This window comes from Rattus norvegicus, chromosome Y, assembly GCF_036323735.1.
Source record: "Rattus norvegicus strain BN/NHsdMcwi chromosome Y, GRCr8, whole genome shotgun sequence".
In the NCBI taxonomy this organism is placed as follows: domain Eukaryota; kingdom Metazoa; phylum Chordata; class Mammalia; order Rodentia; family Muridae; genus Rattus; species Rattus norvegicus.
The window spans coordinates 7,493,342-7,637,520 of NC_086040.1; the positions used below are offsets into that span (position 1 = coordinate 7,493,342).

At 37.3% G+C, this 144,179-nt stretch overlaps 1 pseudogene; it reads left to right on the forward strand.

Moving 5' to 3' along the window:
• Positions 6,631–110,476, forward strand: LOC103694671 (glutaredoxin-1 pseudogene; annotated as a pseudogene).

The window sequence follows — 144,179 nt, forward strand, 5'->3', positions numbered from 1 at the left end:
CCTACTCCCCACCAATACCTGAACATGTTCGCCTCCTTCCCTTACAGTTTCCTTTCTCACCCAAGTCCCTCACTCTTCCCACCTGAGGTTCTTTTCTTCACCCTTTCAAGTAGGATTGAGATCCCTCTTTAGCTGTTCAGCTTGTTAAACTTTTATTATCCTTTTATAAATTTGGATATTTTTGTTTATATTTAAAATATGATACACTTTCACTGTTTTCCAGTCACAAAACTCCTATTGCTTTCCCCACCAGTTCTCCTATAAAGGTGCTCCCCCTCACAAACCACTCCCTTTCCCAGCACACACTGACATTCCCCTACACTGGTGGTTCCTGCTTGGTAGGCCTAAGAGCTTTCCCTCCCATTGATTGTCCTACAAGCCCATTCTCTGCTACATATGCAGGTGGAGCCCTAGTTCTGTCCATGTACAATCTTTGAATATTGGTTTAGTAGCAGAAAGCTATGGGTCGTTGTCACTGCTGTTCTTATGGTCTTGAAAGCCCATTCAGTCCTGGTAATCCTTTCTCCAAATTTACCAACAAAAAGTTAGTTTGCATTCCATTGGTTTGCCAATAATTTTCACATCTGTATTTCACATGCTCTACCTGGGTCTCTCAGGAAAGATCCATATCCGTTTAATGGCAACATGCACTTCTTAGCATCACCCATCTTATGTAGTTTTGTGGCAGATCTATCAATCAATCTATCTATCTATCTATCTATCTATCTATCTATCTATCTACCTATCTATCTCTATCTGTCTATCTATCATATATATATATATATATATATATGTGTGTGTGTGTGTGTGTGTGTGTGTGTGTGTGTGTGTGTGTATTTATGTATATATTTGGTTGCTCCTACAGCAATGTGTTTAGGTAGAATTTTAGGAAGGATTCTGTGCAACTAGATCAAAAATGTAGAATCAGCAAATGTCAGTGCCAATCAGACTCCCTCTTGTTATTATGAACCTATTGAAGTCGAGGTTTCTTTGGACATCAAGCCATTCCACTTCCTGCCCATCCTCCTGAATCTTGTGTTTTGCCTGAAGAAATAATCATGGTAAAACCTCCAAAACCCTTAAGTCTGGCCCTGGGAACAGGAAGGAAGATAGTATTGAACTGATATCTAATGGGACTAGACATCCACATTCTAAAGTCCATGACATCCTTTGCTTTACTGCTGTCTCATAATTTTTGGATAAAATAAGGATTTGGTATTTATCATTTGAATTTGGTATGCAATATTTACACAGTTATATTCACTCTATAGCTGGGCACTCTTTGTTGCTTATTAATTGTAAAAAATGGAATTGCACAACAATTTTTTGAGTACACATTCAGGAATATGTATAAATTCTCCTATAAGGAAAGTACAATATGAGAATGAAAAACAATATTCAATCAAATAAAGGTCTGCAGGGAAAATACTGGCCGTTGGAAAACAGAGTAAACCTAGGAAATTGAAGTGTATGTCACAGGAATGGACCTGGGAACAGAATTCTTATCCAGAATAAACTCCTTCACCCCATGTTCCTAGACCTTTTCTAACCATGCCAAGTGCCTGATTAACTTTCTCTATTCGGAGCATGAAACTCCAGATAAAAGAAAAAAGTCACTAGCTTCAGAGATATGGAGTACATAAAGGTTTCCCCTGTGTCACAGGAGACACGCCTGGAAAAGGCACTCTTGAAACTGGTCAATGTAAGGAAAGCTGTTCAGCATGTAGGCCATGACAGTTCTCATAGACATAATCATTAGGCCCTACATGAAAAATATCTTGTATCCCGGAGATCCCTATCTTCTTCTATGATGTCAAAAGTGTTGTGACTGCAATTGCCTCTCATATATTCCTTCAGTACCTCTAGGGTTTACTAATTGGCCTCTAATTAAGAGTAAACATCAATTTTAGAGGATGAACAAAGAGGATGAAATGATAAGATATGGGGAGAACGAAGGAAGCTCGCCTTCTGTCTTGGTATAAAAAGGAAGAAATACATGGTCCTTGGTATAACTCAGTGAGTACTTGGTAGCGATTTAGTGAGATCTGAGCCTCCCACCTATGGGAATCAGGAACTGGGAGGCTCTCAGAGGCATCTGGACTTCCCTGTTCTTATGGTTCCTGAAAATCAAACAGTTTATATCTACCTGTCTCTCAGAGCATGTAACCACTAATAAAGCAAAGAGAAGTCTCTAGATTTAGAGACATGGAGTTCATAAAGGTTTCCACTGAATCACAGGAGACATTCCAGGAAAAGGCACCCTCAAATCTGGTCAATGTAAGGAAAGATGTTTAGAAGGTAGGCCATGGCTGTTCTTAGTGACATCATGATTAGGATCTGCCTGAAAAATTTCTTGCAAGCTGGAGAGCTTTATCTTCTTCTGTGATGTCACAAGTGTTGTCATGATTGCATCTGCCACTCAGGTCTTCCTTCAGAACCTCTAAGGTTTAGTAATTGCAATCTAATTCAGAGTAAACAGCTATTTGGGAGTGAGAACAAAGAGGATGAAGAAATCAGAAATGGGGAGAAGGAAGATGCCTTTCTGTCGTGATCTAAAAAAAAGGAAGAAAGATGTGTTCTTGGGAAAGCTCAGTGACAACTTGGTAGGGGTTGAGTGGTATTGCTGAACAGCTAGCATTGATCTGACCCTTCCACATATGGGAATAAGGAGCTGGGGTCCTCTCAGAAGCATCTGGACATCTCTGTTCTTAGGTTTCTTTGAAGTCAGAGAGTTTATATCATTCATTTCTTTATTCCAAAAGCAAAGTGTTGGGAAGGGCACAGTTTTTTTTTCCTGAGAGCTCATGGTCTTTATTCTTTTTGTCTAAAAGAAAAACATCTTAAGGAAGAAGAGAAAGACAAGTATTGTGTCCTCAGCTCAGAGTAAACTCCTCCATGGTTTGGATTCCAATAGTGCAGTTTGTATCTGACTCTGATATTCGGGAGAGAGAAGTGATTCTAGTTGAGGCTTCATCATCTCTGTCTTTCCACTAGTATTACTCTGAATAACACTTTAGATTTCTGAGTCAATAGCCATGATTAGTTGACAGTTTTCTTATCTTTTATATCTTTCCATTATTTATTTTTTAGCAAATTTTAGTCCTCTCTTAAACTGTATGTTTCGATATTTACATGTAAAATATTATTTTCTTTCTCATTTTCCTTCACAAAAGATCCCTATCTATCCACTATCCCTTCTGTAACTACACTTTCTGTCCCTTGACAATCCCTTGAACTAGAAGACAATCCTAGGTTGGATCAAGTTCTTCTCCTTCCATTGGTGCCCATCAATGCCATCCTCTGCCACATATTCATTTAGGGAAAATGGTCTGTCCATGTAAAGTCTTTGAATATTGGTCTAGTACCAGGAAGATCTGGTTCATTGTCATAGTTGTTCTTATGGTGTTGAAAGCACCTTTAACTCTTATAATCCTTTCTCAAAATCTACCAACAAAAGGTCCGTTTTCAGTTCACTTGTTTGCCACTAGCATCCACTTCTGTATACTAGCTGTGTCTCTCAGGAAATATCTACATCCGGTGGCCTGCAGAATGTTCTTCTTAGCTTCCTCAATCTTATCTAATTTGGTGGCTGATATATATATATATATATATATATATATATATATATATATATATATATATATACTTTTGATGACTCCTACGGTTATGAAGTTATGTGGAATTTTAACATGGAATCTGTTCAACTAGGTCAAGAAGGTAGAATCCACAAATGGCATTGCAAAATAGACTCTATCCTGTCCTTATGTACCTATTGAAGTTGAGGTTTCACTCCTCCAGAAGCCATTCTTCTTTCTGCCCATCCTCCTCTATCTTATGTCTGGACTTAAGAAAGAATCATGGTAAGTCATCCTAAACCCTTAAATTTGGCCCTGAGACACTGGAATGTAGATATTGCAGATGATATCAAAAGCGACTAGAAAAGAGAATTCTATGCTCCATGTGGTCCTTTGCTTTACTGATATCTGGAAATTTTGGATAAAATAGGATTTCGAAGTTTATCATTTGATGTTGGTACACCATTTTTACACTGTTATACTCAGTCTATAGCTTTGCACCTTTGTTGAGAAATCATTGCAAAAAATGGAAGTGGAAATCGAATTTTTGAGTACACATTCAGGAACTATTATAAAATCACCTATGAAGGAATATACAATAAGAAGTGAAATACAATATTCATTCAACTAAAGGTCTGTAGAGAAAATACTGGCCTTTGGAGGACAGAGAAATCCTAGAAATTGAACTGTATTTCATAGTAATGAACCTGGGAACAAAATATTATCTAGGAGAATTTCCTACTTGCCATGTTCCTAAATCTTTTCTACCCATGCCAAGTCCCTGAACAAATTTCCCCATTCAGAGCAAGTAACCAATAATGAAGGAAAGAGAAGTTTGCAGCTTTAGAGAGATGGGGTTCATAAAGGTTTCCACTGTGTCACAGGAGATATACCAGGAAATGTCACCTTGTATCTGGTTCATGTAAGGAAAGCTGTTTAGCAGGTAGGCTATAGCAGGTGTCAGTGACAACATCAGTAGGCCCTCCTTGAAAACTCTATTGTAACCTGGAGATTCCTAGCTTTTTCTGTGATGTCCCAAGTGTTGTTGTGACTGCAACTCCCTTTCAGATATTCCTTCTGGACTTCTAGGGTTTACTAATTGCCCTGTAATTCAGAATAAACAGCCATTTGAGAGGGAGAACAAAGAGCATGAAAAGAATAGAGAAGGGGAGAAGGAAGTTGGTCTTCTGTTTTGGTATTAAAAAAAGGAAGAAATACATGGTCCTTGGGAAAGCTCAGTGAGGCCTTGGTACAGATTAAATGGGTTAACTGAAGAGATAGCCTTGATCTGAGCCTTCCACATATGGGAATCAGAGCTGTGAGCCTCTCAGAAGCATCTGGACTTCTTAGTTCTTATGGCTTCTGGAAGTCAGAGATTTTATATCATTCATTTCTTTATTCCAAAAGCCAAATGTTTGGAAGGTCACAGATGTTTTCCTGAGATGTTATGGCATTTATTCTATTTGTCAGCTTATAAAAAAGGCTTAAGTAGGAAGGGATAGACAAGTATTGTGTCCTTTGCTCAGTGTAAACTCCTCTATGCTTTGGATACCAATAGTGCAGTTTGATTCTTACACTAATATCTGGAAGAGAGAAGTGCTTCTAGTTGAGACTTCATCATCTCAGTCTTTCCACTAGTATTTACACTAACACTTTATATTTCTGAGTCAATTGGTGAGATTAGCTTGCAGTTTTCCTTTCTTTTATTTCTTTAATTTTTTTAATTTTTTTTATCAAAACTCAAATCTCATCCTGGGTGACGATGTAGATTAGACCCATCAGATGAAATGAAGAATTAACAAACTGTCCTGGGGATGAAAGTGGTAAGGAAATCACATAGATGTATCATAAATGCAGTGCCAAGAGCAATATTCTGACTAGTCTGGGGAGATGCTGCCTTCATCAGAGACCAGAGACCTTTAGTGGAGTATGATTCAGTACTAAACTGGGAAGGGAAAATGATGGTTGATATTGTTCTAGTAGATCTCACAACATTAAAAAGTTTTTCTTCCATATCATTGAATGATTATTGTAAAGCAACTCCCGGAATGAACTTATGAGACCCACCATCAGCCTGTGAAATAATGTGTGAAAGAAGAAATTCTGTGTCTCTCCAGGGACAAACTGTTGCTTTCAAACCAACAGTAAAGTGTCCATTCTCTGAATGATAAATAGATATATACACATTATAGCAGGATGGATACAGAGTTTCTTCAGGTACATGAATGAGGTATTCAGCAGTTGACCTGGCTCAGCAATAAATGGAATTTTTGCCAACTCTTGCGATCTGAGCTCCTTCACTAGGAGCTCCATTATTGAAGGAAAGAACAAACTTCAGACAACTTGTCTCAGATTTTTATGTAGTTCAGGTTTCCTGGTCTTGGTCCTCTGAAGGAAAGACATCTTGTTTGCCAATTCTTGTTTACCCTATAATCCTTCTCTTTGATGCACTCATGCAAATAAATTACTGTGCATTTCATTGATAGGTTAGTATTGCTATTTGAATTCTGTAACCAAGAACTAAAGAAAATAAGAAGCACTGTATTAAAGCATCATTTGAAAATCAGAATAAGGGAATGTGGCCATTGGAAATATGTAACTGAGCTGAAACTCTTACTACAGACAAACTTCCGTAAAAGGTCTTCTCTAGATACCTGGTGTAGTAGTTGGTGTTCCCCAACAGATAGTAAAGGTTGAATCTCTCTCTACAGAGGAATCGGACTAGTCACAATGATCACAGACTATGGACCACATAATTTCACAATGGCTGAGTATTTTTAAAGTCCTAGATTCCATTACTTTATTAGTCCAAAAGCCTAGATGTCTCATCTGGTCATTGGTATATGGAAAAATCTTCAGTATGTAGGTTCTATTGTCTGGGAGGGTGAGTAGCATTGTGAGTGCAAACATGAAAACGTAAAAGCTTCTTTCTTCCATGATTTCTGTGGGGATTCAAACAGAATGCATCGTTAAGAATACATTGGGATTGCCATACTCAAACAGACCAGTATCTTCAACTCAACTTTCTTTTCTTGGAAGCTGCACCTTTTCAGCATGGCTCAGGTGTATGTGAACTGCAAGATCTAGTCTGGGAAGGCAGTCCTGTTCATCGTTCCCACATGCCCCTATTTCAGAAATACCCAAGACTTCCTAATCAACTCCTTTGCAAACATGGTCTTTTGGGATTTGTAGGCATTACATCTACACCAATGCGATTCAAGATTACTTACAACAGCCTACTGGAGTGAGAACAGTTCCTTGGGTATTCATAGGTAAAGAAAGACTGAATAGGCAGATGCAGTGATCTAATCTACCTGCAACTGAATGGGGAGCTGATTGGAGCTCTGCAGTTATAAAAGGGGTGGCAGTAAAAGCCCATTCTGACAGCAGACATTCAGCCATGCTGAAGCCAAGCTGAGAGTTGATGTCGTCACAGAGGATGTCAGTATTTTGACATATGATTGAGATTTTCAACAAATTGGCTTTTATTCTATTCCTCAGTGCAAAAATCTATTGCTGTTTGCCTCAAACCATAGGGTAGTGAAACTTAAGAGACAACAGAGGTTTGATTATCCAGTCTTCATGTGCTGACGTTTCTGTACCTCTAAGTCCATGTTTCACAATCCAGTGCGTTTAAATCTCCTGGGAATCAGTTATTGTCTCTCTACAGTGCTGGTCCGCTAAAGTCATTTTACAGAAGTCCACCTCCTAGTAATTATTAAAGCAATAAATATTGTGGAGTTGTTTATGATCTACACACAGGCCTTTCACACCCCAAGTGTAGGGATCGGTGCAGCAAAACAAAGTTGACGCCGACAGTCAGCCCCATCTGAATGTAAACAACTTACTACACATGCACTGGCTTGTCCCTTCCTCAGGGCAGCTGTATGATCTGACACCCTCTTGTGGTAAAAAGTAGTACTGCACATGCGCGGTTTTTGCACCTGGTGTCAGTTGGCCGGCAATATGCTAATGAGGGGGCAGTAGCATGCTGGTGGGGTGATTCATTCTCTGCCAATCCCTGTAGTACAAGTAGTGTGGTGATAGTGGAGTGATAGTGGGGTGACCTGTGCCCCACCAATCCCTGAGAGATCATTAGCATACTGTTTTGTATATAAGGAGAGCAAATGTGCCCGTGTCAACATTGGGACACTGACATGCTATTCGGTCTAGGGAGATTCACTCTAGACCAGACTGGTTTTCCAGAACAAGCCTATAGCAAAATTAACAGCCACTCTATGAGATCCTGAAAGGGGATTCTCAGATTACTTCACCCGTGCATTAACCAAGGAAGCATGATTATCCTTGAGGAAAGTAGAAAAAAAGACTGGATGAGGCAATGCTGAAAAGGCACAAGGAAAAGGAGGATCTGATTTTGTGTATACTTAGAACCTTTCATCACCCTACAGGAGTGCTATGGCAACAAGGTCCACTTCTTTGGATTTATCCTCATATATCTCCTAATAAGAACCTTGAATAATACCTTTCTGCTGTTGCACAGCTTGTTGTATTAGCCATTAAATCTTGCATTCAGCATTTTGGTATTTTACCCATGAAAATTATTATACCATATACAACTGCTCAGATGGAAATATCGTGTGCCTTCATAGATGATTGGGCCATATTATGCTGTAGTTTTGATGGAGAGTTTGAAAATAATTATTCTAAGGGTCCTTTGCTACAATTTTTTACTGAACATCCAATGACCTTTCCTAAGGTCACTGCCTCAGATCCTCTGTCAGGAGCGTTAGATATTTATACAGATGGCTCCAAAACAGGTGTAGGTGCCTATATGGTTGATTCTCAAGAACCAGTATTAATTCAATACAGTCCAGGTACCCCCCCCAAATTAGAGAATTTAAAATTGTATTGGAAGTTTTTAAAAGATTTCATGTTTCTTTCAATTTAGTTTCTGACTCTGCTTATGTAGTTAATGTGGTGCGCTCACTTGAAATTGCAGGGCTAATTCAGTCGACTAGTACCATATGTCAAATTCTTTTAGAATTACAAAAAATGATTTGGGCCAGAAAAAAATAAATTTTTCATACAACATATTCGAGCCCATACTAATTTGCCTGGTCCCAGGACCAGTAATAACGCCCTGGTTGATGCTAGTACTCGTAGAGAGTTCATTTTTCATGCTGTTCCAGTTGATCTCAATAGAGAATTTCATTAAAAGTTTCATGTTCCTGCCTTTACTCTTCAATAAAAATTGAACATCTCTAGGGCTACAGCTCGTGATGTGGTGTTACATTACCAGAACTGTGTTCAATTTCACCAACCTCCTCATCTGTGGATTAACCCTCGTGGTCTGATCCCGCTAAAATTTTGGCCAATGGATGTCACACACATATCTCAATTTGGAAATTTAAAATATGCTCATGTTTCTGTTGATACCTGTACCAGTATTATACATGTCACTCTGTTGAGTGGTGAAAAGTCTCATAATGCCATTAGTCATTGTGTAGAGGCTTGGGTGTCCTGGGGAAAGCATGATAGTCTCAAGACAGACAATGGGCCTACCTACAGTGCTTAGTCCTTTCAGGTGTTTTGCCAGCCAATGAAGGTCAAACAGACTACAGTCTTACCATACATTTCTCAGGGACAAGGAATTGTGGAAAGAGCACATCGTACCTTAAAAGAGCTTATATAAAAACAAAAAGAAGGAATTGCCAGCAGCAACCGAACACCAAAAGAACAACTTTCTTTAGCTTTTTTTACTCTAAATTTCTTAATTTTGAATGTGCATGGCCGCTCTGTCACGGATAGCCATTCTGCTATAACTATAAACCTATAACTAATGCAGAAGTAAAGTGGAAGGATGTCTTAACTGATGAATGGCGTGGCCCAGATCCCGTGATTTCGAGATCTAGGGGAGCTCTCTGTATTTTTCCATGGAATCAATAAAATCCAATTTGGGTACGTGAGTGCTTGACTCGAAAATTGCCTTCTGCTCTTCTTGAAGATAAGACTATGAACCCTACTATTACTTTTGTGAATGGTAATACAGGTTGATTCACTCACCCTGTAGGCTATTTCCAGATGCTGGCCAGAACCCTTGCCAGTTCATAACAATTCTACTGTTTTTCCAATCTTTTCCTCCACCTCCTGTTTGTGTGATGTTCCCTGTATAGTGCCAAATGGAGAAATTCCTCAACGGTATGCCATCATTAACTTTTCTCTGTCGCATACCTTATGTTTTACGGTAATGGACTCTACCCTGCCCTGTGTTTGTTTGCATAGAGCCACATTAGCTAATTGATTGTATCCTGTGAGTGACAGTGCAATCAGCACAGGGATCATCCTGGCTGCTTTGAGTCAAATTACCCAGTGGGTCTCTTCACCCAGCAAGAACATGTCAGTTGATAGTTCTGCTGATTTGAACATTACAACACTGATTGTGATGCATAATTGTAGTGTTCCATCACACCCGGGACAAGGTAACTATACACAGGAGAACTCTATCCATCGTAGAGTCTTACCTGCTTGCCCCCCACATCAAGAGTTTCCACATGATTTTACCACATGTCAGAGTACATTCCATAGAGCAAAACAATTCCTATCGGGATTTGAATTTTGTGATCCTCTTGGCCATGTACAGTATGATTGGGGGGAGAATAAGACTGGCAACCAGAGAGCGGAAGAGACCACCAACACTGCTCACCCCTGCCCACATCCCTGGCCCAAGAGGAAACTGTATAAGGCCTCTGGGCTCCCGTGGGGGAGGGCCCAGGAGCGGCAGGACTTCTGCGCCTGAGACACCGCCGGAACCTGAAAGAAACAGACCGGATAAACAGTTCTCTGCACCCAAATCCCATGGGAGGGAGAGCTAAACCTTCAGAGAGGCAGACAAGCCTGGGAAACCAGAAGAGACTGCTCCCTGCACACACATCTCGGACGCCAGAGGAAAAAGCCAAAGACCATCTGGAACCCTGGTGCACTGAAGCTCCCGGAAGGGGCGGCACAGGTCTCCCTGGTTGCTGCCGCTGCAGAGAGCCCCTGGGCAGCACCCCACGAGCGAACCTGAGCCTCGGGACCACAGGTAAGACCAAATTTTCTGCTGCAAGAAAGCTGCCTGGTGAACTCAAGACACAGGCCCACAAGAACAGCTGAAGACCTGTAGAGAGGAAAAACTACACGCCGGAAAGCAGAACACACTGTCCCCATAACTGACTGAAAGAGAGGAAAACAGGTCTACAGCACTCCTGACACACAGGCTTATAGGTCAGTCTAGCCACTGTCAGAAATAGCAGAACAAAGTAACACTAGAGATAATCTGATGGCGAGAGGCAAGCGCAGGAACCCAAGCAACAGAAACCAAGACTGCATGCCATCATCGGAGCCCAATTCTCCCGCCAAAACAAACATGGAATATCCAAACACACCAGAAAAGCAAGATCTAGTTTCAAAATCATATTTGATCATGATGCTGGAGGACTTCAAGAAAGACATGAACACACTTAGGGAAACACAGGAAATCATTAATAAACAAGTAGAGGCCTACAGAGAGGAATGGCAAAAATCCCTGAAAGAATTCCAGGAAAACACAATCAAACAGATGAAGGAATTAAAAATGGAAATAGAAGCAATCAAGAAAGAACACATGGAAACAACCCTGGATATAGAAAACCAAAAGAAGAGACAAGGAGCTGTAGATACAAGCTTCACCAACAGAATACAAGAGATGGAAGAGAGAATCTCAGGAGCAGAAGATTCCATAGAAATCATTGACTCAACTGTCAAAGATAATGTAAAGCGGAAAAAGCTACTGGTCCAAAACATACAGGAAATCCAGGACTCAATGAGAAGATCAAACCTAAGGATAATAGGTATAGAAGAGAGTGAAGACTCCCAGCTCAAAGGACCAGTAAATATCTTCAACAAAATCATAGAAGAAAACTTCCCTAACCTAAAAAAAGAGATACCCATAGGCATACAAGAAGCCTACAGAACTCCAAATAGATTGGACCAGAAAAGAAACACCTCCCGTCACATAATTGTCATAACACCAAACGCACAAAATAAAGAAAGAATATTAAAAGCAGTAAGGGAAAAAGGTCAAGTAACATATAAAGGGAGACCTATCAGAATCACACCAGACTTCTCGCCAGAAACTATGAAGGCCAGAAGATCCTGGACTGATGTCATACAGACCCTAAGAGAACACAAATGCCAGCCCAGGTTACTGTATCCAGCAAAACTCTCAATTAACATTGATGGAGAAACCAAGATATTCCATGACAAAACCAAATTTACACAATATCTTTCTACAAATCCAGTACTACAAAGGATAATAAATGGTAAAGCCCAACATAAGGAGACAAGCTATACCCTAGAAGAAGCAAGAAACTAATCGTCTTGGCAACAAAACAAAGAGAATGAAAGCACACAAACATAACCTCACATCCAAATATGAATATAAAGGGAAACAATAATCACTATTCCTTAATATCTCTCAATATCAATGGCCTCAACTCCCCAATAAAAAGACATAGATTAACAAACTGGATACACAACGAGGACCCTGCATTCTGCTGCCTACAGGAAACACACCTCAGAGACAAAGACAGACACTACCTCAGAGTGAAAGGCTGGAAAACAACTTTCCAAGCAAATGGTCAGAAGAAGCAAGCTGGAGTAGCCATTCTAATATCAAATAAAATCAATTTCCAACAAAAAGTCATCAAAAAAGATAAGGAAGGACACTTCATATTCATCAAAGGAAAAATCCACCAAGATGAACTCTCAATCCTAAATATCTATGCCCCAAATACAAGGGCACCTACATACGTAAAAGAAACCTTACTAAAGCTCAAAACACACATTGCACCTCACACAATAATAGTGGGAGATTTCAACACCCCACTCTCATCAATGGACAGATCATGGAAACAGAAATTAAACAGTGATGTCGACAGACTAAGAGAAGTCATGAGCCAAATGGACTTAACGGATATTTATAGAACATTCTATCCTAAAGCAAAAGGATATACCTTCTTCTCAGCTCCTCATGGTACTTTCTCCAAAATTGACCATATAATTGGTCAAAAAACGGGCCTCAACAGGTACAGAAAGATAGAAATAATCCCATGCGTGCTATCGGACCACCACGGCCTAAAACTGGTCTTCAATAACAATAAGGGAAGAATGCCCACATATACGTGGAAATTGAACAATGCTCTACTCAATGATAACCTGGTCAAGGAAGAAATAAAGAAAGAAATTAAAAACTTTTTAGAATTTAATGAAAATGAAGATACAACATACTCAAACTTATGGGACACAATGAAAGCTGTGCTAAGAGGAAAACTCATAGCGCTGAGTGCCTGCAGAAAGAAACAGGAAAGAGCATATGTCAGCAGCTTGACAGCACACCTAAAAGCTCTAGAACAAAAAGAAGCAAATACACCCAGGAGGAGTAGAAGGCAGGAAATAATCAAACTCAGAGCTGAAATCAACCAAGTAGAAACAAAAAGGACCATAGAAAGAATCAACAGGACCAAAAGTTGGTTCTTTGAGAAAATCAACAAGATAGATAAACCCTTAGCCAGACTAACGAGAGGACACAGAGAGTGCGTCCAAATTAACAAAATCAGAAATGAAAAGGGTGACATAACTACAGATTCAGAGGAAATTCAAAAAATCATCAGATCTTACTATAAAAACCTATATTCAACAAAATTTGAAAATCTTCAGGAAATGGACTATTTCCTAGACAGATACCAGTTATCAAAGTTAAATCAGGAACAGATAAACCAGTTAAACAACCCCATAACTCCTAAGGAAATAAAAGCAGTCATTAAAGGTCTCCCAACCAAAAAGAGCCCAGGTCCAGATGGGTTTAGTGCAGAATTCTATCAAACCCTCATAGAAGACCTCTTACCAATATTATCCAAACTATTCCACAAAATTGAAACAGATGGAGCCCTACCGAATTCCTTCTACGAATCTACAATTACTCTTATACCTAAACCACACAAAGACACAACAATGAAAGAGAACTTCAGACCAATTTCCCTTATGAATATCGACGCAAAAATACTCAATAAAATTCTGGCAAACCGAATTCAAGAGCACATCAAAACAATCATCCACCATGATCAAGTAGGCTTCATCCCAGGCATGCAGGGATGGTTTAATTTACGGAAAACCATCAACGTGATCCATTATATAAACAAACTGAAAGAACAGAACCACATGATCATTTCATTAGATGCTGAGAAAGCATTTGACAAAATTCAACACCCCTTCATGATAAAAGTCCTGGAAAGAATAGGAATTCAAGGCCCATACCTAAACATAGTAAAAGCCATATACAGCAAACCAGTTGCTAACATTAAACTAAATGGAGAGAAACTTGAAGCAATCCCACTAAAATCAGGGACTAGACAAGGCTGCCCACTCTCTCCCTACTTATTCAATATAGTTCTTGAAGTTCTAGCCAGAGCAATCAGACAACAAAAGGAGATCAAAGGGATACAGATCGGAAAAGAAGAGGTCAAAATATCACTATTTGCAGATGATATGATAGTATATTTAAGTGATCCCAAAAGTTCCACCAGAGAACTACTAAAGCTGATAAACAACTTCAGCAAAGTGGCTGGGTATAAAATTAACTCAAATAAATCAGTTGCCTTCCTCTATACAAAAGAGAAACAAGCCGAGAAAGAAATTAGGGAAACGACACCCTTCATAATAGACCCAAATAATATAAAGTACCTCGGTGTGACTTTAACCAAGCAAGTAAAAGATCTGTACAATAAGAACTTCAAGACACTGAAGAAAGAAATTGAAGAAGACCTCAGAAGATGGAAAGATCTCCCATGCTCATGGATTGGCAGGATTAATATAGTAAAAATGGCCATTTTACCAAAAGCAATCTACAGATTCAATGCAATCCCCATCAAAATACCAATCCGATTCTTCAAAGAGTTAGACAGAACAATTTTCAAATTCATCTGGAATAACAAAAAACCCAGGATAGCTAAAGCTATCCTCAACAATAAAAGGACTTCAGGGGGAATCACTATCCCTGAACTCAAACAGTATTACAGAGCAATAGTGATAAAAACTGCATGGTATTGGTACAGAGACAGACAGATAGACAAATGGAATAGAATTGAAGACCCAGAAATGAACCCACACACCTATGGTCACTTGATTTTTGACAAAGGAGCCAAAACCATCCAATGGAAAAAAGATAGCATTTTCAGCAAATGGTGCTGGTTCAACTGGAGGGCAACATGTAGAAGAATGCAGATCGATCCATGCTTATCACCCTGTACAAAGCTTAAGTCGAAGTGGATCAAGGACCTCCACATCAAACCAGACACACTCAAACTAATAGAAGAAAAACTAGGGAAGCATCTGGAACACATGGGCACTGGAAAAAATTTCCTGAACAAAACACCAATGGCTTATGCTCTAAGATCAAGAATCGACAAATGGGATCTCATAAAACTGCAAAGCTTCTGTAAGGCAAAGGACACTGTGGTTAGGACAAAACGGCAACCAACAGATTGGGAAAAGATCTTTACCAACCCTACAACAGATAGAGGCCTTATATCCAAAATATACAAAGAACTCAAGAAGTTAGACCGCAGGGAAACAAATAACCCTATTAAAAAATGGGGTTCAGAGCTAAACAAAGAATTCACAGCTGAGGAATGCCGAATGGCTGAGAAACACCTAAAGAAATGTTCAACATCTTTAGTCATAAGGGAAATGCAAATCAAAACAACCCTGAGATTTCACCTCACACCAGTGCGATTGGCTAAGATCAAAAACTCAGGTGACAGCAGATGCTGGCGAGGTTGTGGAGAAAGAGGAACACTCCTCCATTGTTGGTGGGATTGCAGACTGGTAAAACCATTCTGGAAATCAGTCTGGAGGTTCCTCAGAAAATTGGACATTGAACTGCCTGAGGATCCAGCTATACCTCTCTTGGGCATATACCCAAAAGATGCCTCAACATATAAAAGAGACACGTGCTCCACTATGTTCATCGCAGCCTTATTTATAATAGCCAGAAAATGGAAAGAACCCAGATGCCCTTCAACAGAGGAATGGATACAGAAAATGTGGTACATCTACACAATGGAATACTACTCAGCTATCAAAAACAACGAGTTTATGAAATCCGTAGGCAAATGGTTGGAACTGGAAAATATCATCCTGAGTGAACTAACCCAATCACAGAAAGACATACATGGTATGCACTCATTGATAAGTGGCTATTAGCCCAAATGCTTGAATTACCCTAGATCCCTAGAACAAACGAAACTCAAGACGGATGATCAAAATGTGAATGCTTCACTCCTTCTTTAAATGAGGAAAAAGAATACCCTTGGCAGGGAAGGGAGAGGCAAAGATTAAAACAGAGACTGAAGGAACACCCATTCAGAGCCTGTCCCACATTTGGCCCATACATATACAGCCACCCAATTGGACTAGATGGATGAAGCAAAGAAGTGCAGACCGACAGGAGCCGGATGTAGATCGCTCCTGAGAGACACAGCCAGAATACAGCAAATACAGAGGCGAATGCCAGCAGCAAACCACTGAACTGAGAATAGGTCCCCTATTGAAGGAATCAGAGAAAGAACTGGAAGAGCTTGAAGGGGCTCGAGACCCCAAAAGTACAACAATGCCAAGCAACCAGAGCTTCCAGGGACTAAGCCACTACCTAAAGACTATACATGGACTGACCCTGGACTCTGACCCCATAGGTAGCAATGAATATCCTAGTAAGAGCACCAGTGGAAGGGGAAGCCCTGGGTCCTGCTAAGACTGAACCCCCAGTGAACTAGTCTATGGGGGGAGGGCGGCAATGGTGGGAGGGTTGGGAGGGGAACACCCATAAGGAAGGGGAGGGGGGAGGGGGATGTTTGCCCGGAAACCGGGAAAGGGAATAACACTCGAAATGTATATAAGAAATACTCAAGTTAATAAAAAAAAAAAAAAAAAGACTGGCAACCATAATCTCTGGCCTTGGTTTCAATGGGTGTTGTCCAATGAGCAAGGGGCATATATATCCCTGCCCGCCTTTGCTAGTTTGATGGGTGAGAACTTCATGCTGTATAATGTTTCAGCTACCAGAAGCAATTATACCAGCATTCTCAACAGAGCAAAGAAATCTCAAATTATCTGAAAGGAAATTGGTCCATGAAAACAGAGCAACTATCAAGACATTTGCTGATTCAGATTGCTGTGCTCAACAGCATTAGGTTGGACCCCATCATAGTTGAAAATTTTACGTCATGGATTACCAATGCTTTCTCCTTTTTTAAGGAGTGGAGGGCATGTTTGCCTGGGGAGTTATTGTCCTCCTGGGATGTGGAGTATGTCTCTGGCTTATTGGCCATTTAAAAAGGTAACATGCCAGACACAAAGCAGTTGTTTACAAAGCTATGACTGTCATACAACATGGTGCTTCTCCCAAGGATGGTAAGGCCTAGTCATCCTTAGGAATGACCTATGACAGGAACAATGACAAAATTGACATGACACCCAGATCTAGACCTGTCATTTTATTAAACAAAAAAGGGGGAGATATAGGGAGCGGCATGGTAAAACAAAGATGGGGCTGACATCCAGCCCCAACTGAATGTAAGCAACTTATCGCGTATGCGCAGGCTTGTCCCCTTGCTAGGGCGGACATATGAAAATGTGGTGAGCCGGCCCCCTCCTGTGGTGAACAACAGTACGGCGCATACGTGGGTTTTGCACCTAGTTTCAATCTGGCTGGGGCGGTACTATGATAATGGGGTGATTCATGCTGCGCCAATTTATGGTGGACAAGTAGCTGGGAGGATATTAGGATGATAGTGGGGTGATTCATGCTCCGCGTATCACTGAAAGATTATTAGCTTACTGTTGTATATATAAGGCGAGAGACTTTGTCACTCCACAATGAAGTTGTCCTGGAGTAAAGGCTGTTGAGAAGAATCCGAACGTGTTGCGTCTTCCTTGCTGGCCGTGGTGGGCGCGACAATTACTAAGCCTGATAAACAATTTCAGCAAAGTGGCTGGGTATAAAAATAACTCTTCACAAAAGCTAAACAAGTGGAGAAAGAAACTAGGGATTTGACATCCTTCACAATAGCCCCAAATAATTAAAAAAAAAAAAATATCTCGGGGTAACTTTATCCAAGCAAGTAAAAGATGTGTATGAGCAGAATATCAAATCTCTGAAGAATCTATAGGAGATTTCAGAAGATGGAAAGATCTCTCACGTTCATGGACTGGCAGGATTATTATAGTAAAAATTGCCATTATACCAAAAGCGATCTATAGATTCATTCCAATCCATATCAAAATTCCAATCCAATTCTTCATAGAGTTAGACAGAACAATTCATAAATTCATGTGGAATAACAAAAAACACAGAATAGATAAAACTGTCCTCAACAATAAAAGGACTTACTTGGGAATCACTATCCCTAAACTCACGCAGTATTACAGAGCGACATGATAAAAAACTGTATGGCATTGAGACAGAGCCAGGCAAATAAACCAGTAGAAAAGAACTGAAGACCCAGAAATGAACCCATACACCCATGGTCACTTAATTTTTGAGAAAGGAGCCAGAACCATCCAATGAAAAAAAAAAAGATATCATTTTCAGCAAGTGGTGCAGGTTCAACTGGAGGTTAGCATGTAGAAGCAGGCAAATTGATCCACTCTTACTACCCTGTTGAAACCTCAAGTCCTACTGGATCAAGGACCTCCACATCAAACCAGATAGACTCAAACTAATAGAAGAAAATTGGGGAAGGATCGCAAACACATGGGCACTGGAGAAAATTTCCTGAAGAAAAAAACAATGGCTCATGCTCTAGGATCAAGAATCAACAAATGCGATCTCATAATACTACTAAGCTTCTGTAAGACAGTGAACACTGTTGTTAGGACAAAATGGCAACCAGCAGATTGGAAAAAGATCTTTACCAACCCTACAACAGATAGAGGGCTAATATACAAAATATAGAAAGAAATCACGAAGTTAAACTAGAGCGAAAAAAAATAACCCTATTGAAGTATGGAATTCAGAGCAAAACAAAGAATTCACAGCTGAGGAATATCGAATGCCAGTGAAACACCTAAAGAAATGTTCAACATCTTTAGCCATGAGGGAAATGCAAATAAAAACAACCCTGAGACTTCACCTCACACAAGTGAGAATGGCTAAGATCAAAAACTCAGGTGACAACAAATGCTGGTGAGGATGTGGAGAAAGAGGAACACTCCTCCATTGTTGGTGGATTGCAGACTGGTACAACCATTCTGGAAATCAGTCTTGAGGTTCCTCAGAAAACTGGACATTGAACTACCTGAGGACCCAGCTATACCTCTCTTGGGCATATACCAAAAAGATGCCCCAACAAATAACAAGGAAAAATGTTCCACTATGTTCATAGCAGGCTTATTAATAATAGCCAGAAGCTGAAAAGAACCCAGATGTCCTTCAAAGGTAGAAAGGATACAGAAATTGTGGTACAACTTCACGATGGAATACTACTCAGCTATCAAAAACAATGACTTTATGAAATTCTTAGGCAAATGGAAAGTACTGGAAAATATCATCCTGAGTGAGGTAACCCTACCACAGAAAAACACACATGGTATGCACTCATTGATAAGTGGATATTATCCAAAATGCTTGAATTGCCCTAGATGCACAGAACACATGAAACTCAAGAGGGATGACCAAAATTCGAATGCTTCACTCTTTCTTTAAAAGGGAAACAAGAAAACCGTTGGCATGGAATAGGGAAGCAAATAGTAGAACAGAGGAAGAAGGAACACCCTTTCAGAGACTGCCCCAGATGCGGCCCATAAATATTCAGCCATCATTCTACATAAGATGGATGAAGCAAAGAAGTGCAGGCTAACAGGTACGTGATGTAGATCTCTCCTGAGAGACAGAGCCAGAATATAGCAAATACATAGATGAATGTCGGCAACAAGCCACTGAAGTGAGAAGAGTCCCACATTAAAGGAATCAGAGAAAGGAATGGAAGAGCATAAGGTGTTTGAGACCCCATGGGAACAACAATGCCAACCAACCAGAGCTTCCAGGGACTAAGCCTCTACACAAAGCCTTTACATGGACTGACCCTGGGCTCCAACCTCATTGGTAACAATGAATAGCCTAGTAAGAGCATGAGTGGAAGAGGAAGCCCTTGGTCCTGCCAAGACTGATCCCTAGAGAACTTGATTGTTGCAGGGGCTGTAATGGGGCGAGGATGGGGAGGGGAAAACCCATAGAGAAGGGGAGTGGGAAGGGTCAGGGGGATATTGTCTCGGTATCCGGGAAAGGGGATAACAATGAAAATATAAACAAGAAATCTCAAGTTAATAAAGATGAAAAAAACCAATTAAATTAAGATGTAGGGGAAAATGTAAGTAAATAAAATAACCAATAAAAAATAGAAAAATCAAAAAAGAGAGAAAAAATTTATAATGGGACAAGTTGGAAAAATCATCATCAAAATTCTGCCTAACTATGTACTTTTAGTATTACAGAAGTAATATGTCATGTCAGTTATGATTCATTGTGTTAAAAATCCTATTTTAATCAAGTAATAAGCAGTTAGATTTTGATTCAATAAACTAAATGGAATGTGTCTTTCCTACATAAATCAGGATCATTATAATTGACTGTGCTGCTCTTCCATTTTAATGAAGATACTGAAGTTATATTTATTGGTGCATGGATATACAATGGACATCACAGTGCCTTGCAAATACTTGTGCTTAATCAGGAGATCTTTGTTATTTCATATTTTTGTCATGAAAGAAGAAGCCTTACCATCCATGGAGAGAATTCAGTTCAGATACTCATAATTTTTTCAATGTTTGACTGCCTTTTATCAGAGTAATGTATTAAACTAAGTTTTAAGTGATCGAAGAAACAAAAATCAGCATATGATTAATGGACAACAAGCAGCAAAAGAACGTCTTTCCAATGAATTACATCAAACATTTAATGAAAGCACATCACCGATACTTGTAATATTATTCTATTAAATAATATTGAATTTAGGCCATCACATGATCCATGTAAGATAACAAGGAATCAGATATATAATTCCAAAAGAAATAAAGGTACAACAAACTAGAAGGACACAATGGAATATTCTCTCTTAAAAATGAAAGCAAATTTTTATTTTATATACCAATCAAATATTATAGTGCAAATATTAAGATGGCCATCCAACAGAATAACTTAAAGGAATCAAGTGAACCAAGGATTTCCTTAATAATCAAGAGGGACACGGTAGTGTGTGAGTGCATTCTTTTCATCATATCAAGCCTATAACATGTGATTTAGCCAAAAAGAAAAAGAGAGTTCAGAAGTACTATTTGTGTTCCAAATAAGATAAAGATTGTCTCTTGTGAAAACAATATGGAGCCTCACCTCTCAAACTTGAGAAAAGCAATTTCGACATTACGAAAAAATCTGCATGTTTCACCTCTATGCTTGATATAATGACTACAGTATGGATCTCAGTCCAATGAATATGAGCACCAAATTACTTCCAAAAACTCGTGCGGCTCAGGATGGCATTTTAATTTCAGTCACAACAGAATGAAAGAGTCAGCATCCATGCGTGTTCCCAAATCATTTGACATGGCATTACCACAGAGTATAGGAAAGGATGGAAATTCGCATTAGGACACTCTATATACCCATTTTTAAGTGTGCAAAAGTACTGAAAAAATACTTACTCTGTCAAAGACATAATTTATCCAAAATATGGAACACAATCTAATTTATAGTAAGTAGGAAAGTACATAAACCCAACAGCAAGACTTTATTATAAGCCAGGGAAGTGCCAAATATCCTGAAAATAGAGTAAAAATTTTACTTTATTTCTATTTGAATAGAATTCAGTGTGGCTCTTATGGACATAAGAATAAGGTAGTTCAAAAATTATAAATCACGTTCAATGCTCCAGCTCTGTCACTCATTGTAATGTAAACAAGTTACATATATGAGCATAGCAGACATACGTCTGTGTTGCTGCAATATCAAATATGACTGTACTATATCAAAACAAATTCCAACTAGACAAAAAATATTTTAATGTATATATTAACATTAGCAATAAAATTCCGTCTCATAAATGATACATAAATTGTTTCATTCCTTCAAATAAAACATATGCAATTGTTCTCATTCATCGTAATGAGGTATGAACAAACTCAACCAACAAAAATATTTTAACAAATGTCATTGACTGCCAAGGGCTGATTATCAGGCGATCGATCAGGATTATAACTCATTAGATGTCTGCACAGGACCAGATATCAGACAGCATGGGTATTGAATCTGTATAAATCCAGGCATTATTGTATTTAACATAATTACACATTCTCCAGATTTAAGGAATCATAGGAAGATTGAGGAGATGTTGTAAACATGAATTTCATACAATAGGATATGAACAGAGAAAATGCTCCCTCCTGACTCAAAGTTGCCTGTGAGACTGTGCTTCCCTTCAATAGAAAATGGAAGGCAAAATGTTCCATGATTCACCTCAAAGTCTTAATGATATGGAACATTTATAACTTCTCAATTCTAATCTTACTATAGAAGTTCTGATGAAATAAACTGGGTTCAAACATATGGCTATTTACACATGATCTGTTTCAAGCTGTCCAAAAGATTTTCCCTTGGAAGATTTGTGTCACAGATGTGAATGAAATCATGGCGGTTTTGATGGAGAACATGATCTTCAAAACATGTTTTTGGAAATATTTTGATCAAAAGTTTTCAGACCTCAGATGAAGAGCTTGAGGCGAGAATTTTCCCATTGTATCCAGGGAGCAGAACATAGGATGAATGGAAGGAACTGTTGAATATAATTAGGTGAATCTCCAGACACCAGAAATCTTAAAATAAACATATAGGTGTAAATGTGTGTGTTATGTTTGTATGCATAAAAAACAGGTTTCACAGCTGCTCCAGGATGGATGCTAGCAGACATGAAGAAGCTGTGTTCTTTCACTGTTGCCTTTTGGTTCCTGAAGTTTTTTCTCACCTTGAGTAGTTTGACTGAACCCAATTGCTTTTGGAGGAAAAAGGATAGTAAAGATAATGATGGATATTTGCAAAATGACTGTGATTTTATCCTTTTTATATTCGAAGGACCTATTGAAAAAATATTTATAATAAACTTCTTAATTACATTAATTTTAGGTAAGTCATTAACATTATTCTCTCTTTCAAGGTCATGAGTTAGCAATATATAGCTCTGACAAAAATTGTCAGATTCCATTTTGTCTTTCTCCCTGTAACTTTGGGAACCACAGAAAATTAATTATAGCATCAATCACTATTTTAATACTTTCAAATATGTCACAGTTTTGCTTAGCGTTACTACACTGCCTTTTAATTCACAAAGCTGGAAAATGAAATATCTGTTGATTCTTTGTGGATAACATACGGTGAAATATGTGTTCTCATTTGCCTTGAATTCGCATTTTCGACTTTTGTCAAAATTTAAGTGTGGTGAGACTGCAGCACTGCCTATCCTCCAATGTCTGTCAATGATTCCTATCTGAGAATGCATCAAAGGACTCTATAAAAAGGTTATCTTATTTTGGTCACTAAAAGTTGTGCATAAATTCATATAATGAAATATATATGTGCGGAAGGGAGGGAGGTCTATTATACTTGATTCCATATATTATTATTGAATACATACTAATGAATATACATATATTTTGCTTTACAAATACTCTTTAAATGAGCCCCTCCTGTCATTCTGAAGTTGTCACTGAATAGGGAAATAGCCTGTCTGGCTTCATACTATTTTACCAGAATATTTTTTGGTCTAGTCATGCAAATACTCAGTCAGATATTAAACTGATTTACAGTATGATATTGATGTTTACTATTTCTTTTAATTTTTTGATTATTGTAACAGAAAATATAGGAGGAAAAATAAACTTCTCATAGTACAAACTTGACTGCAATTGGAATTTTATGTTTCTAACACCTCCTTTAATCATCACTATACTTAGTTTTAGAATACCAGCAAGAAAATACGAGTTTTTTCTGGTTTTGTTTTTTGCTCCTGATGAGATCAACAAGAATCCTTACCGTATATCCAACATGTCTTTGCTGTTTTCCATCATTTTTGTCATGTGTGAAGATATATTGGGAATTGTGGATTAAGTATATTAACAATCAAGCAAAGATTTTGATTTTATTAATTTTATCTGTAGATTGGAGCCAACATGTATGTATAACTTACAGGACCGTTATGGAAAACATTCTTAACACTGTAAATTAATTCCAAAGCTCCAAAGGTAAGAATGTAAGACACTGTATGAATTAACAATTTTTAAACTCCTTTTACATGTGCCTACAAGAAAACTTGGACCCCATACATTTCTGTCTATGCTGTTACACACACCTACACAACACGCACACACACACACACACACACAAACACACACACACACACAAACTTTTATATATATATAATTATATATATGTATATATATAATTATATATATAATTAAATAATCTGTTTACAAATTACTGATCTAAGAGGCAAAACTGAATACTCAGACTTGTCAAGAATAGTCTAGAATATAATAGGAAAATATAGAATATTTGTAGTATAATCATTGTATCCTTAAACTGAGTTATGAATGGTGAGTAACATTAGTTGTACATGACTCCAAATATCCTAACAATAATATTCCTCAGTGCGATATTTCGTCCTCTCTTAAACAGCCTTCAGATCTTCTTTGGACCTTTTAACCCTAACCTGGTTTACCATGACCAATTTCCCTATGTCTGTCAGTTGGCATCAAAGGACACATGTTTGTCCCATGGCATGACATCCTTGATGCTGCATTTTAAATGGACATGGATAGGACTGGCCATTACAGATGATGACCAAGGTATTCAATTTCTCTCAGACTTGAGAGAAGAAATGCAAAGGCATATGATCTGTTTAGCTTTTGTGAATATGATCCCAGAAAACATGCAGCTATACATAGCAAGTGTTAAGATTTATGACAAAAATTTTATGACATCTAAAGCAAAAATTGTTATCATTTATTTGAAATGAACTCTACTCTAGAAGTCAGCTTTAGGAGATGGGGAAACTTAGGTGCTCAGAGAATTTGTACCACAACCTCGCAATGGGATGTTATCACAAATATACAAGATTTCAGCCTTGATTTCTTCCATGGGAAGTATCTTCTTTTTCAAATCTACAAATATGATAGGGCGTAGATGGAAACTGAATACCTAAAATCTCTAAGTTTCAGAATTTAATGATTGAATAATGTCAATCTATTTTGCACCCAAGGAAATAAACTATAATTTCTTCTGCAAAAAAAAGCATTTTTTATATTATGCAGAAAATCTTTAGGGTAACATACATGTGTAACACTTTTTTTTTCTTTTCTTTTTTTCAGAGCTGGGGACCGAACCTAGGGCCTTGCTCATGCTAGGCAAGCGCTCTAACACTGAGCTAAATCCCCAACCCCGTTTAACACTTTTAAAATCAATAATTTTAACCATAATCTTTGCAGATGTTTATTCTTCTTTGATTGTTTGTACAAAGAATCTTGTCTACATTATCAGTCCACAATCTTTCTCTCTATAATGCAGCTTAGTGCCTGACAAAGACCAGATGCACAGGATAACAGTTGTTCTTTAATGAAATATATTTTAGTACCTTACATGGCTTAAAGGATTAAGAATTTCTTCTAAAAGTTTGAACAAGGGCACATATTTCAAGATTGAAGCAACAGATGGGATAGTGCTTATCACTAATCACACTCTACTTAAGGAAATAAGGATGAATGTCAATACCCATAACCTTCACACCATAACCTTCAATATCCATAATCTTGGATTGTGTAGTTGGGAAAAAAGAGATTATACAGCAAGTGGGATATGCACAGATCTATGAGGCATACTTCTTCAAGGACAAGATTCCCTTTATGAATGGGTTTTGCATAAGTAATTATATGCTCTGGTGCCTATATATAGGTACAGACACAGAGCACAAGTCTCAAAGCAAAGTACATAGTGTCTTTCATGAAATGGCATCACCAACTATATCTGCACATTACCTTTCTCTGTCTGTAGTAAATTTATAGTTTGAGGAATAAAAATAACCTGAGATTATAAATAATATTAATCACATTTTTCTTTCTTCTTGGTTTAATAAGTATTTTTGTTCCATTCTGTGTGATGATAATTTGTTCCATGTCAAAGCATAGGTGAATAGAAAGCAATCTTAAGTTAATGGTCCCTAAATCAGTAAGAAATGTAATAGATGCTCAACATCAAATTATGTATTTTTATATCCTCTGAATAATACAAATAAAAATATTAACTACAGAAATATGATATTATATAAGGGTTTATTGTTGTTTCCCAGCAGATATGGAACAGTGTGTGAGATGTCCAGATGATTCATATGTCAACTTAGAGCAGACACAGTGCCTCCAAAGAACTGTGTCATTTCCAGCTTATGAAGATCCACTGGGCATGTCTGTAGACTGCATGGCCCTGTCCTCAGCCATCACAATTCTATTCCTAGACAGTTTTGTGAAGTACAAGGAAACTCCCATTGTGAAAGCAAATCACCGCATTCTCAGCTACATCCTGCTCATCTCTCTAGCCTTCTGTTTTCTCTCCTCATTGCTCTTCATTGCATATTCCAACCAGGCCACCTGAATCATGCAGGAGACCACATTTGGAGTATTTTAAACAGTGGTAATTTCTGCTGTGTTGGCCAAAACAATGACTGTGGTTACAGATTTCAAGCTCACTACTCCAGGGAAAAGGGTAAGAAGAATGATGGTAACTGGGGCAACTAACTTTCTCATTACCCATTTGTATCCTAATCCAACTTGCTCTCTGTGGTATCTGGTTGGTGACATCTCCTCCCTTTATTGACAGAGATATACAATCAGAACATGGGAAGGTCATCATTATTTGCAAAAGAGGGTCAATCTTTGTCTTCTACTTGGTCTTGGGATATTTGGGATCCTTGGGTCTGGGGAGTTTCACTGTGGCTTTCTTGGCTAGGAACCTTCCTGACAGATTCAATAAAGTAAAGTTCCAAACATTCAGTATGTTGGTGTTCTACAGTGTCTGGATCACCTTCCTCCCTGTCTACCACAGCACGTGGGGGAAGGTTATAATTGTGGTGGTTTGCTCTATTTTGGCTTCTAGTGCAGGGTTACTAGCGTGTATATCTGTCACAAAGTGTTATGTTATCTTAGTTCGACAAGATTTAAATTTTCTTCAAAATAAAAAAGATAAATTGCTTTATCAAAAGTTTGATACTTGCAAAATATTAGATGATACTCAAATTGTCTGTTTTACTTTGTCTTAACAAAGGTATTCCTTAACCATAAAAACGTTTTAGCAGTATACCTACAGATAGTAGTATTGTTTAAAATGATACCAATTGGTAAGTTTTGGTGGCAAATGAGCTCTCATAAAGGCAAATATATTGAGAACAGGAAATCGCAATTGAGGAATAGCTACCATCGTTTTGACTTGTAGAAATGTGTTTAAGGTATGTTCTTCCTTGAGGATTAGTATAATGTGACCCTGCTGCCTCTAGGCAAAGACAACTCTAAGCAAGTTGTTCTGGGAGTTATAAGGAAGAAGACTGTAGATAGGATGGACATAAAACCAGTAATCAGCATTATTCCATGGACTTTTGTTTATTCCTTGCATCCATGTTCTTATCTTGCCATTGTTCAATTATATGTGGCCAAGAGATAGAAGTCTCATAACCTGTTAAGCATGGTGTTTTGTTACAGCAACGGAACCTAAGACATCAGCAAATTGATAATTTGCCTTAGATGGGAATAGGAGTATCTTAGATCACTGACGCAATAAAAGGCATTGATTTAAAAACAGAAATAAGATTGAATCATAGTAGAGTGTGGAGCATAGTTGCAGCTTTGGATATTCTTGATGGATATCACAGAGTCCTGACATACTGGAATAGCTTTAAAATGTACTATGAAGATGTTCAGAATATCCAATAACATACTGAGAATAGTACAGTATAGGAAAAGTACTGTGGGGTTCAGATTATGTCTAATCTATAAGACTCTTGAATGTTATATGAAAGCATCATTTCACTATGAAATGTGATTCTTTCAGTGCGAAAAAACAATAATGAAAATATTGTAATGCACAATAACTTTTATCACTATTAGTTTACGGAAGTCAAGGAACAAATAAGTCACTTTACATGAAGAATCTCATTACACATTTTGTCAGCATAGGAGTAACAAAATACTATTCAGTTTAATATTACATACACAAAGAAGTAAATACAAACACAAACCCATTGCTATTTTCCAACATTATTTGGTGATATACGGTGTCATTTTTCACAAAATATTGCTTGTTTCTTTATTTTTAACTCTGATTTAATTGCATTTTTCTTTATATTTCCTGATTCCAACTTATCATTTGTACTTCTCCGTGCATTCCTACAATTAACATGGCTCTTATATCAATCGATATTACTGAAAACATATATGTATCTTATATACATATACATTTTGAAATATAAGCTGTAGATACCAACTAAATTTGCATATATTTATATTCTGATAACTCATTACTTGGTCCTACATGAAAAAAATCTTTGTTCCTATCCTTTGCAATGACAAATGCTCCCATGCTATATATATATATATATATATATATATATATATATATATATATATATATATATATTTCCCTGTTAATTGTTACTTAAGGTAAAATTCTTTTGAACTTACTACCTTCCATACTGGCATACACAGCTTAATGATTCTTCATTAGATTGTATTTTTTGAGACATATTCCCAAAGTTTTTTTTTTTTTTTACGTATGCTCCTTTCAGAATATTTGTGTTCACAGCCAACTTCCTCATCCTTTCATTTTCCATATCTTTCCCTTCAACTTTTGCACTTTTCCGTGTGCCTTGGATAAGGAAAAACATTTGAGAGGATACATTCATCTTTATTCCTTTCATCTTTCCTCTAGTTGCATGTAATATAATTTTAGCTACTTCAATTCTAGTCTTTAGAGGTAAAGTTTCTAGTTGGAGACTAACACAAGTCGTACAATACAGATATAAAATGAAATCCCAATTTTCTGCCACTGTCACACATCCCTGACTGTGAGTTAGTTTGTTAGTCTGATTTATAACTGTGTTAAATAACTTCTTGGGGAATTGTACTTAATCATTGTGTATATTGTCAGCAAGTTCAACTTTTGATGAACATTCACACTGGATGAAAGTATTCTCAAAACATTTGCACATTTTTTTAAGATGTATCCAAATGTCTCTTCCTCAGGTGTCTTTTTTAACAATTTCTTATTTTTCATTGAATTTAATTTAACTTTCTACCTTTTTATTTCTGATTTGTGTATTTCATATCATGTATTCACACAGGTTCATTTGATAAAGCATACACAAAGTATTCTGAAGGTTATTTTTTTCGCCTTGATACAAATTAGCGTCCCTTAGAGGAGGGACTGTGTACTTAATTTTTGGGTGTTTCTTTGATCAATGATCAATGCAGCAGGAAACAAACAAATGTGGGTAGTGCTCCCTGCAGTCCATTAGCCCTGGGCAGTATAGAAAAGCAGGCTGAGAAAGCCAGTAATTTTTATTCCTCCGTGGTAATGTATAGTTCCTGACTAATTTTTCCCTACATCAGGCTATAAGTGTGAAACCAAATGAACCCTAAAATTCCCCAAATTGCTTTGGTTAGTGTTTTAGCACAGCAACAAAAATTGACTTCAAACTTGCTGATAAACTTGATTCAAATTAAGGACTGGGTCTTAAGCACAAAATAATATGATTGAAGTGTTTTCTTAAGTAATTTCTTTTTAATTGAAGCTCAATGATTAATGTAGGCATGGTAATACTTGATAATAATTTTCTCAATTGGAAGGATGAAGAAAGGATGGGTTATGAGAAACAAAGACAAAATTGAGCTTAGTAATATTAGATCCCTTTAGTAATTGTGAGCATCTGTACCTTTATTATGAATAGAAATATTTTCAAATGATTTTTTGTTTTGGGTTGGGGAGGTAGTTTGGTAATGAAGGGAATTGTGTTTGTGGGCTCACAAGATTCTATTAATACACCTCTTAGTTATCATTTCCCACTTTAATCCTCATGCACCCATGGACATATGAATCTCTCTCTGCAACATATACATGATTTAAAACAATAGGAAAACAATAAAGATAAAAAGACAACCAAAATTCTATGAATAAGTTCACTGATTTACTTCTTTTTTCTCCAAAGTGAAGTTCTACTATTCAAATTTAGGATCAAATTCAAGAATTCATACTAATCTTGAACATTCAATTTTTCTGCCCAAGCATCCCTAAGGGATTCTGGCCGGAAACTGCACACTGCACAAGTGTACTTCCTAATCTGAACAAACAAATACCACATATAAAACACATAAGAAGAAAAAAAGCAGCAGCCACAACTACCTAAGTGTTCTCTAGGAAGTTGGGTGGAGTTGCTGCCAAATGCCTGCAATCTCTGTAAGAAGAATGCATATGGGAGGCCTGTAAGTTTATCAAAAAAATTCTTCTGCTAAAAGTGAACATATGACTAACATGAGAGAAGAGAGAATGTATTACAAGAAGAAACAAAGATTCTCTCAGCTTTGAAAGCTTCATTTTCCTATAGTCAATATTGATTGCAAAGTTTGGTGGCTTCTGGACCAACACCGGCATTTATTCCCTGAGTTATGGGCACTTGCATTTGAATTAAAATGAAAAAAAAAAAAAACCACATGTTTCCATTTAAAAAAATTAACTTCTATACTATTTGTTTTAATCTTTCCTCTTTGTAGCATATCTCTAAATTGTTAATTCTCTTCTACAGTCAGTTTAGATTCTCAGTTTTGACAAAGGCTTTAAAACAATTTGTCAACCTGCGGCTAGGACACCAGGGTGAAATTTTTCATTAAATTATTTCATTTACTTAAATTCCAAACTTTGCTCTCCATGATCCACTTTCTTGGAGTTATTCACCCATTGCCTCTAGCATATGCCTTAACAGTGTATTCCACCAATTGTTATTGTTGCTCATCAATGACACACTCCTCACTCTCCCCTGCGTCAATTTGCCCTGTGACATGAAATCTCTACAGAGTTTTGCATATGTTCTCTTACTGAGGACAAACAATGTTCTCCTATAAAACATATGTGTTTGTCAAACAAACCAGCTCATTAATGTTGTTTGGATGGTGTATTAGTTTTTGGTAGCTCTCAGTAATGTAGGTTAGTTGACACTATTTTTCTTCCTATGGGGTTTCCATAACCTTCATCTCCTTCGATCATTTCTCTAACTCTTTGTCTGTGATCTGTGCCTCAGTACAATGATTGACTCTAAGTATCTGTCTCAATCAGCTGTGGGTACAGACTCACAAGTGACACCCATGATAGTGTCCTGTCTGCAAGCACAACAAGGCATCAATAATAGTTTCAGTGTTTTGTGTCCATGTTGGATGTATCCCATGTTAGACAGGCCCTTCAGTGGCAAATTTATAGTTCTGAATGAGAAACTGAAAAATTTCTGGTGGGACTCATCGGAATATAGGAATTGTATTAAATGTTAATGGCATTAGCAAGACGGAGAAACATTGCTCTAAAATGGCAAATACTTGTTAATGTGTGTTTAATTTCAAGGTTGAACACATTGCATTCTACAGACAGTAATTAACCCTCTGATAATGAAAGATAGGTCAATTTTTTTCTATCCCTATTTTTTGGCAGTTTTCTGCTTTATGTGGGGATGTGAAAATTGAGCCACATAAAATTTCTTTCTTTTCATGTTCTTAAGTGTTGTGGTTTGCCTTGGAGTTCTCTCTGAATTTGTAATATAAAGGCAAGAGCTCGAGATTTGGGCAGAGGGAGGAGTCGGGATTGAGAGGGGAGGAGTAAGGAGGGGGAGGATTCAGGAGGGGGAGGAGTTTGAGGAGGAGAAAGGAAAGAAGCGAGGAGAGAGTTGTTGTGGGATAAGGAGTAGCTGGAGACCTGGCAAATAAAAGGTGCAAGGGATGAGGGATTTAGGAGCTAGGAATAGGACAGTGTAGGGTGGATCTGTCCAATCTAGACGCTAAATTGTTTTCATATTAATTGAGTTGCATTTTCTTTGTATTGGCCGATTCGGGTTGGAGAGGAAACTGCAACAAAGTGCAACAAAATGGCGCCCAACGCATCCATTAGAACTCAACTAACCTGAGTTAAAAGTTTACTTCCCTCTCACCCCCAGAATAGGGATCTGATAGAGATCTAGGAAGGAGTACTGGTGGATTGGGAGTTAATTGGGTCTCAAGGGTCTACGGAGATTTGCAGAGAGGCTCCCTGCCCCAAACCCCAGACAGAGAACTACAGCCGAGGGCATCATCTAGAATCAAGGAAAGGGATAGGAGAACTAGAGCACAACTGGCAGTGAGGGAGTTTTCTGGCCGGCACATTGAACAGGATTCCTGAGATCACCACAGGAATAAGCAAAGCAGGAGAGAACCCAAAGAGGCCCCTCTCTGGGAACAAAGAATCCAGAGGACTGCACGTGTTCTGAGGCGGAGGGAGAAAAAGGCATAAAGGGCTTCGGATCAGGTACTACTTTGATGTAAGAGAGATATATAACATTTTGATACTTAAAGATGAGAAACAAAATGAATATCTTTTGGGCTTTATGGAATGATATTTTGAATGGTCTGATGGTTATGAATTTTGAGGAAATAGACACTTTATTATTTACTGGTATTGAAATATTTATTCCTCTGATTTACTATATCTTCTCAAAAGACAGGGCCATAAATAGCAAATTTCTAGCCTTAGAATAGAAATTACAAGTAATGCTAGAACAGAAATTTCTGAAATTTAAAGATGACTCTGAACAACAGAGAGATAAGCTTAAGTCTTGGCAACAGGAGCTAGAAGAGACGCTAGAAAAAATATTTCGACAACTCATAAATCAAATTGAACAGCAGTGATATAGAGATAGAATATGGAACCAAAGTCTAGAGGATAACTTACTAAAACTAGCAAATCAAAATAAGGCAGAGGCTACAATATCAGAATTACAACATAAAGAGAAGCTAAGATTATGGAAGCAAGGTTTAGAACAGAAGATACAAGTAATTATGGAACAACATGAACAACAGAAAAAGAAAATTAAGTCTTGGCAATGTAGCCTAGAAGGAACATTATAATTGAAGACACAGGAAATTATTTAGATCAGAATAAGAGACAGAAAGATGAAAATAAAGGTGGTAGACAGGAACTAGAAAGGATGTTAGAACAGAACATACAACAGCTCACAAGTCATACTGAACAGCAGAGAAAAGGTAATGAGGTTTGGAAGCAAGACTTGGAGAATAACTTTTTAAAATTAAACAATCAAAAGATAATGGATAGCAGATTATTGGAAGTACAATATAAAGAAAAATTCAAAGTGTGGAAGCAAATCCTTGAACAGAGAATTCAGGAACTCAAGGAACAGCGGGAAAGACAGGAGAGATATGAAGCATGGGTACAGACTTGAAGAGAGGAATTTAAAATTACAACTAAAGAAAAAACTCAGGTAGAGACAGAAGATAAAATTAGGGAAAGCCAACCTATGATTATTCGGAAACAAACTTTAGTCTATCCCTTTAGTGTACAACAAAGGCCTCCAGATTATGATCATCCACAGGGTTATGAAGAATTTGAATGGCAACCCATGGATGTGTTAGAATTGAGGGAATTTAAGGAAAGCGTAACTAATTTTGGAATGCATTCACCATTTGTAAAACAAGTGTTGATTACTTGGACTATTAAAAATAGAGTAATCCCCCAAGACTGGAAAGATATGGTAAGAGAAATTCTACAGCCTGCTGAAAATTTACAATGGATTTCGTGGTGGAGAGAAGAAGTGAGGGAGATAGCACGATAAAATAGAGCTAGGGGCAGAGAGATTTCCACAGATCAACTGCTTGGTGAAGGTCTCTTTGCTGAAGAAGAGGTGCAGGCTGTGTATTATGAAGAAACTCTGGCATGGTGTCGATTGTCAGCCTTAAAGACCTAGGACAAACTTGCAAAATAAGGGAAAAGCCTTGCAACATTCACTCAAGTCATAAAAGGTCCCAAAGAAACCTTCCCTGACTTTTTACAAAGGCTTACCTCAGCTGTGAAAAGGAGTGTATCAGATTCAGCGGCAAGAAAGGTGATAATTGAGTCTTTAGCCTTTGAAAATGAAAATACCGAATTCACGGAAGTAATAAGACCACTGAAGGTGAGGTCCACACCAAAGATGAGTGGATTAGATATACAGTTATTGTTGGATCTTGTTCTCCTGATACAACTAAGAGAGGAGAAGCTGTCACTGGGCAGCTAGAGATGACCCATGATTTCAAATGTTTTAATTGTGATGAGCAGGGTATTCTCTGATATTACTGCAAGAAAAACCAAAGTAATACCAAAAGTGGGACTATGCCTCCTGGAATGTGTCAAAAATGTGGCAGAGGTAGACATTTGACTAAGGAATGTAGAGCAATAACAGACAGATGGGGCCGCACCCTGCCCGAAAACTCCCAGTGGGTCCTCTTGCAGGCCACAATGCCAGGCAGGGAGAGTTCTTTTCCTCAGAACAATTAAATTGCATGACTTCAAAAATAGATGTTCAGGGACCAGAGGAGAATGAGGGAAGTACTATGGACATTTCCAAAAGCCTCAAAGGAGCGAAAAAATAATATTTTGGCAAATGTCTATAGAGGACCAAAGGACAAAACCAAAAATACTGGTAAACAATATTGAAATTGAAGGAATGGTTGACACTGGAGCAGATGTTACCATCATCTCTCCAAAATCTTGGCCCACTAGTTGGCCTCTTCAAGGAGTAGATATGCAGCTTCAAGGTGTTGGCACTTTAACCCAAATAAAACAAAGCACCAGGTGGCTTAAATGTATAGGACCAGAAAGTCAGGTAGGAAAATTAAGGTCATATGTGGCTGATATAGCCATTACTTATTGGAAAGAAACCTACTACAGCAGTGGAAAACTCAAATTAATATCTCCTCAGTTTCAGGGTCTGGCCCTGAAATTCATCAGGCTCCTAATAAAACCTCTAAATCAGTCAGGGAATGTTATCAAGGACAGATAGAGAAGGTCCAAACTGTCCATAAGCAAGATACAGCAGAGGCTGACAATTTAGTGCTACCACAAGGAACCACTGCTGTTAAGAAAACAACAGCCTTGCCACTAAGGTGGCTGACTGACGAACCCATCTACATTTATCAGTGGTCTATGACAAAAGAAAAACTACAGGCATTAGAACAGCTAGTTCAGGAGCAGCTGGAGGCTCAGCCTATAGAGGAGTCCACCAGCCCTTGGAATTCTCCAGTATTTGTCATTAAAAAAAGTTCTGGCAAATGGAGGGTGTTGACAGATCTCAGAGCAAATAATAAGATTATTCAGCTGATGTGTTCCCTGCAGCCTGGGATACCACTGCCTTCTTTGTTGTCTAAGGAGTGGCCTATTATAGTGATTGACTTAAAAGATATTTTTTTCACGATTCCTCTACATGGAGGCAATAAAGTAAGGTTTGCCTTTTCAGTGCTTACGCACAATAGAGGTCGCCCCATAAAAAGATATCAATGGAAAGTCCTGATAGAAGGAATGTTGAAAAGACCTATCCTGCGTCAATATTTTGTACAGCAGTCATTGGAGATGATTCGCAAACAATTTCCCCAATCTATTATTTGTCAATACATGGATGATATTTTATTGTCTGATTCAGATATATATCCTGGAAAGAATGTTTGATGAGTGAAAAAAAACTTACCTTGCTGGGGATTACGAATCGCCCCTGAGAAAATACAAAGAGGGGACTCTATTAATTATCTAGGGTATAAAATAAGTCTACAAAGGATTAGGCCACAAAAGGTGCCAATCAAAATACATCAATTAAGGACACTTAATGATTTTCAGAAACTACTGGGAGATATTAACTGGTTGAGGCCTGTGATTAGCTTGACCACTCAAGAGTTGAGCAATTTTTTTCAAATGTTACAAGGTGATAAAGATTTAAATAGCCCAAGAGAACTATCAGCTGAGGCTGAGAAAGAGCTAGCTTTGGTAGAAAGGAAATTGCAGGACACACATCTACATCACATTTATACAAAGATGGCCTGCATATTAGTCATCTTACCCTCTACTTATTCCCCTACAGGAAATCTCATGCAGAGGGTAGATTATTTCTTAGAATGGATATTTTTAGAACATAAACGAGTAAGAAACTAAAAACCTACATTGAGAAGGTCTCTGAATTGATACTTAAATGAAAATTGAGACTTCGACAATAAGTTGGAATGGATGCGGCTGAAATTGTGGTACCTTTTACTAATGCAGAAATTGCCTCTTTGTGGGTACAAAATGAACATTGGCAAAGAGCATGCAGTAACTTCTTAGGAGAGATTAACAACAGATACCCTAAAAGCTATTGACTTCAGTTCATAAAACGAACTAACTGGATCCTCCCTCGTATAATAAAGAGACCTCCAATATTTGGAGCCCCTACATTTTACACTGACGCCAGTAAGTCAGGAAAGGCAGGATATAAATCAGAAAATGTAAGCAAGGTGACTGAGAGTCCCTATAAGTCAGTTCAACAATCTGAATTGTATGCAATACTCACGGTGTTGTCAGATTTTTCAAGAGCCTCTTAATATATTAACTGACTCTCAGTATGCAGAAAAGTATTTTAATCCTGATTAATTTATTCAGCATTATTCTGAATTGACATCACTATTTATTCAGCTACAACAAAGTAACAGAAATAGGAGTTACCCACTATATATAACACACATAAGATCCCATAAAGGTCTGCCAGGCCCTCTGGCGCAAGGTAATAATGAAACTTACCAGCTACTGATAGGAAGTGTACTAGAGGCTTCAGAATTCTTTAAAAAACACCATGTTAACAGCAAAGGTTTAAAGAAAGAATTCTCTATCTCTTGGCAACAAGCCAAGGAGATTGTGAGGCAATGTCCTACTTGCTCATTGTATAATCAAACTCCATTGCCTACAAGAACTAACCCTAAGGGCACCCAAAGAAATGAAATTTGGCAAATGGATGTTCTCCATTTTACAGAGATTGGTAAGCTGAAATACGTGCACCATACTATAGATACATATTCAGGATTTCAATGGGCAACTGCCTTAACGTCAGAAAAGGCCAATTCTGTAATTACACATTTGTTAGAAGTTATGGCAATAATGGAAATACCCATACAAATTAAAATGGACAATGGTCCAGCATATATCTCTAAAAAGACTAAGCGCTTCTTTGAATATTATAATATAAAACATGTTACAGGTATACCACACAATCCTACAGGACAAGCGATTGTGGAGAGATCTAATCGAAGTCTAAAGGAAATGCTTAACAGGCTAAAAGGGGCAACAAAAACTCCCAGAGACAGGCTGCATAGTGGTTTCTTAACCTTAATTTTTTTAATGCTGATGAACAAAACAGCACAGCTGCTGAAAGACATTGGATTGTGGAAAAGACTACTGAAATAAACCAGCCTCCTTATATTAAGGATATTCTGATGTCAGAATGGAAGATGGGAAATGTGTTATGCTGGGGAAGGAGTTATGCCTATGTTTCTACAGGAGAAGAAAAGCTGTGGGTTCCTTCCAAGCTGATAAATCAGACATGACAAGGGGAGACCTCCTGAAGTCCTTGGCAACACAGAAGAAAAGGGAGACTAAGACAATCAACAAATAGGTGATGTATATATGAGGATGTTTAGGTCTCCGTGTATGAACTGGCTGAGACTAAAATGTCTATAAACAGCCAGTAACATTTTGAGTATGAATTTCTCATAACTTGTTATTACATGCATCCTGTAAAATGGCGTGTATTACAAAATTATGTTATGGTTTGATTATATGATCAAACTAACCTGAAGAAAGGCAGTCATCTTTCTTTTTTGATCTTTATTAACTAAGCCGTGCACCCAGCTTACTCCATGTGAGTGCACTTACAGAACTATATGATGCTTGTTAAGTTTTGTGTGCTGCAGTTTGAAAGAAGAGAAAGACAGCCCTGAAATGATCCACACTCTGGGATGCTGAGATTCCGGGACCTTCCAGTCCAAATTCATGTTTGATTCTCCTTCAATTACATTGAAGCTGCTTCATTTAAAGGCTTGCTTTCAGAACTTTTTCAGAATGGCCAGCTTACTTATCCAGCCCTTCAGACTGTCATAGTCAAATATCAGCTAAGCGATGAACTTTCTCAGCACAGAGTGACTGGCAGGCAAATCCCAGCTAGCTCTACTTCGACAAAGCCAACTTTTCCTAATTCCCCTTGTGCCCCAGAAGGGAATTCTTAGCCCCATTTCAGCTGGAAGCAGACAAAGAAGATCATCATCTCAATTCCTTATGTTGGGGTGGATGGTTCTGGTTATTCTAAGAACTGCGGATATGTTTTCTTTTAAGGGATATTATACAAATGAAGCTTTGGGCAGGGGGAACTAGAGAACTTAAACTCAGGGATTGCTACCTTTCCTTTCCTCTTTTCTATCCTTCTTATTTAAAAAAAGGGGGGTGATATAGTAATACATAGAAGTTCCAGAAATAGACAAACGGATAGATAAGCAAACTTACTCTTAAACAAAATTTTACAGCTATATTTTACATTGATAGAAATGTTTGTAATTGATACAAAGCTGAAGCTACATTCTTTTCAATGGTATAGAATGCATTTTACACAAATTCGATGTTTTCATTGGTATACTTTCTTATTGATTTATAATTGAGATTAATATTGCTACTTTAACATAAGCATTATGCCTCCAGTATGTATCTAAGAATACAAGTCTTAGACCCACTCCTATAACTGCTATTATACATTATTTTTAGTTGATTAACCAGTACCAGCTAAAGACCAGATAGGAAAGTCATGGTTCTGAGTCAGTTTAGATGGGTTTTGGAAATACTTGGATTAGAGAGAGCCAACGGTAGTCTATGCTTAACAGTTCAGAAACGCCTATGTAGATAGGAAATCTTCAAGGGCGTCAGAAGTCCACAGAATAACCCGTTTATGGACATTTCTTCATCTATATCATTTGACTAGAGACCTGTCTGCTCCTGACAGGACCCCTTAGACTCTAAGAAGAAATTGAGCATCAATGGAGTTGCTCAAATCTTGGTGACACAGCCACTGATCAAATTGCTTCAATTCATCTACAGACAAAACACTGTCCAGAAAAGGAAAAATTATGAAAAATAGTCGACTGATAATTTCTGCCAATGCAGGGTGATCAGTCCTTCAAAATCTGCACTACAATGGTCTGTCAGATGATCCTGGGCCAGACTGATGCTCCGATATATTAAGGAATAGTGGGACTGTCCAGGTGATCAGCAGTCTCTATAAATTGGCTAAGCTTGGAAGCCATGTTTTGTGCTTCCCATATTTTCAGGAAATATTAATCATTCTTGGATTTCTGATGTGGATGGAGACTGGATGTCTCATAGACAACCTAAGCGGTTTAGTATTGAGAAAGATGATAAATCTGTTAGGGTGTTTTTCAGGTGGCATAGGATCTAGAACCAGGATATAGTCAGGTATAGTTTTTAGTATAGATGACATGGTTAATGACCAAAATTGATGGACTGGGTGATGCGTGTATTGTTGGTTTTATAAATTGCAGAATGGTAATAATACTTAGTTCACATATGTATAGGGAAAAGGTTTTTTCACTGGACAAAAAGGGGGAAATGCTGTGGTTTGCCTTGGAGTTCTTTCTGAATTTGTAAAATAAAGGCAAGTGCTCGAGATTTGGGCAGAGGGAGGAGTCGGAATCGAGAGGGGAGGAGTCAGGAGAGGGTAGGACTCAGGAGGGGGAGGATTCAGGAGGAGTGGAGTTAGGGGAGGAGAAAGGAAAGAAGCGAGGAGAGAGTTGTCGTGGGAGAAGGAGAAGCTGGAGACCTGGCAAATAAAAGGTGCAAGGGAGGAGGGGTTTGGGAGCTAGGAATAGGACAGTGTAGGGTGGATCTGCTCAATCTAGATGCTAGATTATTTTCATATTAATTCAGTTGCGTTCTCTTTGTATTGGCCGATACGGGTTGGAGAGGAAATTGCAACAAACTGCAACACTTAAGTACACTGCTATTACAGTTTTTGCTTTTGTCTTCTTAATCATTTTCTGGGGACAATGATTTACAGTAGATGATCTTGTATTCTTTCCACTGCCTCCACAATTAGATTCTGCGAGTCAAAGGTGTAGTAGCTGCAGTGCAGCTGTATTTGGATGTTGGTACCTATAACTATCTGTGGTTAAATAAAAGGAGTGATTCTCAGTCATCCTAATGCTGCAATTCTTGCACCATCCTTGACTGGACTATGTTATTTGTACTCAGTGGGAGAGGAAGTGGCTAGCCCTACAGACATTTGATGTATCATGGTGATTGTATGTCCATAGGATATTCTACCCCTTCACAAGATGATGGAGGAAATGTAGAGAGCAGAAAATGCTCCTAACACTCAAGACACTGGAAACTCCAAGAAGTTTAGAGGTCTGGTGGGGTGGGTAGGGTTTATTCACTATGGGATGTAGAACAGTCCAGGGAAAAGAACAGAAGTGGAATAAAATCTGGAGTGTAAAAATAAATAAATAAATAAATTAATTAATTAATTAATAAACAAATAAATATATAAATAAGTATTTTAAAAAAGAATATATGAAAGGAGAACTCCAAGAGGTGGGAAGCAACTATGATGTAAAGTGAATAAATCAATACATACATACAAACAAACATACATACATACATACATACATACATACATTAATTACATATTTAGCTAGTTAGTTAAAGAATGAATGAAAAAAGAAAAACAACATCACGTGGGAAGGGAGTGGGATTACCAGAGTGCAAACTCTCCTGAGAGGACAGTGGAGACCACCACATTTGCTCTCATTCCTAGCCCAAGAATTACCTTCCTGGATCCCACTGGACAAAGGAACCTATGAGCAGTCCAGGACAGGATCTGTCTGGTTTCTGCCTGTGCCAATAGCTGACACTCTGACACAGGTCTCTATCACACACACTGGGAAAAAAACAGTCCCCCAAGTGCCCACAGGCAGACTTACAGGAGTCTCAAGCCACTGTCATAGACAGCAAGACAAGATAACACTAGAGTTAAAACGATGGTGAGGGGCAAGGTTAAGAAAGTAACAAGCAGAATCCAAGGACACTTGACATAATAAGAACCAAGTTCCCTCACCACAGCAAGCCCTGGATGGGGGTCAACAAACTTTAAAAGCAAGATTTTTATTTAAAATCACAGCTGATGGTGATGTTAGAGGACTTTAAGGACCTTAAAGAAATACAGACAACACAGGAAAACAAGTAGAAGCCCATTAGATGTAAACACAATAATTCCTTAAAGAATTACAGGAAAACACAACGAACAGGTGAAGGAAATGGACAAAATAATTCAGGCCCTAAAAATAGAAATAGAAACAGTAGAAAGGAACAAAGGGAGACAACCCTAGAGACAGAACACCTAGGGAAGAGATGAAGAGTCAGAGACACAAGCAATACCAAAGAATACTAGAGATTGAAGAGTAAATGTCAGAGTCAGAAGACACCGTAGAAAACATTGAAACAAACATCAAAGATAATGTGAAACACTAAAGGCTCCTAACCCCAAACATCCAGTAAATCTGGGGTAAAACAACAAGATCAAACCTAAGGATAGTAAGTGTAGAAGAGATGGAAGATTATCAAGTTAAAGGGCCAATAAATATATTCAGCAAAATTATGGAATAAAACTTCCAGAACCTAAAGTAAGAAATGGCCCGTAAATATTAAAAGAATTATACAGAACTCCAAATAGGTTGGAGAAGAAAAAAAAGTTCTCCTCACACATAATAGTCAAAACAACAAATACAGAAAGCAAAGAACAAATATAAAAAGTAGTAAGGGAAAAGGGTCAAGGAAAATATAAAGGCAGAACTATCAGAATGGCACCGGACTTCGTGCCAGAGAAAATGAAGCTAAAGATCCTGTACATATGTGACAAAAACACTGAGGGAAAACAAATGCCAAATCAGTCTACTATATTCAGTAAAACTCTCAAATAGCATAGATGGAGAAACAAAGATATTGCATGACAAAGCAAAATTTACACAATATTGTACTACAATGGATAGTAGATGGAAACCTCGAAGATAAGGTGAGAAAATAAACCCAAAACTCAGGAAAGTAATTTCAACTAACCCAAAAGAAGATAGCCACACAAACATGACTCCAGCTCTAACAACAAAAATAATGGGAAACAACAATCATTGCTACCTAATATCTCTCAACAGTAATGGACTCAATTCCCCAATAGAAAGACATAGACTAACAGCAGAAAATATATGTAAAGAGGACCCAACATTTTGCAGAATACATGAAATACTTCTCGGTGGGAAAGACTGACACTACTTCAGAGTGAAAGGATAGAAAACAACTTTCCAATGAAATGGTTCAAAGAAAGAAGCTGCGGTAGTCATTCTAACACCAAATAATATTAACTATCAACTGAAAGATATCAAAAAAATTAGGAAAGATATTTCATATTCATCAAAGGAAAAATCCACCACCATGAACTCTCAGTCCTCAATGTCTATACTCCAAATGCAAGTGTTCCTATGTTCATAAAAGAAACCTTACTAAAAATGAAAGAACACATTGCATCTCACACGATAATAGTAAGAGATTTCCACCACATACTCTCATCAATGGACAAAACATGGAAACAGAAACAAAGACACATAGAGAAACTTACAAAAGTCATGCACAAGGGGTTGGGGATTTAGCTCAGCGGTAGAGTGCTTGCCTATCATGCACAAGACCCTGGGTTCGGTCCCCAGTTCCAAAAAAAAAAAAAAAAATCACGCATCAAATGGATTTAACAAATATTTATAGAACATTTCATCATAAAACACACAAACACACACACACACACACACACACACATTCTTTTTAGGACCTCATGGTAGCTTCTCCAAATTTCACCATATACTTAGTCACAAAAGAGGCCTCAACAGATACAAGAAGATTAAAAAAATCCCATGCATCTTATCAGATCACCACAGATTAAGGTTGGTCTTCCATAAGAAAAATAATTACAGAAAGCCCACACATACATGGAAGTTGAACAAAATTTTGCTCAATGATAACTTGGTCAGGGAATAAATAATGAAATAAATTAAAGATTTTTTTAGAATTTAATGAAAGTGAAGACAAAAAATTATGGTACACAATCAAAGCAGTGCTAAGATGAAATCTAAAAGCTCTGACTGCCTCCAAAAAAAAATCTGGAGAGAGCATATGTTAGCAATTGGACAGCACATCTAAAATCTCTAGAACAGAACAAAAGCAAATACAATAGAAGGCAGGGAATATCAAACTCAGGGCTGAAATCCAACAAGTAGAAACAAAAAGGACCATAAAAAGGATCATCAAATCCAAGATCTGGTTCTTTGAAAAAGTCAACAAGATAGATAAACCCTTGGCCAGACTCAGCAGAGGGCACAGAGAGTTTATCCAAAGTAACAAAATCAGCAATAAAAAGGAGACATAACAACTGATACTGAGGAAATTCAAAAAATCATCAGATCCTACATTCAACAAAACTGTAAAATCTGGAGGAAATGGATAACTTTCTACACAAACACAAGGTACCAAAGTTAAATCAGGATAATGAAACCTGTGTAAACAATCCCAGAACTCCTAAAGAAATAGAAGCAGTTACTAAAAGTCTTCCAATGAAAAAAAGCCCAGGACCAGATGGGTTTAGTGCAGAATAGTTAGAGACCTTCATAGAACCCTAACAGCAATACTGTCTAAACTATTCCACAAAACAGACACAGAAACAGAAGGAACACTTCCCAAATCCTTCTATGTAGCCAGAATTATGACTATAAATAAACCATATAAAAATTGCAACAAAGAAAGACAGCTTCCGTAGAAAGATCCCTTATGAAAATTGAGGAGAAAATATTCTACAAAGTTCTCAAAAACTGAATCCAAGAACACATCAAAACAACCCTTATGGCGCGATCCAGTATCTTCATCTCAAGAGTGCAAGGATGGCTAAATATATGGAAACCTAACAAAGAAATCCATTATATGAAAAAAAAAAGACTCAGAGAATAAAACCACATGATCATCTCATCAAATGCTGAGAGCATTTGACAATATTCCTCACTACATCATGTCTAGGAAGGATCTGCAATTCAAGGCCTATAGCTAAAAATAGTAAAAGCAATATACAGCAAAACTGTAGCCAACATTAAAGGAAATGGAGAGTGACTTGAAGCAATCCCACTAAAATCAAGTAATAGGCAAGGCTACACAGTCTCTCCCTACTAATTCAATATACTCCTTGAAGTCCTAGCCAGAGCAATCAGACCACAAAAGGAGGTCAAAGGGATAGAAATTGGAAATGAAGAAGTCATAATATCACTATTTTCAGATCACAGGATAGTATAATTAAACGACCTGAAAAGTTCAACCAGACAACAACTAAGCCTGATCAACAAATTCAGCAAAGTTATTTGAAATAAAATTAACTCAAACAAATCAGTAGGCTTCCTCTATCAAAGGATAAAGAGTCTGAGAAATATGTTAAAAAAATGCCACCCTTAACAGTAGCCACAAATAAGGTAAAAGCCACAGTGTTACTCTGAACAAGCAAACAAAGAATCCGTGTTACAAGAATTTCAAAGGTGTGAAAGAAGGAAATTGAAGAACGTCTCAAAAAATGTAAAGATCTCCCATGCAAATTGAATGGGAGGTTTAATATTGAAAAGTGGCTACTTGCCAAAAGCAATCTCCAGATTCAATGAAATCCACATCAAAATGTGACCTCAGTTCTTCATAGAGTTAGAAAGAGGAATTTGCAAATTCATTTGGAAAAACAAAAAAAAAACAACAACAACAACAAAAAAAAAAAAACCACAGGAGAGCATAAATTATCCACAACAATAAAAGAACTCCTGAGGGAATAGCCATTCCTGACCTCAAGTCATATTTCAGAGCAATGGTGATAAAAATTGTACGTTTTCCATTTGTACAGGGGTAACACACTGTATTAAATATGTAAGGTCTTATATACGTGGGTTTGATTACAAAAACTAATAAAGTATTCTCTAAATTAAAAAAAATAGCAAAAAAAATTGTACAATATCAGTACAAGGACAGCCAGTATGATCAATGGAAAAGTATTGAAGAAACAGAAATAAACCCATAGACCTATACTCACTTGGGCTTAACAAAGGAGTTAAATCCATCCAGTGGCAAAAAAATTGCATTTTCAACAAATGGTTTAACTGGAAGCCAGCATACACAGGGAAGCAAATTGAGCCATTCTTATCCCCCTGTACAAAGCGCAGGTTGAAGTGGATCAAGGACCTCTATTTAAATCTTGATATACTTAAATTAGTAGAAGAAAATATGGGGAAGAACTTTGAACATGTGGGCATTGGAGAAAATGTTCTGAACAAAACACCAATGGCTTATGCTCTATGATCAAGAATCGACAAATGGGATCTCATAAAACTCCAAAACTTCTGTAAGGCAAAGGACACTATTATTAGGACAAAACAACAACCAACAGATTGGGAAAAGATCTTTACCAATCCTACAACAGATAGAGGCCTTATATCCAAAATATTAAAGAACTCAAGAAGTTAGACCGCAGGGAGACAAATAACCCTATTAAAAAATAGGGTTCAGTGCTAAACAAAGAATTCATAGCTGAGGAATGCACTATGGCTGAGAAACACCTAAAGAAATGTTCAACATCTTTAGACATGAGGGAAATGCAAATCAAAACAACCCTGAGATTTCACCTCACACCAGTGAGAATGGCTAAGATCAAAAACTCAGGTGACAGCAGATGCTGGCGAGTCTGTGGAGAAAGAGGAAATCTCCTCCATTGTTGGTGGGATTGCAGACTGGTACAACCATTCTGGAAATAAGTCTTGAGGTTCCTGAAAATGGTGGACATTATACTACTTGAGGACCAAGCTATACCTCTCTTGGGCATGTAACCGAAAGATGCCCCAACATATAACAACGAAACATGCTCCGCTCTGTTCATAGCAGGATTATTTATAATAGCCAAAAGGTGGAAAGAAACCATATGCCCTTCCACAGAACCATGGATACAGAAAATGTGGTACATCTACACAATGGAATATTACTTAGCTATCAAAAACAAGGACTTTATGACATCCATAGGCAAATAGATGGAACTGGAAAATATCATCCTGAGTGAGGTAACCCAATCACAGAAAAACACACATGGTATGCATTCATTGATAAGTGGCTATTAGCCCAAATGCTTGATTTGCCCTAGATGCACAGAAGACATGAAACACAAGAATGATGATCAGAATGTGAATGCTTCACTCCTTCTTTAAAAGGGGAATAAGAATACCATTGGCAGGGAATAGGGAGGCAAAATTTATAAGAAATGTAGAAGGAACACATATTCAGAGCCTGCCCCACATGTGTCCCATACATACACAGCCACCTGATTAGACAAGATGGATGAAGCAAAGAAGAACAGGCTTACAGAAACCGAATGTTGAGCTCTCCTGAGAGACACACCCAGAATACAGCAAATACATAGGCGAATGCCAGGAGCAAACCACTGAACTGAGAACAGGAACGTTTAAGGAATCAGAGAAAGATCTATAAGAGATTGAAGGGACTTGATACCTCATATGAACAAAACGCTAACCAACCAGAGCTTCCAGGGACTAGGCCACTTCCCAAAGACTATACATGAAAAGACCCAGGACTCTGACCTCATAGGTAGCAATGAATAGTCTAGTAAGATCACCAGTGGTAGGGGAAGCCCTTGGTCCTGATATGACTGAACCCCCAGTGTACTTGATGGGGGGAGGGTGGTAATGGTGAGAGGATGGGGAAGTGAACACCCATATAGAAGGGGAGGGTGAGGCATTAGGGGGATGTTGACTCAGAAACTGGGAAGGGGAATAATAATCGAAACATAAATAAGAAATACTCACGTTAATAAAGATTAAAAAAATGATTTAACGCCAGTAATGAAATAGACTTGCTAGCAAGAGACAGTAAGCAGGGTTAGAACAAAAATTTATTTCTTCCATGTCATTATATAGGCTTCCAATAGGAGGAATTGCCCACATTGTAGCTGGATTAAATACCTCGATTCAAGTAGTGTTTTTGTATTTCAAAAATTCAGACTAGAAGTAGATCTTCTCACTTTGAATGAAAGTGGAAGTCCCTCAAAGGTATTCCCATTATTTTATTGTTTTAGATAATTCCAGTTGTAGTCAAGAGGGCAACCAAAAATGGCCATCACGACTCTACTTCTTGTCAACCTGAAGCAACATCATATTTCCTTATGCTGTGAATGATTTATAAATGAAAATAATATCCAGATTATAATGGTGCTTTGATAAAATAGAATGATCCTACATAAAAATGGAAATGCAATATACATTTAACCAAATCATTGATATACTGATGTGATATAATCATCAATTCTACAATCTCATACACGTTACATATTTAGAATCGTTTGAAATGTGTTCTACGGCACATTCTTTTAGTATCTCAAATATGAAACGAATATGAAAACCATTGGTATTGTCTTAATTGTTATTATATTGCATGATAAAGAAATTGATGAAAGAAAACAAAAATCTATAGAAAAACTTTGTTAACAAAATACAAAAATTTAACAAAAATTGAAATTATTGATTTCAACTATTAATCATTTTTCTACAACTTATTATCGTTATAACGACAACCGTGTGTAAATACTTTCTTCACTACCCTGTTTTATTTTCTTCACCCATAAGAAGCACCTCATTAGATAACAATCTTCATTCCTGATGGATTTGCACCCTTTGTCATTCCGTATGGGTTTAGCTATTTTCTTTGTACATTGAGTATGTGGGCAAATATTTCTCCATCTTTTCCCACATGAATCTGTCTCTGGTTTCTACCTCCTGTCCTGAAAAGTTTTGTGGGAGAGCACACAACTCTTTTCTAGAAAATGAGAGTCAAAATGACCTAGCTGACTACATGTTCTTTACTCTTGTTAAACTGTATTCTTCTTTTGCCTTGCATCAGTCAACCAGGATGTGTTTTTTTTTTTTTCTTGTATACATTGTCTTTAAAATGAAATCTGGTAATTTGCATTTAAGTTAGTCTATTGAAAATGTTTCCCTCCAAGCCTTGGTCATATTGAATGGTCTTTCAATTTTTACCCTATAATATTGTGAAGCCACAGCATCATCTATTTGAAATCCTAACCAGTTTGAGCAACTTATACATTTCATCAAGGACTTCGAACCTGATGTGTGGAGATTTCTTCCAAGAGTGCAACCTGAGGCATTCAACCGGGAACCAAGCAAAGAAACTCAACTCAGTGGTTGAGTCCCCTGTGACACCCTGGTCTAAATTTCCTATAGAAATTGCCAACTATTTAGTCACTTCCAGAAGCAATACTGGACACAGCACCTTTTATTTGAGCTCATAGTGATGGTCAATTTTTGCTGCTGGTAAAAGACATCAAAGTTCTAGTGAGAAGTCACCAAATGACCCTTTACCCAATATATGATTGTTTTGTAGCCAACGTTAATTTGTCTCCTATATTCATTTATTTGTTCAAGTGTTGTCCGTCTCTGTCCTCCTGATCATTCTGTTCTTTGTCATTGTGAATTGAGAATTATGGATTAAATATAATAAGCAGCTCACTCCTTTGCCATATTATCTTTACTATTTCCTGAAGACCTGTAAGACAAGCAATTGTTTATGGATTCTATATGTTTGAATGGTCTTTTTTAACATTGAATGGCTGAGTGCAGGGACATAAAACCACTGGAAAACAGGAGAAGTATTGCTGGGTGTCATAAGGAATCCTGGCCATTCTAATTAGTTTCCTTACATAGATGTGTCTTAGGTGGATAATGACAGGTTCCTCTCTGGCTTGCACCTATTTCCTCAAAATTATTTCTGTGATAACTTTAAAAATAACCATTACCTATGAAATATCAAGGACCAAACCACTATCGCAAGGTTAAACAGAGATTAATCCATGACTCTTGCCACCTATGTAGGAGACGATGGACTTGTCAGGCATCAATGGGAGTAGAGGTCTTTGTCCTGTCAAGGCTCAATATATCATAGTAGGGAATGTCAGGGAAAGGAGGTGGGAGGGAGTGGGTGGATAGTTGTATAAGGAGCACCCTCATAGAAGCAGGGGAAGAGGGATAAGATAGTTGGTTCCAGAAGGTGAATCAGGGAAAGGGAGGAACAATTTAAATGTAAATAAAAATACATAAATTATATAAGTTTTGCAGTAACCAAGCCTCAAGTGGAAAAACATTAAAAATTCTACACATCTATTAAGATGAGGAAGAACTAACCTATCCTCCTTCTCTTTAGGATTGGTGACTTCATGCTGTGCTTCAGCCATGCCCAAGTACCCTTTCCTCTTCTTCTCCTGAATTGTCCCTTGCATACCTACAGTTGATCCTACTATGCTCTTTTTGGCCTGAACACTTGAATATCACTTAAATCTGTACATTTCCTGCAATTATTTGCCTCCAGTTAGCCTCTGATCTTTCTCATTTGGGAACAAAAGATCTGAGTAAGGAGGGCCTATTCTTAGTTGTGATATGTATTTGCTTCAGGACAAGTGACCAACAATACTAGAGCACACAGAAACCCTCTTTCTCTGGGAAAACTCAGACACTCATCTCTATCTTAGAAAATCTTTTTTTTTATGTTCATCAGCACAATGACAATGATTTCCAACAGTTACTGGCCGCCCTGCTCGTATAAGAAGAGAGGGACTGAAAATTTATAGAAAGTAAAAATGTGGTAATGCATCCATATATGGATCTCTGACTGATAACAATAATTGTGTTGAGAGTCATTTTCCATTCCTCACACCTCCCTTAGGATTCTGACCTTGACCAAGATACTGTGGTGTTGGTCATCTATTTCCAGACTTTCTGGCTGGGCTCCACGCAGCAGCTCAGAGGACAGAAAACCTGTAAAAAGTGAGTTCACACATGGTACCTCAGAACAACATTCTTTTCTAATATACTTTCTATGGACTTATCATATAGCTACACCAATAGTCCCAGAGCCCCTGGGGATAGGCAGATGTTCAAAAGTGCTTTTGTTACTCAATTGGCACCAGATATTTGATGTAAAAAGATTAGAGGGATGTGCAGGTGTGGATGAGTCTCAGTGGTTAGTGGTAGCTTAAAATGAGTGGGAAAATAGAGATTTGATTGAGAGCTAGGAGGACAAGAGACTTACCAAGGCCAATAGTGGCAATCCTAACAATAAATCTGAAAGATGAACAAGTTTTGTGAAAAAACAAGAAAAGGGCCAGAAGACTACCAAGCAACCATTGGAGAAAGACAAACATGTGACCTGCAAATAAGGTGTACATTGAAAAAATAAGACCTGTAACTGGAAGTAAAAGGTAAATTGAGTACTACAGTTAGAACAGTAATGGGGCCCAGGCTACTATACTCCAGGAGCCTGATGTAAAACTTAAAATTGTGGAAAAGCAATTGAGTTCTTACTGGTCACTGGATTGACATATTTAGTCCTCAATAATCTACAAAGACAGTTACCTGATCAGAAGATAACATTCAAAGTAGCAAAAGGAAAACTCCCTTAATGTCTCTGAAGCAGCAAACATTCCATTAACATTTGCAAGTTTATAATAACTCACCTGTTATTGATCATGTCACATTGTCTCCACTTCTTCCTGTCCCCTTCTGGCATGAGACCTCTTGCATAAACTGAAAGCAACCATCATCTTTTCTAAGAATGAAACACAGTTAGACTTCCAGACACTAACAAAGAAAACATTGTTTACCAAAAGAATATCTCCTTTGTGAAAGTCCTTCTCCCTATAGAAAAGATAGTTGGACTATCTTTCAGATTTGTAGGAAGAATCCTAGGTGCATTGACAGAAACTATCCTCACAGGCCTGGTGAGGATAACAAATTCTCACCAGGCCTGGTGGTGAGGATTATGGGATAAAACAAAATCCCATAATTGTTCAATTGACCCATTCATTTGTGCTTATGCAGATTAAATAATCTGAAGTCTGGAATCAAAGGTAGAGTTACAGACTATAATACACAGCTGAAAAAGTTGGATATCCTGATATCCTGCCAGTCTCACTGGAGGATGTTGTCATTTCCTGAGAAGAAACTGGGACCATTAATTATATAAACCACCTGAGATCTGAGGGACTTGCATTAGAGTGTGGAGGCTACTTACCCTATAGTTCCTATCACATATGCACTCAGAAATCTGAATCCTCCAGGGAAAATATGTAGACTGTCTTGTACTTGAAAGATATATTCTTCAGGTTCCCTTTGGCAGAGGAGATAAAATTCAATTTTGAATGACAGTTACAGAGGGATGCAAAAGTGGGCAAATAATTTAGACCCTATTCAGCCAGGGATTTCAAAATTCTCCAGTCGGGTCTGTGGCTGGCCTCAGATGTTTCCTAGGTCGACACTCTTACAAGATACAGATAACCTCCTCCTCTCTCCTGAAACTCAAAAATAATTGAACAAGGGAAACTGAGGCACTGGTCCAAGAGTTATAATCACTGTGCTAGCAAGGGTGAGCTAGGAAAGTTCACCTTTTTATATTAAGAGGACACCAATCTTGTCAAAATCTGTGGGAGGCAAAAGAAACCTGTATCACAGAATGTTTGCTGTTATCCCACTGGTCCAATCTGCAAAGGTTATGAGACAGGTTTGAGAGAATCTTGGTGTGGGTGGGTATTGCTCTGCCTGGATACCAGGGTTTTGGAGAAATAGCAAAGCCTCAATACCCCATAACACATGAGGGTACTAGGACGGATCTGCGTGGAGACAGATGGTATGGAGTTTGACACTTGATAGTTTGTTCTGGTTACAGCCCAACATTTCAAGGTTCCTCAGAATATTTTTATCTGTTTGTGCATGAAACACATGAAAAGATACTGCATGAGGGATTTACAAAAAAAAACTTTAGGGCCATGAAAACAGCTTGGGTGCACATGTCCAAACAACTGGACCCTGTAGCCTCACCATGGATCACTTGTCTAAAGGCAACTTTAGCTGCCCCTATTCTGTGAAAGAAGCAGAGAAGTTAATTCTGAGTCAGCATTATATATTCCTATCATCCCCGAGAGGTGAAGCCTTTCTACAAGGAACACCACAACCTGGCTTCTATTTTTTTTGTTTTTATCATTTTTCTTAACTTGTGTGTTTCTTATTTACATTTCGATAGTTATTCCCCTTCTGTGTTTCTGGTCTAACATCCTCCTAATCCTTCCCCCTCCCTTTCTATACTTATGTTCCCCTCACCATCGTCCACCCATTACTGCCCATCCCCCAACAATCACCTTCGCTGGGGGTTCAGTCTTGGCAGGACCAAGGGCTTCCCCTTCCACTGGTGATCTTACTAGGCTATTCATTGTTACGTAATTGGTTGGATCCCAGGGCAGTCCATGTATAGTCTTTGGGTAGTGGCTTAGTCCTTGGAAGCTCTGGTTGGTTTGCATTGTTGTTCATATGGGGTCTCAAGCCCCTTCAAGTTCTTTCAGTTTTTTCTCTGATTTCTTCAACCGGGGTACCATTCTCAGGATAGTGGTTTGATGCTGGCATTTGTCTCTGTATTTGCTGTATTCTGGCTGTGTCTCTCAGGAGAGATCCTCATACGGTTCCTGTCAGCCTGCGCATCTTTGCTGCTTCACCTTATCTAGTTTTGTGGCTGTATGAGTATTGGCCACATGTGTGGCAGGCTCTGAATGGGTGTTCCTTTTGCCTCTATTCTAAACTTTGCCTGTCTATTCACTCCCAAGTGTATTCTTGAGAACCTGACTTCTATATGTCCCTTTTGCACACTAACAGATACTCTTACTTTACCATACTGGAGTGTAGTTGGAAAAACACACTTGACATAAATCCTGTTACCCTGTTGTGTGCTGTAGGCTTCAGATGCTCTTCCCTGACTGTCCTGAGGTAACAACAATGGTCCAATGTATGTGGACAGACCTAATGGACTACTGCAAAACCCCATCCCATGAAAGACATTAATGAAATAGTCAACACAGTTGGGAGTATTTTCATTAAACATGGAGCGGGATACCAAGGAGCTTCAACAGTTACTGTAATTGAAATTATTTTCACACAAGACTTAGAGCCAAGTACATAGGCCCAGAGGACACAACTGATTCATCAGTCTGTCTCAGGAGATCAAATGGGGAAAAGCGAAGCCTGCCATCTTGTACATGCACAGACATTATGCTTGGATAGTCCACATATCTATGGTAGAATACGGAGACAAAAAGTGTCCTTGTTGCTGAGGAAAGGACATTAAGAACAAAGGGAAATTGTTGGCTCTCCAGAGGATATTTGGATTCCTCTATGATTTTCTAGGTTTCACTGCTATGGACATCAAAGAATTGTCTGCCTTGAGACTAAAGGTAACAAGATCACTGACCTGGATGCCCAACAAGAGTCCCTAAGACCTGTAATCCCACTGATCTCCTGCTGACATACCTAACCCATTGCTACCTGAGACTTCATGGTATAAATAAGATGTGAGCATGCAAAACAATCAAATGGCTACCTTGAATCCACAGGTTGGTAGTCAACAAAAGAAGGAAAGATCATTCTTTCAGAAACAATTGGTAGTTTTCTGGTATCTCAGCTTTACGAGGCTACCTGTCTTGGGTATACAGAACTCTATGAAATGCCAGTACCAATGTATGTTATAACTACCTAAATTGGACAGCATGGCAGGATATGTCTAACCCAGATGTCAGGTTTGTACAGTACATAAAATAATCTAGAACATTACAACATTAATGTATATCGTACAATAACATATTTCCCTAGCATATAAGCATGTAATTTAAAGTAATGAATTAAGACATAAAAACCAACTTTAACTTCAATCCATATTAACATGAATATTCTCAAATACATTAAAATAATGCTTTACAGACATATCTGTGATATCAGACATACACCATAAAAGTCATAAACCTTTCTCTTCCATATGACAATCACCTACCCCAATTGATTCCAATTTCTACCATCCTCTGTGAAATCAACAACCTGCCCACTAATCCCCCTCTTCTCGCTCTGGGCCCATACAATATGGGGGTGAATAACGTGAAAGTTTACCAGGCATCTGGTTCTTAATTAAGGGTCATTTCCTGCTTTATCATCCATACATTCCCCTGAAATAAGACATCTCTATGGTAACGGGTCTAATAAATCCATAACCATCACAACTGTGATGTCATACATTTAGTATTTATTAATTTTTGGATGCCTTCAGTCAACATAGCTGCTGAACCTGTTCAGCAGGTAGGCCATGGCAGGTCTCAGTGACATCATCATTAGGCCCTCCTTAAAAAATCTCTTGAATCCTGGAGAGCACTAGCTTCTTCTGTGACATCACATGTGTTGTCATGATAGCAACGGCCTTTCAGATTTTCCTTCTGTACCTCTAGGGTTTACTAATTGGCCTCTGATTCAGAGCAAACAGCCATTTGGGAGGGAGAACAAAAAGAATGAAGATATCAGAGATGGGGAGAAGGAAGCTGGCCTTCTGTCTTGGTATAAAAAAGGAAGAAATATGTTGTCCATGAGAGAATTCAGTGAGTCTTGTGTAGTGGCTTAGTGGGTTTGCTGAAGACATAGCATTTATCTGAGCCTTCCTTATATGGGAATCAGGAGCTGGGAGCCTCTCAGAAGCATCTGGACTTCCCTGCTTGTTATGGTTCCTGGATGTCAGAGAGTTTATATCATTAACTTCTTTACCCCAAAGCTAAGTATTGGGAAGGGTACTTTTGTTTTCTTGAGAGCTAATGGCTTTTATTCTTTTTGCCAAGAAGAAAATGTCCTAAGCAATAAGGGAAAGAAAAGTATTGTGTCCTCAGCTCAGTATAAACTGCTCCATTCTTTGGATTCCAATAGTGCAGTTTGTGTCTGACACTGATATCTGGGATAGAGAAGTGCTTCTAGTGGAGACTTCATCATTCCAGTCTTTCCACAAGTATTACTCTACTACACTTCCCTGACAGTGATCCTCTAGGTTTCCCAGTTAATAGTTGTGATTATCTGGCAGTTCTCTTTACTTCTATTCCTTACATTTTTTTTAATTTTTTTGCAAATTATAGTTTTTCTAACTGGATGTTTCTATATTTACATTTAAAAGGTTTTTTTTCCTTTCCCAGTTTCCTGCCCATAAGATCCGTACATGTTCTCTTCCCCTGTTTCATTAATTTCCTTTAAGGTCACTTGGCATGCTTTTGTACTAGGAGAGAATCCTAGGGAGGACCAAGGGCTTCTCCTTGCATTAGTGCACAACAAGGACATCCTCAGCCACATATGCAGTTGGAGCCATAGGTCTGTCAATGCACATTTTGAATATTGGTCTAGTACCAGAAAGATCTAGTTCATTGGCTTTGTTGTTTTCATGGTGTTGAAAGCACTTTCAGCTCTTGTAACCCTTTCTCAAAATCTTCCAACAAGAGGTCCGTTTTCAGTTCACTGGTTTGCCACTAGCATTCACTTCTGTATTTGACATGCTTTAGCTGGCTCACTCTGTAGAGTTCTGTACCTGGTTTCTCTCAGCATGCACTTTTAAGCTTAATCAATCTTATCTAATTTTGGTGCCTGACATATATACTCCTGAAGGAAGTTACAGCTATGAGGTTATGTGAAAATTTAACATTGAATGTGTAGATCGAGGTCAAGAATTTGAAATCCAAAAATTACAGTGTCAAATAGACTCCCTCCTGATCTTAAAAACCTATTGAAGTTGATGTTTCCATGGACCTAAAGCCATTCCTCTCCTTGCCCATTTCCTTCATCTTATGGTTGGACTGAAGAAACAATCATGATAAAATATCTAAAACCCTCAAGTCAGTCCCTGGTAACACAGGAAAGTAGATATTAGAGAACTCATATCTAATGGGACTAAAGAAACACATTCTATACTCCTTGTTGTCCTTTGCTTTCCTGATGTCTGGTTATTTTTGGATAAAATGAGGTATTGGGAATTTATCATTGAAATAGGAAAACAATACTTACACTGTTATAATGACTCTATAGCTGGGCCCCTTTTGGTGTCAAAATAATGCAAAATAATGAAATTGGAAAACAGAATTTCTGAGTACACATTCAGAAATATATATAAAGTGCACCATTAAGGAATGTAGAATTAGAAAATGTAGTAAAATATTTATTCACTTAAAGGAATGTAGGAAAAAATACTGGCCATAGGAAACAGAGAAAACCTAGAAAATTGATCTGTATGTCACAGAAATGGACTGGGAATAAAAATATTTTCTAGAAGAATCTCCTTCCTTCCATGTTCCTATATTTTTTCTACCAGTACCAAGCCCCTGACTAATTTTCTCCATTCAGAATATGTAACCACTAATGAAGCAAAGAGAAGTCTCTAGCTTTAGAGAGATGTAGTATGTAAAGGTTTCCACTGTGTCACAGGGGACACTCCTGGAAAGGGCATCCTCTAATCTGGTCAATGTAAGGAAAGCTGTTTAGCAGGTAGGACATGGCAGTTCTCAGTTATTATCATTAGGACCTCCATGAAAAATCTCTTGTAACCTGGAGAGCAATAGCTTCTACTGTGATGTCACAAGTGTTGTCATGACATAAACTTCCTCTCAGATATTCCTTCAGTACCTCTAGGGTTTTCTTATAGGCCTCTAATTCAGAGTAAACAGCGAGAGAGAAGAGGAAGGAGCAGGGATAGGGAGAAGGAAGCTGGCCTTCTGTCTTGGTATAAAAAGAAGAAATATGTGATCCATGGGAAAGCTCAGTGAGTCCTGTTTAGCGGTTGAGTGGGTTCCTCAAAGAGATAGCCTAAATCTTATCCTTCCACATATAGAAATCAATAGCTGGGAGCATCTCAAAGAATGTAGACTTCCCTTATTGTTATGCTTCCTGGAAATCAGACACTTTATATCATTAATTTATTTATTCCAAAAGCTAAGTTTTGAGAAGGACAATGTAGTTTTCCTGAGAGTTCAAGGCTTTTTTTCTTTTTGCCCAGAACAAAAAGGTGCTAAGGAGGAAGGCAAAGGCAAGTATTGTGTCCTCAGATCAATAAAAAGTCCTCCATCCTTTGGATTCCTATAGTGCAGTTTGTGTCTGACACTGATATCTAGGAGAGAGCAGAGCTTCTAGTTGAGACTTCATCATCTCACTCTTTTCACCACTATTTCTCTGACTAGCATTCCCTGACAGTTACCCTTAAGATTTCTGAGTCAGTAGGTTTGATTAGCTGGCAGTTTTCATTTCTTTTCTTTCCTTCATTTTTTTATTTTTTTTCAGGAACTATTATTGCATTTTTAATCGGATATTTCCATAATTACATTTCAAATATTATTTCATTTCCCAAATTCCTGTCCATAAGAGCCTAACAAGACTCCTCCCCTTTTTCTATAATCCCCCTTACTGCCCCTTGACATTCTCTTTAACTGGGAATCAAACCCATGGAGGACAATCGGCTTCTCCTTACCTTGGTGCCCAACAACGCCATCCTCTGCCACATATGCAGTTGGATCTATAGGTCTTTCCATGTACAGTCTTTGAATATTGGTTTGGTACTAGAAAGCTCTGGTTCATTGGCATTGTAGTTCTTATGGGGTTGAAATCTCCTTCAGCTCTTGTAAACCTTTCTCAAAATCTACCAACAAGAGATATGTTTTCAGTTCACTGGTTTGCCACTAGCATTCACTTCTGTATTGACATGCTCTAGTAGTGTCTCTCAGTAAAGATGTACATCCAGTTCCTGGCAGCATGCACTTCTTAGTTTCAACAATCTTATCAATTTTGGGTGGCTGATATACATATATACTTTTAGCTGCACCTACAGCTAAAAGGATAGGAGGAATATTAACATAGTTTCAGTGCAAGTAGGTAAAAAATGTAGAATCCACAAATGGCAATGCAATATAGAATCCAACCTGTTCTTATGAACTTATTGATATTGAGGTTTCCCTGAACCTCAAGCCATTCACCTTCTTGAACATCCTCCTGAATCTTCTGTTTTGCCTGAAGAAACAGTCATGGTAAAACATCCAAAACCCTCAAGTCTGGCCATGGGAACAAAGGAAGGAAAATATTGCATAAGTGATATCAAATGGGACTAGAGAACCAAATTCTATAGTACATGTTGTCTTTTGCTTTACTGATGTATGTTAATTTTTTGGATAAAATAAGGATTATGAGTTTATCATTTCAAGTAGGTAAACAATATTTACACTGTTGTATTCACTCTATACCTATGTCCCCTTTGTTGCCAAAATCATTGCAAAAATGGAATAGGGAAAACAGATTGAGTTCATATTCAGGATTATTTATAAAGTGCCCTCTTAAGGAATGAAGAATTAGAAAATGAAATATAATAATCACTCAATTAAAATTCTGTAGGGAAAATACTGGCCTTTGGGAAACAGAGAAAAACTAGGAAATTGAACTGTAAGTCACAGGAATGGACCTGGGAATAAAATTATTATCTAGAAGAATATCCTCCTATCCATCTTCCTAGATCATTTCTATCCATGCCAAGCCACGGATTAACTTTCTCCATTCATACCATGTAAACACTAATGCAGCAAAGTGCAGTCTCTAGTTTTAAAGAGATGTAGTACAAAAGGTTTCCACTTTGTCATAGGAGACTCTCTTGTAAAGGGCACCATCAAATCTGGTCAATGTAAGGAAATCTGTTTAGCAGGTAGGCCATGGCAGTTCTCAGTGACATCATCTTTATGCCCTCCATGATATATTTCTTCTAACCTGGATATCCCTATCTTCTTCTGTGATGTCACAAGTGTTGTCCTGACAGCAACTGCCTCTCAGATATACCTTCAGTACCTCTTGGGTTTATTAATTGGCCTCTAATTCAGAGTAAACAGCCATTTCGGAGGGATAACAAAGATAATGAAGAGATCAGAGATGGGGAGAAGGAAGCTGCCCGTCTGTCTTGGTACCAAAAAAGGAAGAAATCCATGGTCCTTGGGAAAGCTCCCTGAGTCCTGGGAAGTGGTTGAGTTGTTTCACGAAGAGACAGTTTTGATCTGACCCTTCCACATATGGGAATCAGGAGGTGGAAGCCTCTCAGAAGAATTTGGACTTCCATGTTCTTATCGTTCCTGGAAATCAGAGAGGTTATATAATTCATTTCTTTATCCCAAAACCCAAGTGTTGGGAAGGTCACAATTGTTTTCCTGACAGCTCATGGCTTTTATTCTTTTAACTCAGAAGAAAATGGTCCTAAGGAATAAGTGAAAGACAAGTACTGTGTCCTCATCTCAGAGTAAACTCCTCCAGGCTTTGGATTCCTATAGTTCAATTTGTGTCTGACACTGATATCTGGGAGAGAGAAGTGCTTCTATTTGATTTGTCATCATATCAGTCTTTTCACTAGTATTATTCTGACTACCATTCCATGACAGTTAATCTTTATACTTCTGAATCGATAGGTTAGATTAGCTAACAATTTCTTTTTTATTTCTTTCATATTTTTATTTTTTAGCAAATTTTATTGCTTATTTAATGGGATATTTCTATATTTACATTTCAAATGTTACTTTCTTTCCAAATTTCCTCTCCATAAGTGTAATAAGCGGTCCCACTCCCCTTCTTTAACAACCCTCCATACTGCTCCTTGACATTTCCTTGAACTGGGAGCCAAACCTCAGAAAGACCAAGGGCTTCTCCTTCCATTGGTGCCCGAGAAATCCATCCTCTACCAAATATGATGTTGGAGCCATATGTGTATCCATGGACAACCTTAGAATATTGGTTTAGTAACAGAAAGCTCTGGTTTGTTGGAATTGTTGTTTTTATGGGGTTGAAAGTCCCTTCAGCTCTTGTAATCCTTTCTAAATATATACCAAGGAGAAACCCATTTTCAGTTCACTGGTTTGCCACTAGCATTCACTTCTTTATTTAACATGCTCTTATTGTGTCTCTATTGAAAGGTATTTCTCCAGTTCTTGGCAGAATGAACCTCTTTCTTCATCAATCTCATGTAGTTCTGGTGTCTCCTACACCTGTGAGGTTAGGTGGAATTTTAAAATGGATTATGCACAACTATGTCAAGAATGTAGAATCCACAAATGACAATGACACATAGATTCCATCCTGTACTTATGAAACTATTGAAGTTAATTTTCCTTGGACCTCAAGACATTCCTCTCCCTGCCCATCCTCCTGAACCTTATGTTTGGCGTGAAAAAAAATCATGGTTAAACACCCTCAACCCTCAAGTCTGAACCTTGGAAATAAGGAAGGTATATATTAGAGAACTGATATCTTTTGTGACTACAGAACCACATTCTAGAGTCGACGTTGTCCTTTGCTTTACTGATGTCTGTTAATTCTTGGATAAAATAAAGATTTGGGAGTTTATCATTTGAAGTAGGTACTCAATATTTACACTGTTATATTCACTCTATAGTGGAGCCGCCTTTGTTGCCAAAATCATTGCAAAAAATGGAATTGTAAAATTGAATTTTTAAGTACACACTCAGAAATATTTATAAAGTCTATCAAGGAATATACAATAGGAAAGTGAAACACAATATTCCCTCAAAGGTCTCTAGGGAGAATACTGGCCTTTGGGAAACAGAAAAAACCTACAAAATTGTTCTGTATGTCAGAGAAATGAACCTGGGAAAAAATATTATCTAGAGGAATCTCTTCCATTCCATTTTCCTCAATATTTAATACCCTTCCCAAGCCCCTGGCTAACTTTCTCCATTCAAAGGATGTAAGCACTAATGAAGCAAAGAGCTTCTATAGCTTTAGAGTGATGGACTACATAAAGGTTTCCACTGTGTCACAGGAGACATACCTGAAAAGAGCACTCCAAATCTGGTCAATGTAAGAACATCTGTTTAGCAAGTAGGACATCGCAGTTCACAGTGAGATCATCATTAGGCCCTTTCTCAAGTATTTCTTGTAACCTGGACTCCCCTAGCTTCTTCTGTGATGTCACAAGTATTGTTGTGGCTGCAAATTCTCTCACATATTCCTGCAGTACCTCTAGGGTTTACTAATTGACCTCTAATTCAGAGTAAACAGCTATATGGGATGGAGAACAAACAGCATAAAGATATCAGTGATGGGGAGAAACTGGCCTTCTGTAATTGTATAAATAAAGGAAGCAATACATGATCCTTGGGATAGCTGAGAGAGTCCTTAGTAGTGATTGAGTCCGATCTCTGAAGAGTTAGCCTTGATGAGAGCCTCCCACATATGGGAATCAGGAGCTAGGAGCCTCTCTGAAGCATCTGGACTTCCCTGTTCTTATTGTTCCTGGAAGTCAGAGTGTTTATATCACTGTTTTTTTATTCCAAAACCAAGTGATGGGCAGGACATAGTTGTTTAGCTGAGAGCTCATAGCCTTTATTCTTTTTGACAAGAAGAAAAAGGTCAGAAGGAAGAAGGGAAAGACAAGTATTGTGTTCTCCACTCAGAGTAAACTCCTCGATGCTTTGGATTCCGATAGTGCAGTTTTTGTCTGACACGGATATCTGGGAGAGAGAAGTGTTTCTAGTTGAGACTTCATCATCTCAATCTTTCCACTAGCATTACTCTATCATTCCGTGACAATGACATTTACATTCCTGAGTCAATACCTGTGAATACCTGGCAGTGTTCTTTTCTTTAATTTCTTTCATTTTTTTATTTTTTCGCAAATTTTATTCCTTTTTTTAATTGGGTGTTATTATAATTAAATTTTAAATGTTATTTCCTTTCCCTATTACCTTCCCATATGATCCCTAACTGGCCCCACTCCTCTTTTTCTCTAACTCCCCTTACTATCAGTTTTCAGTTCACTGATTTGCCTCTAGAATTCACTTCTGTATTTGATATACTCTAGCTGTGTCTCACCTGGAAGATCTATATACAGTCCCTGGCAACGTTCACTTCTTAGCTCCACCAAACTTATCTAGTTTTGGTGACTGATGTGTACATATTTTTGTACATCAAAATATGCAAAAATATTTTGCATGGTCTGAATGGGATTTCCTCAGTCTCTGCTCTAAATTCATAGATTTTATGGTTCCACCATTTAAAAAGGAATAAAGCATGCACATTTTGTGTATCCTTTTCTTGAACTTCCATTTGTCTGAGGACTGCATCTTAGGTAATTTGAGCTTTTGTGCCAATATCCATTTTTGGTGATTTCATACCATGTGTGATTTCATACCATTCTGTGATTGGGTGTCCTCAATCAGTATGATATTTTCTAGATCATTCCATTTGTCTATGAATTTCTTGAGATAATTGATTTTGATTGTTGAGTAGTACACCATTGTGTAGATGTACCACATTTTCTGTACCCATTCCTCTGATGAATGCCATTAGGCTTTCTTCGAGCTCCTGGGTATTATAAATAAGGCACCTATGAACATAATTAAGGATGTGTCTTTTTTGTATGTTGGAGCATCTTTTGGTTATATGCGCAGGAGAGATCTATCTGGGTCCTCAAGTAGTGTATTTCCAATTTTCTGAGGAAACTCCATACTGATTTCCAGAGTGGTTGAACCAGTTCCTTATGCCACCAACAAAGAAGGAGCATTCCTCTCACTTGACATCCTTATCAACATCTGCTGTCTCCTGAGTTTGTATTACGGCCATTCTTACATGTGTGTGGTGGAATCTCAGGGTTGTTTTCATGTACATTTCCTTGATGACTAAATATGATAGCATTTCTTTAGATGCTTCTCAGATATTAGATATTCTTCAGTTGAGAAATCTTTATTTTGTTCTGTATAACAATTTTAATAGGGTTATTTGTCTCTCTGAAGTGTAATTTCTTGAGTTCTTCGTATGTATTATGTAATAGCCCACTGTCAGATGCAGGATAGGTGTAGACCTTTTCCCAATCTGTTTCCTTCTGTTTTGTCCTAATGCCAGTGTCCTCGGCAGGCAGTTTTCTAATACATTGAAGAAATATCAATTAGTGATATGGAAGAGTGACTGGCTCCTTCCTGACTTCTGTGCTTGTCCTGAACAGTAATTGGGGGAACTCAGCCATGTTCTATTCCTACAAGGCATGGCTATCTACACTCGTAAGTCTAAAGAGACTTAGCAGTGATCCTGGGCATCTGCACATCAACTGTATGCTGATGGAGTTTGTAGTTTTCATCCTGGCTTCTATAACTACAGGCTAAGATGTTCTGAATTCAAATTACAACCTGTGCAGATGTGAATATGCCTGAGGAGGCTGTATCCTTGGTTTCCTGAAGAATAGCTAAGGGAGACATAGGAAATCAGAACTCCCTGCTCAATGAACTCTGGTAATGCTGACATTCTGGCTTCATCTCTTTATATGTTCTTGAATATCCTTTGGTGTTCTAGCATTGGACTGCAATGAAATACTATGCAGGAGAGGTGTAAGAAATTCGTGAACTCTTCCATTAGACATAGCGATATGAGCTGTATTTGCATTCAATTGACTCTGTATGTTTCTGGTCTTAGTTTGACCATGCAGTTCTGATGTCTCATACTTCAATGTTCATGTGTCCAAATTGTGGGGAAAGCACACCTCACAATTGTTTCCCATCCTCCATCCTGGGGTCTTAGATTTTAGTACAACCCTTTACATTTTATATTTTAGATCCACTGTCCAAACTTTTTTCAACATGCACATCTCTATAATCCCTGTACCCTGTGTGTGTGTGTGTGTGTATCTGTGTCTGTGTGTATCTGTGTATCTATTGTGTGCATGTGTGTATGTGTGTGTCCTTAAATGTTTAGTTTGTATGAAAGTTTACATAAACCTTGTCACTGAAAAAATTCTATGTAAGAAATCTATAAAGTGTGGATGGGGCTTAATCCAAATGTTCTCCCACAATGTGGCCTTCTAGAAAGAGTAGCATAATCTGCAATAAAAGAATACGCTTGACAAAGAAGTGCATGCTGACAGGAACTGTATGTAGATCTCTCCTGAGATACACAGCCAGAATACATCAAATACATAGGCGAATGCCAGCAGCAAACCACTGAACTGAGAACGGGACCCCCGTTGAAGGAATCAGAGAAAGGACTGGAAAGGCTTGAAGGGGCTTGAGACACCATATGAACAACAATGCCAAGGAACCAGAGATTCCAGGGACTAAGTCACTTCCTAAAGTTTACACATGGACTGATCCTGGGCTCTGACCTCATAGGTAGCAATGAATAGCCTAGTAGGAGCACCAGTGGAAGGGCAAGCCCTTGGTCCTGCTAGCACTGAACCCCCAGTGAACTTGATTGTTGGGGGGAGAGAGGTAATGGGGGGAGGATGGGGATGGGAACACCCATATACAATGGGATTAGGGTTTAGAGAGTGGGTTTAGGGAGATGTTGGGCAGGAAGGCGGGGAAGGGTATAACAATTGAAATGTAAGTAAGAAATACTCAAGTTAATAAGAAAAAAAGAATATGCTTCAAAACAAAACATGGAGGAAATACCCTGACATGTCTACATTATAACTGTGAACTGTGACATTGTTTTTTTGGCTTCTGTGGTCAGACATGTGGCCTTTGAAGCCAAGCTGCATCCTGTGGATCTGTAAATAAGCTGAGAGAGACTTTCAACTCAGTCACATGAAGCATGTGAAAGGCATGACAAGACAGTTGCAGCCATTGTGACACTGCCATCCCAGTGGATACATGGAAGTGTTGACAATCACAGAGTGGGATTCTCAAATCTGAACTTTGACACCAGCTAGGAAAAGTTTAACGTGTCAGTTCACTTCCTGAGTACCATCCACTATCCAAGGGTAGGCTCAGATGAAATACTGTTGAAGATAGGTGCTGTTCCTTGTGAGCTGCATCTGAGGGTATGTGGAAGACCATTTAGCCTCTTGTGACACGGGAGAACAGAGTAATGAGAAACAGACAGAGGGGACAACTCTGTGTAATTTTTGTGGGCCACCATATCTATGTTTTCCAGGCTAAGGATTTGCTCATTGAAATCGAGTGTCTCACGCTGGTAAAGGTCAAGCTGTATGAAGCCTCAATATCAAAACTGGCTCCAAGGTTCTTTTTTAGTTACTGGGATTTACAGGCAGTCCTTCACACCTTGTCTTCTAGTTTCACAAATTCTCTTCTGGCTTCATGTACATAAGGCATATTCTTTCATTCTGTGTGTGTGTGTGTGTGTGTGTGTGTGTGTGTGTGTGTGTGTCTGTGTGTCTGTGTGTCTGTGTCTGTGTGTGTGTGTGTGTCTGTGTGTGTGTCTCGGCCTCTCTGTCATATTTTTTTCCTCTTTCCTACAGCAGTCTTTACTAATGATAACATATTTCTTGCCAGTTTATGGACTCCCTTATCTAATAAACCCAAGCGTGATCTGAACTAGGTGTCCTCCGGAGAACCACAATTAGAAATAGAGTTGATATACAACTCTACTAGACTAGAACTTGAACAACTGTGAAGATGCAGAATATTCAACAACTCCAAACAAGCCTAGGGCCCAATAAGCATGTATGGAAGGTAAATTTTCAGAGATCCAAGAAGTGCATGGCAGGCTGACCATGGGCTGGCTTCTCTTTTCTGGGACTGCCAGCATCATGACAAAGGTAACAAGGGGCTTTAATAAACATGTATAGTTTAATAATACTTAGACTCTACCCTTACTTTACCATTCCCTGTCTGTATGTTTCTAATGGATGCTGTCCAGAAATATAGTAGTGACACACTTTCAAGAGTATAGACGTTGTCACATGTAGCACCCAACAGAAGAATTTGACTTTTCTTCTCTGGTTGAAGCTCTTTATCATTGATCTACAACATATTTGTCCCAATGACTGTTGCTTTGTTTTGGGATGTATGTATGTGTGTGTCCATCTGTCTGTCTGTCTTTGTCTCTGTCTGTCTGTTTCCTTCACATGATACCTCTCCATAGTAGAATATGACTTCCTAATTGCTCATTACAAGGTTGACCCATAATGCTTTCTCTGACTGTTTTGAGGTCTCAAATTGCACCTATGTTAACCAATGCACCTGTAGCCTGACCTCTGAACTGCTGCTCACATCATAAACAGCACCATGGCTAAAACATGTTATTTTTGAGAGTCTGAGAAAAGTTTTTATCCGAATTTAGGCAATTATTCCTTATTTTTTACTTCCCCACCCAAAGTCTACTACTCCTTAGATCTTTCCCAAGTCTTTGCTTACTTGCATTTATCTATGTACCTGCTCTAAAAAGAAGGCATAATCCCAACCCTCCACCATTATTTACAAGGAACAACGGATGTGGAAATTTGAGAAAATGATCATTTAGCTCCAGAAGATGTCCTCTTAGAGGTATTAACTGTGTAGAATCGTTGCATCAACGACAATCATCCTGACCTAAGTTCTCAACTTCCTTTCTTCCTTATCATTTTCAGCCTGCAACATAAGGTGGGGAAGAACAATTTCTGTGCTTTTTTGAAAATTTAGGCTTCAATATTTGTACATGAAGGTGGGAAAGATTTCAATAAATCAGTCATATATCCATTTTAGAATGGAGAGTGATTGAAAGTCTTCCCTTTTGTCTGAGGCAAAGAAAGATACTGGAGAGGGCAACTTGGCTTGTTGATTTGGAGTAGAGCTAGTAAATGTGTACTTATGTGCTTTTGAAGTGGACACTCCTCTGGATACACTATTGTGTGCCTGAAATTCCATGGTATTCTCTGAGATATCACTAGTGTTATGGAAACAGAAGCTGCCCTTTTGGTATTTAGTTTATGCTTATTTGTTTACACACAGACATGTTTTTCAGGATTATTAAGTTATTTACAGGGAAAACAGAGTGCATGGAGAGATGAAAGAAACAAAAATGAAATTAGGACTTCTTTCTTGTTATTAAAGTGCAAAAAATTAATCTGGTGTAAAGTAGAGACAGTAAGCCCTGAGGCAGTGCTGGGGAGCTTCCTGAAGAAGCTGTACTTGGGTCAGAATTTCTAGGAGCAGGACTTATGGTCAGAAACCTCTGTATTCTTAAAGAAGGGGCCAAGAGTCAAGAATATCTAATGAATGTTTGGCATACAGCCTGGAATTGACAAGCATGCGGTTGGTTTGCTATGAGTTCCTTAATTTAACTCTGAATGAGAAAGATATCCAATAGGAGCCACATAGATAAAGCTTCAACTCTGAGGGTAGAGTATTGGACTTCATCTTCTGAGGATGAATGCATTGTACATGTCATTGACATGTTGTGACAAGAAAAGAGAGAGGGATACTTCCCTGGACATGTATCAAGATCTCAGACTCATTTTTCTTGAACATACATGATTAAATCTTGGTGGTCCTAAGCATTATGGACTACAAAACTGACCTGCATATGTCCAGAAATCATGGTTGGAGGCAGAAGAGTAGCTAATATGTCCATCTTGAAAAAAGCTTTCTTACTCTTTCAGTGCTTCAAAGTGTCTGTAGATTTCCCCTTTCCTCATGCTCTGTTGGGGGACTCAGCATGGTCGCTCCTGTGACTGGGCTATTACTATGCATGTTCCCTTGTGTTTATCTACAGGGTATGCTGGGAAGGCATCATGCCAACCTTCCACCAACAATGAGCAAGTACAGCAGCATAAGAAGTTGGATAAACTGACTATTGAGCTCGAGAAGAAAACCTGTGAGTTGGGTAAACTTCCAGGAATACTGACCCATTCCATCAACAGAATTTCATCAAAAGATAATCATTACACCCAGTCATTTGTTGACTGTCTTGACCCCTCTGTGTTAACCCCAGTATTCTCACATCAGAAGAAACTGCAACTCCAACGTCCTCATGCATAAACTAATTTTTCTGATGTGCCTCTCAAAATCAGAACTTGAAGGTAGGATAGGAGAGTAATGGGAAGCTATTTCATTTCTCAGAAAAGCAGAAGCTGTTTCTGAATAACCGTGGAGATATGGCAAGCAATGTGTGAGCTCTCATCCTGGATTTTAAAAGACAGAGAATCCATTTTCTGTCTTCAGAGGAACACAGAAAGCTGGTCAGCTACCGAAGTACAGTAACTTCGACTTAGATAAGTAAACTAATGCTTTTTTATTTATTTTAAAGATTTATTTTATTTGATTTTTATGAGTATACTGTACATGTCAGACACACCAGAAGAGGGCATCAGATGACATTATAGATGATTGGATGACACGATATGTACACTTGGAATTGAATTCATGACCTTTTGAAAAAGAGGCAGTGCTCTTAAATACTGAATAATCTTCCCAGCCTAAACTACTTCTTCTTCTTCTTCTTCTTCTTCTTCTTCTTATTATTATTATTATTATTATTATTAAGCAACCCTAAATAGATCAAAACTTACACTCCTCCAATACTCTTCCCCCTTCCCTGTCTCAAGAAGAACTTACAATAAAGAAAGTCACCATAATATCTGCCCCTTGACCTCAGCACTAATTAAAGAAAAAAATTACTTTTTCTTAGCTATGGAGATTTCTAGGTGACTTGGCTCATAGCTTCAGACTGGAAGTCAGTGATACTTTGGACAATGGAGATCCTTTTGGAAGAAGCTGCTTATCTTGAAGGAACTGGGAAACAGTGAGCAAGAGTAAGATGTAGGTCCACCACCTGATCCCTTGCTGAGAACAAAGTCTCTTCTTCACAGCCTGGGAACTGGTTAAGTAGGGTAAGCAGGCATAGCTAACAAGCCAATACAGTTGTGTAAATGTTTGTTCATATACAGGGTATAAAGGGAGAGTATTTTATTGACTAAGTTGAATATAAACCCTGCCCAGTATGTTCTTATCACATACAAGGAAATTTTGGAGGATTTTGTCTATCCTGGGGTCTACAAAGATCACTTCTCACTCTCTTTGCCATTTCTTCCCTGATAGGACCCTTAAGAAAACTGAGGGAGTTTGAGAAAGCCACAGACAACAATATTTTACATTGTAGAGATCAAGCCTTCTCATAAGAAAAAAAATTCTTGTAGTTGTGAATTCAGCAGAGAGGCAAATTGTAACCAACACTTGATATAGCAGCTGATATCTGGTATACAGACTCATTGACTAACTATTCTATTGGAGAAAGGAAGCATCAAAAGTTAGCATGAGATCGAAAAAAGACTTAAAACTGAGTCAGAACTCTGATATGTAGCAGTAAGTGTTCCCTGCGAGGGTCACAAATAACATGAAGGGGATTTGTTTGAGCAAGTGTTACTCTGCTAGAGTCCTCAGATTTCATATTTACTTGAAAATCTGTCACAGCAAACTGTATTGATATCATACACTAGTCCAGAGAGACCATACACAAAAGTATATAATTCTTTCTGAAATACAGTGTTGAAAATACTGCACATAACACATTTGTATGTGAGGCTAAAATTAATGTTCTACATAGATGAAAGCATTCCCTCCATCCTTATCTTAGTAACTTGTTTGTTTGTTTGTTTGTTTGTTTGTTTTTTCATTTGGAAAATGGCTGAGTATTCTTCAGTTCCACACCTGAACTGAACTGACTCTTCCTCAGACTGTACATAGTGGACATTTGATGAGTAATTGACATTTTTAGCCAGGTGGATCTCCCCATGGATCTTTTTGGGCATGAATAAGCATGCATAGACATATTTCAGCTAAGGAATTCACGTAGTAGCCTAAATAATACAGGTTCCCTCTGCTGTAAATAATTTTCTTTTACACAAGTGAGGAAAAGTGTACAAAGGCTGTGTATCAAACATTGTATATATTACACTATCTGTAGATGATAGTATATCAAGAAGAATCCATTAGGATTACACACATTGATCTAGAAACTCCCACACGATTCTAATCCAGGACAAGAAACCCCTTGGCTTGGAAATTTACAAAATATAATGCTGTGGAACTATGTGGAGTGTTAATAGATAATGATAAACCACCTAAAAAGCAAATGCATATGTACAAGTTGCTATTCAAAAATTATACAGAGGCTTTTTGGCAACCTATATTCAGCACAAAGAGATTGATTCTTCACTTCATAGATTCTGATTAGATCAATTGAGTATTGAGAAACTATATGAGAACTCTCTTGTGTATCACATGACTGTACAACTATGTAGTCACAGCAAGCATGATATTCTGAATCATAGCCGGAAGTTGCCAACAATGGACGGAGTGCATTTAGATGACGAGGTCTGACCCTGATACTCAAATTTCCAAAATACCAGTTAGGTTTGAATTATATAACAGTAAATACTTAATGAGTTTTGGGGCAAAATTCTAATCTAAAGACTCCAAAATTATTTATCAATCAGCTCTTAATCCCTATGGAGAGATTACTGGTAGATATAATGAATTTAATCTGTACCCCAGAGTTATAAATAATTGCTGCAATTTGAAGTGATTTGTTATGTTAAAGAGACATGCAAAACAAAGGAGGTCATGCTATCTTAGACCATATTTTTTTCTCTAACATGTAGCACGAGTTACTGTGGAATGACCTAGACACACACATGCACATATCCTACAATTAATTGACTTCCTCTGTGCTGTTTGTGGTAAGCTGGATTTATCCAAGGTAGGAAGTATATATTACACAAGTAATTTAAACCCAATATCAATGAAAAGAATTCAGAATTCCTCTTGTGAATGCCATCATAGGTGAGTTAATCCAGATCAAAAAGGAAAAATGAGTTACATATTCACTTTAATCTGAATGTTAATTCTCTAAACTGTGTATCTGTATGATCAGTTTAGTGTAAGTGTCTAGTGAACCAGACTGTCCATATTTTCACAAGTGCAAGTGTACTTATGTATTGCTGAAGGACACAGTCAGGAAAAAGGAATATCAAATGTGAAGAGACAGGGAAGAGGGGGACAATGAAGGGAATGTAGTATATACAGCTAAAATTGAGAGACATTCGAGGCATTAAATGGAAACCTAATGGAGTAGAAAGACAATTTTTTTAAAAATTTTTTTTATCAAGTAAATAAATATTTGCTATATTTACAAGGGCAGAAGATAAAATATTGAATTGGTTTATCTATGTGAAATTCGAATAATAAGTAAGTCACATCAATTTTGGATTTCAACTTTCAGTAAACCTATGTTACAAATAATGACTGTAGAGAGATGTGATCATCTCTGTTGGAAACATACATATCTTATATTATAAACATTAGAAGTGTAAAATAATCTATGTATTTGTTTACATTTCAAAGTAATTTCCCAAACTGGTCTTTCTTTCTTGAATTTCCCAAGCCTTTCCAATGCTCTTTGTTTCTATGACGGTGCTCCTCCATCTACATGCCCACTTCCACTTTAGGCATCTAACATCCCCCTTCTCTGGGATATGACGTTTCCACATGACCAATTGCCTTCCTTTCCAGAGATCGCAGATGAGACAGTTGTCTTCACCATATGCTTTGATATATAGCATCAGTATCCATGTGCTGGCGAATTATACTCTCGTTGGTAAATTTCCTGAGACTCTGAAGGGTAAACTTAATTGATACTGTTGTTTTTCATATTGGTTTCAAATCCCCTTAAGATCCTATAGGGATTCGACTAACTCATCTTATGTGGGTGACAGTTTCTGTCAAATGTTTAGCTGTATCAGCATCTGTCTCAGTCAGGTGATGGCAGAGCCCCTCAGACGACAGACATATTAGGGTCTTATCAGAAAGCACATCTTGACATCAGGAATAGTGCCATGATTTAAGGTCTGTGGATAAAATGATTCTTAAGGTGGGACAGTCTCTGATGGGCCTTTCTTCATTCTCTGCTCTTTTTTAACTTTTTTTAGGCCTTGTATATTTATAGGTTAAAAATTTTGAGCTACATGGGCAGCACCATCCCTTCACTAGGGTCACATCTAGCTACAAGCGGCAGTCTCTAATGGTTCTATCACTTTGCCGCTGGGTATTTAAACTACTATCATCCCAGTATGTGTATGGGAGCCTTTTGCATTCCTGAAATCTTGGACTTTCCTGGGGTTACCCAAGTTCACCACCCACCATTGATGATTATTGTTATTTATCCCACTTTTCCTCTGGATTTCTGTCTTGTCTCTTTTCATTGTTGCTGCTCTCCCCCACAAACTTTGTCCATTCTTCTCTACCTCTAGCTAGGTCCCTCCATCCCTCTGCCTTGTAAGTTTGTTGCAAGCATCCACAACGTGATTTCTTTCATGTTACCCTCCATGTGATAAAGGATTTGAATACTGGGTATTCTGAACTTTGTGGCTAACATCCAATTGTCCCTAAGTACATACCATGATATGACCTTTTCGATCTCTGTTACTTCACTATTTTCCAGTGCCTTCCCTTTGCATACAGTGTTCTAGGTGTCCTCATTTTTAATACAATGAGTAGTGTTCCTTTGTTTTATTATAGCACACATTCTCTATTTATTCCTCAGTGGAGATGAAATATATCACGATTGGTTCCAGCATTTGACTAATATGAGTAAGACTGCTTTGAACATGTTCAAGCACGTGTCCTTGTTATATGTGGATCAATTGTAGGTATATGTGTTGAAATGAGTGGTAAAGCTGGGTCTTCAGGTAAAGCTATTTGCAATTATCTCTGAACCTCCACCTTGATATCCAAAGTGGCTATACAGCTACTAATCCCACCAGCAGCTGAGGAGAGTCCACTTTGTCTACATCCTATCCCACTCTGCTACTGCATCAGTTTTTTATCTTAGTCATTCTGATTGGTGTAATGTAGAATCTCTGGTTCATTTTGATTTGCTTTTTTTCTCATAACTATGGATGTTGAACATTTCTTGATATGTTTCTCAGCTATTCAAATACATTAGTTGAGAATTCTTGGTTTAGCTCTCTAACCCATTTTAAAAGTTTGGATATTTGGTTGTCTTGGGCAGTAAGGATGTGGTTGGGAAAACCACTAAAAAACGGGAGTGGGAAAGGTTAGAGGTGATAGACAGGAACCCAGGAAAGATAAAAACATTTGAAATGCAAATGACAAATACCCTATTTAATGAAAATGAAAAAAAATAATAAACTTACACTTCTGAAATCTTACTGTTGAATAAATATAGCTTTTGAGATTTTAAAACATTTATTTCCTATGTAAATTAAAATTGAATGTGCACATGGAATACAAGTGCTCAGTACTATATTATCTACTTATGGAGCCTGAGAATTAAACTTATATGTTCTATAACTGTCTTTATAATATTTTTAGGAAATTATTTTAATTATTTCTAAACCTTATCTGAGCCTGACACTTTCTTATTGACTATTTCCAATTGTTTTTAGAAAGATACAGAAAAGATACTTAATCTTTTTACAAACATTGTCACATATATTTCAGCACTGACTCAATATGAATTAGGGTGGATAGTATAAGGTATTATTAACCTACTCTTTTCATATAAGCAAATTCTGAACCTATTTTTTATCGGATTTTTTACTTGTTTTAGTGTAGGAAATATTAAAATATACATTTGCATCCCATTATTATTTACTTGAAAATATTAATTTCATTGATTATAATATGGCCCAGATGCAGTGGAAAATGGGAGAAATGTGAGGACTGCTGAGAAGCAAAGGGTCTTATCTTTGTTAAGCTTGGCATATATCAAAATCAGAGAGGTAGAGTGACTGATACTGATAAGTAAAAATGAAGTAATTACAAATGGTGTATGTATTGTGAAAATGATAAGCAGTCTTCATATTTAAGAATTTTAATAATTAAATGGAAATTATTTTAGATTCCTTTATATGGATGTCCTTCTGAGGAGATTATTGGGTCTTAGTAACCAATGCCCACAAATATGATAACCTGATCTGCTTATTATTTTAAATTAATAATAATTGTAGTAGCTAAATGCTGGAAGAAGATTCATCCAGTATACTCTTGTCTGTTTAAAGATTGGATCTGCAAAAGATGAAAAGAGTTATCTTTGTTTCCTTTATTGAATTTTCTTTAATGAAATGAATGTTTTCAAAAAGAAGTATTAAATAATATAGTCATACCTGAACAGATTTTTGTCACAGGTTATTGTTAGTGTTCTCACTCTGGGGAATTTCACTATAGAGTCATGCAATATCGTTTGTATATCTGTGATATTCATCACATTAAATCATCCACTAACCTTCAGCATGTTCAAATTGATAACATCCATAATGTAACCTGTAGCTAATTTCCACTTTATTTCCTTTTCTGCCCTACTACACTTTGATGTCATTTTTTCTAGCATTTGCCATGGATTTATAAATAAACCTGCTTATGTGTTGGACTGAGAATCACTTGTAAGTATTCATCAACAACTTTCATTCAATTTGAAAATTCAGGACTTTCACACTTTTTGTTTAAAATTGCATGAAGCACTTCTCTGCATGAGATCTTCTCCAAGCTCTGCTTTCTCTTCCAGAAGTGTTCTTCCTATGATTCCTGTCACATAGCCTGCTTTCGGTTTTAAGTCTGAGTAGAACTAGAACTTTCTAAGAACTTTGTTTTTCTTGTCTAAAGTTTCAATGGAACAAACTGTTGGTGGAATATTTATTGGGAGAAAATAGATCATTTTACTATCTCATTTAAAATGCCATTGTAAAATGGTTGATGTTGAAAATAGTACTGAAAACACCGAAGGGGTAGTTATCACATTTGTGACAGAGAATTAATAGTTACCTGTATGAGAGCAATGTTAGTAAAGATAAAAAAATGATGGATCATGATTAATTTTCATGATAGCACATGAGTATCTCTTAGAGACTTAAATATAGTGATACGATTTGAGGTAGAATGCAGAGCAGGGTGGAAAGTAGCTGAGGATTTGCAAATAGAGACAAAGTATGATTTTATGCCTTTAAGTAACAAAGGCAAGATGATGGGAGAATTTGACAGATTAATGTAAAGGAACCTAAGTATTTCATCTCTGTTAAATATCTGAGGGAAAGTGTCAAATAGACATTTATTTTAAAAATTATGGCTGATAAATCTTCCTTTAGGTATTAAGATATGAACATAATTCACATTTAAAATTTTGCTTCATATAAGAAGATATTTTCACATTTTAATAATTATTTCATGATTGATGATTCTGAGTATGTGACATTAGTCTACTTATCATCTGTGATCTTTCATGTATGTAAACATGCATGTATGTATGTATGTATGTATGTATCTATCTATCACTCTGATCTATCACATATAGCAATCCATTTGTTATATTTTCTAACTCACATAGGTCTTTTAGTATCCAGAAATTATATAACATGGTGGAAAAGCTAATTAGATATGCCTCATGCTAAAATACGTATACAGTCACATTACCAAACTAAATCTTTGTGTTTTATGGAGTAGATGAAGAAATTTGATAGCATAAAAATTAATTAGCTACCTTGAATCTATTTTGTGAACTGTAACTTTAAAATGAATCAAAATTTGTGAAACAGCTTTTAAAATTCTTGAGTACTAATGTATATATGTGAAAAATTTCATAAAATTAGAAAGTAGAGTGTATTTTTATGTTACATAAATATATATATGTATATATAAACACATACAAACAAATATATATATATATATATGTGTGTGTGTGTGTGTGTCCACCTACATGTATATACATATATACATATATAAACATATGTACATATGTCCTTACGTACACATACACAATTAGACATGTATGTATATATATATGTATATAAATATGTCATTATGTACACATATACATATACAAATGTATACACATATACATATATACATACATACATTCTTTTACAAATCAAAAATTTTGCTTTTGAAAGAATTTGCCTAGGCATAATGTATATGGTTTAGCCAAATAAGAGAAAAATGATGTTATTGTCAAATGGCTGTGTTTGAGTATTCATTTCTGCTTTTTTAATATGATGATGGTTCTAAAAATCTGACTTTTGGTACTTGGAGATTATATGTACTACTCTAACTCATTCATACTCTTACTCCAAAAATAAGTGATTACTTATTGTTTCCAGTACATGTCTAGAAAATAGATTTATAAAAAAAATGTAGCTTCTGCTTTCCTTCAAGGGCTTCACCATCTAGTGAGGATATAATCAAATATCATCTTTTATTAAGACTATAATATACACTAAGTGTTTCCTTCATATTCTATCATTTTGCTCCTCTAAAACTCAATTTAGGTATCCGTACACTTCATTTTTAAATACAAGAAAGAAAAGTGTGAAACAGTCCCCATGAAAATCAGGAGTACTGGAGTTAAAATTGCTCAAAATCATTTTTAAAAATGTATTATACTTGCTCTCTTGAGTCACCAAGTTCAATAATTTTCTTAGTAAAACATAATTCAAAATAAAATCCAAGGGAAATATATTAATAAGATACAATTACAAATTGTATTTCCACTCACTTATTACCTTTCATATCTTTACATTTAACATAGAACTACAAAAAAATAAAAACTCTACCACAGATTCCCAACAACCATGGGGCAATTGTTTGGAACGGATGGAATTTTATAGATGACAGTTGAAATAAAACTGTGAGTTTGTGATAGATGCTGGTAGATGCTTGAAAAAACACGTATATTTAGGTTGAGTTTCTACAATATAAACCGGACTAATCCCTAAAACTAGATGGCATGTGCATTTGGCCAAACAGGATAGGAAAATTAGCAAGTGAGCTTTATATCTTAAACACATTATTTTATAAATTTGCTTGAAATCATGGTTTTGATAATTATCATCTTGAAAAATCAATGTCAGGCTAGCCCATTCAAAAACTAATTGTTATCACCTATTGTTAATTAACTCTATTTTTTATACAAGAGTAATAATAAGTAACTGCTATAGAGGTGGTTGTTAAGGGTTTCCAGTACATTAAAGCTCATAGGTTGTAAGTGTTTTTAAATTTTTATATTGGAAACATGGTCAAAGCATGTACACTGTCTTGAATTTTCTCAAGATCATGATCACATACTGGATTACCCGTTTCAGCATTAGCAGCAATAACTGTAAAGGTTTTGGATAGTCTCAATCCCTCTGAAGAGAAAATGATGTACAGGATTACTCAGCTACAGTAATGTATTTGTAGCAGCAGCAAACGTTTCAAACATCTTATTTTTTCCAAGTGAATGTTGGCTACACAGACTGTGGAAAACAAATAAAGAAACAGCAACAATGTTTGTGGATCTTGGGTCTCTGCTGATTTCAATTCCCTGAGAAAAGCACAGCATAGAATTTCTCCCTTCCTGTGCTACTTACAGAAGCCTGGCTGTTCTACAAGGTTGTGCCACTGCTCCTGTTTCCTGTTTGTTATGACAACTCTACAAAATTGAACTACTAGTGTATTCATGAAAAGTTTGATAATGGAACAAGATGCCTCTGGTAACCTGTGTAATGAAATTCTGCTATCCAGACAACACAGATGGGAGTTGCTCAAATGAACCTTTTTAAACAGAGCCACCACCACTAACCCCAGTGCCCCCATCTTTTTTTTTACCTTGGGTGGGAGGAGGGTTACAAAGGATTTTAAAGCTTTTAAGAGTCATCATCAAACGTTGATATTTGGAAAAAATAAAGTTTAGTTTGAAAATTTATCATCGGCGGTCTGTCCATTGAGTGTAATATCATTCAGGCATTTGATGAATGCTGCGTGGAACGACCCTAAGGATGCCAAGTTAACTGCAAAAAGACAGGTATTTTTTGGTCCTGCATATATCAGTGAAAATAAAGTTTTTATCAACACTGGTAAGAAGCAGGAGGTTTGGAGCCTGGGGGGAGAGAAAATGAAGATGGTTACTACGTGTAAAATGCTTGGAATCTCAGCTCCATAAATTCAAAGAGATCTGGATAAGAGAGAGAGTTAGATCCACACACCAGAGATGCTGAGCACTGTACCAAAAAAGGTACATTAAAAGCATTTTATTTTATTTCTTGTAGGACAGTTAAAAAAGAACTCAAAATGAATTCTTTTAAATCTTACTTAGCTTTAGATAAATATCTGCTTTATAAGAGAAGATTGACTTTTTTCTAAAGTACTTTGGTAACTTGAGACATTCAAAAATGAATTTTGCTTTCTTTTTCCGAAAGCCAATCCCAATGTACATGAAGAAAGTCCATCAGTTGTGAGAAAGATAATTGCCACACTTCTTCAATAATCATTACCTACGTAAGTAAAATTTTATCCAGGTGTTTCAGAATTAATCTAACTATTGTCATTTCCGTCAGAATATTTAGAAGGAACCATTATATAAACAAATGGAATTCACTGCTAGAGTAAAATCTCATTTAAGTAAAACCATATCTGTAAACTCTAGGAACTTTTCCAAGCAATTCCAATTGACATTCTTACACAAATTATTTTTATAAAAAATGTAGTAAACAAAATACACCCATACAAACAGTAATATCTTTGGAGATAAGTTCACATCTTATTAATTAATCTATTATTACTTTGGAAGGAATAAAAGAGAGTATGGATTGTGTTGGGTAGCACGCCACAATCAGAAGCATCAACCCCTTTAAGGTAATCTAATAGATATGAATTTCATTTCTTCCAAGAATGTTTAAACAAGATTCTCTCCTTTTAGTATTCCCAGTCTCTTGATTTCTTTTTGGATATCACAGATCCCATAGTGGTTTGGTTAAAAAATGTTCACTATGGCATGATAATAAACTTAGTCTTGGAAATTCTCTGTTAATTGCTATCTCTGAATAAGGGAGTTTGAATCAGATAAAGTAACTTGACTCCACAGAGATGTCATGCTTCTCTAACTACCATTTGCACAATTTTGCCCATAATACTGTGTCTTAGCCGGAGTTTCCATTACTTTTATGAAATAAGATGACCTAGGAGGAAAAAAAGCAAGTTGGGGGAGAAAGTGTTTATTACAGTTTACATTTTCTCTTTCAAAATTTTATTTAATATAATTTTAGAGTCCAGATTTCATTCCTCTGAAAGCCCATACTCTGTTCTACATCCCATACCTTCTCCCCACATGCCCATCTGAATGAAGCTGTCTCCCACTCCACCCTCAGTCTACCAGACCTCTCCACTCTCTGGGAACTCAAGTGTCTTGAGGGCTAAGTGCATCTTCTCTTGTTGTGTCCAGAACCAGCACTACAGTCTTAGAGGCCTCTTTTAGCTGGTGCATGATGCCGCATTGATGGCTCAGTGTCTGAAAAATCACTGAGGTTCAGGTTAGTTAACACTGTTGGTCCTCCTACAGGGTTGATCCCATACTCAGCTTCCTCCAGCTTTTCCCCAATTCAACCACAGGGCTTAGCAGCTTCTGTTCATTGGCTGAGTGTAAATGTCTGGAACTGACTCTTTCAGCTGCTTGTTGCATGTTTGGTAATGCAGTCATGTCTGGTCCGTTTTGTGAACATGACAAAGCATAAGTAATAGTGTCAGTCCTTGGGGGCCTCTACTTAATTCGGTTCCCAGATATTTGTGGGTCACTGGAATTCCTTTTACTTAGTCTCTTCTATGGTTTTGTCCCTTAAGTTCTTTCAGACAGCAAAAAATATGGGTCAGAGTTTTGATTTGTGGATGGCAAACTTATCCCTCACTTGATGCTCTCTTCCTCATGGAGTGAGTCTCTACAAGTTCCCTCTATCTACTCCTGGACATTTCCCTGAGTCCTAATAGTCTCTTACCTCTCAGGTCTCTGGAATATTCTAGAGCCACCCCCCACCTCTAACCTTTCAGTTCCTGAGGTTACCTGTTTCCATTCTTTCTGCTGGCACTCAGGACTTCAGGCAACACCTGACCATGTTCCACTCTTTCCCTTACTGTCTCCCTTCTCACCCAGGTCCCTCACTCTTCCCTCCTGAGGTTCATTTCTTCTCCCTTTGAAGTGGGATTGAGATTCCTCTTTGGCTGTTAAGCTTGTTAAAATTTTATTTTTCCTTTTATAAAAATGGGATATTTTTGCTTAATTTCAAATATTATTCACTTTCCCAGTTTTCCAGGCATAAGACTCCTATCCCTTCACCCACCAGTTCTTCTATAAAGGTGTTCCCCTCACCAACCACTCACTTTCCCAACACCCCCTGACATTCCACTTCACTGGGGGTTCCAGCTTTGGTAGGCCTAAGAGCTTCTCCTCCCATTGATGTCCAACAAGGCCATCCTCTACTACATATGCAGTTGGAGCCATAGTTCTGTCCATGTACAGTCTTTGAATTTTGGTTTCGTACCAGAAAGCTATGGGTTGTTGGCATTGTTGTTCTCTTGGGCTTGATAGCCCATTCAATCCTGGTAATGCCTTCTCCAAATTTACTAACAAGAGGTTCATTTGCATTCCACTAGTTTGCCAATAACCTTCACTTCTGTAATTGGCATGCTCTAAGTGGGTCTCTCAGGAAAGATCTATATCCATTTACTGGCAGCATGCACTTCTTAGCGTCATCAATCTTATGTAGTTTTGTGGCAGATCTATTTATCTATCTATCTATCTATCTATCTATCTATCTATCTATCTACTTCTATCTGTCTCTATCTATATCTATATCTTTATGTATATCTTTATCTATATCTATATATCTTTATCTATATCTATACCTATCTATCTAAATATATCTATATATCTATATCTATATCTATATCTATATCTATATCTATATCTATACATATAAATATACATATACATATACATACATATATACACACACACACACACACATATATATATATATATATATATATATATATATATATATATATATATATATATATACTTGGTGGTTCCTACAGGTATGTGGTTAGGTGGAATTTTAGGATGGATTCTTTACAACCAGGTCAAAAATATTCAATCAGCAAAGGCCAATCCCAATCAGACTCCCTCCTGTTATTATACACCTATTGAAGTTGAGGTTTCTCTGGACATCAAGCCATTCCTCTTCCTGTCCATCCTTCTGAGTCTTGTGTTTGACCTGAGAAACAATAGTGGTAAACCATCCAAAACCCTTTAATCTGGCCCTGAGAACACAGGAAGGTAGATGTTTTAGAACTAATATCTAATAGGAGTAGAGATCTGCATTCTATAGTCCATGATGTCCTTTTCTTTACTGAGGTCTCATAGTTTTTGGATAAAATAAGGATTTGGGAGTTTATAATTTGAAGTAGGAACACAATATTTACAGTTATATTCACTCTGTTGCTGGTCACGCTTTGTTGATAGTTTATTGCAAAAAAATGGAATTGCAAAACGGAATTTTTGAGTACATATTCAGGAATATATAAATATATGGTGTCTCCTGCAAATATATATATATATATATATATATATATATATATATATATAATTTCTCCTATAAAGGAAAGTACAATACCAAAATAAAATACAATATTCAATCAACTAAAGGTCTGTAGGGAAAATACTGGCCTTTGGGAAACAGAGAAAACCTAGGAAATTGAAGTGTATGTCACAGGAATGGACCTGGGAATAGAATTATTATACAAAATAAACTCCTCCACCCCTTTTTCCTAGATTTTTTCTACTCATGCCAAGTGCCTGACTAACTTTCTCCATTCAGAGCATTAAACCACTAATGAAGGAAAAAGAAGTCTCTAGCTTTAGAGAGATAGAGTACATAAACCTTTCCCCTGTGTCACAGAAGACACTCCTGGAAAAGGCAATCTCAAAACTGGTCACCATAAGGAAAGCTGTTTAGCAGGTAGGCCATGGCAGTTCTCAGTGACATCATCATTAGACCCTCCTTCCAAAATCTCTTATAACCTGGAGATTCCTATCTTCTACTGTGATGTCACAAGTGTTGTTCTGACAGCAACTGCCTCTCAGATATTCCTTCAGTACCTCTAGGGTTTAATAATTGGCCTCTAATTCAGAGTAAACAGCCATTTGGGAGGGAGAACAAAGAGGATGAAAAGATCAGATATGGGAAGAAAGAAGGAAGCTGGCCTTCTCTCTTGGTATAAAAAAAAGAAAGAAAAAAGTGGTCCTTGGTACAGCTCAGTGAGTACTTGGTAGGGATTTAGTGGGATTGACAAAGAGACTGCCTTGATCTGAGCCTCCCTCCTACGGCAATCAGGAGCTGGGAGTCTCTCAGAAGCATCTGGACTTCCCTGTTTTTATGGTTCCTGAAAATCAGAGAGTTTATATCATTAATTTCTTTATTCCAAATGCCAAGTGTTTGGAAAGGCACAGATGTTTTCCTGAGAGCTCATGGCCTTTACTCTTTTTGACAAGAAGAAAAAAGTCATAAGGAAAAAGGGAGAGACAGTTATTGTGTCCCTAGCTCAGAGTAAACTCCTGCATGTTTGTATATCTATAGTGCAGTTTGGGAAGCAGCATTGCTATTAGGTGAGACTTTATCATCTCAGTCTTTCGACTAATATTTCTACTGACAACCACTTTACTTTTATGAGTCAAGAGGTATGATTAGCTGTCAGTTTTCTCTTCTTTTATTTCTTTTTTAATGTTTTAGAAATTTTTATTGCTTTTTTAACTTGTTATTTTTATATTTACATTTAATGTTATTTCATTTCCCATTTTCCTTCTCAAAAGGTTCCTACCCGTATCCTTCCCCTTCTTCTCTAACCCCCCAACTGCGCCTTCACATTCCCTTGAAGTGGGAGACAAACGTAGAGAGGACCAATAGCTTCGGCTTCCATTTGTGATGAACAAGGCCTTCCTCTGCCACATGCAGTTTGTGCCATAGGTCTGTCTGTGTACATTCACTGAATATTGGTCTAGAACCAGAATACTCTGGTTCATTGACATTGTTTTTCTTATGGGATTGAAAGCTCCTTCAGCTCTTGTAATCCTTTCTCAAAATCTGCCAGCAAGAGGTCTGTTTCAGTTCACTGGTTTGATCTAGCATTCACTTCTGTAGTTGACATTATCTACTTGTGTCTCTCAGGAAATATCTGTATCCAGTGGCTGGCAGAATGCACTTTTTAGCGATATCAATCTTATCTAGTTTCGGTGGCTGATGTATATATTTATACTTTTGGTGGCTCCTACAACTATGTGGTTAGGTAGATGGTAACATGAATTCTGAACAACTAGTTCAAGAATGTAGAGTTCAGAAATGACAATGCCAAATAGACTCCCTCATGTTCTTATGAACTTATTGAAATGGAGATTTCACTGGTCTTCAAACCAATCTTCTTTCTGCCCATCCTCAAGTATCTTATGTTTGGCCTTCAGAGAGAATCATGGTAAAACACCCGTCCCTCAAGTCTAGCAATTGGAACGCAGGAAGGTAGATAGTGTAGTACTGATATCAAATAGTACTAGACAACTGAATTCCATAGTCATTTTGTTTTTTCCTTTGCTGAAAATGGAATTGGAGACAGAATTTTTGAGTACACATACAGGAATATTAATAAAGACTCTTATCAAGAAATATACAAAGAGAAAGTGAAATACAATATACATTCGATTAAGGACTGTAGGCAAAATACTGGCCTTTGGGAAATAGAGAAAACCTGGGATATTGGAATGTATGTCACAGGAATGTACCTGGGAACAAAATATTTTCTGGAAGAATCTCCTCCACTCTATGTTCCTAAATCTTTTCTATGCATGCAAAGCCCCTGACTAACTTTGTACATTCAGAGCAGGTAAGCACTAATGAAGCAAATAGAAGTCTCTAGCTATAGAGAGATGTAGTACGTAAAGGTATCCACTGTGTCACAGAGGACACTTCTGAAAAGGGCACCCTAAAATCTGGTCAACATAAAGAATGCTGTTTAGCAGGTAGCCATGGCGGTTCTCAGTGACATCATCATTTGGGCTCCCTGAAAAATCTCTTCTATCCTGGAGATACCTAGCTCCTTCTGTGATGTCACAAGTGTTGTCCTGACTATCAGTTACAACTGCCTATCAGATATTCCTTCAGTACCTCTTGGGTTTACTAATTGGCCTCTAATGCATTGTAAACAGCCATTTTGGAGGGAGAACACAGAGGGTGAAGAGATCACACATGGGGAGTAGGAAAGTGGCCTTTTGTCTTGGGCTTAAAAAAAGAAGAAATATGTGGTCAATGGGAAAGCTCCTTGAGTCTTGGGTAGGGGTTGTGTAGGTTCACCTAAGAGATAGCCTTGATCTGATCCTTCCACCTATGGGAATCAGGAGCAGGAAGCCTCTCAGAAGCATCTGGACTTCCCTGTTTGTTATTTCTCTTCGAAGTCAGATAATTTATGTAATTCAATTATTTATCCCAAAAGCCAGGTGTTGGGAAGGGCACTATAGTTTTTCCTGTGAGCTCATAGCTTTTTTCCTTTTGCCAAGAAGGAAAATATCCTAAGGAAGAAAGGTAAGGCAAGTATTGTGTTCTCAGCACAGAGTAAACTCCTACATGCATTGGATTCTAATAATGCAGTTTGTGCCTTACACTGATATCTTGGAGGGAGAAGTGCTTCTAGATGAGACTTCATCATATCAGACTTTCCACTAGTATTACTCTTGACTACCATTCCATGACATTGACCCCTTAAAATTCTGAGGCAATTGGTGTGATTAGCTGGCAGATTTCTTTTCTTTTATTTCTTTCATTGTTTTTAAATTTTTTAACAAATTTTATTGCTTTTTTAATCGTATATTTCTAAATTTACATTTAAAATATTATTTACTTTCCCAGTTTCTTGACTACAAATGCCTTCCTGGTCCCCTTACCCTTCTCCTAGAAACCCCCTTACTGCCCCTGGACATTCACTTGAACTGGGAGTCAAACCTAGGAAGGAACAAGGGTTGTCCTTCTATTGTTACCCAACAAGGCCATCCTCTACAACATATGCAGTTGGAGCCATAGATCTGTACATGTACATTTTTGGAAAATTGGTCTACTACCAGAAATCTCTGTTTCATTGTCATTGTTGTTCTTATGGGGATGAAATCACCTTCACCTCTTCTAATACTTTCTAAAAATCTACCAACAAGAACTCCCTTTTAAGTTCACTGGTTTGCCACTAGGTTTCATGTTGTGGTTTGCCCTGAAGTTATCTGTGTTTGATGTTAATCCTCTGCCCCAAGGTCAGCTGCATAGTCCTATACTCAGAACTAAGTTGTGGTCAACAGTACCAAATCCCGATGTATATGTGAGTGTCAGGAAAAGTATAGAAGGGGGGTTATCATGAGAGAAGAAGGAAGTATGGACACAAGAGAAGTTTGAAGGAAGAGGGGGAGACTAGAGGAAAAAATGGAGAAAGGAAGATGACAAGGTGAGAAGCCATGGTAGGTGATTTTAAGATTCTGCTGTGTAGTTACATGTCGTTATTAATGTTCCTAAGGGATGGATGGTACCAAGCTTTGTATGTTTAAGTGGGCAATTATATCTCATCAACTGGATCAAAAATTATTGTGCTGTGTGTTTTTTATGTGAGGATTTGAGTATAGGAAAGTGTGTGGCGGCACAAAAGGCTGTGCAGCCAAGGAGTGTGTAGGTGTTTCTGCCAAGATATCTAACAGAGAATTTCAGACACGTCGGTGCCAGAGTTAGCAGAGTAAAAGAAAATTTTATTTTTTATTTTTATATTTTTACAAGAACACATTCCCTTCTGTATATAATATGCTCCAGCTGTGTCTCTCAGGAAATATCTATATCTGGTTCCTGACAGAATGCACTTCTTAGCTTCATCAATCTTATCTAGTTTTGGATATATATATATATATATATATATATATATATATATATATTACATATACATATGTATAAATATCATATATATGTACATGTATATATGTGTATATATATATATATAAAGTCTCCTTTGGGTGGCTCCTACTGCTACGTGATTAGGTAGACTTTTCACATGGATTCTGCACAATTAAGTCAAGAATGTAGAATCCACAAAGGACAATGCCAAATAGACTCCTTCCTGTTCTTATGAACATATTGAGGTTGAGGTTTCACTAGACCTCATGCCATTCCTCTCCCTGTCCTTCCTCTTGTATGTTATTATTCCTGAAGAAAGAATAATGGTAAAACATCCACAACCCTCAAGTCTCTTACTTGAAACACAGTAAGGTAGATAATGAAGAACGGATATCAAATGGGACTAAAGAACTGAATTCTATAGTCCATGTTGTTCTTTGCTTTATGGATAACTTTTTATTTTGGGATAAAATAAGGATTTGGGAGTTGATCATTTCAAGTAGGTACACAATATTTACACTTTTATAATCATTCTATAGCTAGGCCACATTTGTTTCCAAAATCATTGCAGAAAATGGAATTGGAAAACAGAACTTTTGAGTACACATTCAGCAATATTTATTAAGTTCCTTATCGAGGAATGTACAATAAGAAAGTGAAATACAATATTAACTCAATTGAAGGTCTGTAGGGAAAATACTGGCCTTTGGGAAACAGAAAACATACAAAATTGAAATATATTTCACTAAATGTAACTGGGAATAAAATTAATATCCAGAAGAATCTCCTCCACTCCATGTTACAAGATCTTTTCTACCCATTCCAAGCTCTTGACTAACTTTTTCCATTCAGAGCATGTAACCACTAAGAAAGCAAAGAGAAGTCTTTAGCTTTAGAGAAATGGAGTACATAAAGGTTCCCATTTAATCACAAGACACATACCAGGAAACAGCACACTCAACTCTGGTCAAAGTAAGGAAAGCTGTTTAACAGGTAGGCCATGGCAATCTTCAGTGCAATCAACATTAGGCCCTGCCAGAAAAATCTGGAGAGCTTTGTCTTCTTTTGTGATGTCACAAGTGTTGTCAAGACTGCATCTGCTTCTCAGGTATTCCTTCACTACCTCTAGAGTTTAGTAATTGGAATCTAATTCAGAATAAACAGCCATTTGGGAGTGAGAACAAATAGGATGAAGATATCAGGAATGGGAAGAAGAAAGCTGCCCTTCTTAATTGGTCTAAAAAAAGGAAGAAATATGTGTGCTTGGAAAAGCTCAGTAATGCCTTGGTAGGGGTTGAGTGGTATTGCTGAACAGATAGCATTGATCTAAGACTTCCACATATGGGAATCAGGAGCTGGGGTCCTATTAGAAGCACTTGGACTTCTCTGTTCTTATGGTTCCTGGAAGTCAGTCATTCATTACTTTATTCCAAAGCCAAGTGATGGGAAGGGCAGAGTTGTTTTCCTGAGAGTGCAGGGCCTTTATTCTTTTTGAACAGAAGAAATATGACTGAAGGAAGTAAGGAAGGACAAGTATTGTGTCCCTATATCAGAGTAAACTCCTCCATGCTTCAGATATCTATTGTGCAGTTTCTGTCTGACACTGATATCTGGGAGAGAGAAGTGCTTCTATTTGAGAGTTCACCATCTCAATCTTTGCACTATTATATCTCTGACTACCATTGCCTGACAGTGGCACATTAGATTTCTGAGTCAACAGCTGTGTTTTTGTGGCAATTTTCTTTTTATTTACTTATTATATTTTTTTATTTTTTACAAATATTCTTAAAATATTAATTTCTATATTTACATTTAAAATATTGTTGTTCTTATGTGGTTGAAAGCGCCTTCATCTCTTGTTATCCTTTCTCAGAATCTACCAACAAGAGGTCAATTTCAGTTCACTGGTTTGCCACTAGCATACACTTCTTTATTTGAAATGCTCTAGCTGTGTCTCTCAGGACATATCTATATCTGTTTCCTGGAAGTATGCACTTCTTAGCTTCATCATTCTTATCTAGTTTTAATTGCTCCTGCAGCTCTTTTTTTAGGTGGTTTCATGGAGTGTTAACATGGATTCTGCGCAACTACATCAGGAATGTAGAATTTTCAAATGACAATGTCAGCTATAATCCCTCCTGTACTTATGAAGGTATTGAAGTTGAAGTTTCATGTACCTCAAGCCTTTCTTCTCCATGCCCAACCTCCTCTTTCTTATATTTCACCTTAAGAAAGAACCATGGTAACACATCTATAACCTTCAAGTCTAACCATCATAATACAGGAAGGTAGATAGTGTAGTACAGATATCAAATGTGTCTAGAAAACCGAAATATATTGACCATGTGGTCCTCGCTTTATTGATGTCTGGTAATCTTTGGATAAAATAAGGATTTGGGAGTTTATAACTTGAAATAGGTACACATTAATTACACTGTTATACTCACTCTATAGCTGGATCCCTTTTGTTGCCAAAATCATAGCAGAAAATGGAATTGGAAAACAGTATTTTTGAGTACACATTCAGGAATATTTAAAAAGTCCCCTATCAAGGAATGTACAATAAGAAAGTGAAATACAATATCCATTCACCTAAAGGTCTGTAGGGAAAATACTGGCCTTTACAAAACAGAGAAAACCTAGAAAATTGAACTGTATTTCACAGGAATTGACCTGGGAATAAAAATATTATCCAGAAGATTCTCCTCCTCTCCAAGTTCCTTGATCATTTCTACTGATGCCAGAACCCTGAATAACTTTCTCCGTTGAGAGCATTTAACCAAAATTGAAGCAAAGATAAGTCTCTAGGTTTAGAGGGATGGAGTAATTTAAGGTTTCCACTGTGTCACAGGAGACACTCCTGGAAACGTCACTCTCGAAACTGGTCAATGAAAGGAAAGCTGTTCAGCAGGTAGGCCATGGCATTTCTCAGTGACATGATCATTAGCCCATCCATGAAAAATCTCTTGTATCCTGGAGAGCCCTAGCTTCTATTGTGATGTCAAAAGTGTTTTCATGTCTGCAAATGTCTCTAGGATATACTTTCCGTTCCTACAGTGTTTATTAATTGACCTCTAGTTCAGAGGAAACATCAATTTGGGATTGAGAACAAAGAGGATGAAAAGCTCAGAGTTGGGGAGAATGAAGATGGCCTTTATTTTGGTATAAAAATAAGGAAGATATGTCAACAATGGGAAATCTCTCTGAGAACTTGGTAGTAGTTGAATAGATATGTTCAAGAGATTGAATTGATCTGAGCCTTCCACACATGGGATCAGGAGCTTGGGCCTGTCAGAACCATCTGGGCTTCCCTGCTTCTAGTGGTTTCTGTAAGTCAGAGAGTTTATATCATTAATATATTTATCCCAAAAGCCAGGTGTTGGGAAGCAGATTAGAGCTCATGACTTTTATTTTGTTCCCAGACAAAAAAGGTGCTAAGGAAGAAGTGAAAGACAAGTATTGTGTCCTCAGCTCAGAGTAAACTCCTCGATTATTTGGATACCTATAGTGCAGTTTGTGTCTGATACTGGTATTTGGGAGAGAGATGTGTTTCTAGTTCATCATATCAGTCTTTCCACTAGTTTTACTCTGACTCCAATTGCCTGAGAGTGACCCTTTAGATTTCTCAGTCAATGTGTGTAATTAGATGGCAGTATTCTTACCTTTAATTTATATATTACTTATCATAAGCCAATTATTATTGCTTTTTTGATTTTTTCCATATTTACAGTTCAAACATTTTTCCTTTCCCAGTTCCCTGCCCATAAGTTCCCTATCCGGTCCTCATACCCATCTTATATTATCCCCCTTACTTCCCTTTGACATTCCCTTGAAATGGTAATAAAAGCTAGTTTAGACCAAGGCCATCTTCTTCCATTCGTGCCCAACAAGGCCATTCTCTGCTACATATGCAGTTGGAGTCATAGGTCTATCCATGTACAATCTTTGAATATTCATATTCTACTAGAAAACTCTGGTTCACTGGCATTGTTTTTCTTATGGGATTGAAAGCTCCTTATGCTCTTGTAATCCTTTCTCAAAATCTACCAACAAGAGATCTGTTTTCAGTTCACTGGTCTGCCACTACCATTCACTTCTCTATTTGTCATGCTCTAGCTGTGTCTCTCAGTAAAGACCTATATCCGTTTGTTCTAATCCTGCAATACTAAGCTTCATCAATCTAATCAAGATTTGGTGCCTGATATACCTATCTATATCTATATCTTTATGTATATATCCATATATATATATATATATATATATATATCCATATATATATATATCCATATATATCCATATATATATATATATATATGTGTGTGTGTGTGTGTGTGTGTGTGTGTGTGTGTGTGTGTTTATGTATGTAGCATACAGTTATGAAGTTAGATGGAATTTTAACATGGATTCTGGGAAACAATGTCAAGAAAGTAGAATCTACAAATGACAGTGCCAAATAGACTCTCTCCTGATCTTATGAACCTAATGAAGCTGAGAATTCACTGGACCACAAGACATTCTTCATCCTGAATCTCCTGAATCTTATGTATGTCCTGAAGAAAGAATCATGGTAAAACATCAGAAACCCTCAAGTCTCTTCCTGGGAACACAGTAAGGTTGAAAATGCAGAACTGATATCAAATCGGACTAGAGAAGCGAATTCTATAATCCATGTTGTACTTTGCTTTACTGATGTCTAGTAATTTTGGGATAAAATAAGGATTTCGAACTTTTTCATTTCAAATAGGTAAACAATATTTAAACTGTTATACTCATTCTATAGCTGGGCCATATTTGTTGCCAAAATCAACACAAAAAAATGGAATAGGAAACAGAATTTTTGAGTACACATTCAGCAATATTTATAAAGTCCCATATCGAGGAATGTACAATAAGAAAGTGAAATACAATATTCACTCATTTGAAAGTCTGTAGGGAAAATTCTGGCCTTTTGGGAACAGAGAAAACCTACAAAATTGAACTGTACTTCACGAAATGTACCTAGAATAACATTAATATCCAAAAGAAGCCCCTCCACTCCATGTTACAAGATCTTTTCTACCCATTCCAAGCCCTTGATTAACTTTTTCTGTTCAGAGCATGTAAACTTAAAGCAAAGAAAAATCTACAGTTTTACAGAGATGGAGGATATAAAGGTTTCCACTGTGTCACAGGCATACCTGGAAAGGGCACCCTCAAATCTGGTCAATGTAAGGAAAGCTGTTCAGCAGCTAGGCCATGTCAGTTGTCAGTGACATCATCATTAGACCCTGCCTGAAAAATCTCTTGTAACCTGGAGAGATGTATCTTCTTCTGTGATGTCACAAGTGTTGTCATGACTGCATCTGCCTCTTAGGTATTTCTTCAGTACTTCTAGGGTACAGTAATTGGCCTTTAATTCAGAGTAAACAGCCATTTGGGAGTGAGAACAAAGAGGATGAAGAGATCAGAAATGGGGAGAAGGAAGCTGCCATTCTCTCTTGGTCTAAAAAAAGGAAGAAATATCTGTGCATGGGAAAGCACAGTGACTCCTTGGTAGGAATGGAGTGGTATTGCTGAACAGATAGCATTGATCTGAGCCTTCCGCATGTGGGAATCAGGAGGTGGGTTCTGCTCAGAAGCATCTGGACTTCTCTGTTCTTATAGTTCCTGGAAGTCAGAGATTTTATATCATTCATTTCTTTATTCCAAAAGGCAAGTGATGGGAAGGGCACAGTTGTTTTCCTGGGAGCGCATGGCCTTTATTCTTTTTGAACAGAAGAAAAAGGACCTAAGGAAGAAAAGAAGGAGAAGTCTTGTGTCCGTAGCTCAGCGTAAACTCCTCCGTGCTTTAGATATCTATTGTGCAGTTTGAGTCTGACAGTTATATCTGGGAGAGAAATCTGCTTATATTTGAGACTTCACCATCTCAGTCTTTCCATTATTATATCTCTGACTACCATTCCCTGACATTTACCCATTAGATTTCTTAGTCAACAGCTGTGTTTAGCTGGCAATTTTCTTTTCATTTTTTCTTAATTTTTATTTGTTACAAATTAAACTTGTATTTTAAAACAAATAAATTTCTATATTTACATTTAAAATATTATTTCCTTTTAGAGTTTCCTCCAATAAGATTCCTAACTGGTCCCTCTCTGCTTCTTCAATAAACCACTTTACTGTCCCTTCACATTTCCTTTAACTGCGAGTCAAACCAAGAGAGGACCAAGGCCTTCTACTTCCATTGGTGACCAAAAGGCCATCCTCTGCTACAAATGGTGTTGGATGAATCGGTCTGTCCAAGTACAGTCTTTGAATGTTGGTTTAGGACCAGAAAGCTCTGGTTCATTGGCATTTTTATTCTTATGTGGTTGAAACCTCCTTCAGCTATTGTTATCCTTTCTCAGAATCTAACAACAAGAGGTCCACTTTAGGTCAAGGTTTGCCACTGGCATACACTTCTTTCTTTGATATGCTCTAGCTTTGTCTCTCAGTATATATATCTGTTTCCTGGAAGAATGCACTTCTTAGCTTCATCACTCTTATCTAGCTTGGTGGCATATATATATATATATATATACATATATATATATATATATGTGTGTGTGTGTGTGTGTGTGTGTGTGTGTGTGTGTGTGTGTGTGTGTCTGTGGTTTTGTTTGTGTGTTTTGTGTAAATATACTTTTGGGCCTCCTACAGCTATTTGGTTAGGTGGTTAGGTGTAATGTTATCATGGATTCTGCCCAACTAGGTCAAGAATGTAGACTTTACAAATGACAATGTCAAATAGATTCCCTCCTATACTTATGAAGGTACTCAAGTTGAGGTTTCACATTTCCTCAAGCCTTTCTTCTCCCTGACCATCCTCTTGTTTCTTATATTTGGCCTTAAGAAAGATTCATGGTAACAGATCTAAAATCTTCAAGTCTGTCCATGGAAACACAGGAAGGTAGATATTGTAGTATAGATATCAAATATGACTAGAGAACTGAAATGTACATGTCGTCCTTGCTTTATTGATGTCTATTAAACTTCGGATAATATAAGGATTTCAGAGATCATGTTTTGAAGTAGGTACACAGTATTTACATTGTTATACTCACTCTATTCGTGGGCCCCCTTTGTTGCCAAAATCATAGCAGAAAATGAAATTGGAAAACAGAATTTTTGAGTACACATTCAAAAATATTTATGAAGTCCCCTATCAAGGAATGTACAATAAGAATGTGAAATACTGTATTCATTCACATAAAGGACAGAAGGAAAAATACTGGCCTTTGAAAAACAGAGAAAACCTTAAAAATAGAACTGTATGTCACAGGAATGGACCTGGGAATAAAAATATTATCCAGAAGGATCTCCTCCACTCCAAGTTCCTAGATCATTTCTTCCCATGCCAGGACCCTGCCTTACTTTCTCCATTTAGAGCATGTAACCATTTGTGAAGCAAAGAGAAGTCTCTAGCTTTAGAGATATGGAAGTTCTTAAAGGTTTCCCCTGTGTCACAGGAGACACACCTGGAAAAGGCACTGTCAAATCTGGTCCACGTAAGGAAATCTGTTCAGCAGGTAGGCCATGGCAGTTCTCAGTTACATCATCATTAGGCCTTCCATGAAAAATCTCTTGTATCATGGAGAGCGCTAGCTTCTCCTGTGATGTCACAAGTGTTGTTGTGTCTGCAAATGCCTCTTGGATGTTCCTTCAGTACCTATAGGGTTTACTAATTGGCCTCTAGTTCAGAAGAAACATCAATATGGGAGTGTGAACAAAGAGGATGGAAAGCTCAGGCATGGGGATAATGAAGATGGCACTCTGTTTTGGAATAAAAAAAAAGGAAGTAATATGTTGACACTGGGAAATCTCACTGAATCCTTCTTAGTAGTTGAGTAGGTACAATGAAGAGATAGTATTGATCTGAGCCTTCCCCATATTGGATCAGGAGCTTGGAGCCTGTCAGATGCATCTGAACTTCCCTGCCTCTAGTGATTATTGTAAGTCAGAGAATTTATATCATTAATATCTTTATCCCAAAAGTCAGGTGTTGGGAAGGGCACTGTTCTTTTCCGTAGAGCTCATGGCTTTCATTTTTTTTTTGCCCAGAAGAAAAAGGTCCTAAGGAAAAAGTGAAAGACAAGTATTTTGTCCTCAGCTAAGAGTGAACTACTCGATTATATGGATACCTATACTACAGTTTGTGTCTGATACTGGTGTTTGGTAGAGAGACGTGTTTCTAGTTCATCATATCAGTATTTCCACTAGTATTACTCTGACTCCCATTCCCTGATTGTGACCCTTCAGATTTCTCAGCCAATATGTGTGATTAGATGGCAGTTTCTTATATTTAACTTATTTAATTGTTTTTATATTTAGCATTTTTTTGCTTTTTCTATTTGATTTTTCCATATTTACATTTCGAATATTTTTGCCTTTCCCAGTTTCCTGCCCATAAGATACATAACCGGTCCCCCTACCCTTCTTGTATAATCCCCCTTACTGCCCTTTGACATTCGCTTGAATTGGTAATAAACCCTAGTTTAGACCAAGGGCATCTCCTTCCATTGGTGCCCAAAAAGGCCATTCTTTGCTACATATGGAGTTGGAGCCATAGGACTATCCATGTACAATCTTTCAATATTCATATAGTACGAAAAACTCTGGTTCATTGGCATTGTTTTTCTCACCAGATTGAAAGCTCCTTAAGCCCTTGTTATCCTTCCTCAAAATCTACAACAAGAGATTTATTTTCAGTTCACTGGTTTGCCACTAACATTCACTATTTGACATGATCTAGCTGTGTCTCTCAGGAAAGACATATATCTGTTTCTTCTAATCATTCAATTCTAAGATTCATTAATCTTATCTAGAGTTGGTGACTGATATATCTATATCTATCTATATTTATCTACCTATCTATCTATCTATTTTTCTCTTTCTTTCTCAATATATATATACATATATATATATATATATATATATATATATATATATATATATATATATGTAACCTACATCTATTAGGTTAGATGGCATTTTAACATGGATTCTGGGAAACAAGGTCAAGAAAGTAGAATCCACAAGTGACAGTGCCAAATAGACTCTCGCCTGTTCTTAGGAACCTAATAAAGTTGAGGATTCACTGGACCTGAAGCCATTCCTCATCCCACACCTCTTCCTGAATCTTATGATTGGCATGAAGAAAGAATCATGGTAAAACATTAACAACACTCATGTCTCTTCCTGGGAACACAGTAAGGTAGATAATGCAGAACTGATATCAAATGGAACTAGAGAACCATTGAATTCTAGTCCATGTTGTCCTTTTCTTTACTGATGTCTTGTAATTTTGGGATAAAATAAGGACTTGGGAGCTTATCATTTCAAGTAGGTACACAATATTTAAACTCTTATAGTCCTTCTATAGCTGGGCCACATTTGTTGCCAAAATAATTGCAGAAAATGGAATTGGAAAACAGAATTTTTGAGTACACATTCAGCAACATTAATAAAGTCCCATATCTAGGAATGTACAATAAGAAAGTGAATTACAATTTTAATTCAACTGAAGGTCTGTAGGGAAAATACTGGCCTTTTTGAAACAGAAAACCTACAAAATTGAACTGTATTTCACGAAATGTACCTGGGAATAACATTAATATCCAAAAGAATCCCGTCCATTCTATGTTACAAGACTTTTCTACCCATTTCAAGCCTTTGACTAAGTTTTTCTGTTCAGAGCATGTACCTCAAATAAAGCAAAGAGAAATCTATAGTTTTACAGATATGGAGGATATAAAGGTTTCCACTGTGTCACAGGAGACATACCTGGAAAGGTCACCCTCAAATCTTGTCAATGTAAGGAAAGCTGTTCAGCAGCTAGGCTATGGCAGTTCTCAGTGACATCATCATTAGGCCCTGCCTGAAAAATCTCTTGTAACCTGGAGAGATTTATCTTCTTCTGTGATGTCACAAGTGTTGTCATGACTGCATCTGCCTCTCAGGTATTCCTTCAGTACCTCTAGAGTTCAGTAATTGGCCTCTAAATCAGAGTAAACAGTCACTTGTCAGGGAGAACAAAGAGGGTGAAGACATCAGAAATGGGAAGAAGGAAGCTGCCCTTCTCTTTTGGTCTAAAATTAGGAAGAAATATCTGTGCGTCAGAAAGCTCAGTGAGTCCTTTGTAGGGGTTGAGTGGAATAGCTGAAGAGATAGCTTAGACCTGACTCTTCCACATACAGAATAAGGAGATTGGAGCCTCTCAGAAGTATCTGGACTTCCTTACTTGTTATTGTTCCTTTAAATCAGTTTATATCATTATTTTCTTTATTCCAAAAGACAGGTTTTCATCTTGGCACATTTGTTTCCTGACAGCTCATGGCTTTTACTCTTTTAGTCCGGAAGAAAAACCTCCTAATGCAGAAAAGAAAGACAAGTATTGTGTACTCAGCTCAGAGTAAACTCCTCCATTCTTCGGATTCCTATAGTGCAGTTTGTGTCTGGCCCTGATATCTAGGTGAGAGAAGTGCTACTAGTTGAGACTTCATCATCTCAATCTTTTGACTAGTATTACTCTGACTACCATTCCCTGACAGTGATTCTTTAGATTTCTGAGTCTATAGATGTGGTTAGCTGGAAGTTGTCTTTTCTTTTATTTCTTTCATTTTTCTTTTAATTTTTAACAAAATTTAATGGTTTTTTAATTGGATATTTCTTTTTCTTTTTCTTTCTTTTTTTGGTTCTTTTTTACAGAGCTGGGGACCAAACCCAGGGCCTTGCAGTCCCTAGGCAAGAAGTCTACCGCTGAGCTAAATCCTAAAACCCTAATTGGATAATTCTTTATTTACATTTCAAATGTTACTTCCTTTCCCTCTCTTCTGTCCATAAGATACCTAACTGGTCCTCCTTAACTTCTTCTCTAATCCCCTTACTGTCCCTTGACATTCCCTTGAACTATCAGTCAAAACTAGATAGGACCAAGGGCTTCTCATTCCATTGGTGCCCAACAAGGCCATTTTTGCTACATATGCATTTGGAAACATAGGTCTGTCCAGGAACATCCTATCATTATTGTTTTAGTACCAGAACACTCTGGTTCACTGGCATTGTTGTTCTTATGGGGTTGAATGCACAATCAGGTCTTGTAATCCTTTCTCAAATCTACCAACAAAAGGGCCATTTTCTGTTCACTGGTTTGTCACTAGCATTCACTTCTGTATTTTACTTGCTCTAGCTGTGTGTGCCAGGAAAAATCTATATCTGGTTTCTGATACCATGCACTACTTCTTAGCTTCATCAATCTTGTTTTGTGGTGCAAATATATTCCCTTGCACTGCTCTAGCTATCATTCCTTGACAGTGACCCTTTCGATTTCTGAGTCCATAGATATGATTAGCTGGCAGGTTTCTATTCAGGTATATTATCATAGTCTAGCTATGGAAGAGGCTTTGATGAGGGACAAGCTCAACTACCCATCTCCTCCAGCCCAGGTAAGGATATATTTGTACTTCAGTAAAATGAGGCCAACATTGTTTTCTGCCTACTGTCCTGATGCCTTTGCTGAAAAATCAAGAAGTTGTCAGCCCTGTGTTCTAAACTGGACAGTCAATGACGGGTAAGAGAGTGATATATTCATGAATAAAGGGGAAAGACATGTGGCGGGGGGGGGGTCATTTGTTGTTGCCTTATTCCTTGACTGACCCTGGCTGAAAGATTCTTTGGCCATGTGACAAAGATCACTCCAATTTAAGACAGACAAAGTTCTCGAGGGCTTCATTCCAGGACAAGCATAGCCATTTGACACCTACTCATTGGACCATAAGGAATCAGGAGATGTTGGGAGTGATGCCATTGAAGCCATATGTTGTTGATGTTATTATTATGGTTAGAATTAAGTATGACTGTGTTCCTGGAAAATCCCCAGCCAGGTGCAGGAGCCTATTACAAATCTGGTGGTCAAGAAAAACAATAATATGATAAAGTTGTCCTGATGACTAATAATGTGGCAAACCTGTGAACTTTTTGCCATTTTGTCAACTTTGGCCGATTCCCTGACCACACGAATATTGTGCCCTTGCCCTGCATAAAAGTTTCTTACTTCACCATCCCTCTGTTACCCTTGTTATGGTATAAATTCAGCCATGGATAAAAATAAAATTGACGCGTATTTCAGACTCTTGTCTTGGCATCCTTCTTCCCATTGCTTGTCACCAATTCTCTTCAAGGTACCCTCTGACCCCTCTCTTACACAGCTCTTGTAAAACTTTCTCAAAATCTACCAATGAGAGGTACATTTAAATGTCGCTGGTTTGCCACTATCACTCACTTCTGTATTTGACATGCTCTAGCTGTGTCTCTCAGGGAAGATCCAGGCAGGATGCACTTCTTAACTTCATCAATCATACCTAGATTGGCGGCATATAAATAAATACATATATATAAATATATATAAATATATACATATATATATACATACATACATACATACATTTACATTTGGTGGCTCCTACATCTTGGAGGTTAGTTGGAATTTTAACATGGATTATGAGCAACTAGGTCAAGAATTTAGAATCCACAAATGACAGTGCCAAATAGACTTTCATCTTTTCTGATGAAACTTTTGAAGTTGAGGTTTCCCTGGACTTCAAGCCATACCTCACCCTCACCCTCCTCCTATATCTTATGTTTGGCCTGAAGAAAGAATTATGGTAAAACATCTAAAACTCTCAAGTCTGGCCATGGGAACACATGAAGGTACATATTAAAGAACTGATATCTAATGGGAATACAGAACCGCACTCTGTAATCCATGTTGTTTTTTCCTTTACTGATGTTTTGTAATTGATGGATAAAATAAGGATTTGGGGGTTTATCATATGGAGGAGGTACACAATATTGACACTGTTATATTCACTCTATAGCTGAGCCTTCTTGGCTCCAAAATCATTGCAGAAACTTGAATTGGAAAACAGAATTTTTGAATACATATTCAGGGATATATAGAAAGTCTCATATAAAGGAATGTACAATAAGAAAATTTAATATAATATTCACTCAATTAAAAGTCTGTAGTGAAAACACTAGCTTTTGGGAAACAGAGAAAACCTAAGAAATTGAATCGTATGTCACAGGAATGGTCCATTGAATAAAATTACTATCCAGAAGAATCTCATCCACTCCACATTCCTTGAGCATTTCTACCCATGCCAAGCCCCTGACTAACTTTCTCCATTCAGAGCATGTAACCACTACTGAAGGAAATGAAGTCTCTAGCTATAGAGAGATCTAATACATAAGTTTCCACTGTGTCACAGGAGACACTCCTGGAAATGGCACCCTTGAATCTAGTCAATGTTAGTAAAGCAGTTCAGCAGGTAGTCCATGGCAATTCTCAGTGATATCATCATTAGGACTTCCCTGAAAAATCTCTTGCATACTGGAGAGCCCTAGCTTCTTCTGTGATGTCACAAGTGTTGCCATGTCTTCAACTGCACCTCGAATATTCATTCAGTACCTCTAGGGTTTAACAATTAGCCTTCTATTCAGAGAAAATAGCCATTTGGTAGGGAGAAGAACGAGGATGAAGATATCAGAGATGGGGAGAAGGAACCTTCCCTTCTGTTTTGGTATAGAAAAATGATGAAATACATGGTCCTTGGGAATACTCAGTGATTCCTGGGTAGGAGTTGAGTGGTTCCACTGAAGAGATAGCTTGATCTGAGCCTTCCACATATGGGAATTGGGAGCTGTCATAGTCTTAGAAGCAGCTGGATTTCCCTCGTTGTAATGGTCCTGACAGAGAGTTTAAATCATTAATTTCTTTGTTCCAAAAACCAGGGGATAGGATGTGCACAGTTTTACTGTGAGCTCATGGCTTTTATTATTTTTGCCCTATAGAAAAAGGTGCTAAGGAAGAAGGCAAAGACAAATATTGTGTCCTCACTTCAGTATAAACTCCTCCATGCTTTGGATTCCTATAGTGCAGTTTGTGTCTGACACTGACATCTGGGAGAGAGAAGAGCTTCTAGTTGAGACATCATCATCTCAGTCTTTCCACTGCTATTACTCTGAATAGCATTCCCTGACAGTTACCCTTTAGACTGACTCAATATGTATAATTAGCTGGCAGATTTCTTTTCTTTAATTTCTTTCATTTATTTTTAATTTTAGAAAATTTTATTGCTTTTTTAATTGGACATTCCAGATTTGCATTTCAAATTTTATTTTCTTTCCCAGTTTCCTGTCCATAAGATACATAACTGGCCCCCCTACCCTTCTTCTATAACTTACCTATGTGCACCTTGATATTCCCTTTAACTGAGAGTTAAGCCTAGGTTGCTCCAGGAACTTCTCCTTCCATTGGTTCCCAAGAAGTCCATCCTCTGCCACATATGTAGTTGGATCTATAGGTCTGTCCATGTCCAGTCTTCGAATATTTGTCTAGTACTAGAAAGCTCTGGTTTATTGGAATTGTTGTTCTTATAGGGTTGAAAGCCCCATCAGCTCTTGTACTCCTTTCCCAAAATCTACCAACAAGACGTCCGTTTTCAGTTCACTGCTCTGCCACAAGCATTCACTTCTGTATTTGACAGATTCTAGCTTTGTCTCTCAGGAAAGGTATATATTTGGTTCCTGGCAGCATGCACTTCTTAGTTTCTTCAATCTTATCTGGTTTTTGTGGCATATATATATATATATATATATATATATATATATATATATATTCCACGCGGACGTAATGCTCACAATGGGATACCTTCAGTTTCTCCTGTAAATTCTTAGATATTTTTGTTCCCCCTTTTAAAAAGGAGTGAAGCATGCACATTTTGGGTGTCCTTCTTAGGCTTACAGTGGTCTGTAGTCTGCATCTTCGGTAATTGGAGATTATGTGGCAATATCTATTTTTTGTGATTCCCTACCATGTGTGTTTTTCTGTGGTTGTGTTACCTCAGTTAGTATTATATTTCCTAGTTTAATCCATTTGTCTACGAATTTCTTGAAATCATTGCTTTTGATAGCTGAATAGTATGCCATTGTGTAGATGTACTACATTTTCTATATCCATTCCTCTGATGAGTGCCATTAGGCTTCCTTCTAGCTCCTGGTATCATGAATAAGGCTGCTATGAATGTAGTTGAGCAAGTGTCTTATTTGCATGTTGGATAATCCTTTGATTATATGCCCAGGATAGGTATATCTGGGTTCTCAGGTATTGCAATTTCCAATTTTCTGAGGAATCTCCAGACTCATTTCAAGAATGGTTGAACCAGTTAGTAATCCCACCAATGAAGAAGGACCATTCCTCTTCCTTGGCATCTTTATCAACATCTGCTGTCTCCTGAGTTTTTATTTCAGCCATTCTTACATGTTTGAAGTGGAATCTCAGGGTTGTTTTCATTTACATTTCCTTGATGACTAAGTACTTTGAACATTTCTTTAGATGCTTCGTAGATATTTGAATTTCCTCAGTTGAGAAATCTTTCTTTAGTTCTGGAACATAATTTTAATAGGGTTATTTGTCTCTCTGAAGTATAACTTCTTGAGTTCTTGGTATGTATTGGTTATAGCCCTCTATCAGATGGAGAATTGGTATAGACCTTTTCCAAATCTTTTCCTTGCTGTTTTGTCCTAACAGTGTCCTTTGGCAGGCAGTTATCTACTACAGTGAAGAACTGTGAGTTAGTAAACTAGAACAAGGACTGGCTCCTCCCATCTTTCCTACATGTTCTGAACAGTAATTGGGTAAACTAAGCAACCATGTTATACCCCTACAAGGCATGCCTATCTATAGTCATGGGTCTAGAGAGACCTATCAGTGATTCTGGGCATCTGACAAGGAAATGTATGTTGGTGGAGTTTGCAGTTTTCATCCTGTCTTCTGTAACTACAGACTACGGTGTTGTGCAGCCAAGATACACCATGTGCAGCTGTGAATATGCCTGGGAAGGCTGACACCTTGGATTTATGAAGCATTGCTAAGGGATTCTGAGGAAATCAGCACCCCCTGCTCATCAAGCTTCTGGGAATGCTGACATTCTTACTTCATCTCTATATGAAGTTATGTCAAATATCACCTCTCAGGTATGTTCTTAAACATCCTTATGTGTACTAGCATTTGAGTGCAATGAAATACTAGTCAGGAGAGGTGTGGGAAACACCTGCACTCTTCCATTAGAGATCAGAGAGATGAGCTGTATTCACATACAATTGACTGTTCATGTTCCTGTTCTTTGGCTTTGATCATGCAGATTTTTGTCTCACATTTCATTGTTCATGTGGCCAAGTTGTGGGGGAACCATGACTCACAATTCTTTCCCATATTCCCTTTCTCCATTGTGGGGTAATAGATATTAGTGAAACCCTTCACGTTTTATATTGTAGACCTAACTTTTCTTCCATAAGCTCTTCTCTATTATCCCTTCACTGTATGTGTCTCTGTGTGTGTATGTGTGTGTGTGTGTGTTTCTCTTTGTCTGCTTAATTTTTTAGTTTGTATGCAAGTTTACAGAAACCTCCTCACTGAAAGGAGTCTATATAAGAAAACTATAAACTGTGGATGGGGCAGCATCCAAATGTTCTCCCACAACATGATCTTCTAGAAAGAGTAGCACAATCTGCAATAAAATAATACACTTGAAAGTAAAACTTGGAGGGAATGCCCTGGCATGTCTACAATATCACGGTTAACTGTGACATTTTTCTCTTGCCTTCTGTGGCCAGATATGAAGGCTCTGAAGCAAAGTTGCATCCTGTTGATCTGTGAATAAGCTGAAGGAGGCTATCAACTTGGTCACATGAAGCCTATGAAAGGGGTGACAAGACAGTACCAGGCGATTGTGACACTGCCCTCCCAATGGAAACATGGAAGTGTTGACAATCACAGAGTGGGGTCTCATGTCTGAACTTTGACACCCAGCAAGGCAAAGTGTAACCTGTCAGCTTCCTGAGTAACATCCACAAGCCAAGGGTAGGCTCAGATGAAGCACCATTGAAGATAGCTGCTATTCCTTCTGAGCTACTTTTCAGGGTAAGTGGAAGATCATTCAGCCTCTTGTGACATGGGAGATCATAGTAATGAGAGGCAGACAGAGGAGACTAAGCTGTGTTTTTCATTCTGGACCACCATAACTACATTTTCCAGGATAAGGATTTGCTCATGGGAGTCTAGTGTCTCACATTGGTATACGCCAATCTGTATGCAGTCTCAATAGCACAACTGGCCCCAGTGATCTTTCTTGTTACTTGGATTTACGGGCAGTCATTTATACCTTGTCTTCTAGATTCATAAATAATTTTCTGGCTTCATATACACAAGGCATAGTATTCTTTCACTCTCTCTCTCTGTGTATGTGTCTTTCTCTGTCTCTCTGTCTCATTTCTCTTTTTCTGTCTGCCTATCTTTCCTCATTTTCAGATTTCCTACAGCAGTCTTTACTAATGATAACGTATTTCATGTCAGTTTATGCACTTGCTTCTCTCATAAACACCTGTGTGATCTGAACTTGCTGTCTACTGGAGAACCACAATTAAAAATAGAATTGATGTCCAAATCTACTAGACTAGAACTTTCACAACTAAGAAGACTTAAAATATTCAACAACTCCCAACAAGCCTAGGGGCCAAGGATCATGGATGGACTTATGACCTGAAGGCTCTGGATTCCTAAAGAAGAGACCCAGTTTCAGGAATATCTGATGAATTTTTGGCAGAGAGCCGAGAATGTTCAAGCATGTATCTGGTCTACTATGTGTTCCTTAATTTCATTCTGAATGAGGAGGAATGCCAAGAAGAGCCACAGGGATAAAAGCTTTGACTCTCAGGGTAGAGTATTGAATTTTGTCTTCAGTGGATCCCTCTATATACCATTGGAATTTTGTGATAAGAATGGAGACAGGGCTACTCCTCTGGACATGCGTCAAGGTCTCTCACTCTTTGTCTTGAACTTACATGATTAAGGCTTGGTGGTCCTAAACACTATGGACTCCAGGACTTACCTGCATCCCATCAGATACGAACTGAAAATATCCTCCATTTCTTCATGCCTTGGGCAGATTTTTTCTGTTAAGGGGCAGGGGGACTGCAGAAGGGTGTGAGGCATATGTCTAGTGATCATGGTTGAGAGAAAGAAAATAGTTAATAGGTCCAGCTTGAAGAGAGCTTGCCTCCTATTTCAGTCCTTCCAAGTTTCTGTAGACTTCCCCTTTCGTCATGCTTCATTGGGGGATTAGCATTTTCTCTCCTGTTTCTTTCCCATTACTATGCATGTTCCCTTTTGTTTCTCTACAGGGTCTGCTTGGAAGGCATCATCCCAACCATCCACCATCAGTGAGCAAGTACAACAGATTAAGAAGTTGGAGAAATTGACTAATGAGCTCCAGAAGATGACCTGTGAGTTGGGTAAACTCCCAGGAAGGCTGACCCATTGCACCAACAGCATTTGGACAAAAGATAGCCATTGTGCCCACTTCTTTGTTGACTCTCCTGACCCCTCTGTGTTAACCTCAGTTTTCACACACCACAGGAAAATGCAACTGTAATGTCCTCATGTACAAACTAATTTTCTTATGTGCCTCTCAAAGTCAGAACATGAAGAAAGGATAGTTGTGTGTTAGGAAGCTATTTAATTTCTCAGAAAAACATAATCTGTGTTTTGAATAGCAGTCTTGAGATAATGCAAGTAATGTGTGAGCTCTTATCATGGATTTTAATAGACATAGAACACATTTTATGTACTCAGAGGAATACAAAAACTTGTCAGGTACAGAAGCACAGTAACTTAAACTTAGATAAGTAAACATTTATTTATTTAATTTAAAGATTTATTTTATTTGATTTGTATGATTATTCTGTAACTGTCATACACATGATTTGTATGATTATTCTGTAACTGTCATACACAACAGAAGTGGGCATCAGATGCTGTAACTGTCATACACATGATTTGTATGATTATTCTGTAACTCTCATACACAACAGAAGTGGGCATCAGATGCCATTATACATTTTTGTATGCCACGATGTTTTTGCTGTGAATTAAACTTATGACCTATGGAAAAGGAGTCAGAGCTCTTAAATGCTGAATCATCTTACCAGCCTAAATTACTTTTGATGGTAATTGTGATGGTATTGATGATGGTGATGATATTGATGATGATAACGGTGATGATGATGATGATGGTGATGATGATGATGATTATCATTATACTGCAACTCTAATGGATCAAGACTTCAATGCTCCTCCAATGCTCTTCCCGCCTCTTCTGTCTCAAGAAGAAATTACAATAAGAAGACACCGTCATAGCTGCCAATCCTCCGCAGCACTAAACAATAAAAGATTTACTTTGACTTGGTTATGGAGATTTTCTTGTTGACTGGGCTCATAGCTTCAGACATGAAGCCACGTAGACTATGGAAATGGGAGCTCCTTTTGGTGGAATCTGCTTATCTTTGAGTAACTGTGAAATAAAGAGCTAGCATAAGATGTTGGTCCACCAACTTATCGCTTTCTGAGTATAAAGTCTCCTGAGAACTGGGTAATAAGGGTAATAAGGCATGGCTAACAAGTCAATCCAGGTGGGTAAATGTTTGTCCATTAGGTATACAGGGGGAGCATTTCATTGACTAAGTTGAATGTATCTCTTGTCCACTATGTTCTAAACCCATGCAAGGAAAGTTTTATTGATTTTGTCTATCCTGTGGCCCAGCAAGTGTTTTTCACATTCTGTGTGCAGTTTCTTCATTGATATGAACCTTATGAGAATGGAGGGAGCCAAGGAAAGCCACAGAAAACGACATTCTACATTCTAGAAGATCAAGGCCTTCTCATAAAAAAAAAATCCTTGTATCTATGAATTCAGCAGTGAAATAAGTTGCAGCCTCTGGTCATGCAGCTGATATCTGGTAGACAGGCCTGTTGACTAACCAGTCCATGGGACAAAAAAGCATCAAAAATTAGCATGATATAAAAAAAATTAAAAATGAGTCAGAACTCTGATACCTAGCAGTAACTAGTCCTGATGAGGGTCAGAAATATAAAAAAGGGTATTATCTTGAGCAAGATTTACTCTGCTGGAATTCTCAGATGTTCATATGTGCCTGAAAATCTGTCACAGAAGACTGTATTGATATCATACTCTAGTCTAGAAAGACCATACCCAAAAGTATATTATTCCGTCTGCAGTACAATGTGGCAAGTACTTCAAATCACACATTTGTATGTGAGGCTGAAATTAATGTTCTCCATAGATGAAAGCATTCCCTCAATCCTTGTCTTAGTAATTTTTTTTAAATTTGGAAAATGGCTGAGAATTCATCAGTTCCACACCTGAACTGAAGTAACCGTTCCTCTGATTTTAAACATAGAGGACATCTGAGTAGTAGTTGATATTTTTAGTCAGTGGCGTCTCCCTATGGATCTGTTTGAGTCTGAATAAGCATGCATACTCATATTTAGGCTAAGAGAATCATTTAGTATCCAAAACATTACAGGATCTGTCTGCTGTCAATATTTTCCTTTCACAGAGGTGAAGGCAGGTACATAAAGGTCTGTATATCAAAGTTTGAAAATATTACACCATCCATAGATGAAAATATTTTCATTTACCCAGGTGAAGGAAGGTTTATCAAATGCAGTATATCAAAGGTTATAGATATTACACCATCCGTAGATGTAAATATATCAAGAATAATTGCGTAGGGCTACACAGATTGATCTAAGTATCTCCACAAAATTCTAAGACAGGAGGAAGAAGAAATCACTTTATTTGGAAATTTAAAATAATCTGATGCTAAGGTATGTAGACTGTTAACAGATAATGAAGTACCACCTAAAAATCACATGCATATATACATGATGCTATTCAAAAACTATCCAGAGGCTGTTTGCAACCTACGTTTAGCACAAAGAGATTGATTCCCCACTTTACAGATTCTGATCAAACCATTGAGTATTAAGAAGACTATATTAGAACCCACTTGCATATCATAAGACTGTATAACTAGGTAGTAACAGCAAACATGACATTATGGAAGCATACCCTGACCTTTCCAAAAATGGAGGGAATGCATTTAGCTGATAATTTCTGGACAAAAAACTAATGTACAAAATACCAGCTGGATTTGCATTTTCAGAACAATAAATACTTAATGATTTTTAGGACAAAATTTGAATTTAAAGTCTCCAAAAATCTCCAAAAATTATTTATCATTGAGCTCTGAATACCTATGGAGATTGGAGGATATTGTGATTTTAATCTGTGACCCAGAGGTATAAGTAAATGGTGCAATTTGAAGTGATTAGATATGTTAAAGAGTCATGCAAAACAATTGAGGCCATGGTATCTTTGAAGAAGTGTGCTTCTCCAACATGCAGCAGGAGTTACCATGGAGTGACCTAGACACACACACACACATACACACACACACACACACACACACACACACACACACACACACATCCTACAAATAAGTGACCTGCTCTGTGGTGTTGGGGCATGCTTGATTGATCCAAGGTATGAGCTGTATGCTCCACAAGTAAGTCAAAGCCAATGTCAATGAAAGAAAACAGAAGTCCTCCTCCTTTCTTGGGAAAGAATTCTGTGCATGAGGAATACTTACATTTTAAAGTTTAGAGGCATGATTTGAAAACATTAACAATTGAATCCGACTTTGAAAACAACATTTCAGAGACGTCTAGTGACTCGATTTTGATTTTATGGATCTGCGGTTGCTCAGTTCTCTTGATTGTAGGATTGAATCAGATCATTACTAGTCATAACTCTGTAGGAACAGTAAGAGATTTGACATTTCATCAAGTTGAAAAACCTAAGAAACCGTTCTGGGAACAGGTTAATTCAAAAGGGAGAAACATGTGCTTGGGTAAATCTAGTATCTAAGACTGAGCAGCTGGTTCAAAGCCAAGAAGAAACATTGTATCTAAGGACTTCCTAATGCAGAACCTGTTACTAAAATGAAGAATGCTAAGGGCTTTGGGAAATATGCATTAGGAAGACTTTGAATGGTAGAAATTATATGGTATTAATTTAGTGGTACACATTGAGAGGACATTTTTTTAAAATCTTAATGTCCTTGGGAGTGAAAATATCTGAGCTGAGTAAATGCTGTATCCCAGGTAGGAAGGAGAGGTGAGTTTCCATTCAGACATTGAAATTCCCTTCACACTGAACATGAACATGAGAGGGTTTCAAAGAAGTGTTGAAGCATATAAAAAACTGCTAGGCATCCAGGAGGAGTCTCAGAGGGTTAATTCATTCTTGTTCTGAGGGATTTTCAAGTTTATTATTGGAGATCATTCAAGAGAAATTCAAAATCTAGAAACCAAATTCAGTACATGTCTCATATTAACCTTGGAAGTCCTTATTAGATCTAATTATGTGGCTGTATATGTATAGGACACATGTGGGGCACACTCTGAATGAGTGTTATTTCTGCCTCTTTTGTAAACTTTGCATCCCTATTCTCTGCCAAGTGTATTCTTGTTCCCCTTTTAAAGAAGGAGTGAAACATTTGTGTTTAAGATCTGTATGGTAAGAACTTCAAGCCTCTGAAGAAAGAAATTGAAGAAGACCTCAGAAGGTGGAAAGATCTCCCATGCTCATGGATTGGCAGGATTAATATAGTAAAAATGGCCATTTCACCAAAAGTCATCTGCAGAGTCTATGCAATCCCCATCAAAATACGAATCCAATTCTTCAGAGAGTTAGACAGAACAATTTCCAAATTCTTCTGGAATAACGAAAAATCCAGGATAACGAAACCTCAACAATAAAATGACTTCTGTGGAAATCACTATCCCTGAACTCAAGCAGTATTATAGAGCAATAGTGATAAAACTGCTTGATATTGGTACAGAGACAGACAAACAGACCAGTTGAATAGAATTGAAGACCCAGAAATGAAACAACAAACGTATGGTCATGTGATTTTTGACAAAGGAGCCAAAAGCATCTAATGGAAGATACCATTTTCACCAAATGGTTCTGGTTCAATGGGACATCTGCATGTGGAAGAGTGTAGATCGATCCATGCTTATCACCCGATACAATGCTTAAATCCAAGGGGATTAAGGACCTTCACATCAACCAGATGAACTCAAACTAATAGAAGAGAAAGTGGGGAAGCATGTTGAACACATGGGCACTGGAGAAAATTTCCTGAACAAAACACCAATGGCTTATGCTCTAAGATCAAGAATTGACAATGTGGATATCATAAAACTGCAAAGCTTAAGTATGGCAAATGACAGTGTTATTGTTTCTTTTTTACATAAGTGTTTTGCCTGCTTTAAGTATTAAGCACCATAAGCATGCAATTCCCACTGAGGCCAGTTGGGGGAGAGAATTCAACATGGAATTGGGTTACCCTTTTGGATCTATGCTTAAGAAATGCTCAAAATGCATGAGTTAAGTTTCCAGCCCATGTGCATGACTTTTATCCTTTCTTTTGTACTCTCTTAGTTGAACTGGATCAAACTCAACCAAAGAGAGAAGTTTCGTGATACCTACAGGAGTACATAAATGGTATAGACATGGTCATTGTCTAAACTGCCAGTCATCCATGTAGGTTATTCGTAGATACTGCATTATATCTCATCATCTCTGAACTCTCAAATCTCATCCTGGGTGACAATATAGATTAGACCCATCAGATGTAATGAAGAATTATACTCATCATGTGGTGAAAGTGGAAAGGAAATCACATTGATGTATCATAAATGAACTGCTAAGAGCAAGATTCAGACTATTCTGTGGGGATGCAGCCTGCAGCTGAGACAACAGACATTTGGTGAAAAATGATTCAGTTCACAAATGGGAAGGTAGAAAGGTAGTTGATATTGTTCTAATAGATTTCACAACATTTAAAATGCATTTCTTCTCGATCAGTAAATGACTGTTGTAAAGCAACTCTTGAAGTGAACTTTTGAGACCAAACATTAGCCTGAGAATTAATGTGTGAAAGAATTAATTCTGTGTCTCCCCAGACTGTTGCTTTGAAACTAAGAGTCAAAAGTATCTATTCTATGAATGATATATAGATATATACACATTATAGTAGGATGGATACAGAGTTTTTTCATTTTCGACAATGATTGATTCAGCGGGTGAGTTGGGTCCGTAATAAAGGTAATTTTTGCTGACTCTTGATACCTGAAATCCTACCTAGGAGACCCATGATTGAAAGAAAAAAGAAACTTCAGAAAACTTGCCTCAGATTTTTATATAGTTCAGTTTTCCTGGTCTTGGTTCACAAAAGGAAAGACATCTGGTTTTCCAATTCTTGTTTATCCTGTAATTCTTCTACATGATGCACTCATGCAAATATATTACTGTGAATTGACAGATTACAATTTCTCTTTTTATTATGTTGCCAAGAAGTATACAAAATAAGAAGAACTGTATCAAAGCATCATATGAAAATCATGCTAAGGGAATGTGCCACTGGAAATTTGTAACTGAGCTGAACCTCTTAATTAGACACAAACAGCTCTACAAGGTCTTCTCTAGATTCCTGGTGCAGAAGCCGGTATTCCCTAACAGAACGTAAAGGATGAATCTCTCTGTAGAGAGAAAAGGAGTTTGTCACAATGATCAAGTCTTTGGCCCACATAATTTAACAATGACTGGCTTTTGGAAAGTCCTAGAATCCATTAGTTTATTGATCCAAAAGTCTAGATGTCTCATCTGGTCTTTAGTATATGGATAAATCTTCAGAATGCAGGTTCTAATGTCTCTGAGTGTTTGGTAGCAATGTGAGTGCAAGCAGGAAAAAGAAAAGCTTCTTTCTTCCATGTTTTCTATGGACTTCAAGTAGAATGCATGGTTGAGAATACATTGGGATTTCGATTATCAAACAGACCAGTATCTTCAACTGAACTTAATATTCTGGGAAGCTGCAGCCTATCAGCATGGCTCATGTGTTTGTGAAATGCAAGTCCAATCTGGGAAGGCGGTCCTGTTCATCGATTCCCACCTGTACCTTTTTGCAGATATATGCAAGAAATTCTCAGTCATCTCCCATTAAAACATGGTGTTCTGGGACTTGTAGACATCACAGCCACTAACAACACCAATGCGATTCAAGATTACTTATAACAGCTCAGTAGAGTGAGAATAGTTCCTTGAGTCTTCATAGGTAAAGAAAACTGCATAGGCACACAGTGATCTAATCTCCCTCCAAAAGAATGGGGAGCTGATGACGTGGCTGAAGCAGATTGGAGCTCTGCAGTTAAGAAAGTGATGGCAGGGTTGGGGATTTAGCTCAGTGGTAGAGCGCTTGCCTAGGAAGCGCAAGGCCCTGGGTTCAATCCCCAGCTCCGAAAAAAAGAACCAAAAAAAAAAAAAAAGAAAAGAAAAGAAAGTGATGGCAGTAAAAAAACATGCTGACAGCTGACATTCAGTCATGCTGAAGCCAGTGCACCTGAGAGATGATGTGCATCATGGAGGATGTCAGTATTTTCTTATGATTGGGATTTTCAACAAATTGGTTTTATTCCATACCTCAGTGCTAAAATTTGATGCTGTTTGCCTGAAACCATGGTGTAGGGAAGCTTAACAGATCACACAGGATTGACTATCCATTCTTAATGTGCTGATATGTCTCTAACTCTAAGCCCATATTTAACAATCCAGTGTATCTAAATGTCCAGTGAATCAGTTACTGTTTTTCTACCATGCTAATCTGCTGAGGTGATTTTGCAGAAGTCCACATCCTAATGATTATGAAAACAATGAATATTGTGAAGTTCTTTATGATCTACACAGTGTCCTTTCCCTCCCTCCAGCATGTACTTCTGCATTTACAGCTCTCAGCCAGTGTTCTCAACCTTTCCCTACCAAAATCCACAGAAGCCCACAATTGTATGAGGATGCTTTCTGAAAAATAGATGAAGAGCTTTAGCAGAGTTGTTTCTCACTGTAGCAATATTAACATAGACGACAGACCATATGATGAATTCACCTCTGTTCAGAAACTGTTTAAATGCCAAGAAAATCCCAAACAGTTGTGAGTTGATTCTAGTTAGAGTCCCAGAAAACTCAAATATGAAATGCAAAATTTCAGAGCTCTTCTTCAAAGACTGTCTGTGAAATAAATTGCTGGCATAACACTGTCCTACACTATTTATTCCATTCACAATTTTACATTTTGCTTTCATGTCTTGCAATGACTTTTATTAATCAAGGAATGGCACGTCTCTTCTCTGGGCTCCAGTGCGTAGGATTCATTCCTAAAAAATATGTATCTGCAGATGACTAAAAAAATAAAAATAAAGAATAGATCTTGAATAAAGTTTTGTGTCAAGATGTAACATCCTACCACAAGGATCAGATTAGAAGTAGATTTGACATACATATATCTATGTGTGTGTATGTTAAATCAGACTTGGATGTCTGGTATTTTAAGAAAGCTTACCTGGTTTAAGATTATTTTTAATGTCAGTTTGAATCTGTTCACAAGGATTTTATTGAGAATATGTGTGTATCAGTGTAAATTAGTCTATAATACTCAGTCTTCCTCTCTTTCTGTCAATCGTCTGTAATTCTTTCACCCTCTCTCTGTACCTTTCTGCTTACCTCATTTTACCCTGCCTCACATTCTTTTTCTTGTTCTCTGTCAATTGTTTGATAATACCATATTCAACGTGGAATTTTAATGTATTCAATCCTTTTGTCCACTTTATGGAATAGTCTACGAAACTTTCAATGCTTTTTAAATGTCTAATCAAATTTTTAATCTGAATACATGTGGTCCTATGATATTTTAGGAGGGAGATATTAAATCCCTGGCTCTATGTCATTGTTCAGTATGGTGCTGTTGAAATTATGCACATTGAGCTGATTTAATACTGGTATATCCAATACATCCAGTAAATATTTAATGCTGCAAAAAATATTCTAGATTTGGGACTGTAAATATAAAACGTGTTTTCTCCATGTCTCCTCTCTTCTCTTTAATTTTATTAATTCTACCCTTTCTTTAACTAACTTGTCTAGAGGTTAGAACAATCTTTTTGATACTTTCCACAAATGAACTCTTCCTTTCATTCATTATATTGTGTTCTTCATTGTATTGATTTCAGCCATGATGAGTTGGATATACATGTTATACCCCTTCCACAAGGGTCAAAGGCCACCCTGAATCAAGGTGCAAAGAGACTGTAGGTGCCCAAAATGTGGGGGTGATCATAGGGAAATCCTGTCTTCAGGATACACAGAGTGCTCACCTCATGACACATAGCAGCTCTGGTTCCCTTCACAGCTTCAAGCCAGTCAAGAGTGCAGAATGAAGTGAAAAGGCCTGAAACCTGTTACTCGTAACTGACACACTATGGGCAGTTAGTGTCTTCTCTTGGAGGGTTGAACGATTTCTGTAAGGGATCATCATGGGTATATTAAACAGCATTTTAATGTAGAAGTTGGACAAAGGTAGGATTCAAAGAAATATAGTGACGTAGGTTAAACAATTGGAAAAATTCATTTAAATATTTTGGTGGAAATTCTCAAAAAAATAAAAGAATTAAAGTATATTCCTCAATAATATCTACAAAGAGAATTTTTTTATATATATGGATGTTTCATAAGGTGACCTTAATGAATTCTGTTAGTTACAACAGATCTGCCAATTCTGTGAGTATAGTGAGAGCACATTATCTGATTTGACATAGTAAATTTAAAGTGGCTCTTTTCAAACATAGTAAGTGATTTTTCCATGTACACGTTCATCAATGGGCTTTTTTAAATCATAATGAAAAAACTGAAACACTGTATATACAAAAACATAATTAATTGGGTACATATCTAAACAAAATAGTCACAACTGAAGAAACTTAAACAACTAAGAATCTAATTCAAAATATATATCATCCTTTTCCGTTCCAGAAATGCAAATCAAAATTATTCAAACATTTTTTCATCCCTTTCAGAAACCTTAGTTTAATAACACTTGAGCCAACTTATCCTTATTGTGTTGGGGAGAGGAGAACACTGCTATTCTCCTGGGGGAAACACAAACTTCTACAGCAACTTTAGAAATCAGTATGATGTTTCTTCATGAATGTAGAAATGGATACACCTAAATATATAACTCGAGGACATATATCAAAATGTTGATTTATTCTAGTATAGAGACCCTTGATAATTTGGAAATTTTCAAGTTGTTCTTTAACAAATTAATGCATAAGTAAAATATGGTGCATTGACAGACTAGAAAAAGGAAAGCTTGTAATTTTCAGGAGAGTGAATGGATCTTGTGTTAAGTCAATATAGATGACTTAACCCAGATGAAAAAGGGAAAATAGGATACTTATTCATTTTAATCTAAATGTCATTCAGCAACCTGTATATCTGTATGATCAGTTTAGTGTCCGCTGTCCTCATTTTGGGGAGTACAAGTGTACTTATGAATTGCTGAGGGACACTGTCAGGAACAGGAATGTCAAATGTGAAGAGACAGGGAAGAGGGCGACAATGGAGGGAATATAGAGATGTATGGCTACAATTGAGTGTAATTTCAGTCATAGAATGGAAACCTAATGGATTAGAAACATTTTTTAAAAGTTTTTATCAAGGCTAATAAGGATTTAAAATAGGTACAGGAACAGAAGATAAAATATTGATTGGGTTTATCTATATACATTGTCAATAATAATTACATCTCAAAAATTATGGATTTCAGCTTTCATAAACCTGTAGTACAGATAATGACTGTATAGTCCTTAAGGAGTGAGATGTGAATGTCTCTTTTGGAAACATAAATGTATTATATTATAAACATTATATGTGCACAATAATCTATTCCTTAGTTTACCTTTCAAATGCCCTTCAACAGAGGAATGGATACAGAAAATGACGTATATTTACACAATGAATTACTACTCAGCTATCAAAAACAATGAGTGCATAAATTTCATAGGCAAATGGGTGGACCTAGAAAATATCATCCTGAGTGAGCTTACCCAATCACAGAAAAACACACATAGTACACACTCATTCATAGATAGATATTAACCCAAATGCTTAAATTACCTAAGATACAATTCAAGACCATATGAAACTCAAGAAGGAGGGACAAAATGCAGATGATTCACTCCTCTTAAAAGAGAAACTAAAATATCCATAAGAGGATTAGGGAGGCAATGTTTTAGGAAACTGAAGAAATGGCCATTCAGAGTCTGCCAGACATGTTGCACATATATATATATGTGTGTGTGTGTGTGTGTGTGTGTGTGTGTGTGTGTGTGTGTCTGTGTCTGTGTCTGTGTGTGTGTCTGTGTGTGTGTCTGTGTATGTATCTGTGTGTCTGTGTGTGTGTATTTGTGTATGTGTCTATGTATGTATTTATGTATATACCAAAACATGATAAGATGGATGAAGCAAAGAAGTGCATGCTGACAGTAACTGGAATTAGATCCCTCCTGAGATACCCAGACAGAACATGTGAAACACAGAGGAGAATGCAAGCCTCAAATAATTGAACTAAGAATAGGACCCACTTTGGGGGAATTAAGGAAGGACTGAAGGAGCTGAAGGAGCTTGCATCCACATAAGAAAAAACTGCCAATCAACCAGAGCTTCCACATACTAAACCACTACCCAAAGACTTTCATGGACTGACCCAGGGCTCCAGCTGCATATGCTGCAGTGAATAGACTTATTGTGGCACCATTGGAAAGGGAACCCCTGATCCTAATATGGTTGGACGCTTCTCATAGGAAAAGTACAGATGGGTGCTTAAAAGAAGGGGAATGGCTGTGGAGGGGACAACCATTATAGAAGGGGAGGGGAAGAATTTAGGGCTGAAGGACAGGAACCCCAGAAAGAAAATAACATTTGAAATGTAAATAATAAATACCTAACTTAATAAAAATGGAAAAAAGTTTAATCTTACAGTTCTAAAATCTTACTGTTCAATAAATATAGCTTTTGAGACTTTAAAACATTTATTTCCTATGAAAATTAATATTGTATATGCACATGGAATACAAGTGCTCACCACTATATTAGTTAGTAGTATGGAGCCTGAGAATTGAACTCAAATGTTCTAGAACTAACTTTCAGAATCATTTTAAAAAGTTTTTGAATTACTTCTAGCTCTTATCTGAGCCAGACACTTCTTTATTGACTATGTCCAAATGTTTTTAAAAAGATACAACAAAGGCACTTATTCTTTGTACAAATATTGTTACACATATTCCAGCACTGACTCAATATGAATTAGGGTAATTATTATAAGGTATTTCTAACCTATTTTTTTCATATAAAAGTAAATTCTGTAACTCTTTATTTATTGGATTTTTTGATTTGTTTTATTTTATGAAATAATGAAATCTACATTTGCATGCCATTATCATTTACTTAAAATATTAATTTCATAGATTGTAATATGTCCCAGAGGCAGTGGACAATGGGAGAAATGTAAGGACTGTTGAGAAATGTACAGTATCCTCTTTGTTAAGCTTGGCATATATAAAAAACAGAAAGATAGAGTGACTGATATTGATATGTAAAAACGAAGTAATTATATATGGTGTGCTATGCTGTGAAATGATTAGAAAGATCAATATTTTAGATTTTTAATATTCAAAGGAAACAAAGTTATTTTAATAGCTTTTTAATGGATGTCCTTCTGAGGAGATAATTGAGCCTTTGTAATCAATGTTTGTGTGCTTAAATGGTTAGATTGTATACAAGTTTACAGAAACATTGTCACTGGAAGGAGTCTATGTAAGAAATCTATAAACTGTGGATGGGGCAACATTCAAATGTTCTCCCACAACATGACCTTCTAGAAAGAGTAGCATAATCTGCAAAAAAATATTACACTTGAAAGTAAAACTTGGAGGAAATGCCCTGGCATGGCTACATTATCACTAATAACTGTGACATTTTTCTCTTGGCTTCTGTGGCCAGACATGAAGGCTCTGAAGCAAAGTTGCATCCTGTTGATCTGTGAATAAGGTGAAGGAGGCTATCAACTTGGTCACATGAAGCATATGAAAGGCATGACAAGACAGTATCAGGCGATTGTGACACTGCCCTACCAATAGAAACATGGAAGTGTTGACAATCACAGAGTGGAGTCTCATGTCTGAACTTTGACACCCAGCTAGGCAAAGTGTGACCTGTCAGCTTCCTGAGTAACATCCACAATCCAAGGGTAGGCTCAGATGAACCACTGTTGAAGAAAGCTGCTGTTCCTTGTGAGCTGCATGTCAGGGTATGTGGAAGACCATTCAGCCTTCTGTGACATGGGAGATCAGAGTAATGAGAGGCAGACAGAGGGGAAAAATCAGTGTTTGTTTTTCTGGACCATCAAAATGGCATTATCCAGGCTAAGGATTTGCTCATGGAATTCTAGGGTCTCACATTGGTATAGGGCAATCTGTATGCACTCTCAATAGCACAACTGGCTCCAGGGTTCTTTCATGGATACTGGGATTTACAGGCAGACATTTATAACACTTATTCTAGATTCACAAATTTTTTTATGGCTTCATGTCCACAAGGCATATTCTTTCATGCTCACTCTGTGTCTCTGTCTTTCTCTGTTTCTCTGTCTTATCTCTATCTGTGTCTATCTGACCCTCTGTCCTATTTTTCCTCTTTCCTGCAACAGTCTTTACTAATGAAAGCACATTTCATGGCAGTTTATGCACTTGCTTCTTTCATAAACCCCAGTGTGATTCGAACTTTCTGTCCTCTGGAGAACCACAGGTAGAAATAAAGTAGACATCCAAATCTACTAGACTAGAACTTTAAGAACTGAGAAGATGTAGAATATTGAAAAAATCCCAACAAGCTTTGGTTCCTAGGAGCATGTATGGAAGGAAAATTTTCAGAGATCCAAGAAATGCATGAAAGACTGACCACGGGCTGGCTTCTCTTTGCAGGGACTGCCAGCATCAGGAGAAAGGTAGCTTGGGGCTTTAATAAATATGTGTAGTTTGGGAATACCTAGTCTCTTCCCTTACTTTATCCTTCCCGGTCTATATGTCCCTAATGGATGTGGTACATATATGTAGTAGTGACTCACTTTCAAGTGTGTAGATGTTACATGTGGCACCCAAGTGAAGAATTTGACTTTTCTTCCCTGGTTCCAGCTCCTTAGCAGTGATCCTTAACATCATTTTCCCTATGACTACTGCTTTGTTTTGTGTGTGTGTGGTGTGTGTGGGTGTGTATGTATGTATGTGTCTGTCTGTCTGTATGATTTTATCTCTCTGTCTGTTTCCTCCACATGATACCTCTCCATAGTACAGCTTGACTTCTTCATTGTTCATTCCAAGGTTTACCCATCATGCTTTTTCGAGTTTGCTTTTGTTGACTCAAAGTACACCTAAGTTATCCAAAGCCAGACCTTTGAAAAGCTGATCATATCACTAGCAGACTCATGGCTAATTAAGTTATTTTTGAGGCTCTGAGGGAAGTTGTGATCAGGACTCATGTAAGTTTTCTTTATTTTTTACTCCCCTACTCCCACTGTAGTACTCTCTGGATATTCTGCATGTCTTTGCTTACTTGGGTTTACTCTATGTGCCTGGTCTCCTTGGAAGACATCATTTCAAATCTCCACCTTTACTTAGCAGGTGAAGTGATGAGGAATTTGGAAAAACTGATCATTTAGGTGAAGAATATGCCCCCTGAGAGGGAATAACTGTGTGGATCATTACTTCAATCACAATCATCCTGAGCTAATTTCTCAACTTCATTTCTTCCTTGTAATTTTGTGTGTGCTACCTAAGGTGGGGAGGACCAATTCTGTCTTTTGTTTCAAAATTGAGTCTTCATTATTCATGCTTGAAGGTGGGAAAAATTTCAATAAATCAGTGATATCTCTGGGTTAGAAAGAAGAGTGATTGAAAGTCTTCCCTTGTGTCTCAGGCAAAGCTCCTGGAAAGGGCAACTTGGCTTGTTGATTTGGAGAAGAGCTAATTAATGGGTAGTTATGTGTTGTTGAAGGGGAACCTCTTCTGGATATTCATATGTATGGTGGAACTTCCATGGTATTCTCTGTGATGTCACTAGTGTTATGGAAAAAGAAAATTCCCATCTGGCATTTAGTTAGTACTTATTGGGTTACCCACAGACATGTTTTTCAGGATTATTTAGCTATTTACAGAGAAAACAGAGAGCATGGAGAGACAAGAGAGGGAGAAAGAAGAAATTAAGATTCTTTCTTGTTCTAAAAGTGCAAAGCATAAATTATCTGGTGGAAAGCACAAAGTGTGAGCACTGGGCTGGTGCAAGGAAGCTTCCTCAAAGAGGTGGTCTTGGCTCAGGTCTTTTGGAGCAGGAATTATGATATGAAGCTTCTGGATTCCTAACGAAGATACAGATAGTCAAGAATAACTGATGAACTTTTGGCAGAGAGACAGGAATTGACAAGCATGCAGCTGGTCTACTACAATATTCTTAATATTATTCAGAATGAGAAAGAATACCAATAAGATCCACAGAGGTAAAAAGCTTTGACACTCAGGGTAGAGTATTGAACTTCATCTTCAGAGGATTCCTGTACATGTCATTGGAATGTTATTCCAAGAGTGGATAGAGGGCTACTCCCCTAGACACATATCAAGGTCTCTGACTCTTTTTGCCTTGAAAATACATGATTAAGGCTTGGTGGTCCTAAGTACTATGGATTCCAGAACTTACCTGCATCCCATCATATATGAACTGAAAATGTCCTCCACTTCTTCATGTCTTGGCCAGATTTTGTTGTTTAGGGCCAGGGGGAATGCAGAAGGGAGTGAGGCATAGGTCTAGGAATCATGGTTGGGAGAAAGAAAGTAGCTAATAGATCCAGCTTAAAGAGAGCTTTCCTCCTCTTTCAGTGCTTCAAAGTGTCTGTAGATTTTCTCTTTCATAAGGCTTCATTGGGGGACTCAGCATATTCTCTCTTGTGTGTGCGCCATTGCTATGCATGTTCCCTCTTTATCTATAGGATCTGCTGGAAAGACATCATCCCAAACTTCCACCATCAATGAGCAAGTACAACAGATTAAGAAGATGGAGAAACTGACTATTGAGCTCCAAAAGATGACCTGTGAGTTGGAAAACTCCCATGTATACTGAACCATTGCACCAACAGCATTTGGAGAGAAGTTAGTCATTATGCCCACAGTCCTGTTCCCTCTGAGTTAACCTCAGTTTTCACACACCACAGGAAAATGCAACTGTAATATCCTCATGTTCAAACTAAGTTTCTTATGTTCCTCTCAGAGGCAGGCCATGACGAAAGCATAGGAGTGTGATAGGAACCTATTTTATTTCTCAGAAATGCAGAAGCTGTGGTTTGAATAACAGTCTTGGATATCGCAAATAATATGTGAGCCCTCATCATAGATTTTAATAGACACAGAATGCATTTTCTGTCCTTAGAGGAACACAGAAAGCTGGTCACCTACAAAAGCACAGTAACTTAAACTTAGATACGTGAACTTTTATTTTTTTATATTAAAGATTTATTTTATTTGTTTTGTATGAGTATTCTGTAACTGTCAGACACAACAGAGGTGGGAGTTTGATGCCATTATACATGGTTGTATGCCAGGAAGATTTTGCTGGGAATTGAACTCTGGACCTATGGAAAAACAGTTAGTGCTCTTAAATGCTGAATCATCTCACCAGGCTAAACTACTTTTGATGGTGATGGTGATGGTGATGGTGATGGTGATGGTGATGGTGATGGTGATGGTGATGGTGATAGTGATGGTGATGATGATGATGAAGAAGATGATGATGATGATTCTGAAACTCTAAAGGGATGAATATTTACCCTCCTCCTAAGCTCTTTCCCCTCTCCTGTCTCAAGATAACCTACAATAAAGAAGACACCATCACAGCTGCCTATCCTCCCCAGCACTGAAGAAAGAAAAGTTTTACTTTGACTTGGTTATGGAGATTTTATTGTTGACAGGGCTCATAGCTTCAGATCTGAAGCAGGGAGACTATGGAAATGGGAGCTCCTATGGAGGAATCTGCTTACCTTGTAGGAATGGGGAAACAGTGAGCAAAAGTAAGATGTTGTTCAACACCCTCAACCCTTGTTAAGAAAAAAGTCTCCTCTTCACAGCTTGGGAACTGGGTAGGCAGGCTAAGCAAGCATGGCTAACAAGCCAAACCAGATGGGTAAACATTTGTCCAATGGGTATACAGGGGGAGCATTTAATTGACAATGCTGACTGTATCTCCTGTCCACTGTGTTCTAATCCCATGCAAGGAAACTTTGGTGGATTTTGTCTGTCCTGTGTCAGAACAATAGTGGTTCCCATTCTGAATGCTGTTTCTTCACTGATATGAGCCTTGAGAGAACAGAGTGAGCCAAGCAAAGCCATAGCCAACAACATTCTACATTCTAGAATTTCAAGCCCTTCTAATAATAAACACTTTTTTGTAGCTGTGAATTCAGCAGGGAGGTAAATGACAACCAACCTCTGATTATGCAACATAAAAATTAGCATGACATAAAGAAAGACTTAAAAATGTGACAGATCTCTGATACATAGCAAGAATTGGTCCCGGGCAGTGTTACAAATAACATGATATCTATTTTGTTGAGCAAGAGTTACTCTCCTGGAGTCCTCAGATGTATTGATATTATACTCTAATCCAGAGAGATCATACAAAAAGTATATTTTTCTTTCTGCAGTATTGGTTGAAATTAATTCACATCAGACATTTGTATGTGAGGCTGATATTAAAGTTCTACATAGATAAAAGCATTACCTCAATCCTTGCCTTAGTAATTTGTTTTGTTTCGTGTTTTTTCATTTGAAAAATGGCTAAATATTCTTCAGTTCCACACCTGAACTGAAGTTCCTCAGACTGTATACATAGAGGACATCTGAGTAATAATTGACATTTTTAGTCAGGCCATCTCCACATTGATCTGTTTGGACCTGAATAAAAATGCATAGACTTATTTCAGTTAAGGGAATCATGTAATATCCAAAACATTACAGGATTCATCTGCTGTAAATATTTTCTTTTACACAGGAGAAGAAAGATGTATCAAAGGCTGTTTATGAAAGGTTGTAGATATTACATCATCCATAGAAGATAATATATCAAGAAGAATTCTGTAGGGCTACACAGATTGATCTAAGTATCCCCACACAATTCTAAGAAAGGAGGGACAAGAAGTCACTTCACATGGAAACTTAAAATAATCTGATGCTATGGTATGTGGAGTGTTAATAGATAAAGAAAAACCACCTAAAAAGCATATCCATATTTACGAGATGCTATTCAAAAATTATCCAGAGGTAGTTTGCAACCTAATTTTAGGACAAAGAGATTGATTCCCGTCTTCACAGATTCTGATTGGAACCACTGAGTATTAAGAAAGCTATATTAGAAGTCACTTGCATATCACATGTCTGTATAACTAGGTAGTCAAAGCAAACAGGACATTCGGAAAGCATAGCTTGAACTTTTCAAAAGTGGAGGGAGTGGATGTAGTGGATGAGGTTTGGGCATGAAACTCAAAAGTCTAAAATACCACTTAGATTTAAGTTTTGAGGAAAATAATGAGTTTTGGGACAAAATTTGAATCTAAAGACTCCAAAAATTTTTTTTGTCAATCAGCTCTGAATCCCTATGGAGATTGGTGGATATTATAAATTTAGTCAGTGCCCAGAGGTATAAGTAAATGGTCCAATTTGTAGTGATTAGATATGCTAAAGAGGCATGCAAAACAGAGGAGGCCATGGTATCTTTGAATAAGTGTGCTTCTCCAAAACGTAGCACGATTTACTGTGGAGTGACCTAGACACTAGACACACATACACACACACACACACACACACACACACACACACACAAACACACACAAAATCAATAATGCACAAATAACTGACTTCTTCTGTGCTGTGTGTGGCATGCTGGACCTATCCAAGATATGAAGTGTATTCTCCACAAGTAAGTGAAACCAAAAGTCAATGAAAAATTTAGAATTCCTCCTCCTTTCCTGAGAAAGCATTCTGTGCATGAGTAATGCTTACATTTTAAAGTTTAAGAGGGAGGAATTGAAAAGAGTAACTACTGAATCCCACTTTAAAACAGCATTTTAGATATGTGTAGTGATTCAACTTGGATTTTATGAAACTGCAGTTGCTCAGGTCTCATGATTGTATTATTGAATCAGGTCATTACTAGACATAACTCTGTAGGGACCATAAGAGTTGGAGAACTCTTCAAGTTAAAAAACTATGGAACCATATTGGCAACAGCTTAATTCAAAATGGAGAAACTTGTGTTTGGATAAGGACCTGTACCTAAGACTGAGCAGCTGGTTCAAAGCCAATGACAAGCATTGCATGTAAACAATGACTACTGGGTATAGAACCTGTTACCATAGTGAAGAAAGCTAAGGGCTTCAGGAAATATGCTTGAGGAAGAGTTTGAACAGAACTTATATACAGTAAATTTAGTCATACACATTGAGAGGATGAATTTTTGAAATGTTATCTCCTTAGGAGTGTGAACATTTGAGCTAAGTAAATGCTGTAGCCTAGGTAGGAAAGGGAAGTGATTTTCCATTCAGACATTGGAATTCCCTATCATGCCGAACATGGGAGGCTTTCAAAGAAATGTTGAAGCACATCAAGAGCTTTTGAGCATCCAGGAGGAGTATCATAGGATTAATTTGTTCTTATTATGAGGGTCAAGTTTATTATTTGAAATCAGTCAAGATAATTTAAAAGTCTAGAAACGAAATACTGTAAAAGTCTAATATTAGTTATGGAAGACCGTGACCTCTAAAGGCCCCAAAAAGGCATAGATAGATTCACCTTTCAAAATGTATTACAATTGGTGACTGACTGCCTTTCCACTGTGTTTCCAAGGCCAGCCACAGGGTCTGACTGTGGTGCTAAACCTTTAGCAGGAGAATTCTGCTTAGATTAATTACGGTGTTTTGTTTTTGGTTTGAGTTGTGTTTGCTTCAGGTATTAGCATTGTTGGTTTGGTTTGAAGTTTTGTTATTCATTCTTAATTAATTTTTGTTCTTTTGATGAATTTGCAGTTATTTTAATATCATGCACATTACATTATGATTGTATCATTTAAGCCCTTTTTGAAAAAGATAGACAAAAGGAACAGAATTTAAAACACAGAAATGAACTCACACATCTATGGGCACTTGATTTTTGACAAAGGAGCCAAAACCCTAAAGTGGAAAAAAGATAGCATTTTTAGCAAATGGTGCTGGTTCAACTGGAGGTCAACATGTAGAAGAATACAGATCAATCCATGCTTATCACCCTGTACAAAGCTTAAGTCCAAGTGGATCAAGGACCTCCACATAAAATCAGATACACTCAAACTAATAGAAGAAATACTAGGGCAACATCCCAAACACATGGGCACTGGAAAAAATTTCCTGAACAAAACAACAATGGCTTATGCTCTAAGATCAAGAATCGACAAATGGGATCTCATAAAACTGCAAAGCTTCTGTAAGGCAAAGGACACAGTGGTTTGGACAAAATGGCAACCAACATATTGGGAAAAGATCTTTACCGATCCTACAACAGATAGAGGCATTATATTAAAAATATACAAAGAACTCAAGAAGTTAGACTGCAGGGAGACAAATAACCCTATTAAAAAAGTGGGTTCAAGCTGAAGACCTGTAGAGAGGAAAAACTACACGCCCGAAAGCAGAACACTCTGTCCCCATAACTGACTGAAAGAGAGGAAAACAGGTGTACAACACTCCTGACACACAGGCTTATAGGACAGTCTAGCCACTGTCAGAAATAGCAGAACAAAGTAACACTTGAGATAATCTGATGGCGAGAGGCAAGCGCAGGAACCCAAGCAACAGAAACTAAGACTACATGGCACCATCGGAGCCCAATTCTCCCATCAAAACAAACATGGAATATCCAAACACACCAGAAAAGCAAGATCTAGTTCCAAAATCATTTTTGATCATGATGCTGGAGGACTTCAAGAAAGACATGAAGAACTCCCTTAGAGAAGAAGTAGAAGCCTACAGAGAGGAATCGCAAAAATGCCTGAAAGAATCGCAAAAATCCCTGAAAGAATTCCAGGAAAACATAAATAAACAAGTAGAAGCCCAGGGAGAGGAGACAAAAATATCCCTGAAAGAATTCCAGGAAAACACAATCAAACATTTGAAGGAATTAAAAATGGAAATAGAAGAAATCAAGAAAGAAATCATGGAAACAACCCTGGATATAGAAAACCAAAAGAAGAGACAAGGAGCTGAAGATACAAGCTTCACCAACAGAATACAAGAGATGGAAGAGAGAATCTCAGGAGCATAAGATTCCATAGAAATCATTGACTCAACTGTCAAAGATAATGTAAAGCGGAAAAAGCTACTGATCCAAAACATACAGGAAATCCAGGACTCAATGAGAAGATCAAAGCTAAGGATAATAGGCATAGAAGAGAGTGAAGACTCCCAGCTCAAAGGACCAGTAAATATCTTCAACAAAATCATAAAAGAAAACTTCCCTAACCTAAAAAAAGAGATACCCATAGACACACAAGAAGTCTACAGAACTCCAAATAGATTGGACCAGAAAAGAAACACCTCCCGTCACATAATTGTCAAAACACCAAACGCACAAAATAAAGAAAGAATATTAAAAGCAGTAAGGGATAAAGGTCAAGTAACATATAAAGGGAGACCTACCAGAATCACACCAGACTTCTCGCCAGAAACTATGAAGGCCAGAAGATCCTGGACTGATGTCATACAGACCCTAAGAGAACACAAATGCCAGCCCAGGTTACTGTATCCTGCAAAACTCTCAATTAACATTGATGGAGAAACCAAGATATTCCATGACAATACCAAATTTACACAATATGTTTCTACAAATCCAGCTCTAAAAAGGATAATAAATGGTAAAGCCCAACATAAGGAGGCAAGCTATACCCTAGAAGAAGCAAGAAACTAATCGTCTTGGCAACAAAACAAAGAGAATGAAAGCACACAAACATAACCTCACATCCAAATATGAATATAAAGGGAAACAATAATCACTATTCCTTAATATCTCTCAATATCAATGGCCTCAACTCCCCAAAAAAAGACATAGATTAACAAACTGGATACGCAAAGAGGACCCTGCATTCTGCTGCCTACAGGAAACACACCTCAGAGACAAAGAAAGACACTACCTCAGAGTGAAAGGCTGGAAAACAACGTTCCAAGCAAATGGTCAGAAGAAGCAAGCTGGAGTAGCCATTTTAATATCAAATAAAATCAATTTCCAACTAAAAGTAATCAAAAAAGATAAGGAAGGACACTTCATATTCATCAAAGGAAAAATCCACCAAGACGAACTCTCAATCCTAAATATCTATGCCCCAAATACAAGGGCACCTACATACATAAAAGAAACCTTACTAAAGCTCAAAACACACATTGCACCTCACACAATAATAGTGGGAGATTTCAACACCCCACTCTCATCAATGGACAGATCATGGAAACAGAAATTAAACAGTGATGTCGACAGACTAAGAGAAGTCATGAGCCAAATGGACTTAACGGATATTTATAGAACATTCTATCCTAAAGCAAAAGGATATACCTTCTTCTCAGCTCCTCATGGTACTTTCTCCAAAACTGACCATATAATTGGTCAAAAAACGGGCCTCAACAGGTACAGAAAGATAGAAATAATCCCATGCGTGCTATCGGACCACCACGGCCTAAAACTGGTCTTCAATAACAGTAAGGGAAGAATGCCCCCATATACGTGGAAATTGAAGAATGCTCTACTCAATGATAACCTGGTCAAGGAAGAAATAAAGAAAGAAATTAAAAACTTTTTAGAATTTAATGAAAATGAAGATACAACATATCCAAACTTATGGGACACAATGAAAGCTGTGCTAAGAGGAAAACTCATAGCGCTGAGTGCCTGCTGAAAGAAACAGGAAAGAGCATATGTCAGCAGCTTGACAGCACACCTAAAAGCTCTAGAACAAAAAGAAGCAAATACACAAAGGAGGAGTAGAAGGCAGGAAATAATCAAACTCAGAGCTGAAATCAACCAAGTAGAAACAAAAAGGACCATAGAAAGAATCAACAAAACCAAAAGTTGGTTCTTTGAGAAAATCAACAAGATAGATAAACCCTTAGCCAGACTAACGGGAGGACACAGAGAGTGCATCCAAATTAACAAAATCAGAAATGAAAAGGGAGACATAACTACAGATTCAGAGGAAATTAAAAAAATCATCAGATCTTACTATAAAAACCTATATTCAACAAAATTTGAAAATCTTCAGGAAATGGACAATTTCCTAGACAGATACCAGGTATCGAAGTTAAATCAGGAACAGATAAACCAGTTAAACAACCCCATAACTCCTAAGGAAGTAGAAGCAGTCATTAAAGGTCTCCCAACCAAAAAGAACCCAGGTCCAGACGGGTTTAGTGCAGAATTCTATCAAACCTTCATAGAAGACCTCATACCAATATTATCCAAACTATTCCACAAAATTGAAAGAGATGGAGCTCTACCGAATTCCTTCTACGAAGCCACAATTACTCTTATACCTAAAACACACAAAGACAGAACAAAGAAAGAGAACTTCAGACCAATTTCCGTTATGAATATCGACGCAAAAATACTCAATAAAATTCTGGCAAACCGAATTCAAGAGCACATCAAAACAATCATCCACCATGATCAAGTAGGCTTCATCCCAGGCATTCAGGGATGGTTTAATATGCGGAAATCCATCAACGTGATCCATTATATAAACAAACTGAAAGAACAGAACCACATGATCATTTCATTAGATGCTGAGAAAGCATTTGACACAATTCAACACCCCTTCATGATAAAAGTCCTGGAAAGAAAAGGAATTCAAGGCCCATACCAAAACATAGTAAAAGCCATATACAGCAAACCAGTTGCTAACATTAAACTAAATGGAGAGAAACTTGAAGCAATCCCACTAAAATCAGGGACTAGACAAGGCTGCCCATTCTCTCCCTACTTATTCAATATAGTTCTTGAAGTTCTAGCCAGAGCAATCAGACAACAAAAGGAGATCAAAGGGATACAGATCGGAAAAGAAGAGGTCAAAATATCACTATTTGCAGATGACATGATAGTATATTTAAGTGATCCCAAAAGTTCCACCAGAGAACTACTAAAGCTGATAAACAACTTCAGCAAAGTGGCTGGGTATAAAATTAACTCAAATAAATCAGTTGCCTTCCTCTATACAAAAGAGAAACAAGCCGAGAAAGAAATTAGGTAAACGACACCCTTCATAATAGACCCAAATAATATAAAGTACATCGGTGTGACTTTAACCAAGCAAGTAAAAGATCTGTACAATAAGAACTTCAAGACACTGAGGAAAGAAATTGAAGAAGACATCAGAAGATGGAAAGATCTCCCATGCTCATGGATTGGCAGGATTAATATAGTAAAAATGGCCATTTTACCAAAAGCAATCTACAGATTCAATGCAATCCCCATCAAAATACCAATCCAATTCTTCAAAGAGTTAGACAGAACAATTTGCAAATTCATCTGGAATACAAAAAACCCAGGATAGCTAAAGCTATCCTCAACAATAAAAGGACTTCAGGGGGAATAACTATCCCTGAACTCAAGCAGTATTACAGAGCAATAGTGATAAAAAGTGCATGGTATTGGTACAGAGTAAGACAGATAGACCAATGGAATAGAATTGAAGACCCAGAAATGAACCCACACACCTATGGTCACTTGATTTTTGACAAAGGAGCTAAAACCATCCAATGGAAAAAAGATAGCATTTTCAGCAAATGGTGCTGGTTCAACTGGAGGGCAACATGTAGAAGAATGCAGATCGATCCATGCTTATCACCCTGTACAAAGCTTAAGTCCAAGTGGATCAAGGACCTCCACATCAAACCAGACACACTCAAACTAATAGAAGAAAAACTAGGGAAACATCTGGAACACATAGGCACTAGAAAAAATTTCCTGAACAAAACACCAATGGCTTATGCTCTAAGATCAAAAATCGACAAATGGGATCTCATAAAACTGCAAAGCTTCTGTAAGGCAAAGGACACTGTGGTTAGGACAAAACGGCAACCAACAGATTGGGAAAAGATCTTTACCAATCCTACAACAGATAGAGGCCTTATACCCAAAATATACAAAGAACTCAAGAAGTTAGACCGCAGGGAAACAAATAACCCTATTAAAAAATGGGGTTCAGAGCTAAACAAAGAATTCACAGCTGAGGAATGCTGAATGGCTGAGAAACACCTAAAGAAATGTTCAACATCTTTAGTCATAAGGGAAATGCAAATCAAAACAACCCTGAGATTTCACCTCACACCAGTGCGATTGGCTAAGATCAAAAACTCAGGTGACAGCAGATGCTGGCGAGGATGTGGAGAAAGAGGAACACTCCTCCATTGTTGGTGGGATTGCAGACTGGTAAAACCATTCTGGAAATCAGTCTGGAGGTTCCTCAGAAAATTGGACATTGAACTGCCTGAGGATCCAGCTATACCTCTCTTGGGCATATACCCAAAAGATACCTCAACATATAAAAGAGACACGTGCTCCACTATGTTCATCGCAGCCTTATTTATAATAGCCAGAAAATGGAAAGAACCCAGATGCCCTTCAACAGAGGAATGGATACAGAAAATGTGGTACATCTACACAATGGAATATTACTCAGCTATCAAAAACAACGAGTTTATGAAAATTGTAGGCAAATGGTTGGAACTGAAAAATATCATCCTGAGTGAGCTAACCCAATCACAGAAAGACATACATGGTATGCACTCATTGAAAAGTGGCTATTAGCCCAAATGCTTAAATTACCCTAGATCCCTACAACAAATGAAACTCAAGACGGATAATCAAAATGTGAATACTTCACTCCTTCTTTAAAAGGGGAATAAGAATACCCGTGGCAGGGAATAGAGAGACAAAGATTAAGACAGAGAGAGAAGGAACACCCATTCAGAGCCTGCCCCACATGTGGCCCATAAATATACAGCCATCCATTAGACAAGATGGATGAAGTAAAGAAGTGCAGGCCGACAGGAGCCGGATGTAGATCGCTCATGAGAGACACAGCCAAAATACAGCATAGAGGCGAATGCCAGCAGCAAACCACTGAACTGAGTATAGGACCCCCCTTGAAGGAATCACAGAAGGAACTGAAAGAGCTTGAAAGGGCTTGTGAACAACAATGCCAAGCAACCAGAGTTTCCATGGACTAAGCCACTACCTAAAGACTATACATGGAATGACCGTGGACTCTGACCTCATAGGTAGCAATGAATATCCTAGTAAGAGCACCAGTGGAAGGGGAAGCCCTGGGTCCTGCTAAGACTGAACCCCCAGTGAACTACATTTTTTGGGGGAGGTCGACAATGGGCGGAGGAATGGGAGGGGAACACCGATAAATAAGTGGAGGGGGGAGGGGTATGTTTACCTAGAAACCGGGAAAGGGAATAACACTAGATATGTATATAAGAAATACTCAAGTTATTAAAAAAATTAAATAACAAAAAAAGAAACAATGGAAAAAAAAGAAAAAAATTAATACATATTTTTCAGAATAAATTGTGTTTTTCAACTTATAAGAAACATGTTTTTAATGTATAGTTTAATGTATATAATCCCAGAAACCATATGCAGAGATCGATCACTGAAATTTGCAGGGTCCTTGGGATTCACAATTGTTCCCAGCAAGCCAGAGGTACACATGCGGATTTGTCTTTCGATGTTACTAGTGTGGCCTACAATTTATACCAATTTAATGATGGAAAAGGTATCCATACTGTATCCTTGTGGTCACATATTTAGCTACTCCTAAGATATAGCACTTTAGGAATGATCACATAGAACAAATTAATGAGAAAATCAACAGAACTGCTCTATTGACTCTGAGGAATGAAAACATTCACCAATGGATTAGAAATAAAACTCAGGAAAATCAGACTTAATCTGTCTCTGGTTTCTTGAAATATAGTCTCAGTGGGAACCACATGGAAGAGATAATGAATTCCATGATTTAAAAAAATATATATATACTTAGTTTTTATGTTGTTGGCCTTGAATATGTATTTTGTGCCTATTTTGGATAGTTGATTGGTTCAGATTATTATCATTACTATTATTATTGCTATTATTTCTTTTATACATAAGTGTTTCGCTTGATGTAAGTGCTAAGTACAACATAAATGCAATTCCTGCAGAATCCAGTCTGGGTCCATGAATTCCACCTGAAACTGGGTTATCCTTTTGGTTCTATGTTAATCGAATGATCAAAATGCATGAACTATCTCTCCAGGCCCTGCCCATGACTTTTATCCTTCCTTTTGTACTGTATTAGTTGAACTGGATCAAACTCAACCAAAGGGAGAAGTTTTGTGAGAACTACAGGAATACCTATATGCATTAGTGGATACAGCATCATACCTCAGCATCTCTTATTGTAAAGGTTGGAACAGAACTGTCAAATCTAATCCTGTGTTATGATGTAGATGAGACTCATAAGATTACATTAAGAATTGAAATACTCTCCTGGTGTCGAAAGTGGTAAGGAAATCATGCTGATGTGTCATAAATGCAGCACTAAGAGCAGGATTCACAGTAGTCTGGGGGATGCAGCCTGCAGCAGAGAACACAGATCTTTGTTGGAGAATGATTCTGTTCAAAACTGGGAAGGGAGAAAAATGAACGATATTGTTCTAGAAGATCTCCCAACATTTCAAAAGTGTTTGTTTCAGATCACTGAATGATTCTTGTAAAGCAACTCCTGGAATGAACTTCTGAGACCAACCAGCAGCCTGAGAATCTATGTGTGAAAGAAGAAATTCTGTGTCTCTCCAGAAATTTGCTTTCAAAGCAACAGCCAAAAGTGTCCATCCTATGAATGATACATAGATACATACACATAGTAGCAGGATGTATACAGAGTTTCTTCAGGTCCATGAATGACATATTCAGCAGTTGAACTGGCTCAGCAATTAAGGAAATTTGTGCCAACTCTTGAGACCTAAGCTCCTTCCATATGAGCCCCATGATTGAAGAAAAAAGAAACTTCAGACAACTTGTCTCAGATTTTTATGTAGTTAGGGTTACCTGGTCTTGGTGCACAGAAGGAAGGTATTCTAGTTTTACAATTCTTGTTTATCCTATAATACTTCTTGATGCACTCATGCAAATATATTACTGTGCATTTCATTGATAGGTTAGTTTTGCTATTTTAATTCTGTTGCAAATAACAATAGAATTTAAGGTGGACTGTATCAAAGCATCATATGAAAATCATGCTAAGGGAATGGGGCCATTAGTAATTTGTAACTGAGCTGAACCTCTTACTAGACACAAACTGATGTAAAAGGTCTTCTCTAGATTCCTGATGTAGAAGTCAGAGTTGTCTAACAGAGAGCAGAGGATGAATCTTTCTGTACAGAGAAAATGGATTTATCACAAAGATCACAGGCTGTGGACCACATAATTTAACAATGGATGTATATTTGGAAAGTCCAAGAATCCGGTAGTTAATCAGTCCACAAGCCAAGATGTCTCATCTGGTCATTATTGTATGGTAAAATCCTCAGTAAGAAGGTTCTATTGTCTGTGATGGTTTGGTAGCAATGTGAGTGCAAGCAAGAAAAAGTAAAAGCTTCTTTCTTCCACGTTTTCTATGGGCTTCAAGTAGAATGCATTGTAAAGAATACATGAAGACTGCCATTTTTCAATAGACCATTACTTTAAACCAAATGTTCTTCTCAGGGATGCTGCAGCCTCACAGCACGGCTCAGGAGTATGGGAACTGCAAGACCCAGTCTGGAAAGATGGTCCTGTTCCTAGAGCCAACCTTACAATATTGCAGAAATACCGAAGCCGCCATCAATCAACGTCCTTTCAAGCATGGTCAACTGGGATTTATAGATATCACAGCCACTAACAACAACAATTCATTTCAAGATTACGTACAACAGCTCACTTGAGTGAGAATAGTTCCTTGGGTCTTTATAGGTAATCAAAGAATTCATAGGCAGACGCAGTGATTTATGCTCCCTGCAACAGAATGGGGAGCTGATGACATGGGTGAAGCAGATTGGAGCACTGCTGTTATGAAAATGGTGGCAGTAAATCCCATGCAGATATCTGTCATTCAGGCATGCTGAAGGCCAGCATATCTGAGAGTTGCTGTGCATCATGGAGAAGGACAGTATTTTCTTGTGACTTGGATTTTCAAAAAATTGGCTTTTATTCTATTCCTCAGTGCTTAAATATAATGTTCTTTGCATGTAACCATGGGGTACGGAAGCTTAACAGATCACACAGGATTGATTATCCATACTTCATGTGCTGACATGTCTCTACCTCTAAACCCATCTTTAACAATCCTGTGCATCTAAATCTCCAGTGAATCAATTACTGTTGTTCTACCAAGCTGTTCTGCTGAGGTCAATTTGCAGAAGTCCACTTCCTAATGATTATTAAAGCAGTGAATATTATGAAGTTGTTTATGATCTACACAGTGTCCTTTCCCTCACTCATACATGTACTTCTGCATTTAGAGCTTTGAGCCAGACTTCTCAACCTTTCCCTACCACAACCCACAGAAGTCCACACTTGTATGATGATGCTGTCTGAAAAACAGATGAAGAGCTTTCGCAGAGTTGTTCCTCACTGTAGCAATATTAACATAGACAGCAGACCATATGAAGAATTCAGCTTTGTTCACAAACTGGTTAATTGCCAAGAAAATCCCAAACAGTTGTGACTTGATTCTAGTCAGAGTCCAAAAAAACTCAAATATGAAATGCAAAATTTCAGAGCTCTCCTACAAAGACTGTCTATGAGAGATGTTGCCTGCAAAATATTGTTCTAAAATATTTGTTCCATTCACACGTTTACATTTAGCTTTGATGTCTTTCAATGACGTTTATTAATCATGGAACTGCAGGTCTCTTCTCCGGTCTCCAGTGAGAAGGATTCATTATTAAAAAAAGATGTATCTGCAGATGACTAAAAAAATAAAAATAAAGAATAGATCTTGATTAAGGTTCTGGGTTACAGATGCAACATCTTACCACAAATATCAGATTAGAAGTAGATTTGACTTCTGTGTGTGTGTGTTTGTGTGTGTGTGTGTGTGTTTGTGTGTGTTTGTTGTGTGTGTTTGTGTTAAATCAGACTTCTATTGGGTTGGGGATTTACCTCAGTGTTAGAGCACTTGCCTAGCAAGCGCAAGGCCCTGGGTTCGGTCCACAGCTCCAAAAAAAAAAAAAAAAAAAAGAGAGAGATTTTTGAAAAAATCAGACTTGTATGTCTGGTATTTTAAAAAAGTTTACCTGGTAGAAGATTATTTTTAATGTCGTATTGAATCTGTTCACAAGGATATTATTGAGGTTATGTGTGTATCAGTGTAAATTATTCTGTAATACTCAGTCTACCTCTCTTTCTATCAGTCATCAGTAATTCGTTCACCCTCTTTCTGTACCTTTCTGTTTACCACATTTTCGCCTGCCTCACTCTCTCTTTTATTCTCTGTCAATTGTTGGATAATACCAGATTCAAAATGTATTTAATAACTTAAATATCTTATTTAATGTATTTAATAATTTTTTCTACTTTATGGAATCGTCTAAGAAACTTTCAATTTTCTTTAAAATTCTAATCAAAGTTTTAAACTGAATACAGGTGTTCCTATGATATTTTAGGAGGGAGATATTAAATGCCCGAATCTGTGTCATTGTTCAGTATACTGCTGTTTAAATTATGCATATTGAGGTGATTTAATATTGGTACATCCAACATATCCAGTAAATATTTAATGCCTTAAAAGTATTCTAGATTTGGGAATGTAAATATTAAAAGTGTTTTCTCCACGTCTCCTCTCTTCTCTTTAATTTTGTTAATTCTACCCTTTCTTTAACTAACTTGGCCAGAACTTATGACAATCTTGTTAATACATTCCACGAATCAACTCTTTCTTTCATTCATTATATTGTTGTCCTCATTTTATTGATTTCAGGCATGATGAGTTGGATATACATGTTATACCCCTTCCACAAGGCTCAAAGGCCACCCTGAATAAGGTGCAAAGAGACTGTGGGTGCCCAAAATGTGGGGGTGATCATATGGAAATCGCGTCTTCTGGATATGTAGAGTGACACAGAACATCTGCGGTTTCCTGCACATTTTCAAGCCAGCCAACCATCCAGAATGCTGTGTAAAGGCCTGAAAGATGATACTCCTAACTGACACACTATGGGCAGTTAGTGTTCTGTTGGAGGGTTGAACGATTTATGTAAGGGATCATCATGGGGTTATTAAACAGTATTTTAATGTAGAAGTTGGACAAAGGTAGGATTCAAAGAAATATAGTGATGTAGGTTAAATAAATGGAAAAATTATCGTCAAAATATTTTGGTGGAAATTCTCAAAAAAAAATAAAAGACTAAAGTATATTCCTCAATATTATGTACATAGAGAATGTTTTATTATAGAGGGATGTTTCATAAAGTGATCTTAATGAATTTTGTTAGTTACAACAGATCTGCCGATTTTGTGAGTTTAGGGAGAGCACATTATCTGATTTGACCTTAGTAAATTAAAGCACATAATCTGATTTGATCTTCGAAAATTAAAGTGGCTATTTTCAAATATAGTAAGAATTTTTTCCATGTACACGTTCAATTAAGGGCTTCTATAAATCATAATGAAAAAACTAAAACACTGTATATCCAGAAAAATAATTAATTGGGTACATATCTAAACAAAATATTCACAATTGAGGAAACATAAATGACTAAGAATTTAATGCAAAATACATATCATCCTTATACATTACAGAAATGCAAATCAAAATTATTCTGACATTTTTTCATCTCTTTCAGAAACCTTAGTTTAACAACACATGAGTCAACTTATCATACTGTGTTATGGAGAGGAGAACATTCCTATCTGCTGGTGGGAACACAAACATCTACAGTAACTTTAGAAATCAGTATGATATTTCTTCATGAATGTAGAAATGGTTACACCTAAAGATATAAATCGAGGAAATAAATCCAAATGTTCAATTATTCTCGTATAGAGATCCTTGATAATTTGGAAATATTCAAGTTTTTCTTTAATTAATGAATGCTTAAGGAAAATATGGTGCATTGACAGACTAGAAAAAGGAAAGCATGTAATTTTCAGAACAGTGCATGGTTCTTGTGAAAGTCATCATAGATGACTCAACCCAGATCAAAAAGGGAAAATGGGATACTTATTCACTTTAACCTGATTGTTACTTCAGAAAACTGTGTATCTGTATGATCAGTTTTAGTGTGTGCTGTCCTCATTTTGGGAAATGCAAGTGTACTTATGAATTGCTGAGGGACACTGTCAGAAACAATGTGAAGAGACAAGGAAGTGGGCAACACTGGAGGGATTATGGAGATGTACAGCTAAATGTGAGAGAAATGTGAGTCATGGAATGGAAACCTAATGAAGTAGAAACACTTTTTTTCATTTTTATCAAGGTTAATAACGATTTATTATAGCTACAGGGACCCAAGATAAAATATTGTTTGGGTTTATCAATGTAAATTTTCGATAATAAGTACATCTCAAAAAGTATGGATTTTAGCTTTCAGTAAACCTGTAGTACAGAAAATCACTGTACAGCCCTTAAGGAGTGAGATGTGAATGTCTCTGTTGAAAAAGTATATGTATTAAATCAAAAATATTATATTTATACAATAATCTATTCCTTTGTTTACATTTCAAATGTCATTTCCCAAGTTTGAATTTCTTCCTTGAATTACCCAAGTCATTCTGATCCGCTTTGTTTCTAAGATGGTGCTCCCCGATCTACATGCCCACTTCCACTCTAGTCCTCTACCATCCCCCTTCTCTGGGATATGACGTCTCCACAGGACCAATTGACTCCCTTCCTAGAGATGGAAGATGAGGCAGTTGTCTTCTCCATATGCTCTATGATCTATGTAGCAGAACCCATGGTCTGTTCCAAGTATACAATTGATTGTGCTAAATTTCCTGAGCCTCTGAATGGTAAACTTAATTGACAGTGTTGTTATTCATATTGGGCTCCAATCCCATTCCGATCCTTAAGCAAATCCCATAACCATTCTTTTCTGGCTCTCAGTTTCTGTCAAATGGCTATCTGTATGTGAATCTGTCACTGCGACATGATGTCAGAGCCCCTAGAAGGAAAGACGTATTAGGCCCTTATCTGCATGCATATCTTGACATTAGGAATAATCTGAGGATTTGGAGTCTGTGGATGAAATTTTTCTCCTTGTCGGGTGGTTTCTGGTCTCCTTAAGTCTCTGCTCCTTTTTTTCTTTGCAGTTTTTAGACTTTCAACAATTATAGGTTAAAGATTTTGAACTGTGTGGGCATCACCTGCCCTTCACAGGTTGGCATGTCTAGCTACAGGAGGCAGACTCTTGTGGTTCTAACTCTTTGCTGCTTAGTATTTCAGCTACTATCATCCCAGTATTTTATGGGACCTCTTGCATCCCTGGCATCAGCGAATTTCCTGGGGATACCCAAGTTCACCACCCACCACTGATGCTTATTGTTATTTATTCCAATTTTCCTCTAGATTTCTCTCTTTTCTCTTTATATTTTTTCTACTCTCCCCCTTTTGTCCATCCTTCTTTACTTCTAACAAGGTCCCTCCATCCCTCTGTCTTCCATTATCATTTTGTTCTCACTTCTAAGTGGGTTGCAACAATCCGCAGTTTGGGCATCTAAAATTTTACTCTCCATGTGATAAATGATTTGTGTTTTGGATATACTGATCTTTGGGGGCTACCATCCACTTCTCACTAAGTACATCCCATGATATGTCCTTTTCAATCTTTGTTACTTCACTAATTTCCAGGTCCATCCCTTTGCTTACAAAGTTTTGGTTTCCTCATTTTTAATACCTGACTAGTATTTCTTTGTTTCAATATAGCACACTTTCTCTATTTATTCATCAGTTGAGTGATGTATATCACGATTGTTTCCAGTGTCGACTAGTGTAAGTAAGGCTGCAATGAACTTGTTCAACAACGTGTCACTGTTATACGTGGATCATGTTTGAGTATTTGCTTTTAAGTGAGTGGTAAAGCTGGGTCATCAGGCAATGCTATTTGCATTATTCTCTGAACCTCCACATTGAAATCCAAAGTGGCTGTACAGCTACTAATCCCACCAGCAGTGTAGGAGTGTTCCACTTTCTCTACATCGTAGCCTACTCAGCTACTGCATTAGATTTTTTTCTTAGTCAAACTGATTGGTGCAATGAAGACTCTAAAGTTCATTTCAGTTTGTATGTTTCTGATAACTAAGGATGTGGATCATTTCTTGATGTGTTTCTCAGCTGTTGAGATACCTCAGTTGAGAATTTTTGGTTTAGCTCTCTAACACAGTTTAAAAGTTGGGTTACTTGGTTGTGGGGGAGTTTATCTTTCTAACTTATTTCTATATTTTTTTAATTATGACACTCTATCAGATATACAGTTGGTTAAAGTCTTTCCCAAATGTGTAGATTTCTGTTTTGTCCTATTGGCAGTGTACTTTGCTTTAAAGAAAATTTTGAAATTGATGAGATTTCATATATTGACTGGTGATCTTAGTGCCTAAACCTTTGGTATTTTGTTCTGAAATTTTTTTTCCTGTGCAAATGTGTTTTAGGCACTTTCTCACACTTTCCCTTCTGTTGGTTTCTGTATATATGGTTTTATATAGATTTTTTGATGAACGTGGACTTGAACTTTTAAGAAAGAGATAGAAATGGATCAATTGTCACTCAGCTATACCAAGACTAACAGTCAGGGTATCCTCATTTCTTAAAATGCTTTCTGTGATTTACAACATACTTAGTCCTCAAATAAATACAAATCAAAACAACCCTGAGATTCCACCTCACATCAGTCAGAATGGCTAAGATCAAAAACTCAGGTGAAAGCAGATGCTGGAGAGGATGTGGAGAAAGAGGGACATTCCTCCATTGTTGTTGGGATTGCAAACAGGTACAACCTCTCTGAAATACTGTCCTGAGTTTCCTCAAAAATTGTACATTGCACTGGCTGAGAACCCAGCTATAACTCCCCTGAGTATATACCCAAAAGATGCTCCAAAATACAACAAACACACATGTTACACTATGTTCCTATCAGCCTTATTCATAATGTTCAGAAGCTGGAAATAAACCAAATGCCCTTCACCAGTGAAATGGATACAGAAAATGACATATATATATATATATATATATATATATATATATATATATGCAAAGTACTACTACTCAGCTATCAAAAACAATGAGTGCATGAAATTCATAGTCAAGTGGATGAACCTAGAAAATATCATCCTGAGTGATGTTTCCCAATCACAGTAAAATACACAAAGTATGCACTCATTGATAGGTCGATATTACCCCAAATGCTGAAATTACCTAAAATACAATGCACTGGCCAAGTGAAACTCAAGATGGAGGGCGAAAATGCAGATAATTCACTCCTTCCATAAAAGGGTAACTAAAATATCCATAATAGGTGTAGGGAGGCATTGTTTTTAAGAACCTGAAGGAATGGCCACTCAGAGTCTGCTGGACATGTACCTCCATATATATATATATATATATATATATATATATATATACATATATATATATATGTGTGTGTGTGTATATATATATATGTGTGTGTGTGTATATATATATATATATATATATATATATATACATTTATCAAAACGTGATAAGATTGATGAAGCTAAGAAATGCATGCTGGCAGGGACTGTATAAAGATTCCTCCTGAGAGACACAGCCTGAGCATATGAACACAGAGACGAATGCCAGCAGCAAATCACTGAACTAAGCATAGGAATCCCTTTGGAGGAATTAAAGGAAGGCCTGAAGGAGCTCAAGAAACTTTCAAACTAAAAAAAAAAAAAAACTGCCAGGCAACCTGATCTTCCAGGTAATAAATCACAACCAAAAGACTATACATGATCTGACCCTGGGCTCCAACTCTATTTGTAGCAGTGAATAGCCTTGTTGGGGCACGATTGCAAAGCACTTGGTCCTACTAAATTTGAATGTTTCATGTAGGGGAAAGTACGGAGGGGTGCTTTAAGGAAGGGAATAGATGTGGAGCAGACAACCACATTATAGAAGGGGAGGGGGAGAGGTTTGAGCTGATGAACTGGAAACCCAGAAAAGGAATAAAATTTGAAATGTAAATAGTAAACACCCAATTTAAGAAAAAATGGAATAAACTGTAATCTTACAAGTCCAAAATCTTACTCTTAAATGATATACGTTTTGAGATTTTAAAACATTTATTTCCTATGGAGAATAATATTGTGTATGCATATGGAATACAAGTGCTCAGCACTATATTAGCTGGTTGTATGGAGCCTGAGTACTGACCTCAGATGTTCTAGAAATATCTTTCAGAATAATTTTAAAAAGTTTTTGAACTATTTCTACATTTATCTGACAACCCTTTATTGACCATGTCCAATTTCTGTTAAAAAGATACAGAAAAGTACTTATTATTTTTACAAACATTGTTACACATATTCCAGCACTGACTCAAAATGAAATAGAGTGGATATTATAAGGTATTATTAACCTATTGTCTTCCTATAAAAGTAAAATCTGTACCGATTTATTTATTGGATCATTGGTTTTCTTATTGTATGAAATATAAATATCTGCATTTGCATGCCATTATCATTTACATAAAATATTAATTTAATTGATTGTAATAAGGCCCTTTTGTAGTGGACCTGGGAGAATTGTAAGGATTGCTGAAAAGCATACAGTCTCCACTTTGTTAAGCTTAGTATGTATCAAAATACATAAAAAAGAATGGTAGAGTGACTGATATTCAAATGTAAAAACGAAGTACTTACATATGGTGTCCTACGCTGTGAAAATGATAAGCAATCTCAATATTTAAGATTATTAATATTTAAAGGAAACAAAGTTATGATAGATTGCTTTTAATGGATGTCCTTCTTAGGAGACAATTGGGCCTTAGTAACGAATGCCCACAAATATGATAAACTGCTATGCTTATTATTTTCAATTAATAATACCTTTATTAGGCAAATGCTGGATGAAGTTTCATTCACTATACCTCTGTTTAGAGACTGAAAACGTCAGAGATGAAAAGGGTTATCTTCGGTTCCTTATTGAATTTTATTTAATTAAATGAATGTTTTCAAAAAGAAATATTAAAAATATAGCCATACCTGAACAGATTTTTGTAACTGGTTTTTGTTAGTGTTCTCACTCTGTGTAATTTCACTATTGGGTCAAGCAATATTGTCAGTATATATGAGTCATTCATCACATTAAATCATCCACTAACCTTCAGCATGTTCAAATTGACAACATTCATATTGAAACCTGTATCAACTTTTAACTTTATTTCCTTTTCTGCCCTAATACAATTTGATGCCATTTTTCTAGTATTTACTATCAGTTTGTAAATAAACCTCTTTATGTTATCCACTCAGAATCACTTGTAAATATTCTTCAACAACTTTCACTCAATACGAAAGTTCAGGACTTTAACACTTTTGGTTTACAATTGTATGAACCACCTCCCAGCATGAGTTCTTCTACAAGCTCTGCTTTCTCTTCCAGAAGCCTTCTACCTATGATTCCTGTCACATAGCCAGGTTTGTGTTTTAGGTCTGAGTAGAACTAGAACTTTGTACCAACTTTGTTTTCTTGTCTAAAGTTTAAATGGAACAAACTCTTGGTACATAATTTATTAGGGGAAAATAGAACATTTTATTTTCTCAAATAAAGAGCAACTATAAAATGGTTGATGTTGAAAAATGGAACTGAAAACATCAAAGGGGATAGTAATCATATTGGTGACAGAGAAATAACAGTTACCCGTATGAGAACAATGTTAGTAAAGATAAAAAATGATTCTTCATGATTAATTTTCATGAGAGCACATGAGGATTTGTTATAGACTTAAATATAGTGATAGGATTTGTGGTACAATGAAGAGCAGGGTGGAAAGAAACTGAAGATTTGAACTTGGAGACAAAGTATGATGTTTTGCATTTAAGTAACAAAGACAAGATGATGGGAAAATTTGACAGATTAATGTAAAGGAAGTTAAGTATTTAGTGTCTGTTAACTACCTGAGGGGAATTTTCAAATAGATATTTTATTTTAAAGATTATGGCTGATAAATCTCCCTTTAGGTATTAAAATATGAACATAATTCACATTTAAAATTTTGCTTTATATAAGAAGATATTTTCACATTTTAATACTAGTTATTTCATGTTCGATGATTCTGAGTATGTGTTATTTGTCTACTTTTCATCTGTGATCTTTCATCTTTGTAACTATGTATGTATGTATATATGTATGTATGTATGTATATATGTAGGTATGTATGTATGTAGTTATCTATCTATCTATCTAGCTATCTATATATTTATCTATCTATCTATCTATCTATTTATCTATCTATCGCTCTGATCTATCACATATAGCAATCCATTTGTTATATTTTCTACCTTACATAGGTCTAGTATCCTGAAATTATATCACATGATGGAAAAACTAATTAGATATGTCACATGCTAAAACATATAAGCCGTGACATTACTAAATTAAATCTTTGAGTTTTTATGAAATAGATGAGGAAATTTGATAGTATAACAATTAACTACCTATATTGAATCTATTTTCTGAACTGTGATTTTAAAATGAATCAAAATTTATAAAGTAGCTTTTAAAATTCTAGAGTACTAATGTATTTATCAATAAAGTTACATAAAATTAGAAATTAGAGTGCATTTGTATGTTACATATTTATATGTATATACATGTACATATACACATACATACAAATATATATACATACATATACATATATACATATGTTTAATTGTGTGCACAAACACATATATATGCATATACGCATACACACATGTATAAAGATATATACATATGTCCTTATGTACACATTCACATATAGACGTATATACACATGTGCATACATATATACATGATTTTTCAAAGTAAAAACCTTGCTTTTAAAAGAATCTGCCTAGGCCTCACATATATGGTTTAGCCAAAGAAGAGAAAAATGATGTTATTACTAAGTGCCTCTGTCTGAGTACTCATTTTTGGTTGTTTAACATGATTGCTTCAGCGATCTGACTTCTATGTACTTGGGGATTGATATGATGTCCTTTGCTTCTCTAATTCACTTATACACATAGTTTCTGCTTTCCTTCAAGGGCTTCACCATCTAGTGAGGACATAATAAAAAATCATTATTTATTAAGTATATAATCTGCACAAATTAATTTTTTTCCTTTTACATCATTTTGATCCATCAAAAATGTATTTAGTTATCAGTACATTTATATTTTAAATACAAGAAACAACAGTGAGAAAAAGTCCTCTTCAAAATAAGATAGTAATGGAGTTAAAATTCAAGTTCACATAGTTTATTGCTCCAAGCCATTTTTAAAAATATATTATACTTGCTGCCTTGAGTCACCAAGTTCAATAAATTGTAACTATTTTGTTAGTAAAATATAAAACTAATAAAATCTAAGGGAAATATATTAATAAGATACAATTACAGATTGTTTTTCCACTCACATATTCCCTTCCATATCTTTACATTTAAAATTGAACTAGAGGGGTGGGGATTTAGCTCAGTGGTAGAGTGCTTGCCTAGCAAGCACAAGATCCTGGGTTTGATTCTTACCTCCGGAAAAAAAAAACAAACAAACAAACATAGAACTAGAAAAAAGTTAAAACCTCTAACACAACTTCCCACCACACTGGGATCATTGTTTGGAATAAAATTTTATAGATGAAAAGTGAAAAAAAATGAAAGTATGTGACGCTGCTATTAGATGCTTGAAAAAACATGTATACTTAGGTTGAGGTTCTACAATAAACCTGACTTATCCCTAAAACTAGATGGTGTGCGCTTTTGGCCAAACAGAACAGGAAAATTAACAGATGAGCTCTTTGTCTCACACACAATATTTTGTAAATTTGCTTAAAATCGTAGTTATGATAACTTTTATATTAATCAAAGGAGGCATCAGGCTTACATATTCAAAAGCACCTTTTTGTCACCTTTTGTTAACTAATTGTATTTTATTTCATAGAAGAGTAAGAATAAGTAACTGCTATTGAGGTGGTTTTAAGAGTTTGCAGTACCATTAGAGATCATAGGTTGTAAGTCTTTTTAAACTTTTTATGTTGGATACATGGTCAAAGGATCTACACTGTCCTTATTTTTCTCCTCTGATCACATATTGAATTACCCATATCAACATTAGTGGCAATAGCTGTAAATGATTGGAAAAGTCTCTATCTATATCTATAATGATGTACAGGATTACTCAGCTATATTTGTAGAAGCAGCAAACGTTTCAAACATCTTATATTTTTCCAAGGGAATTCTGGATATACAGACTGTGACAAACAAATAAAGCTGCAGCAAAAATGTTTGTAAATCTTGAGTCTCTGCTGATCTTCAATTCCCTGAGAGAAGCACCACATAGAACTTCTTTCTGTCCAGGGTACTGTCAGAATCCTGGCTGTTCTACTAGGTTGTGCCACTGCTGCTGTTTCCTGTTTGTAATGACAACTCTACAGAACTGAACAACTAGTGTATTCATGAAATGTTTCTAATGTAACAAGCTGCCTATTCCAAGTTGAGAACTGAAATTCTGCTCTCCAGACAACAGAGATGTGAGTTGCTCCAATGAACCTTTGTAAACAGGGCCACCACCCCCACCCCACAATTCCCCCCATCCTTTCTTTTACCTCTTGTGCCGGGTGGGCTACAGGGATGTTAAAGCTTTTAGGAGTCATCAGCAAATATTGATATTTGGAAAAAACAAAGTTTTAGTTTTAAGAGTTATCAGC